The following is a 112,524-nucleotide window of genomic DNA, read 5'->3' as shown; positions in this document are numbered from 1 at the left end:
ATAACACATAATTTACTTACCAATGTTTAGTATCTGCGTCCCGCTACCACAATGTCACTGTAAATGCCCTTCTTGGTTTTCTCCCCCCAACTAATCATACACAAATTCTTATACAGTCTCCATCCTTTAAAAAATTAACTCTCATGATGGGTGTTTGGACACATGGATTGGGATGCCTACATCAAATTCCTCATTCCTGTTTCCTGCTATGTGGATCCTGGGAAGCAACGGTGATGGCTCAAGTATTTGAGTTCATGCCACGCATATGCGAGACCTAGATTTGGATTAAGTTCACGCAAGGACTGCTTGTCCACACTATAAAACCCTTCTCTTAGCAGAATGCTTCTTTGAGCTAAAGCTGTGTTCCTAATTTCTAATTTCTAAGTCTACTCTACACTTAAGTAAAAACTGTCTTTGCTTTTCCTTTAAGCCCACTCAGTTGGCAATCCCACCTGGTTTGCTATGACTGTGCCTCCAAGCCCAACCTGTATGTGTGGGGAGCCAGGGCCACTTCCTGCCTTAGTTATTCCCTGGGCTCAGGTGGTACAGTCGCCTCTCCAGCTCACCTCAGGGCCTGGTGAGTGACCTCCTGCACCTGCCCCTTCCCCCTCTGAGGGAGGGATGAGAGGACCCTGCTGGCTGTCTTCGGTGTACCTGAGCAGCGTCAGCTCTTTCCCCTTCCCCCTAGGTTCCCACATTTGGCCAACAGATTCCTATGGTTCCTATTTTCCATGTCTCTTCTCTCTTGCTGCCACACTGAACTTCATATCTTTCTAGACAGCTAGCTGTAACAGCATTTTTCTTGTTTACCAATTCCAACTGGGATGGATGCCCAGTCCCCGCCAACTTCCGCCAACTGTGGTACCTTCTCCATGGTGTCTGTGGAGCCATCCCACACCCCTCCCTTGTAGACATTGGCTCAGAAGAAATTGTTTCACCACCAGCTTTGTCCTAGGATATGCTACCATATTTACTCTTGTACCATCCTATATGGGTTAGAAGTAAATTTGAAAAATTACATATTTTTATATGTGCATACATTCATATAGGTGTATTTCAATGTATGTTCTTCCAGAAACACATAATTTACTACTCAAGTATTTGTATATCAGCTGGTCTGGAAGTAGGATTTTACAAACTAATCTAACCTTCAAACGGGAAGGGAGGTAAGAGAAAGACTACCTCTGTGTAGTTCTGCATTTTCTCTATATCCCTTGTGTAGCCTGTAATAGACTAAGCATGACCCCCTAAAACTGCTATGCTGTAGTCCTAAATTTTAATTTGGCTGTGTTTGGCGATAAGGCCTTCCAAGAGGTGGTTAAGGTTAAATGAAGGCTGACCCCCACAAGTGATATCAGTAGTATGCATGGTCACAGAGACTACATGGGCATAGACCGAGTAGCTGGCATCTACACTCCAAGGAGAGATTTCAGGGGAACCAATCTTGCTGGCAACTTGACCTTGGACTGTCAGTATCTGCTGGCTAAGAACACTCTGTAATTTGGAAGCCCTGACTGATCAAGAGAATGACACAGAAGGCCTATGGAACACAGAAATGAAAGGCAAGCATATATTGGAGGAAAAATGATGCCATGTGTAATCTTTTTTTTAATATTCATTTTATTTTTATTGGAAAGTCAGATCTATAAAGAGGAGAGACAGAGAGGAAGATCTTCCCTCCATTGATTCACTCCCCAAGTGGCTGCAAGCCTCTTCTGGGTCTCCCATGCAGGTGCAGGGTCCCAAGGCTTTGAGCCATCCTTGACTGCTTTTTCAGGTCACAAGCAGGGAGCTGGAAGGAAAGCAGATCTGCTGAGATATGAACCAGCACCCATATGGGATCCTGGCATGTGCAAGGAGAGGACTTCAGCCACTAGACTACCACGCTGGGCCCCATGTGTAATCTTTTTATAGTATTTTCCACTAATATTTTGAGGATCTTTTAAAAAGAATATTCATTCAATTATTTGGAAGGCAAAGTTAGAGAGAGAGGAGAGACACAGCGAGAACTTCCATCAGCTGATTTTCTCCCCTAATGGCCATGATGGCCACAATGGCTGGGCCAGGCCGAAGCCAAGGAGTTAAGAGCTTCCTCTGGGTCTCCCAAGTGGATGCCAGAGGCCCAGGGGCTTGGGCCATCTGCTGCTGCTTTCCCAGGTGCATTAGCAGGGAGCTGGATCAGAAGAGGAGCAGCCAGAACATGAACCACTGCCCACATGGGAGGCTATCCCTGTAGAAACCAGCTTCACCTTCTGAAAGCCTGCTCCTTTAAAAAAGTTCAAAGACTTCTGCACCAAAATATATTTATCTTTTAAACTCAATTTTCCATGAGCTTTTTGAAGTTCCCATGTACATAGTGTAAGGCACATTTTAACACATAAAACAGCTTTTGAAGTATCAAGTGTACAATACATAGAAGTCACCAAGTAAATATGAGGAAAGCCAGCAGCAAGTGAACAGGATTTGGATTAGCTACAAGGCTGTAAACTTTTGACTGTAGCTGCACGTACTGGTTCCACAGTGGAGTTATTGGAACACTGCCACCACTGCACCCTCAGTCAAATGTTGCACAAGCCTGGGAACTGATAAATTCTAATGGCACTGTCTACAATGTGTTCCAAGGGGTAGGAAAGTTACACTTGGAAATGCAAAGGAAAGCAAAATTGGATTTCTGAGTGATCACTGTTCCTATTTCTTTGCTGATGGAGCAAAGAAAACTTGGCTACTTTGAGGGACACATTGCCGGGGTTCCAGGTGCTGTGGGCCAGGCCACTGCAGCTCCTGTGATGCAGCTGCTGTATACCATGGAGGGGCTGCAGTGCAGTGGTGAGTAGAAAGGACAGGGCTGTCGGGTACTCAGTGTGCCATCCCAAAATTCATGAGGCCCTTGGAGATGGGGTCTTGGGAAGCTGACTGATTTCAAGAGGTCTTATGAGTGCACCACAGTGACTATGCCAGGGGCTGTGGGACAGAAGTAAAAGTCCATCTCTGCTCACCTGAGTCAAACAGCCAGTGTGCTGGCAAGCCCTTATGAGGACTCCTTCAGAAAGCGTTCAGTTATTTACAGCATAAGACCCCTCGCTGCCAAATAACGATGAGACGAGAAGGGAACAAATAACTTTATTTTCACACTATCTTCTTTTCACCTAGTTGTTGCCAACTCTAACCCTTGATTCCTGACATGTTCAACATTTCCATGATCACAGCTAACACTAGCATAAGGAGGAAATGAGCGGCTCACCCCTGAAGGCCCAGTGCATGCCAGGAAGGAAGCCAGCTCCCTGCAACCTACACACATACTCTTTTTTCCTCTTCAGCAGGGAAGACCCAGGCAGGAGGCCCAACCGCTGCTGCTATGCTCCTGCTACTCCCTCCAGGGGAACAATGAAACCATATTTTGTGTCTCAAAATGGAAAGTCTTGACTTCAACCAAAGATCATACACAAACAAAGCTCAAAACCCCTGAGGCCACTTTAGCAGCTTTCACATTTTAAGTCCCATTTCCATTCTGGGAGGAGGAACTCTTACCCACCATTAGGGTTTTTCTCATTTTTTTCCCCAACAGCAGAATTACACTGGAAGAATAAACTAGAAAAAGAAAAGCAAATCTCTAACCCTGGGATAACTCTTAGACCTCCAGTGAGATGAACATAGAGAACACAGACAGCTAGCTCCCTGCCCACCCTCTGCCCAAGCCCCACCCTGCCCACGTACCCTCCTTTCTGGATGCTTGGACACCATGTACCCCAGGGAGCAAGTTCCAGGAGGAAGGGCTCCAGGTGACTAGCAGAGCTGGGGTTGATGTGGCCCCTCGGGTGGGAACTGGGGCTGGCACTGTGGGCACCACCATGTCAGCCTCTGGAACCCACCAGGGGGCCCAAATTCGTCCTTCATGACCGGATGCCCAGCAGGGCACTGCTCCTTCTGGTAGATCTGGGTGTGCTGCTGCTTGCCCTGCAGTTTGTCCTGAAGCCAGTTTGTGCTGAACTCCACCACGTGGTCCACGAGGGCTTCTAGGTGTGTAGGACTCAGAAGTGACCCAAGGGACAGGGGGTGAACCCTGGCTCTGTACAGGACTTCGTTCTTGATGATGTTCCCTGAAACAGCGCACAGAGAGTAAGATGAGGATAAACACACCCACCAAGGGAGCCAACCAAGTGGAGCGGGCGCACTGAAGGTGGCATGGCAGCCACAGGGAAGTACAGCAGAAGACCTGAATTTGGCTATGCCACGAACCACAGGTTCCAGGGCAAGTCTGCAATCTCTGTCAGTTTCTGTCTGTAAAATGGGTTAGACTATTCTTGCCTCCAAAGTTATTATGTGGATGAGATGGAAATAGAACTCAGGGACAGCCTCCGTCATAGCAAAGAGATAATCCAAAAGGGCCTTGGCCCCTGATTTAAATCCTACCCATGTGGCCTTGGCAGGTCGCTGAGCCACTCAGTGCTCCCAGCTGTTCCCCGTCTGTAACACAGGAATGGTTTACCTCATTTCTGTGAGCAGTAAAGGCTGAGCACAGGGGCTGGTACCTTGACATATCAGTACTTAACATATATGGACTGTTCTTACCATGCAAAAGGTGGAAAGCTTTATGAGGTATTACAGTCCTGTTCTTCTATTCCTGCCTCATTCTCTACAGAGTCAGCCTTGAACTCTCCTTCTATAATCTGGAGCTCTGTTTCCACAGTGCCTTTACTAGGCATTTTCACAATCCATGCTTCCAGGATCATGAGACAAGATGCTGCCTCAGGGAGGAGCAAGCCTGCCCCAGGCCAAGGGTTCCAAGCATCCGCAGGGAAGGGCTAAGCTGAACCAAGAACTCTGAGGTCAACCGCTGGCTGCACACAAAGTCATTAGCAGATAACTTGCATTCATACTCTATCTGCTTGACTTAACCAGCAATGGACCCTTTTTGTTTACCTGTTTTCTAAATAAAGGGACAACTACTACCTTATCTTACCACACAGTAATGAGCATGAGACTATGTGCCAACACAGTGCAGTTCCACGAAAAACACTGCCTGCTGTGATGGCTACTACTGTGCCACTGGTTCGTAAAGCCCCTTTGGGAACCCTCTTTGCTCCTCCAAACACAGGGACCTCCCCTCCCCACCTCCCAAGGCTCTAAATGATGACGCGAGACCAGTGTCTGGTGAATGCCCATCACGAAGGAGCTCTGCCTGCTGCAGCAATGCCACACTGTACATATGGAGGGGACTTTGTCGTGAGCATCCTGCCCGACGGCTTCAGCATTCACTTCAGGAATAGTATATTCTCCTAATCCAGCTAAGTGGCTGTTATCTATTTTATCACATGGTTCAGTTTTCTCCTCCACTTCCAAATACTTATAGGTCATTTGAACAAAGAGGGGAAGCTGCTCCTTCACTCCAATCTTACATGTGCAGGTTCTAATAAGAATATAAGGTTGGCCTGAGACACCTGTGCCTTCTACCAGAAAGTTCCATCTATCCAAGAGCAGCACTAGCAAACTATAGGACTTCTGTTCCCAGCAGGGCCTCATCAGGTACCTATATATGCTGGGCTATGTGTAGGGCAGCAGAAGGCACAAGGGAGCATGAGCATGACCCCTGCTCTTTAATACGTCATACTTCAATGCAACTATTAACAAGTTAACACCTGGGGCTGGTGTGGTGACTCAACAGGCTAATCTTCTACCTGCAAGCACCAGTATCCTGTATGGGTGCTGGTTCATGTCCTAGATGCTCCACTTGCAATCCAGCTCTCTGCCTGAGAAAGCAGTAAAGGATGGCCAAAGTCCTTGGGAACCTGCACCTGCATGGGAGACCCAGAAGCAGCTCAAGGCTCCTGGCTTTGTATTGGCTCAGCTTCAACTGTTGTGGCCATTTGGGAAGTGAGCCGGCAGTTGTAAATCTGCCTTTCTAATAAAAGAAAAAATAAGTTAAGTCTTTTTGAAAATACAAAACAACAATAACAACAACAATCAGTGAACTCTGGTGTCCTGTGTCACATTTTCTTGGTTCCATCATGCTCTTGTCACATAAAAAAGTATGTGTGGGGGCGTGGCTAACAACTGAATTTTAAAACCAAGAAAGTTAGAAACTACAAAAGGGCCTGTGTTGGACATATCAGATTAAGCCACTACCCAAGACCCTGCATCTTTATGTAAGTGCAGGTTCAAATCCTAGCTACTCCATTTCCAATCCAACTCCCTGGGAAAGCAGTGGAAGAAAGGAAGGAAGGAAGGAAGGAAAAAAAGAAGAGAGAGGGAGAGAGAAAGAAAGGAGGAAGGGAAGAAAGGAAGAGGGAGGGAGGGAGGGAGACAGGGAGGGAGGGAGACAGGGAGGGAGGGAGAAATAAATGCCTAACCTAACACATCCATTGGGGAAAAAAAAAAAAAGACAAAAGAAATACAGGTGATACGTTAAGCTGCTGCCAACAACAATGGCATGACTGGGGGGTGAGTCTCATGACTCCCTGACAAATGGCTTTTCCAGGAGCAATTCTGTGCAGCCCGTCCCTTTTCCATAGCTCATACCTAACCCTGAGAAGTATCTCTGGTCCAGCAGCGTGTAGCAGACAGGCTGGGCCTGGCTCAAAGCTTTCAGGGCTTGTCCTCGATGGAACTTCTCAGACAGGATGTCAGAGGTGGGCCTGACCACTGGGGAACAACTCCAAGACATCTGACAATTATAAAATGCCAGAAAGCCACCACCGCCAAAATGAAGGACCAACCTGAAAGAAAGCACAGGTCACACATACACACAGTTATCCCAAGTCAGGTAGTTTGCTTATACAGCTAATACGTACAGTCACATCATGTGCACAGCTTCCAGCCTCCAGTCTTGATTCACCTGTGGAAAGCAGGACCCTGAAAGAGAATGTATCTTGCAGAACCATAAACCTCTCAAGTCTGGAGGATCCAGAAATGGATGCAGAAGAAGCCCAGTCTCAGGCTAGACTTATCAAAAAGACATAGCTAGAGGCAGGCATGTGCTGAACTGATTAAATTTCTTGGTATATTCAAATCCCACAGAGGAGTGCTTGGGTTCAAGTCCCAGCTCCATTCTCCAATGCAGCTTCCTGCTAATGTACAACCTGAAGGAAAACTGGTTCAAGCAGTTGAGTTCTTGCCACTCACTTGGGAGATCTGAAGTTTACAGCTCCCGAGTTCAGCCTGGCCTAGCCCTAGATTTTGTGAGCACTTGAAGCGTGAACCAGCAAATAGGAAATCTATCTCTGTCCTTGTCTCTCCCTTCCCTCTCCTGCCTTCCCCAAACAAACCAAAACAAAACAGGACAAAGCAGAAGATACACCTCCCGGTACTCTCCTGAGCTTCCTGGATGACAAGGACCGAGCAGAGATCTCAGAAATACTGATACGTAACAGTGGGTTCCTTTGTAAGGGAAGACAGTCGAGCTGGATCTGGACTCTACACTGAAGAAGAAACCCTTAGAATCTTCTATGACAGTAAAAGGGAACTCTTGATGAGCAGGGACTCACTGAGTAGTGCCTGAAGCAATTATTCAAGGAAAAACACAAACTTAACAGAAATGAAATTAACAAGGTAGAGGAGAGACTCCAACCCAACTTTGGCCATGAAAGCCATTGCCATTTTTGACTTTGTACTAATTCAGATATCTGCTACTCCTTTCCCACAGCTTGCAAATGTTGTGCTGTTCCAGTTGCCCACCAATCCCTCATGGCCCCTCCCCCCAATCCCTGCCCACCTACCGATCCCCTGGGCTCTGACAATCCTATCCACAATCCCTCACGGCCACCCTCCACACTCTTCCACTTCTTCCCTCTTTCTCCTCACTCCCCTGCAAGTGCTGTGACTTTCCCGGCTGGCTCCCTCCTGTTCTTCATCTTGCCCCCTTCCCGTTCCCCTTGTAGGGATCTCCTGCCAGGAGACATTTCCCTTCTCTCTCTCTCTCCCCCTCCACCCCTGCTCCCATTCCTACCTTGGTGGAATAAAAGAACCTCCTAGATACCTCGTTGCTTCTGGTACTTTGGCTCTGTGACAAATGTATTGTGAAAAGAGGACTTGGCTGTGGGAATTAGCAGCATGTAAGGCCTTAATGTGTATAAAAACTAACAAAGGGTGTCAAGACAGGGGCGACAGAGAAAGAGGAATGTCAGCTCCAGACGGATTGTGGTAATGTGTGGCTGAGGCCGATTCAAGGATTACAAAACACCTCCTACATCTAGCTATTTTAGCATGTATTTAGTATCAATTGCATTATTTGATATCTAACTATAGTGCAATTAATATTATTCACTAATTTAATAATCCAGAATAGAAATACTGAACCAACCAGCTAGGTAAACTCAGGAGTTGAGTGGATATATTGGAGAAAAGAAATAGCAGGTAGCTCATATCCTGGGGAAGCAGCTACAGACACCACTCACATGGGAGAGCTGGATGAAAGCTCCTGTCCAGGCTGTGGTCTGACCCAACTCTGGCCACTGCAGCCATTTGGACACTGTACAAGCAGATGAAGGATCTCGTGCTTTCCTTCTGTCTCTCAGTAATTGCATTTCAAATAAAATAAATATATGATTACATCTTTAAAAAGAAAATAAAGGTAGCAGGTAAAAATGTTAATGGACTTATCCCAAAGGTGAGGAGAGTGAGCAAAAAATTAGATTGAATGATGAGAAGAATTATTAATGTTGATGTAATTTAAAACTTTGTAGTAAATAACTAATAGAAAAAAATCACATTTCATTTAAAGAAAAAATGATTACTAATAGAATGAAAAGTAATGGCAATATGTCTGAAGAAACTCAAGAGTCATGGGTATAAAAGGAAGAAAAGAAACTTGGTACATTCAATAGAAGAAAACAAAGTCCAATAAACAGCCCATGGAACAAAATCCAAATTCCACACTTCTCGCATTTCCAAACAGAGTTTTCACTGGAGTTTCAAAGGTCACAAAAACTTCTTACAAGAAACACCTCAAACCACTGAGAACCAAGTTTAAAGATATGCCTGAAATGACATGGAAAACACTAAGAAACAGATAAATTGCACAAACAGTGGCAAAACTGTTAATGCAAAGAAAAATCTTAGCTTAAGAGTGAAGGCAGAGAAGTCCTGTGCTGCCTGACAGTGATGCTGCCTCCGCGAGGAAGACCTGCAAGACAGGGAGGTGATGCAGCAACACACATAAACCCCACATGCTTCGTGAGAGACAAGGAGAAAACGTAAAACCTGTACCCACCCCAGGAGACTTGGCTGCTCTTTCCAAGCTTAGGAAAAACAAAAAGTAAGAAACGCAAAAAATTTCAGTTACCAAAACAACAACTGAGTTCATTTGTACACAGTGTTAATGACTGAAGAGTTAATGCTTACTCTTCATACTATGTTCCTAAAAAACTTCTTCAGGAAGTCTTCATCTAGATACAGAAAATGTTAACAATGGCCAAACTCAACAGATGCCAAAGTTGAAAAGTTACCGGCTGTGCTCATGGTCTGGGTTGGTATCTGGCCTGGCAGCTAAGTCATCAGTTACAACACTGTAGCTCAAGGAAGAGTGCCTGAGTTCAGGGCAGGACTCAGCCCTCCCTCCAGCTCTCCGCTCGTGCAGAACTCGCGAGGTGGCAGGTGCGGCATCCAGTGGCCGGGTTGTTGCTGTCCACTAGGAAGGCCTGAACTGAGGTCCCAGTTCAGGTACTCTGGCTATCCAGAGAGTGAGCTAGTGGATAGCAGCTCTGTATCTCTTAAATTGTTTGGAAAAATCATCCTAAGCCCTAGGTAGATTAGGAAATACTGACCTGTATGGAAAGAGAACATAAAGCTAACAATAATAAAATAAACCCAGATAAGCCCAACAAGGACAATGACACTAAAGGATAGAGCAAAACACACCATGTGAAAAATGAGGATACAACTTGACAACAAGAGATACAAAAGCAATGAAGTGATACATGTTTATTTTCTGATGCTAAGCCATAAACATGAAATCTGGGCAAGGCTATTCCATGGAAGGTTGCTCCTGTTCCCCAGCTACAGGCCAAGCCAAGAATCAGTAGGGAAAACTACAGGCAACAGGAGGTTTGCTGAGAACGCACTCCTGGCTCATCTCAGCTTCCACAATGGACCCTCCCTCCTCCCCTAGTTGTCCTCTTGAGAGAATACAAAGCCAGGAACTGTAACTGCACCTTGCTGTTTGTCTATGGACAAAACCAATATGCGGCAAAGTACAAGGCTGGGGGATCACAAGAACGTGGGGCCAGAACCTGGGAGCTGAGGCAAATCCAACTCCCCTCTCCCTTTAACTTGCAATTATATGAGTCAAAAAATTCCTTCACCATGTAAGCTACTCTGAGTTGTTTTTACAATTAAATAAAAAAACACCCTATGACCATTATATCACATCACATGGGGGGGCATGTGGTGCAGTGATTAAGATGCTGCTTTGGATGCAACATCCCATACCACAGTGCCTGATTTTTCTTTTTAAAGGGCTTATTTATTTTTATTGGAAATGCAGATTTACAGAAAAGAGAAAGATTTTTCCATCCACTGGTTCACTCCATAAGTGCCTGCAATGGCTGAGCTAAGTCGATCCAAAGCCGAGAGCCAGGAGCTTCTTCCAGGTCTCACGTGTGGGAACAGGGTCCCAACATTTTGGGCCATCCTCCACTGTCTTCCTAGGCCACAAATAGGGAACTGGAGGGGAAGTGGAGCAGCTGGGATACCAACTGTCACCTATATGGAATCCTGGCACTTGCAGGATGAGGATCTAGCCACTGAGTCATGGCACTAGGCCCTAGTACCTAGGTTTGAGTCCAGCTTCCTGGTAATGTGCATCCTGTAAGGCAGTAGGTGATGGCTCAAGTAACTGGGTCCCTGCCACCCAAATAGAAGATCTGGACTGAATTGCAGTCTGGCCCAGCTCCAAATGTTGCAGGCATTTAGGGAATGAACAAACTAATGGAAGATACCTCTTGTCTTTCAAATAAACTTCAAAATATTTTTTCAAAGACTACAACTCACACACACACACCAAATAAAAACCTTTAAAAGATAGAAAATGTGTGTGTAGGAGCTGGGATTATGGTGTAGTGAGTTAAGTCACCACCTGTGACACCAGCATCTCCCATCAGAGAATCAGTTCAAGTCCTGGCTACTCCACTTTTGATCCAGCTGCCTGCTCATGTGCCCAGGAAGGCAGTAGATGCTGGCTCATGTGCTTGGCCCCTGCTACCCACGAGGGAGACCTGGATGCAGTTCCAACCTCCTGGCTTCAGGATCCTGGCCACTGTGATCATCTGGGGAATGAACCAGCAGATGAAAGATTCTCCCTCTCCACAAAGATAACTCTGAGGTAGAAGACAACTTCTTCAGTAAGAGGAAATATTTGAACAAATACTCATAAGAAATACTGACCATTAACTACATAAAATAAAATTCTGGACCACTAAAAAGCACATGATAGTCAAAGAATGTGGCATAGGCTTGGGACAACACAGATAACATATACCGCCAAGATGAACAGACGTCAAAGAAATTGACAGAAGTAAATAAGCAACCTGATGACAATGACAATTCAGGTTAAGCCAGTTTTATAAGGCCATAAAAACATGTGGCTTTAACAAACTTAATTGTTTTTAACCAGCAATTACTTCTCTGGGAACAGATACTAAGAAAGAATACCCAAACAAAGAGTTTTATGCACAAAGATATTGTTCTCAACATTCACAGATTAAAACTGGGAAAATCCTGCCCTTAAATTCAGAATGCATGAGTCAAGCCACAGAATGTTCTTGAGCCCTTCTGCTATCAGTGCTGTGTTTGCTGGAAAAGCATCCTCCTTTTCTAAGCTATTCAGTGTGCTATGAAACCTCTTTTGGATGCAGACCAGAGTCTATTTTCTTTTCTAATTAATTAATTTGAAACTCAGACTACAGAGACAGATAGGCAAGGCATGAGGAAGGAAGAGAGAGCTATTCCACTTGCTGGTTCAGTTCCCAAATGGCTGCAATAGCCAGTGCTTGGCCAGGCAGAAACCAGGAGCTAAGAGCTTCATCCGGGACTTCTACGTGGGTGGCAGTGGACCAAACACCCAAGTCACCTGCTGCTGCTTTCCCAGGCCCATGAGCAGGGAGCCAGATTAGAAGCAGAGCAGCCTGGATGTGAACTGACACCTGTATGGGATGGCAGCATCACAGACGGCAGCTTAAAATTGCCATATATATTACAACACAGGCCTCCATAGTTCACCTTCTATTATGAATACATATGGGAGGTCTTCAGAAAGTTCATGGAAAATGTGTATTACAGGAATGGTGCCATGGCCTAGTGGCTAAAGTCCTTGTCTTAAACACGCTGGGATCCCATATGGGTGCTGGTTCTAATCCCGGTAGCTCCACTTCCCATCCAGTTCCCTGCTTGTGACCTGGGAAAGCAGTCGAGGATGAAAGAAAAGCCTTTGGACCCTGCACCCACTTGGGAAACCGGAGGAAGTTCCTGGCTCCTAGCTTCAGACCAGCACAGCACCGGCCGCTGTGGTCACTTGGGGAGTGAATCATCAACTAAAGATCTTCCTCTCTGTCTCTCTTCCTCTCTGTATATCTGACTTTGTAATGAAAATAAAATAGATCTTAAAAAAAAAAGAAAGAAAATGTGTATTACAAGTAACCTATGTAAGGAGTTCAGAATGTTTTACATCAAAGTAAACTTATCTTTAATTCCATTTCCCCACAACCTCTTCCAAGTACCATTGCACAGCAGTGTCTCCTGTCTCTGGGGAGCAAGCTGGAGGACCCCACTGCCTAGGCCCCAAGGAAACCGCAGAACCTGCAAAGCCAAAGACAGCTGCATCCTTACCTGGGAGCAGGATCCCTCCAGTCCCCCCTCTTGTTGGCTTTCTTGGCTCTGGAGAACTCATTCACCCAAACGCTGCCAAACAAGCCAAAGCTGACTTGCAGCCATCTCTCAACACGTGTCGCGGGGCGACGTGCCCCGAGACACTCGGGACCCTTGTCTCCATCCGGAATGGCAAGCTCTGTGGGATGGGAAGCCTCCTGTCTGCTGGGCACATTGGCCTGCCCTAGGACTGCAGCCTTCTCCTCCTGCAAAATCTCTCCTTTCCCGAGAGACTTTGGGGGTGCATCATCACCATGGAGCCCCAATTCTTCATCTGGATCAAATCTAAGGAACAATTTCTTTCCATGGACCTGGAAAGAAAATGAACATGGTGCTCAGATTTACTCAGAAAAGGACGGAAGAGGGGTATGCCAATATTTATTTTACTGTAAATTGTTTCCTTATCTCCTCCCAGAAGCTTGTCCCACAGCTAGGATTAGGGCCCTGTCTTGCTTCACAGCTTGGTGAAGCACACGGCTTTCAAAACAACTGGAATCAGTGGAACAATTATAGCATCAAAAAAGCATATTGATGAAGTAGCAGGGTCACCCTCCATGTCCAACAACTGGTGCCAATTTTTTTTCATGGATCAGTGAAAATTATAAAGACAAACTGTCATTCCGGAAATGACCAGCACACAGAGAGACATCATCTAACGACAACACATTGTGTAAGGCAGTATCTCTTTCCACACACCCACAGCACACTGGACTTGATAAAAATCACAAGAGAACTCATGATTCAAAATCAAAATCTTAAACACCAAAAAAATAAATCAATCAGATTATCACTGTTAAACACATAGGCAAAAATTCACCTCATCACAAAGAACATAATTTTAGTCAAAGAAAATGAAAACTGGAAATGTGTCAAAATGTGTCAAAGAAGGTTACAGCTGATTTGTGCTCTGTTTTCATATTGCCAATTCCTCCTATGGGACACCAGCATGCCCAGATGCCAGGATTCTGCACAACCTGAAGGTCAGGCAGTCTTTCAAAGACTTAAAGCATTTGCCACTTATACTGGAAATACCTCTGTGTGTGTGGGTGTCCACGCGCGTGCACGGGTGTTTGTTTAAGATTTAATCATTTACTTGAAAGGCAGATTTACAGAGAGAGGGGGAAGAAAAAAAAACAGATATTGAGAGAGAGATTTGAGATTCTGGCCACTGGTTCACTTTTCAGATGCCTGTTAGTGGTTACGGTTGGACTAGGCTGAAGCCAGGACCTGGAACTCAATCCAGCTCTTCTCAACATGATGCAGGGAGTCATATGGAAGCCAGCAGCTCTGCCTCCCAGGGTGCATGTCAGCAGGAACTAGAATCAGAAGCAGAGCCAGGACTTAAAGCCAGGTACTCTGATAGGGTATGGGCATTCTAAGCAGTGCCTGCCCCCTAGCAGCATTGTTCTTCATGTCAAAAGTGGAAACAGGGGCCTGGCGGCGTGGCCTAGCAGCTAAAGTCCTCACTTTGAACGCCCCGGGATCCCATATGGCCGCCGGTTCTAATCCCGGCAGCTCCACTTCCCATCCAGCTCCCTGCTTGTAGCCTGGGAAAGCAGTCGAGGATGGCCCAAAGCCTTGGGATCCTGTACCCAAGTGGGAGACCTGAAAGAGGTTCCTGGTTCCTGGCTTCGGATCGGTGCAGCACCGGCCGTTGCAGCTCACTTGGGGAGTGAATCATCGGATGGAAGATCTTCCTCTCTGTCTCTCCTCCTCTCTGTATATCCACCTTTCCAATAAAAATGAATAAGTCTTTTAAAAAAAAAAGTGGAAACAACTGGGACATCTATCAACTGGTGAATCGACATTACTTCTCAAACAATGTCTACCGGAATTAGAACTGGTGCCCATATGGGATCCTAGCGTGTACAAGGCAAGAACTTAAGCCACCAGTGTACCGAGCCAGGCCCGGCTCATTCCCATTTTACCACTGAAGAAATTAGGGCTGAGGGACTGGGCAACTTGCTTGAGATTACACAGTCAAGAAAGAACAGAGGCTGTGTGAACAGCCCATTCCCCTAGGTGTCATGTGGTGGGGACATAAGAATGACAAGGACACAGCCCTTCCCTACGTATCCACCTGCTCCATTCCACAGGCAGGCCAGTCAGCAGGAAGGCTGCGGAAGAGGGGGCTCAAGGTGTCCTGGAAACATAGAGGATCCTAAAGCAGGCAGAACAGGTTACGCAGAAGGGGAAATTGCCAAGCAGCATCCAAAAGACAGAAAATAAACTGGCCATGGACACAGGCAGGGCTAGGCGGAAAGGGAGCCCTGCTCAAGCTGATCCAGCAGCAACTTGAGAGCATGAGCAACAAAGGCTATTGGAAGAGCTGCTGGGGTCCAAGGGCAGGGCAAGAAGGTGGGAGAGCAAAGCAAAACGCAGCCCAGAGTACACTGGGAGCCCTGCTCACGGCAGACAGGGGCGAGCCGGACTCAGGGCCTGCAGCTTTCCTTACTGCCCGGTGATCCCAACTAGAGGTGCTTGTCAGGCATGGCTAATGAACCAGAGGCACTCTAGACTCTGAATCAGGGGCTCCACAATCCAAACTGAAAGATGAGGAGCAGGGGGCAGTGTGGTGGCTCAGATTAATCTTCTATTTGCAAGCACTAGCATCCCACATGGGCATCTATTCGTGTCCTGGCTGCTCCACTTCCCATCTAGCTCCCTGCTTGTGGCCTGGGAAAGCAGTGGAGGACAGCCCAAAGCCTTGCAACCCTGCACCCACGTGGGAGACCTGGAGGACGTTCCTGGCTCCTGGTTTCAGACCAGCCCAGCTGCTACCATTGTGTCCTTCTGAGGAGTGAACCAGTGGATGGAAGATCTTTCTCTCTGTGTCACTCCAATCTGTAAACCTGTCTTCCAATAAAAACACATAAAGACACAGACAAGGAGATGTCTGGGGTTCCCAGCAGTGACAAAGCTGGGACTTTTTAGGACAGATTCCAGATTCCAGGGAACTCACCTGGGTGTCTTGGAGCCACAGAGACTGCATGTCGGGTGGGTGTAGTTTCTTGCTGCTGCCCCCGGTCTTGACCACCTGCTGGCCCACGAAGGGGGAGACCAAATGGTGAAACTTTCTCACAGACGGCCCTTCAGGCATGGCTGCAAGCAGAAACTGGCAAAGGAGACCACTGCTTAGCTCAGTTCTCTCCTGAACACGGTCCAGCATGAAGTTCCCAACAGTTCCACAGTTGGTGGCATCAAGTTCCTCTGATGCCACCAACTATGAAGCAGACAGGGTGTAGAAGGCAAAGTGCTGGGGAGCGGTGTGGGTCAGCTCACAGATGTGGGCTTCCTCCTTTCCCTTCCCAACCCCGCAAACACTCATCACGCACCTAAAGTTTGCAAAGCACTCCATAACAAGCACCATCCATGTAGATCCCAGCAGTCAGCCCTTGGGTCTTCCTGCTTGGACTGGGGACCCCTACACTCATCTCCAGGCTTTCTCTGTCCACAACCTTCCTCTCTCCCACAGATGTGGATGGGGCTTTCCAGAATCTCCACCCCTTAATGGGTAGGTGCACGAACCGCTCTGAGCACTGAGTGAGTGCAATCAGACAAGCCAGTGCAGAGGACGGAGGGGTGGCACCTGGCATTAACTACAGAACTGGATCCTTAATAATGAGACACACATGACCCTGTGCGATAACCTCGTAGCTTAAGTCCTCGCTTTGAACGCTCTGGGATCCTACATGGGTGCTGGTTCTAATTCCAGTGGCCCCGCTTCCCATCTAGCTCCCTGCCTGTGGCCTGGGGAAACAGTTGAGGACAGCCCAAGGCTGTAGGACCTTGCACCCACATGGGAGACCCAGAAGCTCCTGGCTCCGGGCTATGAATCGGCTCAGCTCCAGTCGTTGCAGCCGCTTGGGGAGTGAACCATCGGATGGAAGATCTTCCTCTCTGTCTCTCCTCCTCTCTGTATATCTGCCTTTCCAATAAAAACAAATCTTAAAAAAAAAAAAAACTAAAAACAAAATGGGACACAGTTATGTAGTTGTGGTTTCTGTGGTCCCTGCCCCAAATCTCAGATGTACTGAGAGTCACCCACACGAGGCAGCAGTAGCATCGCGACAAGAAGTCTGTGTGGCTCTTGGCGGTCTGCGTGCATGGCTCTTGGCATATGGCCCCCACCCTGTTTTGGGCTGCCTAAGGAGCTCCTTAACCACCCTGTTTCCTCACCCGCACCATGACTCTGTGGCCAGGGGCATACACTAAAAAAAGCCAGTGTTCCTGCCAGGTGCATCTCAGAAACACATGCTCACAGCTTAGTCGGGGGCACAGAGTCACAGAATAAACAGGTTTCCACTAAGTCAGAATTTGAAGAAGTTCTGGAAGGATCCTGGCTACTCCTTGGGCAAGATGCAGCCCATCTGGAAGGTTCTGGAGCCACCTCCTCGGGACACTGGGACCTGCCTCTTCGAGGTAATCTTGTCCAGCAAGACAAGCAGGTGTCAGGCCAGGGCGCTGCCCACCCAAGTGGGGGGACCCTCCCCGCGAGGGGGTTACTGCTTACGTCATATGGCTGGGGCCCTGCGGGAGAGTCATAACCTCCCATGGAAAACCTACAATATTTTCTGTGCGCAGCTCTCTTCAGAGGGGCGGAGAGCAGCGGGCACAGAGAGGGGACTGAGGGCCACTGGCCACTCAGAATAAATAAGTTCACCGCGGACGGGGGCTGGGCGTCGGGGAACCCTTCCTAATTTTCCTGTTATTTAGTTTTCACTCCGAAGCTAGCCGCGGTGCGCGCCCGTCTGGTACAGGCTCCTGCAAGGCGGGGAGCTGCATCGCGCACACTCCGCGGGGGTCTCGGGCCGGGTGCCGCGCGGCCCTGTCCACGGCCACTCCTCGGCAGGCCCCGAGTTCAAGCGAGGCTCCCGCCGGGCCAAGAAGGAGGGCGAGTGCGGAAGGAACGAAGGCTGCGGAACTCACCGGCTCCGCGGCGGCCGCCACAGGCCCGCCTTGGCTCCCGTACGCCGCTCGCACTCGCCCTTCGTACGCCAACCCAAGGCGCACAGAGCGCACGGCGCACCGGGGCAGGGCGAGTCCCCGGCTCCTCCCCGGGCGTGGGCGGAGCTCTGCTCGGGGATTGGGGCGGCGGGGCAGACGCCGAGAACTGAGAACATAGCTGTGAGAGCCTATCGGTTTCGGGGACTGGGAGCTGGAGGCTGCAGGGAAGCACAACACCCAGTAAGGGAGCTGATCCGTGCGTTACTGAAGGGGAGTATTTCGTTGGGTGCAGACAAAAGACAAAAAGCTGTAAGACAGAAAGCTGTCTTTTGGTTCTGCTCCTCCTCCAAGCCCGGTCTGGGTGAAAAGGCTTCGGGTTGTCAAGAAGTTCTCCTGCAGTTTTTAAAGGTTGACTTTTTTAAATTAAGTTTTCACTGTCAGTTTATTTTGTGTTAAATTTTTATTTTTTTTTTTAAAGATGATTTGTGGTGCAGCAAGCAAATCCCCCTTCTGAAGTGCAGGCAACCACTATGGGTGCCAATTCAAATTCCAGCTGCCCCTCTTCCGATCCAGCTCCCAACTAATGACCTGGGAAAGTAGAGGAAGATAACCCAAGTGTTTGGGTCCCTGTCACCCACGTGGGAGATCCAGATGAAATTCATGGCCTTAGCATTGGGCCAGCCCAGCCCTGGTCATTGCAGCAGTCTGGGAGGTAAACCAGTAAATGAAAGATCTCTCTGTTCCTTCCTCTCTGTAATTTTTCCTTTCAGGAAAAAAAAAAATCCCTCCCAAAAAAGATAAAATAATAGATTATTCAAAGATAGAATATGTCTTGTTACTGTTGGTTCTCTATGGAGAATGACCAGTACTTTCAAGAAGTAAGCAGGAAAGTTTTGGGAAGTACCCAAGCAGGTGTTCAGGAAACAGCCAGCTGCAGGGCGGAGGCCTTGACCAGCACCCAGAGCCAAGCCCAGCCACTCTCAGAGACCACCACGTCCTGCTGACTGTCAGGGGGCTGTACAGCAGAAAGCGCAGAGAGGAGTCTGGATCCTCAGCCTGGAGAGAAACCCCAGGGACAGAGGGCATGAGGCCTGAGGTCAAGGGATTTGGGGAGCAGGCCTCCCATTTTGGGTATTTGGCCTGTTCTGAAGGGTAACATCCCCTCCACAGGATGCCTCCTGTGGTAGAGTCAGACACCCCCAGAAGGTGGTTTCTGGAGCCCCTGCCTCCTTTGTGGCTTGTGGCTGCATTGGGAGGGAAACCATGGCCACAATCCTTGCCTCACAAGATCATGCACATGCTTGGTCTCTTCAGGGGCCAAGGGCTAGGCAGTTGACAGTCCCGAAGAATACACATCCTGGACCCATCATGTTAAGTATAGCTATTGTTCCTTGAGCAATACTATCTGCAAGACACAATTGTAAGGTCTTTAGATGTATTGCCTCATTGTGTCTGCCCTGCTGAGGCAGTATGGGTAGACGATCCGGCGCATCGATTAACATGTCACTTGGGATACCTGCACCCCTTATCAAAGTGTCTGGGTTCAGCTCCCACTCTGCTTCTGGTTCCAGCTTCCTGCTGATGCCTATCCTGGGAGGCAGCAGGTGATGGTTCAAATATATGCATTCCAGCCACTCACCCATGTAGGTAACCTAGACTGACTTCCAAGATGGCCTGGCCCATCCTGGAGTAAATCAATGGATGGAAGATCTCTTTCTGTAACCTCCAAGAGTGACTTGCCATGCATGGACCTCAAGGCCAGTATATTGGCATAGCCAATTAAGGTGCTACCTGCAATGCTGGCTAGTTCAATTCTTTGCTGTTTCACTTAGGATCTAGTTTTCTGGTAATTGCCTTGAACAGGAGCAGAAGATGATCCAGGTGCTTTGGACTCTGCATCCATGTGGGAGACCTGGATGAAGTTTTTGCTCCCTTGCTGTGGTCTGGTCTAGTACCAGCTCTAGCGCTGTGCCAACCATTTGGGGAGTAAATTAGTAAATGGAACATTTCTCTCACTGTCTCTGCTTTTCTCTTTTTAACTGCCTTTCAAATAAGTAAATAAATCTTTTTTTTTAATGCACGGATCCAATCTTACAGGTGTGCAGAATGTGACTGTGGGAATATGTAAGTTTTATTCTGTGGCTATATAAATCTCCAAGTGGTGTCTGGCATGCAATAGTGCTCTAAGAATTTGAAGTGACCTCAGATAGCTTGAAAACATGGTATGCAGGAGAGCACACGGGCGCCCCCACATGGCTGTTGTGCTAACTGCCAGTGGTTCTTGCATCATTCAGGACTTTCCCAGTAAGGGCAGGTGGTGAACACAGGTACTTTGCCCCATATCTGTCCTGAGGTTTGGCCAAATTCCCTCCACAGCAAAATAAAAGAGTTCTGGCCACTTGGTTCCTGAGACCCCCTTAAAGATGGAGAAAAATGAGTCCAGCTTTTTATGTCATTCTTGGCTTCTTTTTTTTTTCTATTCATTTATTCATTAATTACATTGTATTACATGACACAATTTCATAGGTACTGGGATTCTCCCCCCTTCACCCCATACCCCTCCCCCATGGTGAGTTCCTTCACCTTGATGCATAACCACAGCTCAAGTTCCGTTGAGATTCCCTAATTAAAAGCTCACACCATACAGAGTCAGCATCCCACTTGTCCAGAATGGGGTATCTTGCTGGACAAGCCCGAATTTTGCTTTTGAAGGGACTGGTGTTGGTAATCTGCACTATAAAGTGACTACAGGTTCTTCAGAGGAAGATTTACTGCCATTGAGAATCTTAAGGACTAATACACATTCTCAGAGAACTGTGGGTTCAGCATGGAGTGACTCCTGTAGCATATCAAAGGAATCAAATTCCAGAATTTCCTGGCCGGGCGACCAGCAGGCGCAGCCTGGCGCCAAATGGCGCACTGGCTGCCCGCGAGCCGCTCACCCCATGTACGTACGTACGTGGTGGTAAGCCTGGCTGTGATAGGCTGGACTCGTGGCGGGGCACCCGAGCACCCCGGGCAGCATGGCTGCCCGAGGTTTGAGACACTCAGGCCTCCACCCGGATCCTCCTAGCTCCTCCCCCATTCTTGGCTTCTTTTCTCACAGCAGTGTTCTGGATTTTGGACTGCAGCACCTCCTCAGAGCTCAGAGCAACCCCAGGGGCCTAGACTGCAGTTCTGAAACTATTTGATTGCTTTACTTCATAGCCGAAACAGAGGATTCACTCTTCACCAAGCACCAGCCAGTCTAGATGAAGTTAACTGGTCTTTGTACTACACCAAATCCTCTGAGCACGGGTTTTTAACATGGGGTGTGTGAAGGCTATCTAGAGTTCATAAAATCCTCTAAAATGATATATGCTGCACAAAATCTCAAGTGTTGTATATTTCTCCGGGGAAAGTAGGCAGAACTTTTGTACATTTTCACAGAGATCTGTGGCTCCCAAACGTTAACACACACACACACACACACACACACACAGTCCCAAAATGCTGCCATGACTGCAAGCATTCTCTATGCAGGACCCTATAAGAAACCTTGGAGCTGTTCCACTTAATGACCTACAGCTCTCTTATGCCTACCCAGCACAGGTGCATCATGAGACAATGCCAAGAGCATTGGATAGGTTTGAGAAGACACACTGAACAAAAGCATGCAATGTTGCCTCTTTGGGGTTGCAGCTTAGGACTTGGGAACATTCCCCACAAAGCTGTGCTTGCTGGAATTCCTCAGAGCGCACAAACTGTTCTTCAACAGGTTCTCACACAGAAATCAAGTTAGAAATCTGTATAACTCCAGTGGTGGTGTTGGGGATGGGCAAAGGAGAGACCCCAAAACCTTGGGGGCTGGCACTGTGCTGCTGCAGGTTAGGCTGCCGCCTGTGATACTTGCATCCCACATGGATGTCAGTTCAAACTCTCCAGTTGCTCCCTGCTAACATACCTGGGAAAGCCGCGGGAGGTTGCTCACTTGCTTGGGACTAGATACTCATGTGGGAGACCTGGAAGAAGCTCCAAGATCCTAGTTTTGACCTAGCACAGCCCAGCCATTTGGGGAGTGAACCTGTGGATGAAAGATCTCTTTTTGTCTGTATCTCTCACTCTGTTAACTTTGCCTTTCAGATAAATCAACTTTAAGAATAACACACACACACAGAAAATCAAGCCCACGATTTCCCAGGTGTTCACCAGAGTGAGCTAGCAATGAAGACGAACAGAAGAAATGACAAAACAAACAAACAAAAACCTGGACTTTGAAGAAAACAAGTCTGTTTTAATGTCCTTTTGGCTTTATTTTGTTTTTGCTTGTTATCAGTCTTTTTACAAATGCCACTGCTGCAGCTCTCTGGAGAACTGTGTAAGTCAGTGGAAGCCAGGACTTCTGAGGCAGCCCCACAATCCTGGGGGATCACTTGGGGTTCCGAAGCCAGGGCCTCAGTAACGGAGCACAGCTGTGTTGGGTGGCAGACCAAAGGTAGCCAGATTCCTGGAGAAACCACTTCTAGAACTATACCTGGAAGCTCCAAGGCTGGTCTGTGGTTGTGGCATGACACACAGCTGTGTTCCAGCTTCAAGCACTGCAAGGATCTGCATCCTGAAGAGTAGTTTCCAATCCAAAAACCAACTAGCTCAAAGCGACACATTCACCTACTCTAGCAGCAGCTTCCCCAGGGGCTGTGTCCCACACACTCAGTGTTCAAGTCAGGAAAGCAAGTTCTGGGCGTGCTGGGGTGGGAGTTCATCCACATACTCTCCACCCCTGCACCCTTCGGGATAGGGTAGATGGATATCAACCTAATTTGCATTTATTTCCAACCCACATCAAGCTTAACTCAGTCTGCTCCTGCAGATTACCCCTTTAAAGGTGACCACTAGTCAACTACTGAAGAGTAATTCTCTCCACTGCTACATGACTGCACCTGGTATTCAGTGACTTTGTTAAAGCCAAAGGCATGACTGTACGGGAATGGGAGAGATCGTACACACAGCCATGCACTCAACGCAACGTCACTCGCTCCACTAGACCATCACCTATTCTTTTTAAAGAATCTATTATTTTTTAAAAAGATTTATTTTTATTGCAAAGTCAGATCTACAGAAAGGAGAAGGGACAGAGAGGAAGATCTTCCATCCGATGTTTCACTCCCCAAGTGACCACAATGGCCGGTGCTGCGCCAATCCAAAGTCAGGAGCCAGGAACTTCCTCCAGGTCTCCCATGCAGGTACAGGGTCCCAAGGCTTTCCTTTCATCCTTGACTGCTTTCCCAGGCCACAGGCTGGGAGCTGGATGGGAAGTGGGGCTGCCGGGATTAGAACCAGCGCCCATATGGGATCCCAGTGTATTCAAGGCGAGGACTTTGGCCACTAGGCCATGCCGCCGGGTCCACCATCACTTATTCTAAGGAGCTTGAGCAGCTACTCCCATGCCCAGTTTTCCCTCAGCCACTTCCCAACCATCTTCTATTATATCCTATTTGGTGGCAACTTGATCTTCTCTGGATACGCTTGACTAAAGGAAGCAACACCAAGTCTGGTGGGCATGGATGGCAAACAGCACAGTTTTGTGGGAAGGACACGTGCTAAGAAGAGTTGAGTCCAGTCTGCTGATATTGCTATTACTTTGTTCTGACAGTCATTACATAAGGAGAAGTGGTAAGATGGTTTCATCAATCAAAGGGGACTCTTGCTCACCCTCTCCACATACAGTTAAATTGAAGCAACTGAGCAATTCTGTCTCCTAGGAAGGTGAAGACAAAAATGAACCACAGAGAGAAAGTTGCAGTCTCCTCTCTCTCTGGGGTGCAGCAGCATCTGCCTCTGTTTGGGGCCCAACCATAAAGGAAAAGCAACAAGGGTTGCTCAGGGCTCCTCGCCAACACACATCTTGAATTGGGTGGGCCTGGCAATGAATTCATTTATTCTCTGTTGAATGAAGCCTCATTCTCCAACCCCTACCCACCACCCTGTCTGGAGGGGAGCTCTAAAACTGCCCTACTTGTTCAGCAACATCTGTTGGACCTCAAGGAACCTTAGTAAATGGTCAGGCCAACCTACTCCTAAAGCCCCAGGGTGACCTGCCCAGAGTCCCCTGTTGGTCACTGTCAGGGTTTGGCAGTAGCGTGCTGTTGCCCATGCTCCCACAGAGGAAGTCCTGGCCGGCTGCCAAAGGGGACACGGTGGAAATGGACTTCTAAAGAAGCCCACGAATGGGTCTGTGGACAACAGCATTTGCACCTGAGGGAGGAGCAGACAAAGAGGAATACAGATAAATTTATTAGTTAAATACTGATTTTACAGCCATTTCACCTTAAGACAATGTTAAGAGGTTTCATGGGGTCAGGAAGGAACAAGAGGGTGGCCTTCAGGAAGAAAACAATGTAAATGATGATTAAAGCAGATTCTCGGTTTAAAAGGTCTTCTCTGCTACAGCCAATAGGATTGGGGTGGGTGGGTGGGGTAGGACGTAGTAACACCACAGTCTGCTTCAGCGCTGCTGACAATGAGAACAAGGACAGAGCAGTCTTTCTGGGAACCAGTGTGTGGAGAAGGCCAACTCCGGAACAGCACAGAGCTGTCCCACATGGTCCCCAGCCACTTCTTCCCTCTGTCCTTTCTTTCCGAGAGCTTTGTTTTGCTGTTTGTTGGCTCTTAGTTTACGTTGCAAGATCTTTGCTCTTTGTCTCTTGGATACCCGGTTTCTGCTGGGAAAAGCTTTCAGGCCCCAGGTGCTTGTGGATGCACGCCACTGTCTGAGTCAGGGTCCCGGGAGAATCCCCTGTCCTCCACGCAGGACGCTGTCCACCAGACACCATCTCCAAAAAGGTCTGAGATCTCACATGCATGTTTGCCAAACTGAAGCAGCAGAACCTCTTGTCCTGGCTCAGAACAGCTGTGTGAGCAACGGGGTGGATGGAGGACGCTGGGTGGGTGTGTGCTGTTTGGCTCAACTATCGAGCTCTGTTTTTGCAAAGGGAAGAGACCTGTACAGGCTGCAGGCAGAGCTGAATCACTCAGAGCAGGAGGGGTTTTATTTAAGAGGCCTTGGGAGTGAAGAAAAGGAGTGAAGGATGCAACCTTCAGCAAGGCAAGGCACTCGGGAGAGGGGGTGCTGCCACACTGTGATTTGATGAAGCTGTGGCAGGTGGCAGGTGACACAGCCCGCTCCACTGTCTCCCCAGGAAGCACTCAGTAACATCCGGGTTGCACCCTGTGCTTTTGGAGTCAGATTTGTATGGGGACGGAGGGGAGGATGCAGAGATGCGCCAGGCCTCCAGGGGAGTGTTGGGCAAGGGCAGAGGGCTGCCTGGAGGGGCCTGCCACTTCCAAGTCCAAGTCAGACAGGTGCCTTCATTCAGGTTGCACAGGGACTCCAGGCCCTGCCTCCTCTGGCTGCCCTCAGGGCTCTGGGGCTGGGAACACAGTGGAGAAACCACCACCACAGGTCACCACAGTGAACAGGAGAGACCCCTTGTCTCATGGGAGGTGGGGTGGGTGGAGAACAAGCAAGCAGTCTCCAGCTCCATGGGAGACACTTAGTGTGCTTGTGGTGGAGGGCAGGCCCAGAGTATGGGTTCCTCCCAGCACCCCCACTCTCACTTCGAAAAGTCATCAGAGGAAATCCAGCACCTACATCCCCGAACCGAATCGTCGACTTCAAGTTTCTTCCCAGTTGTTCTTCTGGAGTCATTCCCAGACACGGGGGCCAGCCCTGGGGAGCCCAGAGCCTTGCTCTCTGCTGGCCTCCAGGTCCCAGGTCCATGCGGGATTTTGAGGCGGGAAGGAGGGGGTGATTACGCAGTGATGATGTCCCCATGACTGTCAGCCAAGACCAGGCTGTTCCAAGAGTCCTGCTTGGAGCTGGCCTGTGGGGACTGGCTGACAGGAGACGCATAGCCCTGGGGGGACAGCTTCAGGGCCGAGAGGACCGGGTGGATGGAGGGCCCGTGGCCAGACATGGCGCTGACTGAGAACGTCTGAAAGGCAGAAGGCACATGGTAAGACAGGCAGAGTGGCTTCTACAGGGTCAGGAGGGGATTCCAACCCTGGGGGACAGAGCCAGGGGCCCAGACAAGCCTCTCACTTGTGCCTAATCCCTACCATCTGGAAACTCATCAGCTGCATTTGACACAACTAGGCCAGGGTTGTGCTGCTCAGAAGGCTCCAGGAGTTACATGAGACATGCCCTGAATCTCATCACCAACAGCAGGTGTCCTCCCCACCCTGAAGGCTCCTTATATCCCTGGTTCCCAGACAATGAGGTGCCCCAGAGCTCATTAGGATGCAGTCTTTTGCGTTAACGGCAGAGAAGACACAGGAATGGGGCCAGAAAAGGGAGTGCATGATGAAGCTTGGAGTATCCTAACACCCAAGGAGGCCAGGAGGCAGCGATGCCATTGTGTCACCCCTAAGAGGGGCACAGCTGTGTCATTGCTGGATGTGATGAGGGCATCATGGAAATAGCATCCTGCCTGTTTCTTCCTTATCCACTGCCACTTACACAGCCCACCCTGTGCATTTGCCCTGCAGTGCCCTAGCCAGGAAGATCCTCTTTCTTCTCCTTCACCTGTTAAAATCCTTCAAGGCCAGGGTTCAACAACCCTGTTCTAAAGAGATGAAATTGTCTTGAGAGGTCCCCGTCTGCCCCCAACCCCCTCATTCCAACACAAGCAGGTCGCAGGTGGGTGTGGCCTTCGCACCCCTCCAGAGTGGGTGCCAGCCCCAGGACTCCCTTCCTATCTCTACAAGCCATGTACGCAGGAGCTACCAAACACCTTTGTGCCACAGTTCTGTGTCTAGATCACCGAAACTTGGTGAGCTGTGCTGAAACCCAGCCATGACCCCCTGCCAACAGCCTTGGGAGGAGCCCCAAGGGCACCAGCCAACTCAGAGGCCTGCCTATGTAGCTCAGCAAGGGCAGCTTGCCACTGGGCACCTGGGACTCTGCAGTCAGTTTTCCCACACATAGTCCTGTCCTCACCCATGGGCATACCTGGGACATGGAGCTGCTGTGGCCATAGTGAGATGACAGCCCAGGCTCTGTCTTGATGGGACGCATCTCTTCACTGCTGCTGCTGCTGGTGGCATTGCTGGAGGTGCTGGAAGCACTGCTGGTAGGAGGAAGGCTCTCACTGCCTGCAGGACCTGGAATACAGCAGAGTGAGGATGTTAGATCAGGACAGGGACAGATGGCGGGTTGCCCTTTGTGACAACTAGGACTTCTTTGCATTTACTGGGGAGTGAGGTAGGGGTCAATACCAGTGGAGTAACAGTTTTCTTTCTTTCTTTTTTTTTTTTTTTAAAGATTTATTCATTTTATTACAGCCAGATATACACAGAGGAGGGGAGACAGAGAGGAAGATCTTCCGTCCGATGATTCACTCCCCAAGTGAGCTGCAACGGGCCGATGCGCGCCAATCTGATGCCGGGAACCTGGAACCTCTTCCGGGTCTCCCACGCGGGTGCAGGGTCCCAATGCATTGGGCCGTCCTCGACTGCTTTCCCAGGCCACAAGCAGGGAGCTGGATGGGAAGTGGAGCTGCCGGGATTAGAACCGGCGCCCATATGGGATCCCGGGGCTTTCAAGGCGAGGACTTTAGCCGCTAGGCCATGCCGCCGGGCCCGAGTAACAGTTTTCAAAATGAGGCAGAGGTGGCAGAATTCCAAGGAGACTTATTCAAATGCTGTGCTCACTCTCTTCCCATCCAGATCCCAAACCATTAAGGTCTTGTATTTGAGGATTCAACAGAAGCACAAATAGGAATGAGAGCTTAGCCTAGCAGTTAAGATACCTGTGGGGGCCGGTACTTGGCATAGTAGGAGCGGCCACCACCTGCAATGTCAGTATCTCATGTGGGTGCTGGTTCAAATCCCAGCTGCTCTGCTTTCCAATCTAGCTCCCCGCTAATGCACCTGGGAAAGCAGTGAAGGATGGCCTGAGTGCGTGGGCTCTTATACCCACATAATAGCCCCAGTCAAAGTTCCTGGCTCCTGGCTTCAAATTAGTCCATCCCCACCACTGCTGCCATTTGGGGAGTGAACCAGTGGATAGAAGAACTCTGTGTTTCTCTCTGATTCTATATTTCAAATAAATAAACAACACATCTCAAAAAAAAAAAAAAAAAAAAAGCCTGTATCCTATGCCAGAATGTCTCGGTTCAAAATCCAGTTCTAGCTCCACTCCAGTTTTGATAATGCAGAGCTGGCATCAGTACTTGAGGAGTTAAGTAATTGGGTTCTTGTCATCTTGACTGAGTTCCTGGCTCCCTGCTTTGGGGCAGCTAAGACAGTTGTGGGCATCTGGGGAGTGAAAAGGCAGATGGAAGCATGCTCTCTCTCCCCCTCAAGCACATGAGCAAAAACCAAAGAGCAAATGCAAAATACTGTATGTTATAGGCTACTTCTAGCAGGGTACCCATAATTACATACATTACTATTGCTACAGTAAAATGTAAACATCTATGGTAACTGGGATAAATAGAGACTACAAAGAACTTTGTGTCTGTTCTGAATAGGTTTGCTATCAAATCTAGCTTCCTGGAGTTGGGAAGGGGTCATTCACCCTCACTAATTGTGGCTCTATCTGTGGGTGAGGAAATCAGGTTACTAATGGGGTCCTGCTGTGCTTGTAGGCAGCAAGACAGGCGGAAGCCCTCAGGCTTCAGACACTGGACGTTCTTGTTAGAAACAAACCTGCCAGAAGGAGCAAGTCCTGGGTGACTAGAAAGGCACGGCCCTGGTCATCATCTTGGTTTTAGCAGTGGGTCATGTACCTGACTTTGTCATGCCTTTGATTCAAAGATAAACTTCCTATTAGGTCAACAGATTGTCTCTGCAACAATGGCATTGATCAGTTGAGTTTTGAATTTGGCAGCAATACTGAATAGGGAATGCTCTTGGTAGGGTTGGTAGCCCTCATTCTTCTTCTTTAAAGATTTATTTATTTTTATTGGAAAGGCAGATCAGATTTATAGAAAGGAGAGGCAAAGAGAAAGATCTTCCATCTGCTGGCTCACTCCCCAAATGGCTTCAATGGCCAGAGCTGAGCTGATCTGACGCCAGAAGCCAGGATCTTCGTCCAGGTCTTCCACATGGGTGCAGGGGCCCAAGGGCCTGAGCCATCCTCTGCTGCCTTTCCAGGTCACAGGTAGGGAGTTGGATTTGAAGTGGGGCAGCCAGGGTATGAACTGGTGCCCATATGGGATGCCAGCATGGAAAGCAGAGGATCAGGCCAATGAGCCACTGTACTGGGCCAAAATTCATTCATCTTTAACAAAAATGAGTAAAACACAAAATGGGAGTAATAAATTGATTCTCATAGCAATTCTGTAAGATCACTGAGGTAGTGTTCGTCCAGAGGCTTGCTAAAGCACAAGACACAGCCTGATATTGGCTATGCATTGATCCACAGCTCCGTCTGCTGGGAGCATGATTAATAGATCCTGGCGCCTTGAGCCCAGTTAGCCCAAGGAGACAGAAAGCAACTGAGTTCCTGGGTGATAGAATACCGAAGAGGAGGGAGTAAATAACATTCCTCTTTCCTACAGGCTGGGCCAGTCCACCTGCTGCAGTCTCTGCGATGGGCAACAAGCAGACGACAAGGTGAGCTCCCCCAATCTACACCACAGGGATGCCACTTCCTGGGCTATCTGCTCTGACCTGCAACACTGGGGCTGGGCGGTATCATCATTACACTTCTCTGCCTGTGTTGCAGCTCACGCACGTTCCCAGTCATCACATTCAGGTCTTTTCCTCACCTGCTGGTGCCTTGGATTTATTCAGATTCTTGGGCTTTCGTTTTCTAGTTTGAATCCCCTCTTTCCGCATCGCAAGAGGCCTGGGGACCTGGAGGGTCATAAATCAATATGTCAGGGTTTCCATTTGTACATCATCTGCACACAATTCCAGTTAAGCAGGTGGACAGGCACACATACACTGCAGGGAAGGTAATACCCGTGCAATCCCTCCCCATGCCATCTCTCTACAGACCTTGGGTTGAGACTGGGGGCACAGGATCCTGCCGCCATTGCTGAGAAAGAACTCAATGTACTAAGTATCTAGGCTACATGATGGACATTTTATTAGGCCTTGGAAAAGTAGACAATTAGATTTAAAAGTTCATCGTCCAGTGAGAGAGAGAGATGACTAGAAATAATAGGGCTCTATTAGGTGGTACAGGAAAGAAGGGAGAAAATAATCAACTCTGTCCCTGTGTGGGAAGGGGCCTGGAGTGAATACAGGAAGGCTTCACTGAGGAAGTGACACGTGAGTAGATAGAATGCACCCATTTCAGGCAGCAGGAACACTGTTGTAAAAGCAGCTGTGACCCCCAGAAGCCCACCTTGACCTCACAAAACACCTGCCTTCTTGCTTGCTCCCATACATTTTAGTATAGCTTTTCACAAAAGTGCGAAGCCATGCTTGAGCAAACTGTTCAGTAGTGCTAAGCACACTCATACTGTTCTGTAACCATCACCAGCATCCCTCCCCAGAACTCCTTTCATCTGATTAACCCCAAACACAGAGTCCATTAAACAACAGCTCCCAGACCTCCCTCTCCTGACCCTGGCGACTGCCTTGCACTGTCTATGGGTTTGACTGGAACCCTCATATTACTACACTCAGACTCTTTTGGTATCTTTTTGTGACTGCTTTATTTCACTTAGCATAATGTCCTCAAGGGTCAACTATGTTGTATCATATATTAGAATGCCCATCCTTTTTAATGCAGAACAATATTCAATATTCCCAATGTGCATATTACATTGTGTTTAGCCATCCATCAGTGGACATTTGCATATTGTGAATGATGCTGCTATGATCTCAGATGTACAAACATGCATTTCTTTTGGAAACACACACACACACCCAGAGGTGGCATTGATGGACCATGATTTTTCTTTTATTTTTTGAGGTTATAACCTGTATGTTTCCCTACCAGTTTCTCTTGCCATTTCCTTACTAATAATAGCAACACTTCCTTTAATCATTTTTTCTCTTGAAAATTGTTTTCTCCATTTAAGTGATTTAGCAAACATCCTCATATACACTTTTTTTTACATAAAGAGATATATATTCTTGATGTGTATTCTCAACTACGTTTTTAGACATCTTTTTTGGCTCATCATAGCAAAAAACCATGACAAGATTTGAGATTAAGTTAATGACACCATCAGCATCAATCTTATCCCCATCAGCCTAGTGGATTTAGCATCTCATTAGGGAGTCTTACAGTTTAGAGAGTTCTCAGGTGTGTGCATACACTTGCATGGAGTGTCATATACAGACAAGAAGTTCTTAAGGCTGGCACCATGGTGTAGTAGGCTAAGCTTCCACCTGCAGTATGAGTATCCCACATGGGTGTCTACTCGAGTCTTGTCTGTTTCATTTCTGATTCAGCTCTCCACTAATATGCCTGGGAAAGCAACAAAAGATGGCCCAAGTCCTTGGGCCCCTGCACCCACTGGGGAGACCAAGAAGCTCCAGGCTCCTAGCTTTGAACTAGCCAGCACCAGCCATTTCTGTCCAATTTTCCACATTATGAGATAGTCCTTAGTTTATTTAACCATTCCTTTATGGTTCCCTAAAGTTGTTTCTAGTTGTGCCATTATAAGCACTGCAGGAATAAATAATTCATGTCCTGGTTCCTTTGTTTCTTTGTAGACGAGTAACCCAATTGTAAAGTGCTGATTTATTAAAAAAAAAAAAAAAACACAAAACCCCTCTGTGTGATTATTTGTTATTTGGTTTTTATTTGAGTAGAAAAAAAAAAAAAAAGATGAAGAAAGTCACAACCCCTTGGTTCACTCTTCCAAATGCCTGCAACAGCTGGGCTGGGCTGAAGTTGGGAGCTGGGAGTGCAGTCTGCTTCTCCCTCGTGAGTGGTGGGAACCCAGAGGCTCGAGCCTCCACTGCTGCCTCACAGAGTCTGCATTGACAGGAAGCTGGACTCAAGAGCCAGGCCAGAAACTGAACTCAAGCACTCCAGTATGTGACATCAGCATCTCAACCTCCCGGCTAAATGCCAACCCCAGCATGTACATGTTTAACCTTAGTCAGTACTGCTAGGTTAATTCCTTGGGGAAAAAAATATGTAGTAACTTTCATACAAATCAATGATACTCAAATATTTATTTCCCCAAATCCATACTCACACTATATTGTTTATACACATTTTAGGGAGTAAACCAGCAGTTGGGAGCTCAGTCTGTCTGTCTCTTTCTCTCTCTCTTTCCCTCTCTCCCTCCTATTTTTCCTTTCAATTTCATAAATTAAAAAACAAAATTTAAACAATAAAATATTATATAATGGAGATTGTTCCAAATCAGACTGTAATGTGCTTTGCAAAAGCTCTTTGTTTCCTGAAAACATAACCCTTTCCTGACATTTGCTTTTAGTTTTTGCTGTAACTTTCCATGCTCTAACATTAAATGTTTATAGAAATCTATCTAACTTATATGGCTTACATTTTTTTAAAAGATTTATTTTCATTGCAAAGTCTCCTGCTATATATATATATATATATAGCAGGAGAGACAGAGAAGAAGATCTTCCATCTGATGATTCACTCCACAAATGACCACAACGATCTGAGCTGCGCCGATCTGAAACTGAAGCCAGGAGCCAGGAACTTCCTCCAGGTCTCCCACGCGGGTGCAGGGTCCCAATGCATTCGGCAATCCTCCACTGCTTTCCCAGGCCATAGGCAGGGAGTTGGATGGGAAGTGGAGCTGCCGGGATTAGAACCGGCGCCCATATGGGATCCCGGGGCTTTCAAGGCGAGGACTTTAGCCGCTAGGCCACAGTGCCAGGCCCCGCTTACATGTTTTTAAAACCTGCTTAAGAAGTTCTCCTTCCACACCCAAGGTTATCCAAAAACTCCTTGCATTTTCTTCTAGTACTTTTTTTTGAAATTTTGTTAATTCATTATTTTATTATATCTCCAAATGTCTATTTATAAAAAGCTCCAATACTTACTAGGTAAATAGGAACCAACAGAAAAGAAGGTTAAGTTGCCAAGATGAATACATGAAAAAAATCAATTGCAAAGAAAAGAGTATAATTTCAAACAATATAAAAAGTGCTGAAACTTTGAACACTTCTTTTTCACACTGAGGGAAGTTGTTCAGAACATTATGTTTGACACAATGTTTTATTTAAAGCAGAGGGGCACTAATGAAATTGCCTATTCAGAAAGTCATAAATAAGAGCAAAAATATCCCTAAATCTTTAGGTATCAATTTTCCACATCAATCATCTCTGTTTTTCTCAAAACTAGCATTGCTCTATAATGTTTTCTCATTCCCCTGACATCTTGGTTTTGCACAATATGACTTCAGAAACAACTGTCAAAACAACTGATTTGATTATATCCAAGATTTTAAAGACTGACTAAACAAGTGCTTTATAGAAATAGCTCATTTTACAAAGCTCTGATATTTTCTTGTATTTTCTTCATTTATTTATTTATTTTTTATTAATTACTTCTAGTACTTTTTACTAGAAAAATATTTACTAAATAAAGAATATTTACTAGATAAAAAAATACTTTTTACTAGAAAAATATTACTATATTTATTATTGCCTAGAATCTTATTTCAAAGATGTTTTCCATTTAGTATTTTTTTAAAGATTTATTTTTATTGAAAAGTTAGATACACAGAGTGGAGAAGAGTCAGAGAGGAAGCTCTTAAGTCTGATGATTCACTCCAAGTGACCACAATGGTCGGAGGTATGCTGATCCGAAACCAGGAGCCCAGGGCCTCTTCAGGGTCTCCCACATGGGTGAGGGTTCCAAGGCTTTGAGCCGTCCCCGACTGCTTTCCCAGGCCACAAGCAGGGAGCTGGATGGGAAGCAGGGCTGCTGGCACTAGAACTGGTGTCCATATGGGATCCTGGTGCTTGCAAGGTGAGGACTTCAGCCACGAGGCTACCGCGCCAGACCCATTTAGTATTTTTAATTGAACCAGTTGTGAGGTAGGAAGTGGACACAGTCAATATGCTTAAATAAGCTGTTGTATCCACTGAAACAAACCACATGTGAATTAAACTCATACAACATTAAAGATGGATGGACCAGTAAATTTACTAAGAAACCATCCAAGTCTGTGTCTTCGTTAGGGAGGGTGACATGGATTTGAGCCTCAAGGGCAGACCAGTGAGGACTGGGGACAGCAAAGAGAGCTGGCAACCTGCCAGGTGGCAGTTGGGGTTGTGGTGGGTGCCAGGAGGTGGCATTCACTTACACCGTGGAGCTTCATGTAGAGGCCACAGGCGTTGCAGACAGGCTCCCCCTCAGCATTGCGGCGCCACAGTGTGGTGGTGGTTGTCTGGCAGTTGGCACAGGAGAGGCCCACCCGGCGGGAAGCAGACTGCAACACAGAGAGGAGAGCCTTGGAAGCTGCTTCTGCAGAGCCAGCCTCCCTGAACAGGCGGCAGGCTCCAGCCAGGCCCAGTCATGCCATTTCATGGCAGAAGAAAGGCTATGCCAGCAGAAAAGCAGCTCTGTAGGCAGAGAAGCATCTGACAGAGTGGGAATTCACATAGACTGCAGGTGTGGATGGGAATCACTACATCCCCATGGCTTCCAAGGCAGAATGGACCTTGGGATTTGAAGAAAGGGATGTATTATTTGACTCCTCTATCCCTCGCCATCTCCCATCTAATATCATGAAAGCCAGTGATGCTGATCAAAACTAAATTACCTTTTAAAAGAGCATGGAACCAAGAACCAAATTTCAGTTCTAGTCAATGAACCTAATGCAAATTGCTTAACCTCTGGGCTTGGGATTTTAGCAACCTTCCTCATGGGGCTACTGTGAATGTAGAAGACCTTCAAGTCAACACTGGCTGGGGAGCCAATGAGTCTGGGTTCCGACTGCATGTGGGAGACTCCCTGTTGCTGTGACTGTGGGGGAGCTTCACTGGCTTTCTGAGTCCCACTTCTCACTTCGCTATATCAGAGGGGTTGAACTTGAAGGTTTAGTACACCCTGGCAATTCATGCCAAACCCAAAGGTGGGAGAAATTACTCACTTCCAGTCCCCTACCCAGCCTCTCAACCCACACCCTCAAGTCCCCAAATTCAAAAGCAGAGGCTGTCCAGCTAAGGTGAGAGCCTTGGAGCTAGGTACCAGGAGGAGCGGGGTGCAGAGGAGCCCCGCTGCACAGGACTCTGCTTACCAGCCGGCGCTGTGGCTTGATAAGGGGCCTGTTGATGCCGTTCATCTTGTGGTAGAGGCCACAGGCATTGCACAGGTAGTGTCCCGTCCCATCCCGCCTCCACAGCGGAGTGGACATGGCCCCGCAGTTGACACATTCTCTGCCTTCTGAGAAGTCATCAAACATATCTACTGGATGAGAGAAGAGAGGGGGGAAGACACAGAGGATTAACTCTTTGCCGATGTCCAGCAACCTTGTGTTTGAACATTTGGAAACCACAGAAATAAGGCCCCTTCCACAGGAAAAAAGAAGGACCACTTTGAGTTGCTTGCCGCTCCCTTCCTCTCACTCCAACACACAGGGCAGCAGTTCCATGGACTGCAATGGGAAGTGGACATTTCGGCCCAGTTGCTGCAGGTGTAGCAGGCTTTTTGGAGCCGGAAAGGTGTGAGTAGGTAGCGGCCACCAGCAGCCCATGCTGGAAGGCAGGACAAGATTTCACCCAGCTCCTGCCTTCAGGGCTCAGAGCCCCCAAGTCTGAGATCGGAAAGACCTTCTCCCACCCTGTCCCCAACTCAAAATTAAGATTATTTTCCTTTTGGAATAAAAATACAACAGCTATGTTCTTTAGGAAAATGAGAAAGTGTAAACAAGTATATAGAAAATAATTATTTTTACCAGAGTTTAAGGATTTTGTTCTATTACATCCTTGGCAAAAGTTTCTAGGGTGACAGATGATTTCTGCCTGAGCGAGGTCAAGCTGTATAATTTGAGCCCTTCTTTTGCGTAATACCAAAGTATTTCTCTATATCATGAGTTTTTATTACCTAATTTTAGCACAGTGTAAGATCGTTGCATGTGAACACTCCATATTTAACTGTTATTGTTCAATGATTACTCTGTCCTTCCTAATTTTGTTTGTTTCACAGATCATTTCATGGGTTTGTCTTTATTCCTTAGGATACTCTCCTAGAATTAAAATTGTCTAAGTCAAAGGGAGCAGCTTTCTTCCTAAGTTTTTGAAACCCCCAAACTGAGTTCATTCCCCCCTGTTTCTGTATGTCCTGCTAACATATTGGCCGTATTTTCTTGCTTACTGGCGCTTAAAGTCAAGGTATACATTTAAGTCAAGGCACCTTGAAGCTGACCACGTGCGAGTTTACCCTTGCACTCAAGGTTGCCATCCTTCACTTTCACTCACTCAACCCTCCTTCCCCATCCCCTGTATCTTCAGAAAGGGCAAGTTTCACTTTCTCGCTGTCTTAGTGAAGGGAGGATGGGCTAGTTTTCGGCTCCCTGTCATCTGTATAATTCCTGGTTCAGAACTTCAAGAAGCCCCTGAGACTCCATGCTATCCTGATTTTCTGTTCCTAACCATAGCTACCTTGGTCTTTACATTATCGTTGTCCTATTGCCAGAGCAAGTGTACAGAGCCCTGCTTCCAGTGCAGAGGGATATATGAGGGGCAGGGGACAGGTGGATGGAGGGTCTGTCCAATAGGATCCAGCTCTAGGATTTAAAGCTGGACCCTCTGCTAGTTCCACAGATCAGCTCCTTGCTGTAAGGGAATGTGGGCAGGAGGAGAATAGGGCAGTGGGCAGGGGTTGGGGGAGTAAGGACTTACCCCTCAACTCTGTGTACACAAACAGTCATTTGCACCTGCAAACAGGTAGCTGTGTGCCCGCACCAAGTAAATAGTATGCAGGTGTGAGGGGCTGTTTGCTTAGGCCAGGGAGCTGAGCACAGCTGGCACAAGAAAGGCTATTTTTACACCTGGGTCACATGGAGGGCCTGCCACAAGGTCACCTGCCTTCAGGGGTGACTGCTATCTGTGGCTCATTCCCATCTAGACTCTGTCATCTGCGCCATCCTCACCACCTCTGCAGCCTGTCAGTCCGGCTCCTTGAACTGGACCCTCCGGTGAAGAACTATAAAGGCCAGGAGTTTACAAAAGGAACTAGGACCCCGCTCAGCTCCAAGGGGCAGGGAATGCTAGCGGTGTCATTTTGTCCAGCTTTGTGTCAAACACTAGATGGCACTACAGTTTCAAAACTAAACCGAGACTCCACAGTTGGGTCTTATTCTCACTTGGGGGAGATTCTGCAGATCATCTTTCTAGTCCAAATCTAGCACATACTCAAAAATGGACAGGATATTAAAATGAACTCTGATTTAACTATTATCCAACCTCCAACAACTTGTGCCTAATCTTGTCCCACCTTTATACCTCTGCCCACTTCCCCCTTTCCTGTATTACTGAAGGAAATCCCAGATAGCCTTATCATTTATTCATAAATGTCCCAGTATGTTGCTCTAAAAGATAAAGATTCACATTCTTCCTCTTTTAAAGATAAGCAAACCAGCTTCTTTCCTACATCCTGGTCTATTTTAAACACAACAAAAAGAAAGAAAGAAAAAAAAACTCATGGTGTTTTTTCTGGTTTGGAAGAAAGACTGTCCCTTCTCATCTTGAATCCTGTTTTATACACAATGACAGAATCTTATGGAAAGATCTAGAACTCTGGCAATTATTCCTCAGCTACTGCAAAGTTCCTTTAGGCTTGCCTCAGAGAAAGGGTTACACGTTCAAGCAGCTATTTCACTGGCCAGGTAAAGTCATTGGAGGTTGGCAAATATGTATTTGTCACTGACAAATATTTACTAAGCATCTGTATTTAAGCACACCCATGGCTGTCACAGGAGCTAACAGAGAGCTTTGTTCTCAGAATGCCAATGATCTAGTGAGGCCAATTGGATGTGAATATCAATAATGAGTAACGCTATTACTCAATGCATTTTCGGAACATACCTTCAACTGACTGGTGAAACTGGTGGCAGGCTCTACCCAGACAGAATAGGAGGTATGGAAGTCCAACCCAGATACTAGTTTGACCTAGATAGAAGGGTCATGTGTTACCAGAACAGCCAAAGGAAAGATTTGGATGGAAGGGACTGGCCATATTTCCTCAGGACACCCAGTGAGCCACATGCAGGTCACCCTACAACCACACCTGCAAATCTTCAGGAGTTTCCACATTTTCTACTACAAAATCCTGCCTTCTGTGCCTGGTGCGGTAGACTAGTGGATCCCTTATGGGGACCAGTTCTAATCCTGCAGGCCCCATTTACCATCCAGCTCCCTGCTTGTGGCCTGGGAAAGCAGTCAATGATGGCCCAAAGCCTTGGGACCCTGTACCCTCATGGGAAACCCAGAAAAGGCTCCTGGCTCCTGGCTTCAGATTGGCTCAATTCTGGCCATTGTGGCCACTTGGGGAGTGAATCATCAGATGGAAGATCTTCCTGTCTGTCTCTCCTCCTCCTCCCTGTAGATCTCATTTTCCAATAAAAATAAATATTTAAAAAAATCCTTCCAATCTACCTACCTGCTCAATGAGATGTTACATACATTTTTAAAATGACATTATATAGACAAGGCACTCATGGAGTCATATGTCCCATGATGTTAAATTCAGAAATGCAGCACACAAAATACCAAATGTACTAACAGGAAAGACTACCAGGCACTTTCATAAGATCAAAGATCAAATTCCATGAACTTTTCTTTTGTAAAAGCAACATCCTAGGAAGTCATAATTTCCTACTTTTTTTTAAAGATTTATTTATTTTTATTACAAAGTCAGATATACAGAGAGGAGGAGAGACAGAGAGGAAGATCTTCCATCTGATGATTCACTCCCCAAGTGAGCCGCAACGGCCAGTGCGCGCCAATCCGAAGCCAGGAACCAGGAACCTCCTCCAGGTCTCGCATGTGGGTGCAGGGTCCCAGTGCTCTGGGTTGTCCTCGATTGCTTTCCCAGGCCACAAGCAGGGAGCTGGATGGGAAGTGGAGCTGCCGGGATTAGAACCGGTGCCCATATGGGATCCCAGGGCTTTCAAGGCGAGGACTTTAGCCGCTAGGCCACGCCACTGGGCCCCATAATTTCCTACTTTAAAATTTTTTGACAAAATACAGGCAGGCATTTGGTGCAGCAGCTAAGATGCCCCTTGTAATGCCTGCACTGACACCAGCATCCCATTTGTGGGGCCTGGTTCAAATCCTGGCTGCTATGCTCTGGCTCAGCTTCCCGACAATGCACACCTGGAGAGGCAGCAGAAGCCAGTTCAAGTGGTCTCTGCCAACCACACTGGGGATACCTGGATTAAATTTCATATCCTTGGCATCGGTCTGGCTTCACCCTGGCTACTGTGGGTATTTGGAGAATAAACTAGCACATGAATGCTCTCTCTCATCAAATAAACCAAAATCAAATCAAACATAGCTGCAGCTCCTAACCCACACTGGGGAAGAGATGATTGGATCTCTGAGCTCTGACATGCATTTTTTTCCCTCCTGGACTGAAGGACTGAGGGAATAAATTTCAAACCCTGCTGCCTAAGCACCCAGCTTGGGGGAAGTAGGGCTTAAAGGCTATGAGCCCCGAACTAGAACCTTCCTATACCATTACAGGAAAGGCTTTGGGGGCAACCATAATGCAAGGGAGAAAGTCAGAGTTATGGCATCTGCTGGAACACAGTCACACCTACCCAGTGCTGGGCAGCAAGGGAATGAGTCCAACCCCTTGGGAGACAGTGGGAATCCAGCCCTGGGAAGCCGGTCAGCATCACCCCCACCTTGGAAGGAAAGAGTTGTAATAATAGTTGTAAAGTCCTCTGCAAATAAGAGGAAAAACTTACAACAATGGCTGTAAAGTGCTCTGCAAACACCAAATGAGATAACAATGATGGATTATTGTTGGGAGCCTGGAGTTGGAGAAGCTGCAGGCAAGAGGGAAGTCCAGGGACAAACCTTAGTGCTGGGTTATTGGGGAGGAGGGAGGTCAGATAAAATAGCTAGGAGATTCGGGAATCTGACCTTTTCTCAAACCATTGGGGCCATTCCCAGAATAGCCTATTGCCTCCAGACTTGCCTGGGGGTTTGAACCTGCAGATTGGGAACTGCCTGCAGCACAAGACTTGATAGTCAGTGTGCCATGATGGGTGAGTTCTCAAAGCTGCTTCTCAGGAGTAACACCAATTAATAATCATTATAGCAAGCAGAAACACTAAATGGGTCCTAACCCAGAAGATGAGGATCTAACTCATTTCTACCCATGCACCACATCAGCCTGACTGCCTAGGCTTCTAAGGTAGAGTGGAAATTCCTAGGAATTAAGGCAAAATTACTCCAGCTCTGAAAGAAAATGCAGGCCAGGAGGTTGAAGGATCCCACCCCTGAATTCCCTACAGAGAAACCGCTGCAAACACTCTGACCTCTCCCCTGACCTGTCCCATCCATCTTGGGGCACCCATCCACCTAGGCTTTGCTAGAGGGACAGATAAAAGGAAACAATCCATGGTGGGAGAAAAAAAGGTAGAGGATGAAGGGAGAGGGAGATAAGAGGGACATCAGAAGCCGGGATCATGGCTGGCAGTATCTGCCTTGCAGTTCTCTGCTCACTGCAAGGAGACCCTCACCCTGGCATTCTCTACTGGGCTTCATACAGCTCAAACATTTGCTGTGTCTGCTGTTGTGGCCCCTACAGGGAGTACAAGACATACAGGCACATACCAGAAAATTGGGAGTCAAGTCTCCATGCAGAGGTGTTGGGGTCTAGCTGGAGACACATAAAACAAAAGCCAGGAGAAGCTTCCTGGGGAAGGCCCTAGAGGGACTACTATGGAGTGGCCGCCTGTCCAGAGACAGACCTTCCTCTGGGAACAGAAGAGGCTTCAGGAACAAAGTCCCTGACTCCACCCAGATGTTCCACCCAGAGGTCTCCAGAGACTGGGCCTGGATCTGGGCCTTGGCTAGCGGCTGGGCCTGGGGCATAAGCAGCAAACAAATCCCAAGGTCTTTCTGCCAGCCCTTGAGCCTTTGTTCTGGGCTTCGTCAGGCCCAGGCAGATGCTTGTGACAGGAGGCTGCAAGGGGAGGGCCTGTGGCTCCACAGCGCTGGCCAGATGGGGATTACAGTGCCTATTTTGGAAGCTCCCGCAGTGGTTGCTCAGAAGTGGTTAGTACAAGGCCTAGCTGGGGTGGCCCAGTGGTGCGAGACCTCTGCCGCTGGCTACAAAAGAGCAGACTGAGGATGGTGGAGGTGGCACTGGGCCACCAGCTATGGGTCTCCTAGCAGAGCTCCAGCATTGGCCTTGGGTTTTAACAAAAATCAGCAAAGACATCATGAAAGGAAGGCAGAAGCAAGAAAACCCTCAAGAAAGGAGGAAGAGGGGGAGGAAGGAGGCAGAAATAGAGGAGCAGGAGGTGTAAGGGTGAATGCTCTAGGAGAGTCTTCAGTATGTCTTCAAGTCCTAAGGAAGGAGGGCTTACACACTGCAGAGAGGACTCCCGGTGCCCTGTGCAGAGTCAAATTGTAGTCCATCCCTGTGGGCCATGCAACTCCCTTAGCAGACCAAAAGTTCCCTGTTCCCTGCCTGTGCTCCCAAGTGGTCTGCATCCTAGAGGGGTCCTGTGGGAGGCTGGCTCAGGAAAGGGATGTTGCTGAGGCCTATTGCTTTAAATGATTTTTTTTTTTAATCTGCTTGAAAGGCAAAGAAAGAGAAAGAGAGAGAGAAAGAAAAAAAGAAAAAGAGAAAGAGAAAGAAAGAAAGAAAGAAGGAAAGAAAGAAAGAAAGAAAGAAAGAAAGAAAGAAAGAAAGAAAGAAAGAAAGAAAGAAAGAAAGAAAGAAAGAAAGAAAGAAAGAAAGAGAAAGAGAGAGAGAGAAAGAAGCAGGGAAGAAGTGGTTGGGGAGCAAACTTCCATTCTCTGGTTCACTCGGAAGCGAAAAGCTGGAACTCGGCCTGACAAGGACTTAAGTTTTTGAGCCATCACCCGCTGCCTCCCGGAGTATTCAGGAAGCTGCTTTGGAAACCAGAGTGGCCAGGACTGGAACTGTCATTCCAATATGAAGTGTGGGCATCCCCAGTACACAATGTAGTTTAGAAAACAAGCCGAGGGCCTGGCACCGTGGCCTAGTGGCTAAAGTCCTCGCCTTGAATGCACCAGGATCCCATATGGGCACTGGTTCTAATCCCGCAGCTCCATTTCCCATCCAGTTCCCTGCTTGTGGCCTGGGAAAGCAGTGGAGGACAAAAGGAAAGCCTTGGGACCCTGCACAAGCGTGGGAGGCCTGGAGGAAATTCCTGGTTCCTGGCTTCAGTTTCAGATTGGCACAGTACCAGCCGTTGTGCTCACTTGAGGAGTGAATCATCAGACAGAAGATCTTCCTCTCTGTCTCTCCTCTTCTCTCTATATCTGACTTTGAAATAAAAATAAATAAATCTTGAAAAAGAAAACAAGCTGAATCCAGCACCCATGCCTTGGTTTTTCAACAAAAGTAAAACAAAACAAACAAACAAATAAAAACAAAAAAAAGAAAGAAAAAGGAAACAAGCCTTACCCAGGACCAACAGCCAGTAAACAGTAGTGCTGGGACTAAACCCAAGCTGGCCCATCAACCTCATAAACCCAGTACAACTCCATCAGCTCCTGCCTAAACATACCTTGATTATCCTATTGAGGCTCAACTCTGCCCAGATGCAGGTGGGAGTTCAAAACTCACTTGCAATGTACATTGTTGGCAAAGGCTGTAAGCAGCCCAGGACCTACCATGCACGCCAACTCCCCCAGTTCATCTGCTCTCTGAAACTTTCCATGCCTGTTTCAATATTCTCTACAGCCCACCTATTCAAGGAAATGCTTCCTCACCTTCATCATTGTCAAGATTAGGCAGTGAGAACTTCAAGAGTCCCTACATATGGGAACATAATGACAGCATGAAAGATTTCCCAGCAAAACACAGGGTCAGTCACACGTTCCAGGAGAAGTCTCTGCAGGTTTTAGAATTCACACTTGAGCTTCAGCCATGATTCTGTCAGGGGAGCCTGCACTGTGCAGTGCTAAGTCTGCATGGGATAGACTGCTGATTACTATTGAGAATACGAAGTATGGTGTCAGTCTCAACAGTCACAGCCCTTAGATGGCCAGGAAATGGTCACCTGGGCCCTTCCCACCTGCAAATGAAGGACTGAGACACTGCTTCAAAGGTAGGAAAAGTAAAGGGTATATTGGAAAGACTGTATTGTGTTTTAAATTTATATATATATATGGAAGATAGAGTCATGGTAGGAGAGAGAGAGATAAAGATCTTCCATCTGCTTGGTTCACTTCCTACACAACTGCAAGAGCCAGGGCTAGGCCAGGCTGGAGCCAGGAGCCAGGAGCCAGTTCCAGGTCTCCTAAGCAGTTAGCTGGCAGGGACCCAAGGACTTGGGCAGTCTTCCACTGCTCTCCCAGTTACATCAGAAAGGAGCAGGATAGGAAGTGGAGTAACAGAGACTTGAACTGGCATCCATATGAGGCAGCTTAATTTGTTATGCCACAACACTAGCCCTTTAAATAGCTAATTTGAAAACTTTACTATATATATCTATATATATATATATACACACACATAATACTATAAATATATGTATATATGTGTATATATGTATATACTTGACTACCTCTATATCTATTTATTTTGTACTTTGCGTAAAGGTTTTTTTAATATCAGAAAGAACATATGCCAAAGTGAATTAGTAGCCCACACTGGTGACAGACCGTATCTCTCCATATCCAGTTCCATGCTGCTCTTGGCTGGGCTGTACCACCTACAGGGCCCTGCACACCACAGAAACACAATGCACACCAACCCCTGTGATCTCATCAGAACCCACAGTGTCTGGAGAGGTAGCAGACCTACGGCAGGACAGTGAGAATTAGAGTGCTTGCTCCAGGCCTGCATGGCTGTCTGGCCACTGAGCTGCCATGTCCCCACACATACCTCATAGTTCAGCTATGACAGTCATCTATGTGGGCCAGAGGGCAGAACATAGGTTACAAACGTATACATGTTGAGTGCACTAAGATCCAGCCCATTCTTCCCAGAGGTAAAAATTGCTCTCATAACTCACTGCAAAACATTTTTAAAGGGGGAAATGTTATCTTTAAGATGTTCATGACAGGGCATGCACAGCATTTTAAGTTGTCACCTGCAGTGCCTGTCTCCCATATGGGGCGGGTTTGAATCCCAGCTGCTCCACTTCTGATCCAGTTCTCTGTTAATGATGGGAAAGCAGCAGAAGATGCCTCTAGGACTTGTAGGGTTTGGGCCCCTCCACCCACCTGGGAGACCCGAATGAAGCTCCTGCCCAGTCTAGCTTTGGCTGATGTAGCCATTTGAGGAATGAACAGAATGAATCACTGGATCTTTCTCTCTCTCTCCCACTTTGCTTTCAAACACACAAGTAAATTTTAAGATATATATATTATGTTCATGCCAAAACACTAAAAACAATCCAAATGCCTCATGGTAGGAGAAAAATATGGAAATGTGAGTTTTCTTTCTTTCTTTCTTTTTTTCTTTTTTTTAAGGTTTATCTGTTTTTACTGGAAAGTCAGATCTACAGAGAGACAGAGAAAGATCTTTCATTCCCTGGTTCTCTCCCCAAGTGGACACAATGGTTAGACCTGAGCTGATCTGAAATCAGGAGCTAAGAGCTTCTTCTGGATTTCCCACATGGGTGCAGGGTCCCAAGGCTTTGGACCATCCTCTACAGCTTTCTCAGGCCAAAAGCAGGAAGTGGACGGAAGTGGAGCATCAGGGATATGAACCCGCACCCATATGGGATTTTAGCGCTTGGGGGTAGAGGATTAGCTAGCTGAGCCAATGAGCCATTCCTTGATTTTAAAATAAAAAAAAACACAACAATTCTAAGAGCCACAGTCTCAAAAGTTTCTTTCCTATAACATGACTTGCAGTAGATAAGAACTTAACAAGCATCTCTAGGTAGAGTTGGAAGATTAGAGATGTCTACTCTATTTTCACTTTCCTAGGTCTTCTGTACCTAGGCACTTTTTTCTCCTCCTTGGGCTCTGGAGTTCTAACGATTGACAGCCCCCTCTGGGCTCAGGTGTCTGTTACAGCCTGACTGTCCTTCCCAGCCCTCCCAAGGGTACTGCTTCAGCAAGTGTGGGATGTGACATGAAGTTCTTACCCATACCCAAATCTGCCTGCCTCCAACACCTTACGATTCACAGGGAATGGGAAGTGTGGGGACGAGCCCTTACAGGGAGAGTGAAACAGCACAGTCCACAGGGAAGGCAGTTTGGCAATGTCTACCACCAGCTACAGTGCTGGCACCCCATATGGGTGCTGGTTTTGAGTCCCAGCGGCTCCACTTCTAATCCAGCTCCTTGCCAGCTGCCTGGAAAAGCAACAGAGGACAGCTCAAGTGCCTTGGCTCCTGCACACAGGTGACAGACCCGGAAGAAACTGCTGGTACCTAGTTTTAGCCTGCCTCAGTCTAGCCATTGTAGCTATTTGAGGAGTGAATCAATAGAAGGAAGAGCTCTCTGCATTTCTCTCTTTGTAGCTCTGCCTTTCAAGTAAATAAATCCAGGTGCACATGGAGGACACGGCAGTACATTGGAGTCTGCAGAGAACACCTGGTACCACAACAGAAGACAGAGGACAGAACAAATTCATCAATTACCCCAGCCAAGTGTTGGCTGTGAATATTTGGGCAAACGGAGGTTTTAAGGTGGACTATGTCAACCAATGGATTCTAGAGATTTCATTGTTCTTGGAGTGGTGAGATCAGCAGTAATTCAGAACTGCTGAGCTATCTAAACCTCTTGGGCAAGACCCTCAGAGCATGCTCCACATCAGGGACCCTTGGGTGGTATCGGGTGGCTGGACCCAGGGTGCAGAGGCATTTGGGAGGCTGGGTGTGGCTTCTCTTCTTATTCCCCCCCCTTCTCCCCGCAGGTACAGGAAGGGAAAAAAAAAACGAATGTGGAAATGGTGATCTCACCCACCTTCCTGTAGCCCTTGACCCTTATCACCCTAATCAACTATGCAAAAATCATCAAAAAATTTTAAAAAATGTATAAGTACACATGATCCAGAAATTCCATTTGCAAAAAGTAATCCTACAGAGATAGTGCCACTTGTGTGAAATGGCTTATGTACCAGGAAAGACATGGTGGTCTTTTTTTGCAATAACAGAAAACTGGAAAAATAAGTTTTATGTTCAACAGCAGGGTATTGGTGGATTCAATTAGGATATGCAATGTAGCCATAAAGATTAGCTCTTACTGTAGCAACATGGAAAGCTTTCCAATACAAGCTGTGAAATAGCAGAAGCAAAGAATAGTACACATGATACTCCCTTACAGAAAGAAGGTGAGCAGAATCCATATATGACTTATTGTGTGTTTATACAAAGGGCAGAAAAGGTTGTTTCCAGGGAGACATTCAGCAGCTCAGAGACATTTCTCACTGTGTGCATTGGGTATTTTTTAATACACGGGGATTGATTCCTAGCTGTAATAAAATTATATGCTCAATAAAGCAAATAAATATGCCATAGCATCCTTACTATTTCATGTAGTGACATATTTAGTTTAAAACAAGCAGGCTCCATTTTCTGATCTTTCCATAAATGCATCCGATTTTCTATGTGGCAGAGCAGATTTCATTTTTCAAGGGGGTCCTCAGGTTTGCTGTACTGAAGCTGCACCTACTGTCGCTTCTCACAGCACCCTAGTTCCTGCCCCAAGGAACCCCCAGCACCCTCTCCAAAGCAGGCTGGGGCCCCAGCCCCTGAGAGTTTTGGCTCATGGCCCTTGCTCCCTTCTTTATTATATGAAGATCAAGTTGGAGCTTTAGCCAAGGGTGACTTACAGCAGGCCAGTGTGAGCTGTGGGACACTGTGAGCCCTATCCGTTTGTCACAAGCTGGCAGGCTGGAAAGGAAATATTGAACAAATTGCCAGGGCAGCTCCCTCAGGACTTGAGACAATGGGCTGCAGGGAAAGGCCTTTCCTTCCAGGCCTGCAGCCGCCTGTCCAGAGAAAACAACTTCCCCTTCACTGTAAGCAATGGCAGCAGCCAGCCAGCCAGCCAGCAGGGGAGATTTATGGAGATATAATGTGACCTCTTTATTGCCCTGAGTGCTTGGAGGCGTTTCAGGGGAGATTTACGCCTTTCCGAAGGGGAGGTGAGCAAGGGTGTAGAAATTTATACGGGGAGACTGTTTTCCCCTCTCAAGGGTTTCTTGGGGATTACTTAATCAAACCAAGGTTAAGCTCCAATCGCCAGCACTTCACATCTTCTTCTCCTGCTAATCCACCCAGTTACCCTGCTACCCTGCAAGCTTTCTGCAGGAAACAAGAAACTCGGTGCCTAAGGTGAGTTGGGAGGGCTCTGGTTAGCTCTGACGGCAGTTATCACCAAGCCAAACCAGAAGTAAGGATGGAGACCACCTTCTGCAGGGCCAGGAGCTGGGCAGTATACACACTGCTGGTCTAGTCCTCAGGTCTTCTCTGTAGAGTGAGGCTGTTAAGTTGCACAACCCAGGTCCTTTTGAGCTAGAAAGTTCTTCAGATCAATCTCAGATCAATGCCGAGTCTATAAATTACTCTGCAATGCTGATTTTTCTGTCATTTGTTCCTTTCAGCTGCATAACCTTTTATCACAAGAAAATCTTGCTTGAGGAGGTCTGACTTAAACAGGGACAGGATTGTAGCTGATTGGGAAAAAGATAATGGGATGTCCTCCTCTCCAGTCCCCTCCCCATAGTGTCACACCCTCAAGGAAGGTCCTCCAAGCTCCATAGGATGTGGGGAACTGCCAAGAATTATCCAGGACTCTATACAAGTAAGGTGATTAGAGTCAACATAGGAGCTACTTATCAGAATTAAAGGAAGGGCAATGAAGACAAATTCCAGAATCAGAGGTGGAAATGTCCAACAACAGTAATTTTATATCCCCTGGTCTGGTCTCTAGAACTTGAAATATAAAGCTGATTTTCATTGGAAATACAGATTTTCAGAGACGCAGACACAGAAAGATCTCCGTCTGCTGGTTCATTCCCCAAACGGCCAGAGCGGAACCAATCTGAAGCCAACAGTCAGTTTTTTCTAGCTTTCCCAATGCAGATACAGGATCCCTAGGCTTTCAGCCATTCTCCTCTGCTTTCCCGGGCCATAAGCAGGGAGCTGGATGGGAAGTGGAGTAATCCCCAGTGACTATACAGGATCCCAGCGCTTGCAAGGGGAGGATGAGCCAGTTAAGCTCCTAATTCCTACAAAAATTACAACAGTGTAGAAAAATAATATGAAAACAAAATCATTATTATTTATTCCCAGAGGCAATAATGAGGTTGATACTTTATTATTCTCAAATCTTTCATGTCATTATTTTTATTTTAAAAATTTTAATTGTGGAAAGTCTGAGGAATAACGCCATCATTCCTTATTTCCTTCTACCATCTCAAATGTGACTACTATTCTGAATTTTGTGTACAGCCTTCCAAATTCATTTTCATACTTTCATATATAAATGTGCCACTGTACTGTTCTATGGATTTTTAAATGTGTATGAATACCTTCACACTATACATGACATTTATAAATTTATTTTAGAAAATATGAGCTATCTGGGCCCGGCGGCATGGCCTAGCGGCTAAAGTCCTCGCCTTGAAAGCACCAGGATCCCATATAGGCGCCGGTTCTAATCCCGGCAGCTCCACTTCCCATCCAGCTCCCTGCTTGTGGCCTGGGAAAGCAGTGGAGGACGGCCCAAAGCTTTGGGACCCTGCACCAGCGTGGGAGACCTGGAAGAGGTTCCTGGTTCCCGGCATCAGATTGGCGCATACCGGCCCATTGCAGCTCACTTGGGGAGTGAAACATCGGATGGAAGATCTTCCTCTCTGTCTCTCCTCTTCTCTGTATATCCAGCTTTCCAATAATAATAAAAAAAATCTTAAAAAAAAATATGAGCTATCTCCATCAATGAAAAAATAACAGCCTGGAACCCTCTATCCACTTTTGTGTAATGTTAACGTTTTACCACATTTGCATTGGCTACATTGAAACAATACAATGCAGATACCATCCACTGCTCTGTGCGTCTTATTATTCTAGTCTTTTTTTAAACCTACTGACATGTCTGAGTTTAAATTATGCATTTAATTAAAAGATATACATGAATCTATTTTGTGTTGATTTACAGCTTTTCATCATTTTATTTTTTCGTTTCCTAATTGTTAAGGATTTGAATGTATCCCTCAAAATTCATAGGTTGAAATCCTAGCCCTAAGGTGGAACCTTTGGGAGGTCCTAAGGTCATGAGGGTGGAACCCTCATGAACAGGATTAGTGACCTCATGAGACAGAAGAGCTTTCTCCCCTGACCTGCTCACATGAAGTCAGAGCAACAAGATGGCCACGGCAAGTCAGGAAGGAATCCCTCACCAGACACTGGACTGCCAAATAAATACCTTGGTATTGGACTACCTGCATTCCAAAACTGTGAAAAATACCATTATTGTTTAAGTCACCCCATCTAACCACGGTGTTCTTGTTCTGATATGGCAGTTAAAGTGTCCAAGACATTTACCAGTGCATATTTAGGTTGCTTTCCATCTTTGCTCTAATGGTAATGCTTCCTCAGGCATCCTTGTACATATCTGTTCATACATACAAGAAAAATTTCTCAAGGATATGTTAGACATGTCACAGCCAATTTCAGACGTATATACATAAAATATGTATATATGCTTCAATTTGGTTCTGCTTAACAACATATTGGTTAGCTGTTTCTAAGTTAAGCTGTAACAAACAGCCCCCAATCTCAGTGGCTTAGAACAGCAAGGATCTTTTCCTCCTTGCTGTTCACACTATATTTAAGTTGGCTGAAGTTTTGCTGGAGCTGAGTGCTTCTGTCTGGAAGTCAGGCTGAACAAGAAACTTCTGTCTGAGTCACACCAGCCTCTTAGCAAGGGGCACAAGGGTTGGGAGAACATGTAATGGAGCTCAGTGTTTCTGCAGCAACTTCAAGTCACCTGTCTTGGATCAAAGTTAAGTCTTACAGCCTGCCCATGCCATTGGAGTGGGGGATGAACAGGGCAGTGGCCACTGATCCTAACTGGAACCTCACCACAAATGGCACATACTGAGAAATTTTTCCACATTTCAGCTTTAGGAGGATATTTTAGTTTTATGATGTAAAGGTACAGAACATTCACATTCTACTCCATAATTCCCACAGTTGTTCAGCTATACTTGATAGAAGGATCCAACGCTATGCCGGTCTTTTTAATACCATGGCTTCCCCATCCCTAATGCTTTGGCTGTATTTCAGCAAGTAAGTTTTCACTGCTGTAATATGCGGTAATGCGCATCACTGCTTTAGTTTCTGTGCCAGCACCTCTTTATTTTGCTTTGTTTTGATTTCTGATAGGGTGAGTTCTACTTTCTTAAGACTTCTTTTTAAAAATTTTCCTGGCTAGTATTGTATAATAACTCTTCCATATAAATTCTATAATCAGTTTGACAAGCTGCTTTTACAAAACTTTTTTGGGACGTTTCCTGGGATTGCATTAAAATTACAGATTTGGGGGAGGTTTGCATACAGAAAACTGCTAACCTTTCCAGTCCAACAGTATAGTACCTTCTCCCATCTAGCCATGGATGTTTTCATGACCATCAGGAAACTGAGTTTATTTCACAGTGATCTTGCCTAGATTTCCCATAATACAGATTATCTATAAACTCTTCATATTTATTTTAAAAAAAAGTGTACCAAATAATCTTGCCTTTAAATATACATATACACATACCTGATTTACTTGAAAGCCAGAATGAGCGGGGGGGGGGGGGGGGGGAGGGGGAGAGGGGGAGAGAGAGAGAGAGAGAGAGAGAGAGAAATCTTCCATCCAATGGCTTACCGCCCAAATAACTGCAACAGCGGGACAGCAGGAGTTAGGCCAGGCCGAAGCCAGGAGCCTGGAACCCCATCAAGGTCTCCCAAATGACTGACAGGGGCCCGTATACTTGGAGCCGACCACGCTGCCTTTCTGTCACATTTGCAAGAAGCAAAATTGGAGATGGAACAGTCAGAACTTCAACTGGCATTCCAACAGTGGTGCGCTGGCGTTGTACCACAACACAGGAAAAAATCCCACTTTCCACGAATTTCAGAAGTGCTCTCCTATTTACTAATGTTGACCAATAATCTGTACATAACAAAAATATTAACCCTTCCTTTCCAATCTCATTTATCTTATTAACCAAGATAAGTTTCTGCCAAACTGAAGATGGAGAAGTATGACTAGCTCTTCAAAGCGTTTTGCTCAATGAGGTGAGAATTTCTATTATACTTGGCAGTATCTCTGCAGCTGGGGTGTGAGTCGTTCTAACTTCTCCAGAGAGGTAACTGGAATGTACTTCACGGGCTTTCTTTGCCTGGTGAGGTGGTCTTCCAGAAGAAAGAGGAAAACACATACCTCTTCTCTGCCATATTCCACAGGAAGTCTCTCCTGTCCCTTGGCCCATTCAGACTTCCTCCTCAAATTCTTATACCTGCTCTTCCCCTACAGCCTTCCCACTCAGGCTAGTCCAATGTCTCTGTGAATTTATAAAGCAGTCAATCACCTTCTATTACAAATTGTTTATTTTGCCCTTACCTCGCAACACTATGTGAATCTTTTGGTGCTACTTCAGTCTTTTTTTCTAAATTGTATTTTGGTTCTAAACCAAAGGTTAGGTATACAGATATCAGGGTGTATCTCCTCTTTTCCCCTGTGAATTGCACTGCTCTTAGTTCCGTATTTAAGTGGCATCATAAAATCTGTCCTTTCATGACTGGCTTATTTCACTCAGATTAGTATCTGCAAGGCTAATCCACGCTGCAGTTCAGGTCAGAACTGCCTTCCTTGTAAAGACTGGAAGATATTCCACTGTTCATGTAGGTCACATTTTCCTTATTTATTCATCCACTGATGGGTACTTGGGTTGCCTCTGTCTTGGCTATTGTCTCTCTTTTCTAAATAAACATATACACTTTTACAAAAAAATTGAAAGTTAGGGGAAGACATTTGGCATTGTAGCTAAGATACCACTTGTAATTCCTGCATCTCAGAGTGTTGAGGTTAAAGTTCCGGCTCCACCCCCAATTCCAGCTTCTGACTAATATATACCCCAGAAGGCAGTAGGTGATGGCTTAAGTAATTGGGAGACCTGCATTGATTTTTCCAGCTCCCAAATTCAGCCTGGTGTTATAGGCACTTAAGGAGTAAGCCAGTACATGGAAGATACCTTTTTGTTTCTGCCTTTCAAAATAAACTAAAATTAGGAACAACGCAGCAGTAAAATGAATCCATCATTACCATGTGGCTCTCGCTGACTAAGTCAGGGAGATGAGACGCCTTGAGGCAACATTTTTGTTAAGATCCATGCTTTTAGAAAGAAACTCAGAGGACTGTCATACCGACTCGTGGAGAAATGATTAAGAATATTGGAGTCAAGGAAAGCAAAGAGAAAAGGAAGGAAGGAAGGTAAGGAGATAGAAAGGGAGAAGTGAAGGAGGAAGAAAGAAAGCAGGAAGGAAGGGGGAAGAGGGAGGGTAAAGGAAAAGAGAGGGAAAAGGAGGGAAAGAGAAGAGGAAGAGAGGTGAGGCAGGAGGAGGGAAGCAGAAAGGAATAGGGGAAGGAAGAGAAAGAAACAGAGAGTGAGTGTGTGAAAGGAGATGAATGGATGGATGGATGATGGGAAGGAGATAAAAGAAAAGGGTAAAACAAGTTAGGACCAAAAAAGCCCTGTAGCATCAAGATCTAGCGAGCAGGAAGGTCAGCCAAGTCACCAGTCTGGAGGAAGGATGAGGAGGTGTCCTCCCTTAGCGATACTGACGCCAGGGAGGAGAAGGTGACCCACCCACTTCAGCCCTTGCGACCTTGTTTTCTTCATCTGATCATGACCATGACCATTCTGCCCACAGACCACTCATTGGAAATTAATGCTACAACAGTGCTAGAGGGGAGTGGGTCACAGAAGTGCTGCTGGGGCTCCATACTACCACCAGTCAGCATAGCTTTCCTTTACAGAGGTGTCAAAGCCCTCTGCTCCTGACGGTCACGGCACAAGCAATCATCCATCATGTCTTCCAATTTTTCACATTTTACTCCCATATATTGTAGAATCTTAAGCTATCCCCCCTACAAGTATTTACCTCTCAACTCTCAGGATCTGTCAAAGCTGTAAGAGCCCACAGGTCTAAGAGGCATCTGGGTCCAATTCACTTATTTTTAGAAAGAAACGGAAGGATCTGGGATGCCCACCTGGTTCCTCCAGGATGCATACCAAGCCCATATCACTTCTGAGTAAAGATGGAGGCACAAAGAAACTTGAATCTTATTCCCAACCCATTGAGCTAGGCAGCAGAAGGAACTCCCAGGAAGTACATACTGAGATATCACAGGACATGTTTCAACCACAGCCCAGCAACAGTGCAGTAATGATGGATGGGTTGGCAACCTCAATCCTGCAGTCCCAGGAAAGCTGGACAGTATGCTGCCACTGTGGGGACACAAGATGTTGGCCTTCCATCCCATGATCCTGCCCAACATCCTGTTATTCCGACTTTGAAGTTCAGCTCCACAAAATCAAGATTCATCATCTGGTAGTGGATGAGAAATATTTTGAGAATGGGCTCAGTTGTCCAGCAAGGCTTGGAGCAGCCCAAGGTTGCAGGTACAAGTCATCCATGCTGAACCATGGGACAAAGGAGACAGGGAAACAGCAGGACAGCAGGGATATGTGGAGGATTTCAAGGTGTTGAACAAGAGGAACTGTTCTACATCATTACAAATTATTTATTCTAAAGTAATCCCTCAAGTAAGTGATGGATCTTAAAACACACACAGGCTCCCTGCAGAGCAGAACCCCTAGATTTATATTTATGGGGTACACAAAGCCCCCTACAGATATGTGGGCCTAGTTGAATTCTTCCTTGATGATGAAGGAAATCTAGATGTGAAGGTAGGGGGAGGATGTGTTATGATCGTCAGAGAAATGCTGCTATTTTTTTTACAAAACTCGATTGGTAGTCCTACTTTTCTCCAAGAAGATCAAGAAACATAAGTTAGGCCGGAGCAGTTCCTTGTGGCTAAAGTCCTCACCTTGCACACGCCAAGATTCCATATGGGTGCCAGTTCTAATCCCAGCATCCCCACTTTCCATCCAGCTCCCCGCCTGTGGCCTGGGAAAGCAGTCAAGCACAGTCCAAAGCCTTGGGACCCTGCACCCACATGGGAGACCTGGAGGAAGTTCCTGGCTCCTGGCTTCAGATCGGTGCAGTACTGGCCATTGCAGTCACTTGGGGAGCGAATCATCGGACAGACGATCTTTTTCTCTGTCTCTGCTCTTCTCTGTATATCTGACTTTCCAAAATAAATAAATAAATAACAAAAAAATTAAATAAGTCTGACTTTTCAAAATAAATAACTCTTTAAAAAAAAAGAAGCAGAAGTCATCACTGGGAGGACCATGGGTCTCTAGTTTTGACAGAGAAGGAGAAAGAATAGGAGCAGCTGGAGTGTGACGCTGAAGAAATGGAGAAGGTAGAAACCCAGGCGTGGCAGGTGTAGAAGAAGGTGCAGAAATTGCAGCTGAAGTCATGATTAAAGAGAGAAAGAACAGAGATCAGGAAAAAGAGAAAGAAATGAGAAGTAGAAGATGAGATTGAGACTATGATAAGCAAAGAGGCACTGACCAAGAAAAGGAGAGGGAAGTCAAGAGAACAGTCCAAAGAACAAAACAGTGGGGTGAGGCAGAAGAGAAGAAACACAATGACAAAGAGCACAGAGACACAAAAAAGATTCCAGGAAGGGAAGAAACACAGCAGTGAAAGCAGGAGGAGGAAACACGGCAGCAAAGAGAGGGAATGCAGGGAAAAGAAGAGAGAAGCAGGAGCAAAGAAAAATCAAGTGAAACACAAAAATGAAACCAAAGAAAAACAAATAAACAAAGTAAAAGTGGCAGCCAAGGAAGACCTGACAGTGTCAAGAAAAAAAACAATCAAAGAAACAGGAGCACAGCCACAGTAAAGAAAATTTTAGAAATTGTAAAAGAAGCAAAAAATTGCTTCCACAGTGAGATCACAGTGACAAGCTGGATAAACAGGGTTGTGGACGGAGCTAAGAGTAAGACTAGAAGGGCCCAGCGCGATAGCATAGCAGCTAAAGTCCTCACCTTGAACGCACCAGGATCCCATATGGTTGCCAGTTCTAATCCCCGCGGCCCCGTTTCCCTTCTAGCTCCCTGCCTATGGCCTGGGAAAGCAGTCGAGGACAGCTCAAAGCTTTGGGACCTGCACCTGCGTGGGAGACACCGAGGAAGCTCCTGGCTCCGGGCTTTGGATTGGCTCAGCTCCAGCCGTTGTGGCCGCTTGGTGAGTGAACCATGGGGTGGAAGATCTTCCTCTCTGTTTCTCCTCCTCTCTGTATATCTGCCTTTCCAATAAAAAAATAAATAAATCTTAAAGAAAAAATAAATAAGACCAGAGCGCCAGGAAAAATGGCATTAAGACAAGGATGGGACTGTGTGAAGATATGTTTGTATTTGTGTCAGGAAGTGTCTTGGTAATCCCATTTGTTGCATTGATCTTTTCACCCAGTTGTTCAGCTGAATACATGAGGCACAGGTTGTTCTTGAATTTTGGTTTGTTTTTACAACATTCAGTCTAAAAGTATGTCTTTAAATTGTTTGAATCCAGTTGATAAGGCTGTCATACTAGTTAAACGTGTATGAGGCAGTAAAGTACCATGGATTCTGTTTTTGTTTCATAACTGCAGGATCCTGGTGTGTGGAATATGGTTAGCATGGCTATGCTTTTCATAACAGAGTGGTAAAGCCTTTCACAATGTATCTTGGATGTCTATTAGGAGTAACGTGTTTTCAACATCCATGAAAGCTGTAATTGTAGAAGTAACAGTTTTGTCCACTGTCTACTAGCCTGGAAGGCTTTTCCAAATATGTTATATTTCATATTCTCTAGCGTTAACTTGGAGAATTTATGAAAAACTAGCTTATGGTGCAAAAGTTTAAATTGGGCTGTGGTGTGATTCCAAGTCCTTTCTGCATTCTCTGTCAAAGGAATACTGCTAGCATGTTGAAATTTACTCCCTTAGTTTTCCTTATTTATCTGTAAAAAAAAAATCATGGCATCATATGTTTTTTGTTGATTGCCTTCTGAGATTTTTAAAGTTCTCTGTTAAACAAAACAAATTAATGTCTAATGCTAAGTATTCTTGCAGCAACCGAATACAAATGTGTAGTTGGGAGAGGAGCAACAAAGGAATAGCGAGATAGATTCAAGACTCAGTTTAAAGCATTTTTTTTAAGATTTATGAATTTTGTTGAAAAGGCAGATTTACAGAGAGAAGAACAGAGAGAAAGATCTTCTATCCGTTGGTTCACTCCCCAAATGGCTACAACAGCCAGAGCTGAGCAATCTGAAGCCAGGAGCCAGGAGATTCTTTCGTGTCTCCCATGTGGGTACAGGGTCCCAAGGCTTTGGGCCATCCCTGACTGCTTTCCCAGGCCAATAAACAGAGAGCTGGATAGGAAGTGGAGCAGCCAGGACATGAACTGGCATCCATATGAGATGCTAGTACCATAAGCAAAGGTTCATCCTGTTACACCACCACACCAGCCCCCAAAACTTTCTATTTCAAATAAATGATATCACCTTTAATGATAATAGCTAGCATTGTTAATAGGTGACTAATGGCTAATGTTTAGGAGATATGACTTGGATGCTAAGTATTATGCTTCATGGATTTATTTTATTTTGCAATAACCCCAAGAAGCAGCTTCTATTCAACTTTATATGTGTGAAAACTGGGAACATTATAAGGGATACAGTTGAAATTTTAAAGCAGGTCTGATTCTGGATCAGCTTCCTTAGCCACAAGATTCTACTGTCATTCCTTTATCACCTGCCAATGAGTAAAAACCTTGGAGGTCCCAACAAGAAATATAAGCAAAAGTTCTCCAAAGCAAAGAAAACAAGTCTGGCTAATGGATTCTCCTTTCCCCACGAACAGCTGGTCACGCGGTCCATTGTGGCCAGCTTTCTCCTTCTCAGCAGATCTCTTCATCACCTTCCATCTCTCCCCACTGCCCCTTGGCTCTGTACTGGGGAAAGGGTTCCCATTATTAATGCCATGCCTAGAGATGTGTTTACACAGGGCAGGAAACCTAATATCAACATCACCCGCAGGAGAGTGTCTCGTCACTTTGGTGAAGCACTTCAGGCAGGGAGACTATCCTCGAAAATCAACAGGCACTTACACGTTTTAAACAGAGGCTGATGGGAGAGTTTGTTTCTGTAGGGAACCTTTCGAGTTCCTGAGCCGGTTTGTTATGATGAGGTTGAGAGGTGGTTTCAGGGGTATACACAAATTCTCCCCTTAGGCCCCCCCGCTGGGCTCTCTGTGAAGGATCTCTGCCATCTACTTGCAGGCAGGAGGAGGCAAACAGTGGATGGAACCCCTCTCCCATGGCAAAGGACAAACTGGATGAGTGAAAGCACCAGAGTCTAGGGAGAGTGGAACAGACCCGGCTCTGGGCCTGGGAGACTATGGGAAAGAGCCCTTCAGAAGAGCAAGGAGGCACCATGGACTCACGCAATGTGGCTGGTGGTTTTTCTGAAGGTACTCACTGGGCCCTCCCCCTGAAGCCTTCTCCCCCCAACACCCTGCTCTGTTTTTTAGCCTCCCTCTGCCAGCAGGGCTGTTGTTCATGAGGCTCCACATCCCTCAGCTTCATTGCAAGTCAGCTCTTCTGGGCTTCCCTCCACTGTCCTGGGTACAATCTTGTTTAAAAAGCTTCAGAGACAATGATCCTAGAGCTGCACCAGGCGGCGACCCTGAAATTCCTGCCATGACCACACTTGCTTCCTGGATGCTTCCACCCAGGCAACCTGCTTCCCTGCCTCAGCACCCCGACACTCTGAGGGCAGATCCACCCTCCAGGGGCCCTGCTCCCACTGTGGCAGAAGTTGGCTACAGAGATGAGGCCAGCCTGGGCCCGCAATGAGACCAATCCCCCATTCCATGTAATTGGAAGGTCCGCCTTCTCCTGGCCCCTGGTTAGTGACAGGCAGTGGGAACTTGCGTTCTCTGATTCTCCCTTTTTGTCTCTAGTTCTTACAGAGTCATAGGTGAGAAAAGACACAAAGTGTCTGCATCACAAGATATTACAGAATCATTTCTTAAAGATTTATTTATTCAATTTGAAAGAGTTACAGAAAGAAAGAGATGTCTTCCACCTGCTGGTTCATTTCCTAAATGGTCATAATGGTCAAAAGCTGAGCTGATCTGAAGTTGGGAGACAGGAGCATCTTCCTAATCTCTCACATGGCTGCAGGGTGCAGGGGTCCAAGGACTTGGGCCATTCTCTGATGCTTTCCCAAGCCATAGGCAGGGAGCTGGTTGGAAAATGGAGCACTAGAACTTGAACTAAAGCCCAAATGGGATACTGGTGCTGCAGGCACAGTATTAGCCTGATATGCCACAGCACCTTACCCTTGCCCCCCATCCCAACATGGAATTCTCAAGATGGACAGGGCACAGCAGACTATCAACCACCAGATGGATTGCCACGGTGCTTACATCATTCAGCATCCTGTGAGCCTAGACTCTGATTTTATGTACTTAACCACAGTGACAGACTACAGCAAGCCTGACCTGCCAAGACATGAACCAGGCTCACAAGTTCCACTTATCTTGGCCTTCCCTACAAAGACCAAGACTCATGGCAGCCTAAGCAGTAAAACCCAGGGGACTCTCCAGAAATGTGATAGAATCTGCCTTTCTTCCAACAGCCAACCTGTCAAAGGCAGTTACCAGTTCTTGCACTTTGCCCTCCCGACAAGTGCCCCAAGTGCCTATCCCATCAGTCCAGGAAGCTGCTAGTCAGAAGGAACAAGAGAGGAATCCAATTCCCCAGCCTGGGACAATAGAAGGATGGGAAATTCTGTAACTTCTACGTCTTTAAAAAAAAAAATGTATTTATCTATTTTTTATTTATTTTTATTTTTTATAATTTTTTAAAGATTTATTTATTTTTATTGGAAAGGCAGATATACAGAGAGGAGGAGAGACAGAGAGAAAGATCTTCCGTCCGATGATTCACTCTCCAAGTGACTGCAATGGCTGGAGCTGAGCCAATCCAAAGGTAGGATCCCAGAGCTTCCTCCAGGTCTCCCATGTGGGTGCAGGATCCCAAAGCTTTGGGCTTTGGGCCATCCTCCATTGCTTTCCCAGGCCACAAGCAGGGAGCTGGATGAGAAGTGGAGCTGCCGGGATTAGAACCGGCGCCCATATGGGATCCTGGCACGTTCAAGGTGAGGACTTTAGCCGATAGGCCACCACACCGGGCCCAACTTCTATGTCTTCCTTAAAATTGATTCAGCCCCTTATCCAAAAGGTCCTCTAGACCTTTTTCAACCCAGCAAACTAAGCAACTGGGGAAAAAATGTCGGTCTGAGTTCCATATGGGTCACAGATAGGTCAATGATGAGGAATCTCCAATCCAAAATTCTTGGCTTGTTCCAGGATTCATTTCTCATAACACACTTTTCCTCACCTTCCTCGCCTCCGTCCTCAACACACAGGGAGTGCATCAGTTAAGCAGAAAGTTTTACAATACAAGGAATGACTTGCTAGACAGCATGAAGGACAGCCCAGAAACCACATGCAGATGTTAGTCTGGGTAGAAGATGACATGAGGGTGAGTCACTGCACGTGTGCTGTGGAGGATATGAGGTGCAGGGAAGATACCTTACATATGCTCCCCCACACTTCTCTTCACAATGCAGTCCGAGATGCTTGAGAGAAAATGACAGTGACATCCCCTATGGTCTTCCTCTCCCAATGGGACATGGCATCTTTGCCTGGCTTTTCCTTCCATGTCTTCCGCCATCACAGACTCACTCTCAAGGCCAGATGAAACCTCTCACTGCTTCTCCTCTGACCTCCCTATAGTTAGCCCCCAAGCCAATACTTCTTCTGACACACGCATATACACTCCTCCTTATGAGGGGGCACATGCCCAATTTACTGCTCCAATCACACCTGCCCTCTATTCATTAGGTTCCAAATCTCTCAACATGATTTCCAAGGATCTATATATCTAGATCCAGTTGCATCAGCCCTTTTGTACCTTGAGAGAAAACAAGACCACTGGGAAGGTGGGGAAAGCTACAAGACATAGGTGATGATGTCCAAGTAGGAGCCACCAGCTCATGTGCATCCCCACACATGTAGCGGAAGAAGAATCTAAAATCAAGAACTAGAAAACAGGTGCACAAGATGGGTTTTAGCAATCATACTATTGGTGAAAGTGTTGGTTTTATTACTTTGAGACTGTGTGACTATCATGGCATAAAGGAAATGAGAAATGAGGCTGGAGTTAAGAATGGGACTTTGGATAGGGATGCAAAATCAGGCAGTCATTTGGGAAGACAGCCTGGTGGTTCCTGAAAACCACATAGAATTATTGTATGATATAGAAATGCTACCTCTAGATACATATTTACAAGATTAGAATAGGAGCCCAAATAGGTAATTGTCCATGTAAAAATGGAGCACCACTAGTAATAGTCAAAGTGCAGAAGCAGCCCAAATGCCCATAGAAAGATGATGGACAGAGAGATGAAATGCGGGCTTATACCTACAGTGGAATATGACTCATTCTTGAAAGGAAAGGGAACTCTGATGCATGTTGTAACATGGATGAACCTTGAGGACAATATGCTAAGTGACAGAAGCCAGACATAAATGAACAAAAGACCACACAATCTCCTTCTAGGTACCTAGAGCAGTCAACTGTATAGAGACAGGAAATAGAGTGGCAGCTGCCTGAGGTGGGAAAAAGAGCATATAGAGATTGATTATTTAATGGCTGTAGACTTTTAGCTGCGGAAGATGAGAAATTTCTGGAGATAAATGATGGTGACAGTTACACAACAACGTGCATGTGTTTAATACCACTGAACTCTGCACTTAAAAAGGTTTAAAATGGCAGCTTTTATATTTGGTATATCTTACTACAATTTTTAACAAATGCACAGTGATATAAAATCCCTTTAGTCCTAAATTTGAATTGGAAGCATTGGTAGGAACACATGACAGAGTTTATCTTATCTTTGGGGTAGGCGGGGGAAGTATTTCCTAGCTCTGCTCAGTGCCTAACCCAATCGTAATAAGCACAACTAGGACAGCAAGCGCCAAGAGTGTTCTCCAAGGAGCATTCCTCATGAAAAAGAGCCAGAGTTTCCTGGGGAAATGGCCAAAGTCAGGTCTGGGTGGAGAAAATGCAGAAGTAGAGCTTAGAACATTTTGTAGTACAAAATGCAGGAAACTACTAAACTAACATTTTGTCAAAAGTTCTCGAGAGCCAATTTGATTAAGTTCCCACTGGCAAAAGCCAGGACACTCTGAGCATCAGGATAGAGGGTTAAAAACACATCCTGTACTCATCTGTTCAAATCCAGGAGTTCTTAAATGACACTAAAAAGTCCATTTCCCTAGTCATTTTTGAAAGATGCTAGAGTGCTGTGCTCATTTGTTATTTTGAGCAGTGAAGTGAAAGTAACATGCATTTACCCTCCCTTTCCTATACAAACTTTACCTCAGGGTAATCAAATATTTGATAAGCTAAAAATGTATTCATTATTACAGAACAATTCCAGCTAATAAATAAAGAAGAAATGACAGTGTCGAGACATTATCATTTGCAACCCCAAATGATCCAAGCCTCCACCTGCATGTGATCAAGCCTATTTTTCCAATCACAGATGTGTATGAAAAATAGCAGACTGAGCAGTGTGTTAAATGGCATTCAGAATAAACAGTCAATAAAACCCAGACACTGGAATTGTTACAAAAAAAGTCTAATCTCTTTAGCAACATATTGCAAGCATAAGAGAGGTTGAAGGCGAACCCTACAGATGAAAACAAACTTAAAAGATGTCAGCAGAGGCAACATGTGCACCTTCCTTAGATCCTGATTTGAACAAAAGGTGAAAGGAATTGGGACAAATGGGAACACTGATTGGACACTCAAAATATTAAGTGTAATCAATGAGAGGCCAGCACGGTGGCGTAGCACACTAATCCTCTACCTGCAGCACTAGCATTCCATATAGGTACTGGCTTAAGTTCAAGTTGTTCTACTTCCAATCTGTCTCCCTTTTTATGGCCTCAGAAAACAGTGAAGGGTGGCTTAGGTCCTTGGTCTCCTGCACCCACAAGGGAACTTGGAAGAAGCTCTTAGCTCCTGGCTCCTGACTAAGGATCAGCTCAGCTCCAGCCAGTGCAGCCATTGGGGAATGAACCAGCAGATGAAAGACCTGCCTCTCATTCTCTTCTCTGTAAAATCTACCTTTCAATCAATCAATTTGGGAGGGGAAAAAAAAAGAGTAACCAGTGAATTTTTTTTTTCAGGGTAATACTATAGAACTGAAGTTCTACTTTTAAAAAGAGACTTTATGGGACCTGTGCAGTAGTCCAGTGACTAAAGTCCTTGTCTTGCACATGCCGGGATCCCGTATGGTCACCAGTTCTAATCCTGGTGGCTCCACTTCCCATTCAGCTCCCTGCTTGTGGCCTGGGAAAGCAGTAAAGGGTGGCCCAAAGCCTTGGGATCCTGCACCTGCGTGGGAGACTCAGAAGAGGTTCCTGGCTCCTGGCTTTGGATCAGCTCAGCTCTGGCCATTGTGGTCATTTGAGGAGTGAATCAGAAGATGGAAGATCTTTCTCTCTGTCTCTCCTCCTCTCTGTATATCTGACTTTGCAATAAAAATAAATAAATCTTTAAAAAAGAGACAGACACACACATGAGCATTTAGAGGTGTTATGACATGCTGTCTGAAATTGACTTCAAAACGGCAGGTTCAGGGGAAATTGAGTCTGGATATGAATGAAGCAGTGGTCATGGATTGATATTTCTTGAGACTGGGGCTAGATATTCAACTCCCCAATTTTATATATGTTGAAGATTTCCATATTTAAAAATTAGATTAAAAGGCAAGAACTGAACTTAAGGAGTGATGAGTCAAAGGGAGGGAGATGTCAAAAGAAGAGAGGTTAATTCCAGTCCTTCAACCTGCCCTTCACACCTCCTGAGAGGTAAGTATGCTGACCAGCCCATGTTGAAGGGTCTGGTGAAGCACACTTTACCTCCAGTATTTTCTCCTTTGATTATTATCTTTGTCCCTATTCAAGGCCACCTTGCCACCCTCCTCCCCTAAAAAGTACAGGGAAGAGGGCAGGGCTACAAAAGGCTCTGCCTCCTACCTCAAACTCACCTCATTCCTCTCCTTCCTAGGAGCAGGGATCCAGGAGTGTGGACTAGAACCAACCTCCATTTTCCATCCTGTCCCCATCAGCTTGTACACAAATCACACAGCCATCTGTGCCCTGCTTCTAGAGTACACACAGAGAACTCTCCTAGAATATGCTGGTAGTGTGTGGCTACAAATGAATCAGAGTTCTTGCTCTGAATAGACGATGCAGGATGGGACAGGATGTCAAGCACTGCCCAGAATAAAAAAAAATGCAAAAATAGCATCAACAGCCACATAACCAAAGTCATCTCTCTGAAGGGCTACTCTAATTCTGTTCTACTTTCTTTTTTTTTTTTAAGATTTATTTATTTTTGTTGAAAAGTCAGATATACAAAGAGGAGGACAGAGGAACATCTTCCGTCTGATGATTCACTCCCCAAGCGGCCACAACGGCCAGTGCTACACCGATCCGAAGCCAGCAGCCAGAAACTTCCTCCAGGTCTGCCACACAGGTGCAGGGTCCCAAGGTTTTAGGCCATCCTTTACTGCTTTCCCAGGCCACAAGCAGGAAGTTGGATGGGAAGTGGGGCTACTGGGATTAGAACCTGTGGCCATATGGGATCCCGGAGGACTTGAGCCACTAGGCTACTGCACCTTGATGCATTTGCTTACTTTCCAGTCTTGTAAACCTTACCTTACAACTGCAAAGCGGCCGTCCCTTCTGTACATGGCAAACTCCTACTCATCCTTTAGCACTCAGCAAAGGTATCCCTTCTACAACAAGTCTGGTCTCAATTTCCTGTGCCATGGCCTGCTTAGGTCTCCTCAGGGCTCCCATGGGAGCAGATACAGCCCATTATAGCTCTTCCTACTCTGCCCTGAGATGATGCACTCACTTTCTATGACATCAACAGACTGTTAGCATTCAGAAACCATCATGCATATTTTGTATCTCTAAAGCCAAGCACTCAGAGCACAGGGAATAGGAAAGAAACATCTTGGCTAGCCAACTGATGGAACAAAGAATGTGTCTGCTATTGGCATTTATTTGTCCCACTCTACCCTCTATGAATCTCCTCCACAACCAAAGAACCTAGGTCACTGAATGGGTTTATTAACAAACTGAAGGAACAATAAATTGAGACCACTTGGAGATCACTAGCCCATGATTTCCCAAAGTTTGCTTTAGGTTTTAGAGGTTAGCTATTTTGTTATATGTAAGAAAGGACAAATCAGTCTAACAAGCCCAAGCTTCACAGATCCTGAGGCTTAAAGTGAGGCAGGTAGCCAGCCTTAAGTTTTCATGTGTCCACTTGACATGTGAGTGTGCTGTGCAGGCAAGCCCGTGTAAGGTAAATGGTCATGTGCAGCCCTGCCAGTGGTAACCTTGAATGATTTTCACAGGGGAGCCTATTTCTGGGGAGGCAGATTTCCAAATCCCAAAAGGACTCTGGCGTGGCCCTTCTCACTATGTCTCTGATCTGAGGTCTTTACCATACAAGTGGATACACAAGCAAAGAGAAGCCTTTTGAGTCTCCCACCACTGTACAGAGAAGTGAGGGCATGGGACAGAACAGGGTTCCTCAGCCTCAGACAGCAGGGCTCTTTTACCAGCCATGGATGCTGGGTTGCTACCACTTCCCTATACTTCTACTAGCATGTTGAGAGCTAAGGTGAGCCAAACTTCACCAAGCATCAGCCTGCAAGGGGTAGGGAGCGTCTGCTTGAAACTCAGATACATGCCAACTTCAAACTTCTGTCACTTTCCTACAAACACTTGTTTTAACTCCCAGCTCTCGCACTCGATGGGCTTTCTTCCACTCACAGTTCTTTTGCTGGGTTTTCCACTTTTGTGCTGTTTAAGGGATAAGTCCTGAGGGAGCCAGTCTGGGTCACTAATCTCAAAGAAACTGTCTTCAGTGCTGAAGTGGCTTTAAACAGTAACTTTTATGACTATTTAAAAATATACTCATGCTTGTGTATTATAGTAACTAAAAAGTCAAGGATTAATGCCTAACAGTGGTTATCTCTGGTTGGTAAGATTACCAATTATTTGCACATTGGTTTGCCTGAGTTTTCATTTTTCCACATTAAACATAAATCAAGTTTAATAAAAAGGATTAAAATTTTACTAATTTTATTTCAGGAGAAGGGGGAAAAAAATGCTACTTATTTCTGTGAAGCCATTTTGACCAGGAAAATATTTTCTTTTTTGTTTTTTAAATAAGCAGTATTTTCCTACTAACTATGCGCTCCATGGGAACCACATTCTTTATTTAGGGTCAAGTTAAGTTCTCCTTATATGCCAGAGAAAGGTTTTATTTGTTGTTTGTTCTTCCCCGCCTACTCAATTTTGAGGGGCAACTTGTATTATTGCCTCTCTTTACCCAGTTTGATTTATGATCTTGGAAGTCAGGTCATTCTTTCCTACCATGAAGAAAGAAAGAAAAAAAGTCCCCCCTTCTAATACCTGATAAAATATCTGAAAAGCTCATTGCAGACCTTGACAGAGACACATGCAATTTTAACCCAATCTGATAAAACAACAACTAGAACACTTTTATCAGACAAAAATGTAACTTGCCATTTCCCAGCTCAATTGATGAACTTTTTTTATCTGAAATGACAGACATCATAAGATAGGACAAGCTACAGATAAGAAACCAAATTGAGTTGTCTTGAATCAGATCCGATTGTCTGCCCTCTGGTTCAAACTCCCACACCTGCCTGGAATGGGTCAATGGGTGCCTCTTGGCATGGTCCCTGAGGGGTTTGGAAACATTGCAAAAGGGGTGAACTTTGAGACTTCGGCGTTTATTCTGCGATTATAATTAACCTGCTCACCAGTTGCTATCGATCAACTCCAAATGGAGTGATAAAGTTTGACTGAATTTCTAGAAGTAGAAGTGGAGATTTAAACTGTGGCAGAGGCAGAGGAGAAAGATCAAGAAAATAATTTAAGGATTGATTTCTTAAGAAGTAAAGTCAGATGCTCATTTGGGGGGGTATAAAAGCTCCTGGCTTAATAATCCTTAAAAATCTAAGTGATAACATGTTGATTTCTCAACCAAAATAAAACCTAGCAGTGATTATCCAATACAAAGCAAAAGACTACCTCAAATTCCGTTGGCGGAAACTTTTCAACAATTGAGCGATATGGAATAACTTACTATCAGAATCAGACTCCTCTTTTAAGAGGAAAATATATTAACAAATACCAAGTCAATTATTGGGCTCCTGCAAAATGCTAAGGACCAGAAAACCAAATTCCCTTCATTCTGATAAGAAGCTTGAATACCCTAGCTCAATTCTGATTACAGAGCAGTAATAGATAAAGCCATAGGCTACCTGCCAGAAGCAAGCAAACTTCCACAGATTGGATGTTGCATCCAGCTCAAACCATTTTGATGCAGCTCTTCCTGCCTGCAGCTTCCTTAACTTCTTGATCCATGACCCTATTCTCAACTGTATTAAAATCAAAACTACTTTCCCTCCCATTTTCTGCTCCTACCACAAATGCCCCTGAAACCTTGTTTTTGTCTTTTTAAAGATTTATTTTGACTGAAAAGGCAGATTTAGAGAGAGAGGAGTCACAGATTTTCCATTCTCTGGTTCACTCCCCAAATGGCTGCAATGACTAAAGCTGAGCTGATCCAAAGACAGGAGCCAAAAGCCTCCTCTGGGTCTCACACATAAACACAGGGTCCCAAGGCTTTGGGCCATCTGCCACTGCTTTCCCGGGCCACAAGCAGGGAGCTGGGATGGGAAGTGGAGCAACCGGGACACGAACTGGTGTCTATATGAGACACCGGTGCTAGGAGGTGGAGGATTAGTCAGTTGAGCCATCACACCAGCCCTACACCAAGGAAATCTTCAGAGAAAAGTGAAGACAAAGGAGACGCTGCAGATCTTGCATGCCAAAGGGTTGTCTGATCAGGCTGCTGTTTTGAAGCAGCCAGCAGCTTCCTCAGAGTTAGTTTGGAGGAACTGAAGCCTAGGAATGTCTCTTTAATTCTGTGTACACTAAAGCCAAAAGGCTGAAGAGCAGTTTGTGCAAGGCTGGAGTCCCTGACATTGCATTCCCTGACTGACTGAGTCTGTGGGATCAGAGTGGCTCCAGACATTAAGCTTGGGGAGACGCAAACTGTTGTGAAGCAGGGACCACAGAAGCTAGCCTAGTGAAATGAAGCAGGTGGAAAACAAGTAATGGAAAATCTTCAGGTTCAACAGAATCCTTTAACCACCACAGGACTTCTGGTTCCAAAAGGACCAATGCCTTTGCCTCAAATCTGGCAAACACAAAGTGTGGGGAAAAGGAGAAAGGACCCACAGCAGGTCCTGGACTTCCTGGGTTCAGAGCCACAGCTCCCTTGTTTCCTTCCTATAGAGACTTGGGCAGATTTTTCTGAGCATCATATGGAGATCATAGGATCTACCTAGACTTTTTAAAGTCTGAGTCACTAATGACTCACCCTGACAAGGGATTCAACAATGAGAAGGGATTCACTATGAGATGCTAGGCAAAAACACAGGCGACAACTCCCAAGGCATTATGAACTACCATCCACACACCTAGGCTGCAACATGTACATATTTGTTTTGTATAAGTCCAATTGGCTTTGTAGAAACTGAAACAGAGTCAAGATAATGTTTATTGCAGTCCCACTCATATAATTTTCCCTGCTCTTCTTTACAAGATAACAAAGGAATAGTTCTATATACAGCCAATGAAACTGTTCAAATAATCCATTCCTGCAGTGTACCATGTCACGGTCCACCAAAGGGCAAAGTAGCAGAGCAGTACTTGTTCCCAGGAGGAGGATGTATAGACCAAAGAGGTCCCCAGAACACAAATCTTTGAGTTGTCAAAACAGTCCCTTCAAGTACGTAAAGCAGAACCCTAACTCTGCATGAACTGTCTCTAAACTTTACTTTTTCTTATGCAAACAGAAACAACATTTGTAAAGGGCATGGTCCTAAAACAACACATTGGAAGGGGTCCCCCACCTCACCCCTGGCCCAATGGCTCAACTGGCTAATCCTCCCCCTTCAAGTGCCAGGATCCCATAAAGGGCAGGTGCCAGTTTGTGTCCTGGTTGCTCCACTTTCCATCCAACTCCCCACTTGTGACTTAGGAAAGCAGTGGAAAATGGCTCAAAATCTTGGGACCTTGCATCCATGTGGGAGACCGAGAAGAAGCTCCTAGATCCTGGCTTCAGATGGGCTAAGCCTACTTGGGGAATAAACTAGCAGATGGAAGGTCTTTCTGTCTTTCTCTGTAAATCTGTCTTTCCAATAAAAATAAATAAATCTTATTAAACACACACATACACCCCTGGAGAAAGGCAACTTGTTCTCAAACACAATTCCATCATGGTGGTTTCCTAGCCTGTTCCAGCAGCCCCAGTACAGCTGCAGTGCCTGTGCCTAACAGGGGTCTTAGCAGGCCATGGGCAAGCCTATTGGGGTCAGGGAGCACTTGACAACTACTAACTTAACATCCAGGATCAGTACTGAGATCAGGAGCAGAGAATTCCCTCCTCAGTGAAACCTCCTGTGGAATAAGGAAATTCAAAAGCTCAGTGAGCACAATAGCTAGGGAGGGTGCTGACACCTGAATTGAAGAAGCTTGGGTGCCCAGGAAAGCTTCCTAGGAGTTTTTAAAGGATAGGTAAAAACCAAATTCAGACAGCAATGATCTGTGTTTTGACTGTATTCATAATTACAAATACAGAATTCCCTTTTTAAGGAAAAGAGAGAAACTTTCAGAAACCTAAAATAAGAATATCACATTTTATTTTTGAAAACTTAATTAGTGGGGCTAGTGCTGTACCACAGTGAGTTAAGCCTCTGCCTGCAATGCTGGCATCACACATGGGCAACCAGTTCCAGTCCCTGCTGCTCCATTTCCCATGCACCTGGGAAAAACAGCAAAACACAGCCCAAGTACCTGGATCCTTGCCACTCACATGAGGGACCCAGATGAAGCTCTTGGCTCCTAGCAATGGCCTGGCGCAGCCCAGCCTGACAACTGCAGCCATTTACGGAGTGAACCAGTGGACTGAAGATTTCATTATGTCCTACCCCTTCTTTGTTAATTGCCTTTCCAATAAAGTTAAAATCTTACATAAAATTCCCACTTAATTTGATTAGCAAGCTTTTAAAAAAAAGATTTATTTATTAGAGGGCCCGGCATGATAGCCTAGCGGCTAAAGTCCTTTCTCCTATGGGTGCTAGTTCATGTTCTGGTAGCTCCACTTCCCTTCTAGTTCCCTGCTTGTGGCCTGGGAAAGCAGTTGAGACTGGCCCAAAGCCTTGGGACCCTGCACCCACGTGGGAGACCCAGAATAAGCTCCTGGCTCCTGGCTTCAGATCAGTTTTATGCAGAGAAGGAGACACAGAGAAAGATTTTCCATCTGCTGGTTCACTCCACAAATGGTCACAAAAACCAGAGCTGAGCCAATCCAAAGTCAAGATACAGGAGCTTCTTCTGGGTCTCCCACATGCATGTAGGATCCCAAGGCTTTGGACCATCCTCTACTGCTTTCCCAGGCCATAAGCAGAGAGCTGGATGGGAAGCAGAGCAGCTGGGACATGAACTGGCACTCATGTGGGATCCCAGAACTTACAAGGTGATGATTTAGCCATTGAACCGTCACACTGAGCCCTGACATCATATCTTACAGCTTGGAAGTACCCTAGGTATGCAGGCTCCTAATGGTAATTTTGGTATTACAAATAATGCTGCAGTACATGCGTATGTGTCTATTTGTAGACTGCATTCCTAGAAGTCAACATCTTGAAATCAAGGTTATCGAGTTTATAATCTGAGGGCCTTACCAAGGACTCCACAGAAAGGTTGCACCAATTTACATTTCCACTCACAAGTATCAGAGTTCCTGTTTCCCCATACAGAGTATGTTTATTTTCTTAGTGCATTCAAGTAAGAAAAAAAAAATGGAGCGGGATATGGAAGAAAGGGTTATCTAACCTGTCTCCTGTGCATCCTCCACCTGAGTACTGTGAGGGGGTCTGGCAGAGGTGGCTTGACCTTCAGATAGGACACAATTGAGCAAGTGGCAGGTCTCACTTGAAGGAGTGACATGCCCCTGGCCACTCCAACACACCTTCCTGATGTAACTGGCTGTCCCCCCTGCACCACAGAGCAGCCCTAACACTGACTGACCTGCAGGGGGGTGGTAACCGGAAAGTTAAACAACTTTAGCTTTCCTGAAAACTGACAAATCTTTCTCTAACCAAACAAGCTGCTTCAGAGCTGGTCTCACAAAGTTCCTTGCATAAATGAACTGGCACTGAAAGCAACTGGCCGAGGCGATAAGCATTCCAGGAAATACTGCAGTGCTCTCCACTGACCTCCACCACCAGCCGACTCTCCAAACACCTTGAGCAGTGCTCCCACCTCACCCCAAAGGAGGCGAAGCTTCTTTGAAAGACGTGTGGGTGACGACACTGCATGGTTTGCACACATCCCACTATGTGGCTGTTTTCATCAACTCTTCACATGAGACAAATTTCTCAGTCCTTCGAGAATATTAAAATGGCTTCTTTTCCCACTACACAAGAGTCTTGTTATTCCATAGCAAAAATGTCTTTCCCTAGCCTTTCCAGGGAAGGCTAAATACTTCAATGCATTTTGTCACCATCACACTGTATCTTCTGATGTATATTTATAAATAATTCCCATTTCAGTCTCTTTTTCACCATTAATTGATACAAAACCAATTCTTTTGTGGCGTGTTATACATACAACCAAAGATTCACACCTCTATGAGTATTGCCAAATGCCTAGGCTTATGAACCACAGTATGATTGGGTGAGACACTTGTACTCATATTATCCTGGGAGAGTGATGACACAAAACCACACACATGTGCACATGCATGCAGGCACACACACACACACACACACCCCAGCGCTTAAAATGTTAAGCAGTGCCTCGACTGTTTCACAGGCTCCAAAGCGATGTAACCCAGTTAATTCTGAAGACAAGCAACCATTGTGTGAAGAGTCCTTTTCACATCTTGCATCTAAGAGCAACATCAAGTTGAAAGGTCGTAGGCTATTCTTGTCTTTCACATATTTTGGCACTGTCACCCTCTCTGCTGCTCTTGTCCACTCAGCGAGTTCTGTGATGTAAAGTACCCGTGTTCCCAATGGCTCCCCACGGCTTCCAGAACCCACTTCCATGCTTCTCTCTGTTCTCTAGGGTATTCCAGTTTGCTGCTTTAGAAAGTCAAGTAGCCATTCTATGCGGTTTGACCAGGCAGGGCACAGTTCTGGGGCAACTATTTTCTAGATCTCTACTCAAATATTTGCTAAGTGCCCGGCATGTGCCAGGCACTTAAAAATGAGTAAGACTCTGTACCGGCTAGGAGGAAGGATACAGAATTCCATTAATGCAGCCTAATTAACCATTTCGATAGTTGTTTCAAAGTCTTTTGTTCACATTGAACTTGGAATGAATTAAAGTTCACATCCGCTGCAATCAGGGTAGAACAATTTTCCAATGTAAGTGCAGGGCTTCACAGACATCCATGCTTGCTTCTGTTATTTTGATTTTTGCCTTATTCCAATAACCAACACAAGGACTCTAGCAAGATGTTGACTTATAATATGCTAATATTTGGTAGAAAAATAAAGGTAGCTATTATTCCTACTCATTGAAATTAAGCTACTTCTGACTTGGGGTATTAGTCTGTGTGGTATTGCCTACAGTATCAAATATATTGCTTAAATAAAAGCTGAGGTATTCTGTGGTATTTTAAGGCATTACACACATATCAGTCAACATGGACCCCAGCTTCTCTCTTTGCTTGATTTGTGTGTGTGTGTGTGTGTGTGTGTGTGTGCGCAGTTCCTTTCCCTGGCAAGCCCCAACTCATTCCCTCAAAGCCAAATGTGAATGGCAGTACAGAGGTGGAGACTTCCAGAAGAACTGTTTCTGCTTCTCTTCCTTGCCTTTCAAATTCAAAACCATGTCACCACAAGGAGATCCTTTATCCACATTCATGTCATAGCCCCATTTATTGGGCACTGCCCAGGTTTAGCACAAAAACCCCAAGTCCCAGGAAACCCCTTAGTCCTGGACCAGTCAGAGGACACTAGCAATTCCATGTGACAGTGAACAACTGATAAAATTGCTGTCGTGGATGACGGGCCAAAGCCAGGTGTTTCACAAATGTTACCTTAGCGTTCCCATTCAAGATAACACTAAAAGTTGTATGATGATGATTCCACCTCACAGAAGATCACAGAAGATCACACCTAGAACTGCACATAGCTTTGCCAAAATTCAAATGCTGGTGCTCCTACCTCCACGTGATTACCATGTAATCCTCAGCTCAGCTCTGAATCAATGCCAATGAATGTGTGCTGACCCTCTCTCAAGCTACCTGCTGGGTTTTCACAGCAAGCACCCCAAGGATGGGAAATACACCTAAAAATCATGCCCAAGGGTACTGCTTGCAAGCCAACATGCTCTTAGATAAGGGCTACTTCCAGAGCACAGTCAAGACCAGGATGGTAACAAATTCAACTGCACAGAGATACATTGGCAGTTCACAAAGCTTGACTGTTGGGAGCATTTGGCCAGGGGCAGAAAGAATAATCCAACCACCAGGCCAGACCTACAAACTGCCTTCTGGTGACACCTCAATGCAGGGGTGAGCACAGAGCACACAGCCCAAGGGCCAGAGGGCAGCTTTGGACAGCAGACTCTTTTTGGAGGTCAGCTTGCCCTTGACCACTTGGGAACTTGGGAAACACTTCCTGCACAGTATGTTTTACATTTTTAAAAACCTAAGCCCCCCACTGTGCACACTTAAACACAATAATTTTTGCTTGATTCTATGCTGCTGAGTTATAACTGTACCCTTCTCTTTTCTTCTTAACCAAAGACCAAATTCTCAGTCCAGAAGTTACCAAATTCTTCCTTTCCCCACCTCCACCAAAGTGAGAAGAAAGTGGAATTCTAGAGACCACTCCTCCTGAGGTGACATTAGAACCAAGAAAGGCAGTTCTGGAATGAATTTAGAATGGCTAGGACACAAGGCCAGGGAGCCTTCCCCCCCACCCCCTCTGCACTCCCTGCCACCCGGTCCCAGAATGCCCAGCCAGAACTGCCATTGTATGGAGATGCTCTGTGAGCCCTCCTCAAGCTCAGAGGCTTGGGGACTCTGGCCGGCGCCACGACCTTGGTTAATCAATTTACCTGGGATGTGGATTTGGCTGGGCCCCCCACCTGGGGGACCTCCCCTCACTGCCTAGGGACAGATCCAAATTTAAAAGCTCTTCAAAGCCAGCACCCTTTCTGGGAGCTGGCCCAAGACTGGAAGCCCGGGAGGGCCAATCTTTGCTCTTCAAAGCGATAACAAAAGTAGAAGATTTAGCACTTAGTAGGCAGTCGGTAAATGTTAACCCGGTGGTCAGGCCTGACCATCCCCACCCTTCCCAGCGGGAGCCAGCAAGATCTGACCCCACCCCCACAACAAACTCCCTTCCCGAAATTCCCCTAAGCCAAGGGCTGACCACCGCCTAGTGCTTGCTGCCCCAAGACCCAAGTCCGATGGAAACAGCCCTAGGCGCCAGCCACAGGTTATTTCTAATCTGGCCCCTGTCAGCCCTGTAAATTGGGGGACGCCCTAGTATACCCTTCCCTTAGGCCCTGACCCTGGTGGGAATGAAGTCTACACCACCAGCACAGTTAAGTCACACTTCAATTCCGAGGCCGTTCAACCCATTTCCCCTTCAGCCTCCTTTGTTCCCTGTGTGAACCGCCGCCCCCCCACCCGCCCACGCCCAGGAAAATCATCTGTCCCTTGGAGGGACCCTCCAGCTGGGCCGCCAAATGGCCCAGAAGATCTCGGGTGCAAGCCAACGTAATCAGCTCCTGGCCATCTCTGAGGAAACGGCGCCGTCTATCCCGGCTCCAACGGCTGCCCCTCCTGGTCCATCAGGGAGTCGGTCAGCCTCCTGCGGGGCGGGGGTGAGGGCTATCCCTTGTCTGACACCTGGGTCTGTGCCAGGAGGGGGACTCACTCAGGCCCCATCGCCCTCTTAAGGACAGCAATGACCCACCCCCTCAGCTCATTGCCACCAGCTTCTTCTGTGTCCCGAGGTTGCCATGTTTAGAAACCCAACAGCCACCAGCAACACCTACCCCGGCCCCAGAGCACACACTTGGAAGAAAAGCAAATGCTCCCCATCCCCAAAGAGGACCCTTAGGTCCCAGCCCTGTGTGCTGAACACTCACCCAGATTAGGATGTCGGGCGGCGGGGTTGGCCCGTCCGGGCAGGCTGTGCAGGACCGGACTGTCAAAGGGGCCCGCAGAGGCGGCTGCAGCCGCGGCCCAGGACGCACCCACGTCGGCCATGTAGGCGGGATACGGGCTGGAGTAGGAACCCGCGAAGCTGGCACGGCCGTACTGCTCGCGGCCTGCCAGGCCCGCGCCTGCCGCGCCGCCACCAGAGCTGTAGGCCGCGGCTTCGCGGGCTGCAGCAGCGGCTGCAGCAGCGGCCAGAGACCCAGTGGTCCCCGGGAAGGAGAAGCGCGGTGACACCGGTGGCGGAGTGTAGGCAGCGCCCTCGGCTCCCGCCTGACTCCACACCGGGCTGCCCTGCTGCGTCCCGGGCCCTGCACCCGACGGGGCTGCCCCAGAGCTGCTGCCAGAGGCTGCTGCAGACGCAGCGCCGCCGCCTCCGCCCTGGAGGTAGGATAAGCCCAGCACCGAGGAGGGCACTCGCGGCGTGGGCACATAGACCGGTGAGGTCGTGGCGCCCGCACCGTGCATGAAGGCACCAGGGCCGCCTGCCTCGTAGGCTCCGGCAGGGGGGCCATGGTTGGCCGCCATGGCCAGGCTCTGGTACATCGTCCTTGGTCCTGAGTCCTTCCTCCCTCTGTGTTTTCAGATCCGGAGCTACGCGGAGAGACGGAATAATAATAACAATAATAATGGACGTGTGAGACAATTCTCGAAATAAAGAGCAAAAAATCAAAGGGGAGGGGAAAAAAACCCCAAAACCACTCAAAAGTATCTGTATCTTAAATCCAGCGTTGAGCAAAAAAGACTCTAGGTTCTTCTTTGTTCAGGGGAAAACAAAACAAAACAAAAAAATGTTTTTCTTCTCAAACTAAATTTCAGGTTGCTCCAGAATGGTGCAAGACAGGCCGAATCCATGCGGGGCCTGGTGGCGCCGAGCACCTACTGGCGGGTGCCTGGGCGCAGTGTGCCGCTCCGGCCTCCGAATCACCCACGCGTCCAGCCAGGAGACCTTGGTCAAGATGCACCGCCTCCAGGACAGCCGAGTGCGCAGAATCTGTAAACAGCCCCCAGAGGAGGTCCTCGGTCAGCAGAGGTCCTAGATGGAATGACAAAAGAGAAGTTCAGAACAGAACTTCCAGAGTCCACCTGCTTGCAGCAGCCGCCAGTTCCCGGCCCACCCTGGGCGGGCCCCAGCACCTTAAGGGAAGTGGTTCCCTTTGTCTTGCGGGGCTGCCCTGTTCCTCCGCCTGCCCGAGGCGAACTTCAAGGAGCGCAAAGCACCAACAGCCTGCGGACATTCCGGGTTCTAGGGCATGCAGTCAGTGGTTGTGAGTGAGGTCAACTATTTCTGAACTGCTTCTCAAGAGGGCCTTGTCTTTTACCTTTTTCTTCAAGCATATTTTGAATATTTTTGCTGGGGTGTAAAGTCTTAGATTTTCCAGTTCCCAGGGAGTCCCATTGCCTCTCCCCTAAGCCTTCTAGTCCAAAAAAGAACTTGACTGAAGGTAGGGAGAAAATGACAAACTTCATAAAAACCAGCAAACTATGAAAGTTCTGTTTGCAATCTTAAAAAAAAAACCTAGACGTTGAGTCTAAATGTTTATAAATGAACAAATGTCTGCTAAATCTCCTCAAAAGGCATTATGAAACCCTCATATACATTACAAGGTATATGTCAAACGAGTTTCATGTTCCTTGCAAATACTTACATTTTAGACAATCTGCAGGGTGTGTATCAGGACCAGGAAAATGACAGGAATAGACAAGGTCACTTAAGAGTACTACTCTCAAGCAATGAACCAGGCTTTTTTTTACAGTCACCAGGGCCACCCATTTGCAGAACCGGAGGTGAGCCTGCCTAGGAAAAGGATGATGGTGTGTAGGGCTTCCTAGCACCCTTGGTTTCCATGTGATGGGGGACTGGTTTAAAACTGAGGGAACAGGCACTCCTCTTTCCTGAAGAAGCTGCGGAGTTTCCAGGTCCTGGTCTGTATCCCTGGATCAAGTAAAGGTGTCTCCCTTTTTGCAAAAGACGGAACTGAAGCATTGGAAAGTTTTGAAACTTGGCTAAGATCAAAGTGCAATTAAAGGGTGTGGGGGGTGGGATCAGGGATTTAAAGCTAGTCTTCTGCTACACCCACATTTTTCTCAAGAAGCTGTAACTACTCCCGACAGTTATTTCTTTCTTTTTTGTTTTACTGGAATATTCTCACTGAACCATATACTAAATCTAGGCTCTGCCACATACTGATTGAATGACTTCAAATTACTTTACTTAACACGCTGTGTTTAAGTTCCTCAAATGTAAAATGTAAAAAAAAAAAAAAGATACCTATCTTGCAGCCATTGAAAAGTTTATGATTATAATTAACATGTGTACAACATTTATAACAGGGCCTTTCTAAACTGTTAAAACTGTACGCAAAGAAAGTTACATAGAGATTTCTAATATACCAACTGAAGGTACCTCACCTGCAATATATACTCTAATAAATGATCATCTTAATTGTGAAGATTCTGGAGATGTGGTCTGTAATACTTATATATCACCCACCACTTTTCAACAGTTTTTGCAACATCACTGGTAACAATAAAGGGATTAGTGGGATTGTAGTACACAGTCCTCTGGTAACAAAATGCTTTATCTTTTAGTTTTGAAATATAAAATAACTACTGGCTTAATGGTCACTCCCTTCCTCAGTAGTTTGGTTAAATGATAGGTGAAAATAAAAATTAACCTGAAGCCACCAACTTTTACCTTTTTGATTTTATTTTTTAAAAAGGCAAATCACCAAGACCTTCAGGTTATCTCTGTTTCAGCAAGTGAAGATCTAGGCTGATCTTAATTAAATACCCCATTGTTTAATCTTGAAATCAGGTATCAGGGACCTGCTGATTTTCTGCAATACTCAACTCCTGCAGTTCTAAAAGATAAGATTGTAAATGTTCTTTTCTCACATAACTGCAGAAAAGGAAGGAGATTTGGAATTTTGTGATACACTTGTATACATACAAGTGCTAACTTGCAAGCTTTAAAGTGTAAACGCTTAAAATATTCTAAATCTAACATGTCTTTATTACATTCTCCACCTTTTCAAATTGCCTACGGATCACCTAGAAGCTGGAAGATTACTGGATCAATAGAAGGTGAAAAAAATACTCCCTCTATGCCTTTCTAGAAAGACATGGAATAGTTCCTGAAAATGCCTCTTGCTTATTTCTGTACTGGAGCCCAGGGCCGCCAGGCACAGTCAAAGCCCAGCAAGCTGCTGCAACTGGGGCCCATATCTGGCCTGTACCCCCATTTTCTCTCCTAATCCATACTCATCCCTGTTCAATCCAAGTCCATAGACCCACGGGAAATGCCTCTTAGGATCAACTACCCCTTTCTGATCTATTTTCTGAGTGTGGGACGCATGCAAGTCCACCCCATTTGTAAGTCCTTCCTTACCTTTCCACTTGGCTTGAGACCCGCAGCGCGCAAAACTGCCACCTAAGCCAGGGCCGGGGATCTGGAGACGCCCACTTGCGGGGGGGTGGGGACAACACAGCATTGCCCCTCCAAAACCAGGGAACCCCTCTTTATGTAAAAGCCTTCCTTTTCCAGAGAACCTTAAGACACACTTGCACTTCGATTTCGGCTCTGCACGGGCCCTGTTGCCCGAGAATTTCTACCGTGGTCCCTCGCCATCCACTTCTCCTAAAGTAACTACCCCCTGGCAGTTGAGCACCTGGCACCCTTCTCATCCCAGGTAGACCGCCCACCGCAGGCCCAAACCAAGTGGCCTCGGAGGAGTCGTGGATCCTTGAGTGGAGGCCAGGGAAAGAACATCACAGCCCTTCCCCCTGGATTCCAGGCCTCCGCCTGCCGGTTTCTCCCAGAAGCAGTGTGGATTGTGGGTGACTCGGGTGTTCACCACCTGGACCTCAGTCAAGAAGACCAGAAGCCTAGCCAGGAAGAGTAAGGGAGACCTGGCCCGGGCCCCCGCGGCGCCATCTCCCACCACCCCCTGTAGTCAACGGCGGGCGAGGGTGTGCTAGCTGCCCAGTGGCCTGGCCCAGGTTCCTCTGCTAGCGCGACTTCAACGCAGGCACCATCGCCACCCCGGCCATGGCCTCCGAGGTGCAAACAAGGGCTTAAGAAACAGTACAGCGGAGCTGGACTAGCAACGTTCAAGTTCACACAGCCAGAACCCCAGACTCGCTCTGCCTCCCTCTCCGCGGCGCCCCCAAAACTCACTTTGATTTAAAGGAGCTGCCAATCCAAAGTCAAAAAGAGTAGGGTCTCGACAGCCGGAGGGTGGGGGAGTGACCGACGTCTCCTTTCCACGAACCAGCCACCTTTTTACTTCCCAGGCGAACGCCCAAGGAGGAGCGCTGACTTTGGAAGACAGAGCGGAGGAGCAAAGGGAGGTGGGGGAAAGCCCTACCTGCCCGGCCTCCAGCTTTTCCGGGAGCTCCGCGTTCTCTCCTGGGCGCTCCCGGAGCTGCGGCAGCGGCGGCCGCGGAGCCTCAGCGGCCACTGTGCCCGCCGCCCCCGAGTCCCGGGTCTCCCGGTGCGGTTCCCTCGGCCCCTGCGCTCCGGCTAGCGCGCGCTGAGTGGCCTGCGCGAGTCACGTGCCAGGGCGGGGGCGGGGGTGCGCGGCAGCAGCTGCACCTCCACCCGGCGCGCGGCTGCGGGGCTGTTCGGAAAGCTCCCCCAGCAGGCAAAGTCCAGGCGCAGGAACCTGCTCGCGAAACGCCAAAGCGCTCGCGTCACGGCGCGGGGCTTTGCCCACCTGCTCCAGACCGAGGTCGATTCGGTTTGCTTTTGGAGGGGTGCCTGAGTCGGCTTTTAAAATGAGCCTTTCCCTCCCCACCCCCACTCTCCTGCCCCAGCCTGGTCTTGCGGCGGTGGGCGAGGGGCGGGGCTGGGGAGTGGGAGACCTCCCGAGCTCAACTTCGAATTGCCAGCAGGGCACTGGGTCACCGTGGTGCCCTGCTGGCCGCAGCTTTCCACTCAGGACTATAGGGGGATCTTCCCAGCTCGGCACTTCGGGGAGGTTCAGGAAACCCTAAACCTTGGAACTGGTCACTAATATCAAAGCTGAAGACTGAAGCCCTCCCGGGGAGCTTGGGGGAGAAAGGCCAGGCGCGGAGAATCCCAGCACCAGCCTGCAATTTTACGTTATGTGTACAAAACGTGCACCCTTTCCCGGAGACGCCTGCCTTCTTCTGCGGCGTCCTTCCTCACTCCTGATTTTTCCCTGTTTTGCTCAGCAGTCTGCAGCGGCCACAGCCATGGTCTAAAAGAACACGGCGGGGGATTGGGGGGACTCCGCAGACCAGGGGAGCTAGCCCGAGGTGAAGATTTTTGCTGTGACTGCAAGCGTCTCCTCCCTGGAGTGGGGGCAGGGAGGGTGTCAGCCAGAGTTTGGAGCCGGCGTCAGCGCCTGGAGGCCCCCGCGCAGCGGGACTGCGAGCCGGAGAGTCCCTCAGACGGGTCTAAAGGTTAATAGAGCAATCACAGGGCCCTATTACCGCGTAAAAATAACCCATCGATTACCACAGCCTTCAGTTCCAGATAACAGCAGGCCTGTGGCTCTCACGCTTTCGGTTAAACCTCTCTCTCTCTCTCTCTCCTCCCGACCCCTCCCCGAACACAAGTCTCTCTAAAGGGAATGAGAGGCAGGCAACGGAGGGGGCTGAGATACCACCCAACACCAAACCTGCGCTACTCCGAAAAAAACCTGGGGCGACACCCGCTTCTGCAGTCGCAAATCAGTAGTGCATTCCCGGTGCGCGTTTCAGAGCGACGCGGCCACCGAGTACCAGGCTAGGACACCGGGCTCATTGGAAGCAAAACCCCCCGATGGGATTGTGGCCAACTCCTGAGCATTCTCAGGAAAATCCCAGAGGAAGAAGTGAGCGCGGCTGCGCGGGGAATTCTCTTTCCTAAACAAGAGGTGCGGAGGTGCAAAGGAGGCCCCAGCCGAGCAGAGAAAACCGAGAGTGGGCGGGATGCGCGAGGCCTAGGGTACCCAAAGCGACCTCCTCACTTCCAGCCGCGCTTCATGGAGCCTTTCGGTGTGCCCCAGACAGAAGCCAAGAGGAGCTTCCACAAGGGAAACCTTTTTTGGCTTCCCCGACCCCTAACCAGCTTGTCTGCAGAATCTGGCGTGCCAGATCCGAAGCCTGGAAACGAAAATGAGTGGGTCCCAGAGAGGGGGGAGGGAGCCAGGGGGAGGGCATGTCCTCTGCACGCCGCGATCCGTGCACCCTCACACGCATCAGAATGTACAGTAAGACCCCTGCCCTGTTTGAAAGGAGCCTCCTCTTCATTGAGTTGAGCGGGAAAGGCAAGTGGCCAAAGGCCACCCAAAAGGGTCAGAAATGGCTTTCTGGAAAATTCAAAGTCTGGGTCTGGGGTAACCTGGAATTGCCCCCAACTCACTCTACATAGATTAGGGGTCCTAAAGCTTCCTTTCTCCCTCCTCCCACACTTGGCATTCAGATAGCAAAAAGGGGCTTGCCTATGGACTTGGCGTAGGCAGTGGATTTTCGGGGGTAGGGGCGGACACACAAGCCAGGAGCTTGGGGCTTAGCGCTGGCGGAGCGGCGGGCTGTGTCCTTTCCGCTGGGAAGCTCGCAGGCCACCACCCCACGAGGTGCCTGCCGCGCAGCCTAGGCGCTCGAGTGGGCGCCTAGCTGGCTCTGCCTTGAGTCCGGTGAGACCCCCCCACGTGCAGCGGCCTGAATCGCTGGGCCGAGGCTCTGCGCCAGGTCCCAGAGTGCGGTCCCTTAGGCGCACCTCCCGCTGGGCCCAAACCCGGAAACTCGGGGCCTCGGAACATTCCTTTGCCTCTCCTAGACAGGGGATCTGCGCGTCGGTTTCCCGCGGTATTTCCCTGTGGGCCAACATCCCAACTTTCTCCTGAAAGGTCCCTGCTGCGCAGGGACCAAGAAAGAATGGTCTGCCCTTACAGGGTGTCTTTCTCCCCCTTTGCTCCCACTGTCACTCCGCTGGCTGGCCCCCTTTCTCCCCGAGGCGAGATGGGAGCTCAGCGTTGCCAGGAGGCGGGGGTATGTCAAGGCCTCGCCGGCCCCGCAGGCTGGAGGAGGTTTATCGGCTGCCTTTCTAGGTTCCCAGACTTCTCCTTAGCTCTGGAGACGGCGGAGGCGGGGGTCTGGGTGCTCGAAGCCGCACCCTCTCAGCTGTTTTTAAGGGGGACGTCTGTGGCCTGGCCTGGGAGGTCCTTATTCTCTCCACTCCCTGTCTCCCACTCCCCTCGTCCTTTTTCCGCTTTTCGTTCCCACAATCTAAGAGGATAGTCTCATACCGTGGCCACTTAAAAAAATAAAGGTCTGGGGCTAATGATCTAACGTCAAGTTGTAAGATTTTGAGACGAGACTCAGATATACCTTGCTCTTTAAAAATTTAATTAATAAATAAAAAGATCTCTCCAGGACACAACCAAAACTTCCTTCCTGGGACTTGAGTCGGCCTAGGAGAGGCAAAACTATGAACATGTTATCCGGAGAAATCAAAAAACAGTAAGACAGCGGATGATGGAATTCAGAGGGGTTCTGAAATATTCCCTGTGGGACGCGCCCCGGTTTGCTTTAAGAAGAACGCTCCCTCTGCCGCCACAGTATCCAGTTCGTGCGGGCAGATAGGCCCTCCCTACCCGGTGGGAGTCGGAGAAAAACGGCACCCAAGGTCCCCAAGGTCGCTGGGAGTCCTTTCCTCGGAAACAAGAAACTCCCGGCAAGGGAGGGAGAGCCAGAAGAGGAGCCTACAGATGCCAGCCAACCCTCGTGAAGAGGAAGGCGCTCCACCGAGCCGCCGCCGCCCCTGCAGGACTCGGGCACCTCACGACCCGCTCCGAACGAACGAACACCCTGCGCATTCCCCGCAGGCGCGGCTTGCTTTGCTCCCGCCGATTTTGGGCCCACACTGGGCCTGCCCTGCCTTTAGCGCAATCCTACCCCCACTCGTCTCCCCACCTCCACCCTCGTCCAGCCGGGCGGAGCCTATCCCTGCTGCTGGTAAAAGGAAGAACGGATTGATCTGGAAGACCACGCAGACCCACCTTTCTTGCCTGTCTGTTCCCTTGCTTCGCACCCCTGAAATTCTATGTATGTTCTGGGGAAGCATATACAGGTGCCCGCGCGACATATGGGAAACCGAACTCTACCTTGAATGAGTTAGCCGCTAGGACAGAGAGAGAATGAGGGAGCCACGCTTTAGACTTCTCATGCTTGCATAAAATAAACCAAAATCCTAATAAGTGTGGCAAAAAGAAGCCGAGCTCGCTCCCACGGCGCACCGCCAACACTTCGTGGAGCTTCCAGCCCCGTGGACCGAGTTTGTGGTACACCTCTTGTATTTTGTATTGATCTCCAGGTCCCAGAACACTCTCAAATCGCACTTTTCTCTAGAAAACGATAACCTTGCCACGTTAGAGGAAGGGAGGAAGGTTTGACCACGTTTTCTGCTAGCATACAGGGACAGCCAAAGAGGTTAGGACCCTTGCCGCCTCTGGCAAGCCCCTGTAGTAGCAGCCGGCCTGAGTTCCCCAGTCGTTGCTGTTTTTCTATCCTACCTACGTAGACTTTCCACCAGGAAACATTTCTGTCCCCATAATTTCATTATTCAAGCAGGAAATCTCCTTTCCTGAGCACGTGTGACATTTAAAAATTCAGATTCAGGTAAAGTCGTTGGTGTCCCACGCAGGGAGGGCCACAGAAGAAGGAAGGGGCCGGTCAGCCACGAGCACGTCTGTCCGCCAACCTTGGGAGTATGCCAGCACCTGGCAGAGCCGGGAGGGTGCTGCTCCGGCCGGGGCCGCGCTCTAGACGCCCGCAAGTCCCGGCCCTGCAGCCAGCTCTGAGAGCACCGGCCTCGCGGAGGCGGCGCCAAGGGTCCTCCCTGCTCTGTCTCCCCCTGCTCATCCAAGGAGCTCTGCGGAGAGCTAGTTTGCACAGCCAGCACCCAGCCGCGGCTGGCTGCCGGCCTGCAGGCATTGAGAGCTGTGCGCAGGGAGCGTTCTCTTTGGGGACAGAAGGCGCCACTTCTGGGCTTTCTCTCTCTGCCGTAGGCCCCCCAAATCTGCCGGTTGCAGGTGCTCCCCTCCTCCCGGCCTAGCGCCTTTTGAAGCTCCAGAACCACTGGCTCTGATCGCAAAGCAAAAGCACCGCTGTTCACATCCCTGCACTGTCCGTTGGCTTCATTCACTGGTCTTTTGCCCCCTGCAGTTATAAATTCGTTTATCTGCAGTTGACTGCACACACTGCCGCCTCCATCCTCCAGTCCCAGAAAGCAGGTTCCAGGACGGCTGCACAGGGAGTGGGACAGCACACAGTAGGTGCTTCTAATTGTGGGACGAAAACTGCAAACTCGGTTGCCTATAGCATTCCCCCGCGGTGGCTGGGAGCTACGGCGACCTTGAACACCTCCAGTTCAGGGTCAAACACAGTGGTGCGCTGCACCGCTTCCTCAACCGCGGTCGCCCAGGCTCAGGTCGCAGGCGGAGGGAGGGGTTAGTCCGCGTGGCACAAATGCCACTTGAGAGTTCGTCTGCCATCTCACAGCCGCCTGCTGCCTGGCCTTATCCTAAGAAAACAGCCTACCCCGCCCCGAAATAACCTGGATCCTAGAGTTTGGAAAGAAGGAGTTTCGGGAATCCCACCCCTACCCCCGCAGTCAGGATTTCGTCAGTCGCGCTCCACTGGGGCACCCGGGTAGGCAGTTAATCAGGTGTCAGGTGCACGGCTTCCCGCAGCTCCAAGAGCTCAGGACGGGTCTCGGGAAGGGTCGAAGCAGACAATTGTACAGAAGACAAAAAGTGCGAGAGAAGAAACGAAAGGAAAGAGAAAAAAAGAGACAGCGGGGAACAGGCAGAGGCCAGGAGGAGAGAACGGAGCTTCAAGGGCAGTTAGAGGGCCAGCTCCTCGAAATGGAGAGGGATGAGTTCGCTCAGCAGCTCTTCGACGTTTACTGTCTTTGATTCATCCTTTCTTCATTTCTGGGGAGCTCTGTGCCCACAACATCGGAACTGTGGTTTCCAGCATGTGCGGAAACCAATGAGCGCTCTCCTTGGGAACCTCGCACTGGGAACGTAAAGGCCATTCTATAGGGTGCAAAGTGGTGGTGGTGGCGGAGGCAAAACAGGGAATGGCCGGGAGTAGAGAGGGGCAAGGACGGAGTGGCGGGGGAGGGGAAGCGATGAGAAGAAGACACACAGACCCTGGGAAAGCAGGCCATCTAGGGCTCCAGGGACTGGGGGTTAGGGAGGAAGGGCAGGAAAGAGAGAGCGCCCCTCCTCCCCCAGGCCAGCCAGCCAGGGCTCTGGCCGGAGAGGAAAGGCGACCAGTCCAGAAAAGCTGCGCCCAGAGTCGGAGGGTTGGTGCCCGGGGAGGGCAGTGGTGGTGACCCGCGCCGCGCTGCCTACCGCAGGGCTGTCTAGGTACCCTCGGAGACTCAGCGTCCCCAGGTCCAGCTCAGGCTCATTTCCGCACAGCCCTCCTCGACCTGGAGGGATCCGCAACCCCCAACCCATTCTGCCAAGCACCCGTCCCCTCACTCCGGAGCCCGTGGTGACCCCGAGTTGGGGAAGACGCCCAGGCAGGCGCCACGACCTGGCTCGACAGGAAGCTCGAAGCCTAAGTGCGAAAACGGACTCTCGCCTGGCAAAAGCTTCCCCTCCTGCCGGGGTCGCTGAGGCCCGGGAGGGGCAGGCAGGACTGTGGGGGTGGTGGTGGGTAGAGGGGGTCCCTGAGGTCTTCCTCGCTGTTGAGAACCCAGCCAGCTCAGACCTGGGCTATCCTGACCGGATGGCCCTTCTCTTTCTTTCCCTCATCTCGCGCAAGTGTGGCAGGTACCCGCGGAGCTGCCAGCTTCGCTCACAGCCTGATGGCTGCAATTAGGAAATCGTTGGCGTCTTGCAAGGGCAGAAGGCACAAAGGGGAGACATGAGCTTGGAATAACTAGCTAGCCCGTGCTTTGTCTGTCAAAAATGGTATTCACTGCTTTCTGAACTGAGTGATTTTAAAAGATTGGAAGGTTCTTCCATCCGTTTCCCCGCGGGTGACCTCCGCTAGCATCAGTTTAGTTAGGGGTGTGTGTGGTAGTGGAAGAATCAGGATGCCTCACTTACTGACGTTTGATATCTTTGGCAGCCCCATCTGCCCTGGGCCAGAATGCAAATGAGCAGCGAGCTGTCCGAGGGCGGGAAGTAAAGGAGAGGAAAAACCACGGGCAAGGAGTAAGTCGGCCCTGGGAACACCTGGCAGGCACCTGTGCAGAGGGGAGTCCGGGATCTCCCTTCCGAAGGTGCACAGCTATCTCTGTGTCTCTGGGTCTTATCTCCTCTTTCCCTTCCCATCACACACCTCTGCTTCTCACTTCTGGCTGGATCTGGGACTTCTCCCTGGTGTGCATGTGAGAGTGGGGCAGAAACACTCCCCCCCTACACTCATCCCTGTCCAGTCCCAATAGCCTATGCACTCAACGAGGGGACAGTGGGAGCCAGAGGCTCAACATGCATCCAGTAAGGATCAATCTGTTCATCACTGTGAGAGGACCTGTCTTTGCCCCAAAGCTCTACATCCGCGGGTTTCCTTTCTCCCCTGATAGCTCCACCCCATCTATAAGGCACTTTATGTTAAGTCTGTGTCCTTCTCATCCATTTCTAGGAACATGGTTCATCAAAGGGACTATTTTCCACCTGCCTAAGGATTAGAAACACTCAATGGAAGTGTCAGTCTGGTATTGTCAAAATCTACAGCTTTATTCCTAATTGTCCCCAACTGGACACCATATAAATGATTCCCAAGTAGGGAGCAGATAAACAAACTGAGATACCTCCATACAGTGAAACACAACTCAGCAGCAAGAATCAATGAATCACAAATGTATCCAAGGACAAGACTGACTTTTTAAGGCATCCAGCTAAATGAAACAAGGCTCAAAAGAACCCAGACCGCAGGTTGTGACGACAGGCACTGGGCAGAAAGTTGACTGCAAAAGGGAAAGAAATTTAGGGAGTGTTGTGACTATTCAAATATCTTGGCTGCGGGTGGTGGTGGTTACACAATTTGTGTAACTGTTGCACACTACATGAAATGAATTTGTCATGGGTAAATTATACATCCATAAATCTTGATCAAACAGAAAAAGAGTATTTGGGGCAGGGTAAGGTACTTCATACCCACCACCCCCATTTTTCCATCCCCCACCCCCAGCCTTCCGGGAGACTTCACATCCCTGGTACATCTTAAACTCCCACCTACAACACTTCAGCAGAGTGATTTATACACTGAAGAAAGCAATTCTTCTTAAAGGATCCAGTTCCCAAGGCAGATCCTCCCCATGTTCCTCCTAGGTGCACAGAATTACCACATGGCAGGCCATGCCAGGTATGGCTAATACTAAAACACAGCCACACTCACAGCACACTGAGGGGTGTGGCACTGGCTTTAGCACCTCCCAGAGACCTGGGCCAAATGGCTGAAGCTCAGGAACTGCTAAGTCACCTTTCACCCTGACAACTGGGATTGGGTGCTGAGGAGTGGGAAGACCCAGTCAGCCTGCAGAGACTGGGTCCAGCTGGTCCCGGGAGACCACGGAAGCCAAGACCAGGCCTTGAAGTTGGAATGGGTTCCTAGGAATGACTTCCTGAATGGATGGTGGGAGCGAGCAGAAGGGAATGGGGAGGGGGAAGGCATTTGGTGGAACATGGGCATTCTGGTATAAAATTAGAGGCAGTCCTTGCAATAGCTGTGTTCTGATGCTTACTACAAGCTTCATCACACTCAGCTGTAGTTCACATGTTCATATAGATGGGCTACTAGGCAGGTGAGGGTAGCAGGGAGAGAAAGTGTGCTCTGTGCTTGATAAAGCTACTAGCAACTTGCTGTGCTGTATTCACAAACAGTGTAGCGTAGCAGACATCATACAAAGCCACTGAGTATGTACCTGGGTCACAGGATGGCTTCACCACCTTTTCTCTCTACTAAAAGGAATGTGGGTGTGTGTGTGTGTGTGAAAGAGAGAGAGAGAGAGAGAGAGAGAGAGAGAGAGAGAGAGAGAGAGAGAGATTGCTTCTCTAGTCAAACCTCAGTAGTAAAGAAAGAAAACTAATGGGTGCTGAGGTTCACACTCATCATGAGTTTTAATTCCATCCTTCACACTTGAATTAAAAGCCAACAAATGGAATTAAAACCCAACAACACCAGGCTAAGAAAACACCACCACCACCAATAAAACAAAAACAAAAAACCGACAAAATACTGTGCTTCCTGCTCCCAACAAAGTCAACAATTTGGCTTTGTCCATTTCCCTGATACCTCAACCTCCCCCATTGCAGAGGTTGTTAATTAAGCAGAAGGAGCAAAAGGTGGGAAAGGGGAGAGAGAAGTGCAAAGGACGCAGCAGATAGCCTGGCAGTGTGGGGGCAGGGGAGGTGCAGACAGCGCTCTCAATTTCTTTCTCTCCTTCTGGCTTTCAAATAAAGCAATAAAGAGCGTATTTAAAAAAAAAAAAGGTAGGGATTCCTCGGGGTCTTGCCAGGAATAAGAAAGTCAGCACTGGGACTCCTATTTCCCTCTTAGCAAAGGAGATTGCACTCCCGAATGACCTTGAGTTCTTTCAACTTCCAAGTCCTCTGAACTATCTGAAGTTCCCTGGAATGTGTTGTAATCCGTGCAGGGAACGCTCACGGAGAGGAACTCTAGTTTCCACCTTTCAGCTGGTCAGAGCATCGAAGAGGCCTTAGGACTAGGAGAAGCGAAACTGGGAGCTGGAAAACCATGTTGCCTCCTCAGGGGAAAGGGTAGGTGGGACAGGAAATAGTAAAGGAGGGTTTTCAATGCGCACGCGTGCGTACACACACACGCGCGCGCGGCGTGGCCTGCATGAAGGCAGGAATGACTCGAACCCTGCACAGTCCGGGCATTGAGTGGCACAGCCAGAATTCAAGAAACGCACGACACGGATTCTGCGCACTCTGCCAACGCGAACAGCACACCGGTTCCAAGTTTGGTGTCCAGAGACACGGACTCCGGCGGTTTCCGCCACCTCTCAGCTGCGCGGCCTCGGGCCCGCACGCCAACCCGCCAGCCCGCCAGCCCGCCACTCTGGCCCTCAGTCTCTTTGGTTAGTACGTGCGTTATGCTAAGCTCCAGTACGGGTCTCTAACAACAAATGACCTTATCTGTGAAAGATACACTAGGAGTAGCAAGAGGAATTAAGCCACGTGTTTGTGGACGCACGGAAGACTGTCGTCCCCGAGCCACGCGGCGGGCTGTTGGGGTACCCTCCCCTCCCGCCGTAAGCGCAGGGATGCCGGTTGCTGTGCCTTCCAGCAGCCTTGTGCGCACGGGGCCGGGACGGAGCCGTGCGGCGGGCGCAGGGAGGTCCCGTCCGGCTCCCTGCCCAGAGCCCGCGCCCGCACCCCGCGGCCGTGATGGATGGCCGCGGAGCCGGCGGTCTGTCAGGCCTTATTGATGAGGTGCGCGTTGACGGCCGCCGCGTAACCCGAGGCGGCAAGAGGCGAGCGCGGGCCGGCGGGCGGGCGCAGACACGGCGGCGCTCGGGGTCAGCCCCTGGCCTGCAGGCCGACCGCCCCCGCCCGCCGGCGCGCCCCTCTCGGCTCCGCGGAGGGGAAGCGCCTCCCGGACCTGGCGCCCGGAGTGCCGGCCCCGCTTCCTTCCCGCCCTCCACTGGTCCCGCACGCCCGGCGTAGGGGATCCGGGCGACGCCGCCCTCCCGGCCTCCCTGACGGGCCGAGCTTCCCTCTCCCGTTCCCCCGCCCCCAGCACCCGTCTCGGCCTCCACTCTTACCCGGGCCCGCCAGTCGATGGAGGCGAGGAGGCCTCGGCGGCGGCCGCTACGTGCGGCGCCCAGAGCCGAGTCCTGCCTCCGGGAAGGGGCCGAGCGTTTCGAGGCGGAGACTCGCTGCTCGAAAGCAGTACGGTCCAAAAGGAAAATTCGGCTTCTCGGGGGATTACGAGAACAGCCGGGTCAGGGACTGCCTCAATCGCCTGTGGTTAAGAGGTCGCTCGACTTGGAACACGGTGGTAATGAGATGGGTGGGGAAATAACAGGCACACACGTACGCAAGGACGGTGACGTCCCGCGCGGTGTTTTTCTTTTTTTCTTTTTTCTTTTTTGCGCGTCTCTGAGTTTCTCAGTGGGCACGTGTTCCTTGCCAGCCGCGGACACCCTAGATCACTGTCCTTAACAAGCTATGGAGTTCAGTTCCTTCTCAACCTTGCCGCTCCATTCCCCAGCCGCCACCTTCCTGCCTCTTGTTGGCTTGCTTGCCAATGCCACCAGCCGCCGGGCTCTCCTCCGGGGCTGGCAGGCTGCACACCCGGGCGACCCCCACTCGCTTGCCTGCCCCGCCCCCTGGGCTGCCCTCTCTGTGAGGGACACTAACGGGCAGGCTTCTTGCAAAGCCCTTTGGGAAATAGCACAGAGAGTGTGTAGGGGCTGAGGATGCCCCACCTCCTTTGAACTCGTTGCTAGTTCGGGACAGGTAAGGGACTTCACGCTGCTGTACAGATGACCTTAGAACTATTCTCTGGGACAGAGAGGAGGGAGGAGTCCCAAGTTGCTACGACCCAAGAGCTCCCTGTAGATTGCTGTTTTAGGTACTGACGACCATGGGGGGAGCTCCCTGGATTCTAACCTTGCCACTGTGTGAGTGCCACTATCTCAGGCAAATCACTTGATCTCTCTCTCTCTCTCTTTCTTTGCTTGCCAAAAAAGACAATGAGCTAAATGATTCCCTGGGTCCCTTGTCACAGCAGCATTCTGGGACTCTAACTACCCCCCACACCCTCTGTGCCTCCAGCCCTAGAGGGGCTCTCCCCCAACACCCCGTCCTTAATCTGCACTCAGTACTTGCCTGGATGAGTGTGTACAGGGAAGAGCTCAAATGGGAGGTGAAGGGCTTTGATCAAATGAAAACTTCAACCCAGTTACTTGGCAAACATTTATTAACAGCAAAACCCTGGGCATTAGTACATGCCAGGCCTGGTGCCAAGTATGTTGTGGGATGAAGAACCTCATTTATCTACACAGTCACTTTACACACTCACCCCTCCCATTTCATCAATGAAGAAACTAAGGGACAAAAGATTCAGGAACTTGCCTAGCCGGAGAGTTGGCGGAGCCAAGACTTAAACTCAAGCAGTTTGATTCCAGAACTTACAAGCTGAATTTTTGAGGGATGTAAAAAACCATGAAGGCATGCCTCCTACCTGTATCTTCATTCTTTTCAAAGTCCCATCACCATTCCATAATTAGTCCCTCCCCCCCTCTGGTTCTGCATCTTCCAACAGACTGCATTTGGATTTAATCACTGCACCTGTCTGACCTGTTGCGTGTACTCTCCTCTCCTCAGATTCAGTCTCCTCGAGGGCGGGAATCCTTTGTTGGACATGTTTTAATTTCCTACAGTTTCTGGCAGGCAGATGTCTGAGAGAAGTTTACTGAGTGCAGTAAATGGATTTTTCAGCTTGTTTCTGTACACTGTAAATGCTTGTCCTGCATGACCTGCAAGGCAGTATCAGGGGTGTAGGTGAAAATTCACATGCTATGTTCCTTCCCACCATGTACAAATCCATGGAGCCATGTGATGCCTCCTCAGCACCTTGGCTTGAGGCGCCTGTTGGTGGGAGGTGACCATGGCCCCATGTACCTTTGGTCCACTTATCAGTCAAGGAACAGCCTCTCGGACACTGATGATGAACCCTCTAGTTACAAGGGAGCTCAGGGAATCTGGTCATTTTATAGGGAAGGCAATTAGGACACAGAGAGGGCTAGACTGACCCTGGGTCACACAGCTGTTTAGGGCATAGTCAGGACTAGGTACCCTGAGACCCTGGTTGTGCCCTGCTCTGTCATTTCAACATGCTGTTATCACATATCTCCCCTCCATAAATCTAAAATCTAAGACCCAACTTCCCCACTGTGATGCAATCACCTGGTCGGTGGGAGGGTTAGTGACAAAGCAAAGTGAGGCTCTGCAGAGAGCCTTGAAGTCTAGGGGCCTGGCTAGCCCTGCCACCTTCTGTCCTCAGCCCTTCACAAGCAGGGAAAGACAGGGTCACAGGTCCGGACACTGGAAACTGAAGTCATTCCCTGCCCTCTGTAGATTGGGGACAAACTGAGTCACAATGGGCTCCAGGTCCAGCTTACATTTCTGGATGGATGAACTGTGGACTCATAAATGAGAAAATAAGGCGACAAAGTGTAGGGAGAACTTGACTAGGTCCTTGTCGTGGTTCTATACTATTGAATAAGGTGAGCCAATGTCCTCACACTATCGGAGTCAGGCCCAGTTTATGCCTACTGTCCTTGTGTAGTCTATGCATTCACTGGTAACTGAATGCAAGTCCTTTGGGATTAATGAATAAACCTCACTTTCTCCATCCACGAAGGAAGCAATTTGAGTAAATATCTTCCGAATTCTCTTTTTGCAACTGTATGTGTGTGGGTCCAAAGATGAATGGTGGCTTGTCTGAAGATGCAGGTCAGTCCCAGGAGAGGGAAGGGAAATGGAGGCTGTACACAAGATGACTTGCAGCTAGCTTCTTGTCTGCCCTGCTGAGAGCAAAGTCGCTTATTGGATTTCTGGCTGCTCTGTGATTGACATTGAACTTTGGGCCTCAAGTCCACCATTGGCAAACTGGGATTGATAAAATATAAAAATAAAGCTGCCTTGAGGATTTTCTTTCTTAGTAAAATTCTCTATTGGTTTTGTCCATTTGCAGCCTGCTGTAAATATCGTAACCTTCATTACTCCCTTTGGGTTCCCCATACAGCTCTCCACCAGTTTGCACTTAAGGATTTTTTTGAATGAGTTTCTTAATTGGGGACGTCAATTCACTGTCTCCCTTTCTGCCTATAAAATCCCCAACCCCTTCTAAAGAAATCTGTAACACCCCAGCCACTCCCTGGCCCAGCCAGGCTCCTCCTTGTTGTGGCTGCCCCAGAGAGGATCAGGATTTGCTTCTTCCCTCTTTGTTCTGGTTCCCAACACCTACACTCCCCAGCACACATTCCAGGCACCTACAGGCTCTGGACATTATGCAAAGTCCTCATCCTAAAAGGCTCATAAGGTTGAGATTCAGAGGTGTGTGTGTGTGTAAGCTTAAAAGGTTCTAGATGGCTAGACTAGTATTTAATAGTGCTAAGACGAGTAGTATTGAACAATACCAGTCCTCACAGTGCACTGCATGCCATAGATATCTAATACATACACAAAAGAATGAGGGAATTTGAAACCAAGTATGATTCTGCATGAGAAAGGTACCTGTTTGTGAAATGCAAATAATTCACCTAAATCACTCCCCTTTTTCAAATTTCAGGGGACCTTGGGTATAGACATATTATGAATGGATGGCTTTGTAAACCATTTTGTTTTCTCTGTTTTGATCTCAAGTGTGTAGGGGTTCTTGAACTGCTATTTGCTCCACTTTATAACTTGTACCTTGGAGAGGCTGGATGATAAATGAGAGATGAATAATTCCTTATTGCTACTTATCTGCCCAATCTATAAACTAGTGTCAGCATTTACTCAGTTGGGTTTAAAGCTGTGGCTGGTATACTTATTAACCTGCTTAAAATAAGCCATAAAAATGGGCTTGGTAGGCAGTTGTTTTAACTAATTTTAAAAATGAGATTGGTCATTTTCAAATAATTTATGGGGTGACCTTTGGCTAATCACTTAACCTCCCTGGGCCACACCTGCGTAACAAAGGGGTGGGGAGTAGGGCTTGATCAGCTCTCGCTGCAGTGCAGCTCTCTCATTCCTTAACTCTGCAATTTTCAGATGAGTAGATTAAGGAATCCTAGTCACAAATATCAGTACAATTACGAATCAGTCCCCACATCTCCTTTGTCTTCAGCATGTTGGGAGTAGCACTTCATGATTAGAATTGGGCGTTTTGTTTCATTTTGTTCCTTATTAGTGGATCTTTGTCAGTGCATTTCTGGGTCTCAGTTTCTTCATCTATTAAATGGGAACAATACTGTAATAACATTCACACTGATTACCCAAAGAGGGTGGCTATGTGGATCAAATCTGGTACATACGTGAAAACCTATTGATGAACCATACATGTTACTCAATTGTCCCCAATTTACAAATGAGGGGACTGAGGTACCGGCTAAGCAGTTTGTAGCAGGGCTAAGGAAGGGATTGCATGACTTCCCCCATTCTGTTTTGATTACAATTGGAAATTAGAAATCGCAACAAGACTGAGCCAAGGAGATTTCTCTGGGATCTCTGAGTGTTTAACAATAGCCTGTGTTTAGGAACACATTTCTGGGAATGGCCACTGGTACAGTGATGAGAAAGGCAGTCCTTGCCTTGAAACTCTTCTGCTAGTGGAGCATGAAGCCATTGTTTTGGGAGGCACAGGACTTGGGAGACACAAGTGCTCTGTTCTCCCATTGCTGGGAAATGCACCCCAGCGGCACCAATATATATTTGATCTGTTTAAGGCTCTGGGTTGGATTTCCTTCATAGTGCCAAGAAATCTGTTGTTAATGAGGATTTAGTTCACAGAAAGTCTAGCCCATGTGAGACTTCCAAAACAGCACCTACCCCCTTGCTTGTGCAGTGCAGAGGGCTGACAGCTGTGTTATGTAGATACCCATGATGCCTAACTGGGCCCTGCTTGCCTTGTAGCCAGAGAAAGACAGAGATGAGCTGGAATGGAGCTGGCTGCACTCTATAATCACCTAAAAAATGGTGTTTGGATAAATTCCATTCATATTCCTTTACCAACAACTATCCATTCATGTACCTGACCAACCAACCAACCAAGGCTGACCTCCAAGTTAAAAAGTGTAGACCTTAGGGAAAGAGAGTACAGTGGTGTTATTAAGTCCGTAAGCCTATTATATTCAGAATAAAATATATTCACTGTTTACTTGCTAATCCACAAAAAAATGAAGCTAGTCTTTATGTTAGCTTTGTCTTCTGTTCAATGAAGTGTGTAATATTAAGACAAAAACTAAAAGCAATTTCTTTTAAAAGGTTTTGTGTGTTTATGGTGGAATTTGGTTCTATATGTTCCCACTCGGCATCCCACCCCGTACACACACCATCCTATACTGCTTGTAAAGTCGAGGAAAACAACCAGTTTCTAAACTCCTGCTTGTTTCTCACAAACTCAAGCCATCTCCTTTCCAAGTGGCACTAAGAAGCACTCAAGATTCACTTGGTTCTCATTCCTGTTCTGAGCTCTCACCCCACTGGCCCTGATAGAGTGCTGACTTTCCTCTCCCATGGCGACGGGGCTGCCTGTGCTTATATTTGCAGCTGGCCCTGCACCTGGCCTTTTCTTCCTCCACAGCCTGCTCTTGCCAGAGCAGAGAAAAAAGTTACAAGAACTTCCACTATTGTTTTCAATTTCAGAAACATTCAAGGTTGCAAGTGAAATTCTGAGACAATCTGGGTGGCTGTGGAATCATAAAGGCCAAAGAGAAAACTCTTAGTGGAAAAAATTGCTCCCAACCACTGTTGACCTATCTAGCCAGGAATGGCGAGTGCAGAATCAGTCTAAGGAGTTGGAGTGCACTGAGTTTTGGGGACAAGCCATGGACAGCACAAGGACCATACTGATCTCAGGAAGCTTGGCTCACCCTGGATCCAGCCAGTCCTCACTCCTCTCAAAATATTTCCTTTTGCTAACTTCAAATAAACATGGGCTCACTGTAGTTCATTTGGAAACAGAAAAATCTAACAAGGAAAACAAAACATGTCTTTAAACATACTACACAATAAGAGCACTAGGCTTCTCACTTCTCTATGTAAAACACAAGTTGTATATTGTTTAGGGTGTTTTGCAATCATCTGCTCTCACTTCTCTGTAAAACACAAGTCGTGTATTATTTAGGGTATTTTGCAATCAGCTCTTTATTTTTTTTTAAAGTCATGAAACCTTCCTGTGTTACTAGTTATCTCAACACAGTGTAAGCTCTAATTGATCAGAATGTCAGAATATAAATTATTTTCCATTTTTAGTACAATAAATAAATAATTGAGGTCAAATCGTAAATTCAGGTATCTTCTAAGTATCTGACTATTTCCTTAAGGTAACTTTCTGTTACTAGAAAAAAGTGGATGAAATGATATGATTATTTCTAGGATTTTGGATATATGCTGCCAGTTGCCTTCCAGAAAGATTGTACTCCCACCCGCAATACTCAGTTTTGGGAAAGGCAATTAAAATATATTTCTAAAACTTCCCAGGTAAAGTTTCATCTCTTAATAGACATATTTCTAAAGAGTTTTGAAGTTATAATTAAGAAACTAAAACAACCCCCCTCAAAGCTAAACAAAAACAAGGGAATCTTCATATCATACTGTGGAGATTATTTTAGGAATTTGGCAAACCATCTCCTCTAAAGGTTATGAGGATTTTAAAGGACAAGAAATGGAAGCCCAGCAAAGTTAAGGAAGTTGCTCAAGATAACACAGCTAGTGAGTCATGGAGACAAATCACATTATTCCTGCACTGGATTTTAAACTGTCCTACTGCCCAGGGACAACATGCACACAGTATCTCTCCAAGTTTTAAAAGGTGTTGCACTGGTTCCCCAGAAGTCACTTTCAGAGAAAGTTTGCCTTTGACAAAGCGGCCTCCTCAGCTATTGAGTAGCACATTTGTATATCTCCTAGACAGAAGGAAAGCAGACAGCTTGCTCAGTCACCCTGGGGGTTGGTAGCCATGCAGGACTAATGCCTGGGGTGTGGTCTCTTCCCCAACAAGTATCCCGATGAACACCCGTGGAAGGTCATCTTGGCTGAGGCCTAGGCCTTCATGTTCCAAGGAGCTTAGTGTCCAGCAACTTCGGCTTTCTAGTCCCAAGGGAAGGGAAAGGTGACACAATTGCATTAGAGGCCAGTCAACAGGGTTGAGAAAAGGATGGTAGAAGCCTTGCTCTTAGAGCACAAGCCAAGCCAAAACCCTGGGGACACCCAGCAGCCTAAAGAGACAGCCCTCTGAGCCCAGCATGGGAGGACTCTTTTTCTCCCAGGGAGAGACAGTCCCTTAGATGGAGTACCCTTAGATGGAAAGCCTTCACCAAAGTTGGTGGTTCCCAGAATTGGGAGAAGAGGGGAGGGCTGGCGCTGGCCCTCTGGGGAGGGGATTTCTGCATTGAATAGAAGGCAGGACTAGATAACCTTGTGGCCAGCCCTTCCCGTTGCCCATGTCTCTGATTTGTATGTCTAGGGGGAAAGCAGGAAGCTTTCCTGGGACTTGCAATAGTTGATTTAGGGTCCCACCCCAGTTGCTAGCATAGTCCTCATCTTGGGCAAATAATTTAACCTGTCAGCACAAGGCACAATGTCTGGCATGGAGTAAAACCCTGTCAATGTTTGCTGAGTGAATGAATGAAAGAATGGGTGGATGGATTTAAGTCTCCCCAGTCTCCTGGAATTGGGCTGGAATTGGATCTCACATTGTCCTGTGATTGCTGAGTTTAAATGAGGCCCCGTAAAGCACGTTGAACTTTAAAATGATCCCTCCAGCCCAAAGGGATTCTAGATTTTCCTTATACTGACTATGGGTAGAATTATAGCTTACTAGCATAAATGAGAATAATAGGCAATGATGAGTTTTTGCATGTTCACACGACTGCTTCATTAACAACACTGCTTTCTCCCTCCCCACCCTCACCCCCCATCAGTCTAATGCAAAGTGCAATGTGGCAACCCATCATCTCCCAGGGCTGGGTGGGGCACACCGGCCCCTATGGCTCCCTCCTCCCCACCCCGGGTAAATGCCGGGCTCTAATGGATTGGTCATACTGCTGTCCAGATTAGATAGCAAGCCCCTCCGTTATCACGGCTGGAGTAAACCCCAGTGGTCACCAAGCCGAGAACTTCCCAGGGCAGCCCATGGACGCTGGGGAATCCAGAGGGCGAGGGCACCAAAAACCCAGGAGCACCGGGGCTCTTCCCAGTACTCTCCCCAAGTCCTGAGTGTTCCCCTCCCCCAAGCTCACAGAGCTTTCAAGGAAGCAGGTATCCCGGGCTTCCACAGCACAGTTCTGAGACAGTAACTCTTAGATTCTGCTTGCTAGCCTCTCAGAAGCCAGGAATGCAGTGAGGCATGCTTAATAATGAAGTGGGGGAGTGGAGTGTTTTTGCACAAGTGGGGACTATTGGATCCCACAAGTAGGACAGTCATTTCCCTCATTTTCGTTGCTCCTGGCTTTCCGACTTCCCGTCCAAATGTTCCACAGTCAATGTTAATGATCTTGACTAAAAAATTTCGTTAGAGGTTTTTTTGATTGACTTTTTAAAAAGTTTCTTGCAAAATGAAACTTACTATTTTCTCTATATAGACTGATTTTTTTCTATCTCTGGTCATTCTCTAAAAGCAAAAACAAACAAACAAAAAAACCACAAAAACTACTAGTGACCCGCACTATTGTATATAAAATTTTCACATGAGCTGTACCAACAAATCCTACAGAGAACAAGTAATAAGCATTCAAAAGCATTATTTATCTACAAGGTATGAACGATTAATCGTTCTATCATTACTGCGATAGAACGACTCTGATCTAACAGAAAGCAAATAGAATCTTAGCTAGTGAACAAGGAAAAGTTATCTGTTTAATACCATATCAATTTCCTGTTAAATCTTTGGAGTTAGTGGAAAGCGTATACTGTGGCAGGATAAATTATCTGCCTCAATTTTAGAACTTTCTATAGCATTTAAAAATTCTACATCACGTTTTTGAGTGAATCAAGGCTGATTTCTATTTTCCTTAAAGGCAAACAGCTACTGTGCAGTTTAATGTGTAGAAATTGAACTAAGTTTTAAAAGGTGGGGGCAGGCTTCCAATTAATTGTACAAGACGACTTTATCCAGTTACTACAGTGTTCAGGTCATACCCCTGAGACAACAAAAACGAATTTATCGTCAGGTGCGAGAAGCTCAGGTTGGGATGGAACAAGAGGAGGCAGAGGCAGAGGGAACAGTACAGGTGTGTGTCTGAGAGCATCCTGCAGCCAGCCAGAATTGGTCAGCAGCTATCATAAATGGAACAAAACAGAAAGGCATGCTCGTGGCCAAAACTAAGTTTTATGGGGAAAGACCAGAGCAAGCAGGAGAGGATTTTGCCTAAGTAAGAGAAGGAAAAGAAACAAAAAAAAAAAAACAGAGAGACAGAGAGAGAGAGAGAGAGAGAGAGACAGACAGACAGACAGACAGAGAATGGAAACCAAAGACAGCTCAAATCAATGCTCAACAAATTCAGAAAATCCCTGCAAAGGGCGGGCAAGACAGGTGGAAGTGGGAGAAACAACTAAGAAACTGGGGAAGAAACCGTTTCTGCCCCACATTCAGCGACTAGCGGAACGGGAAGGGTCTGCCAGGAGTGTTTGTGAGAGCCGGGAGGATGCGCGCCAGAGATTCGTCCCAGGCGGGAAGTGGAGAGAGGACTAAGAGAAGGCAGGGCTGCTCCCAGAGGATCGCGAGTCTCCGAGTGGTGCCACTCCTCCCCCCTCAAGACCCCATGTGTCCCAGGGCGAGACAGTGGCCGCAATACGGGGTCTTCCTCCCACCGAGCCCAAGGAGGACGCCTGGGCCGGTATGACGCGGTCCCTGGCCCCACGAAACTGAGATGCCATCCATGCTGGCCAATGTCTCTTCAAAAGCTGCCGGAGAAAGAAGGGGTTTAATTGGGTCCGTGTCTTGTGGCCCTGACACTCGACTGCGCAGGGTTTCTCCGTAGGGGGACATTGAGTCCGGGGGTGTAACCACCATTTCCATGAACGCCCCGGCCCATTCAAGGGGCTCGGTGCCTCGCTGTCCACGTCACCGGGGCAAGCAGGTCGAGGACCCAGGGCACTTGGCACGTGGAGAGGCACGCAGACAGCCAGAGGCAGGACTGTCCCGTGTAAGCGCCGAGCCAGGACCTGTCCGACCTATGCCAGGTCCAGGACGGACGTCCTGTGTGCAGGACCGCGGCACACGTCCTGCGGCCTGCCTACCAGCCTGCGCTCCCCGAGCGCTGCTCCTTGGACAACCGCGACCTTGTAGTACGTGGGGCGACACCGGTCCGAGGTGACCCGACTCACCCGGCGCCAGATTGGTTGACATTTGCATTCAAGGCAATCCAGCCTCTGCTAGGCCAAGAGCAGGTGGGGGGCGGGAGGAGGAGAACCTTCTCTACAGCGCGGGTCCAGCGGGGTGGGGACAAAGCGCTGAAGGCTGGGAAGGGCGCGCTGCAGCCCACCTGCCCACTCGGGGTTTGACGTCGCTGTCGGTGCCCTTCTCCCCTTTTACCCTCGCTGGCGTCCCCCAGCTGGGAAGATCTGCTGCTATGAGGATCGTCCCCCCAAATACTCAAGACCCTGAGAGCTAAAGAAGCTGGCGCGCTGTCTGGCGCTGCGGAGAAAGGATGGACAGACAGCGAGGAGTTAATTCACATTAGCGCCCTGCCCCTCCCCATCTTTTTCTCCTTTGGGTCCTGTTTACTGCCTCTTTGAAAGGAAGAGGGTGGGGGGGTGCTTCTTAAATGTTTCAATCACTGGGGGTCTTCACGTTTAAATCCACTCCACCCTCGCCCTTCTAAAAATGTCCATTGCCGTTCCCTTTCTACAATCCCAGGAGAGTTTGGATAGCTCCTGTGAGGGTGCTGGGGCCTGGAGAGCTGAGGGCACCGTGCACCCTCTGCCCCTCAGCCCCACGTGGGCGGGGGACCCCCGCTTCCAGAGTCGCGGGTTCCTTTTCTTTTTGTCGATGGCCTCTCCCGCGGCTCCCTCCCTGCCCGCCCCCCCCCCCCCCCCCCCCGCCGGCCGCCCCACGCCCCGGAGCCTGACGCCGCCGGGTTTATTGACCTTAGATCGGCTTGGGACCTTTATCAGGCCGAGTAGGGGCGTCCCGCAGCGCAGCGCCGCTCCCCAGTGGCTTGGCCGGAGCCCCTCGGAGTCTTCTGGAAACCTCCCACTCCTTTTCCAACCCTGCGACTCTGGGCCGAGAATCTATAAGCGTGGGGGCGGGGGGACGCCTGGATTCGCACGTCGGTGGAGAGCCGAGGCTGGGTGTTCGGGCCTTGGCGCTTTTTCTCTTGTCGCGCTTTTGTCTAGAAAATTCGGGTGAAAGTAGCCCTCTCCCAATAATTCGTATAATTGCCTGAAGCGCCCCTTGGTGCTGTGTTTAGACACTTGAAGATGGATGGTTCGGGTTGTGCTTCTTGGCGCTGCCCCCGCCTTACCCTCCCCCCCACCTACCGTTTTTTTTTTTTTTTTGCTCTGAGACACCCTTGGACTTAACACAGGAGAAGTGTAATTTTCCGACCTGTAAATCACTTTGCAAATGTAACAAGGCATGAGAGCCGTTTGAAATGGATATTTTATTGGGCTTTGGAAACGGGACCGGGACCGGGACCAAGAGCAGCTTAGGACCATTTCATCAATCCAAATCGCACAAAACTCTATCTCCCCACCCACCCCATTAAAAATGCAACATCTCTTTTAGGGACAGATTACTGGGAGGAAAGTCATGGCGACGAATGCTGGTAATAACGTTCACAGAGTGAGACTTCTGATATCGAAACCTCTTTGGTTACGGACAAGGAAATTAGCTTAATTTTGTGATGGGCAATCATAGGATTTTAGCAGTCAGATTTTTCCCTGCATTCAGATTGGCGTTTGCTTGATTTTCTCAGCTACTAACATTTCCAATTTCCCCCTTCAGAGAATGCAAGGAGGAGCAAGGCTATCTACATTGCGGAGGGGAAAAAAATGAGCAAAACTAAGGAAGCCAGGAAGTCAGGCAGGGAAAACAGAAGTAAGTGGAGGAGTGGATTTTCCAAGACCTCTGGAAAGGCCATGATACCTAACGGGAAGCTAAGGTTTATAGTAAGTGTTGCAAGACCATCAGCCTGTACATCTGATCCTGCCCAATTCCAGAACAGCACTAGCTTTAGCCCATTCTCAGCCCCAGGGTTGAAATATGCCACTATCTGCTTTCAATCTTGGGGCAAGTGGAGCTTGCAGGGGTAGTAGTGCTTCTGTTGTTGGGGATCTAACTCCCTGGTGGGCCCCCAGCCTCCCTGCCTCTCTCTCCTGTGTCCTTCCTTTGCTTTCAAATGCAGCCGCTTTCTCAGCTACAAAAAGGAGCCACAGCTCGTCAGCCCAGACCACAGACACTGGCACCACAGAGGGACATTTGACCTGCCTGCAAAAGCAAAGGCTTTCAGTTGTGTGCAACCAGGCACCTGCAGGTGTGCAGCAAGCTCTCTGGGAGGAAAAAGGCACCATGGGGCAACCCCTCTCCCCGCCACAGCTCCCGAATCAACAAAATTTCACCTTACACCAAAACTTTTGCCTGTGGCTGGGCAAAAACAGTCTCAGAGTCAGAAAACTAAGAGGTCAAGTAATGAAGCCGATCAGAAACCCCACAGAGGTTTCCAGATTTCCCGACCGGGAAGCATACAATGCCCCCAGGGTGTAGGGGTTGGCAGGGACCCAGAAGCCTTCACCACAGCTTTCCAGGGCTTGTTCCTTCAGGGGGGCAGGTAGAAAGCTGTGTGCCTGGAGGTGTACAGAAGGGAAAAGCCCAGGGGCTGGAACACCTGCTGCAAGCCCCTGGGCTTCTGAGATGCTACTTGTTTCAGTTTTGTTCTGAGAGACTGACCATTCCCTTCCATTTCCATTTCCGACTGTTGGTGTGGGAGGCTGAGGCCGGAAATGGAGAAATTCAGAAGTCTCGGGTTTGTAAAAGAAGCAGAGGGAGAATGGAGCAGAGAATGAAAGGAGGGCAGAAAGCTGGGCCCTAGGCTGAGACCTGCAGTTCCATCTGGGCTGCCTCCAGCAGCCAGCGCCTCAGTGATACCCAGGGCTGGCCTTCGCCTCTGCCCACCAGCATCAGGTGGTCAGCAAGGTCAGCAAGGAAAGCCTTCCCTTTCTCCCAGCCCCTTTGCTGCTCCTGGACTTCTCCCCACCCCAGAAGGGGCCCCCAGAAGGCCGGGAGGGGACTCACCAGCCGTGGGAGTGGTGTCCCGGTGGCTCCTCCAGGCCTGGCAGACAGGAGGCTGACTCTCAGGGCCTGCCTCCACCCCTCGACCCAGAGATTCCAGGCTGTTCTCACCCGGGTGGGAGGGAGACACTGTAAGCCACGTCTCCTAGCTCCCTGGAGCTCCCAGCTTTCCTCTCCAATTAGATAACAGGAAGAGAAGATAAGAGAAGTGGTTCATTAATTCAGCAAGCTTTTTTTTTTTTTTTTTGGTCATGTGTAGAAGTAGAATGAAAGCCTGCTAGGAACTGAAACCCCCGCTGGACTTTATTAATTTTTTAAAGTCAGTGTTCAGGAGGTCCCAGAGATGCTTCTGGAAGGTCACTTGGAAGGACATAGAAAACAAGCCCGAGAAATGGTGCTTGGTGGGGCTGGAGAGGCTCTGGTCCTAGTGAGCGCTCCTCTCATTCTCAGACATGACTCCTGGCTTTTCACTGTAATCGCCCTCTGAGAGTCTGAGGTAAAAATAGTAACAATCGTGCTACTTACTCCTTGCTAGGATGCAACAACAAAGAAATTGCAGGGTTGTTTTTGTAGCAAATTTTAAAAATGATTTTATATATTTTTATTGGAAGGGCAGATATACAAAGAAAAGGAGAGACAGAAAGATTCTCCATCCACTGTTTCATTTCCTAAGTGAACACAACAGCTGGAGCTGAGTCGATCTGAAGCCAGAAACCAGGAAATTCTTCCAGGTCTCCCATGTGGGTACAGGGGCCCAGGGCTTTGGGCCATCCTCCACTGCTTTCCCAGGCCACAAGCAGGGAGCTGGATAGGAAGTGAAGCAGCTGGGACACAAACTGGTGTCCATATGAGCTAGCAGGTGGAGGATTAGTCTAATACACTACCATGTTGGACCCCCATAACAGGTTTTTGAAGAGCTGCTTATATAGAATTTCCAGGCTCCTTACAAGGGCAGGTAGGAAGATTATGTCATTACCCTGAATGAGGTAGAAACATGCTCAAAGAAGTTAGAAACATGCTTGTGATCAAGTTACACAGCAAGGAAGAGATAGAACCTGTGCTGGTTTCCAGGCCAGAGATCCAGTGATTTGTTTTTTTAATGACTTTTTTTTTAAAGTCAGTTAAAAAAGAGAGGGAAAGAGAGAGGGAGGGACAGATCTTCTATCCACTGGCTTACTCCCTGGAGAGTTTCAACAATCAGATCTGAACCACGCCAAAGCCAGGAGGAGCCAGTAGCTTCACTGGGTTGTCCCACTTGGATGTCAGGGACCCAAGTACATGGGTTGTTGTCCTCTGCAAATTTTCCCAGACCATTAGCAGGGAACTGAATTGCAAGTGGAGCAGCCAGGACTTGAACCACAGCCTATTTAGGATACCAGAGTTGCAGGTGGTCGTTTTATCCTCTACCTCAAAACACCAGCCCCAGATCAACTGATTTTTTTTCACTATATTTTTATCTTGAATTTTGAATTATGTGGTACAATTTCATTTAGGCTGAGACTCCCCCCAAAACTCCTACCCCCGACAGATTTTCCCCATTTTACTACAATAGTGTAGTCCTTCATAAAGAATCATAATTCTATTAGTCTCTTATTTAAGTGTACCCCGACATTGTTAGTACAGACAATGTCAGACAGTTCAGCATCCCATTGTCTACACATGTCCAACAGTTTCATTGAGAATCTATCTTTCGTCTGAAAGCAGGGATGCATGTTCCATTATTCCCCCACATCTGTGTATGATAGACCCCAGTACTCCATTTCAACTGAGTATTAATCCAGCAATAAAGAAAGCACTAAGTTCTTAGAAGGGGAGAAACCTTGGAGTTCTAATCTCCTACCCAAAGCAGGCATCTCCTGCATTCTATTTGAATACTCTTGGTGATGGGGACCTCACTCTCCACGTGCCAGGGATGTGCAGCTCTGCCAGCCACTCTACCTTGCTGTCCCCCAAGTGACTGAGCGTTACAGGGTCCGGCACACCGAAAGGCATGGGAGCAGTGGTGGTGGTGCAGTTTGGGAAGCCAGGTGAAAGAGACCCACTCTGGAATCCTCTCCACTCTTGTTTTATTTATGGTAGGCATCCTCTGCAGCATCATAATGTCCCAATGGCGGTTCTTGCTAATCAGCACAATGCACAACACCTCTCTATTTTAAAATATCTCCCTGCTCAATGTCTTCTGGGATGTTTACAACAATTTCTGCAAGATAGGCAGAGACTGGACAAGTGAATATATTAATTTCCATCCATGGAGCAGGGATCTGCAATGGAGCAGGTAAGTGAGCTGCTAGATTTCAGAGAACAAATGTGTGGTGGGAAAAGAGCTAGAGGGGAGAAGGCCTGAAAGAAAGGGGGAAGACATAACTGAGCTATGAAGGCGTTTTCCCTTCCAAGAGTTTGTAGTGACGAACATTTTTGTAAGTGATGCATAAGGTGTCCATTACAGTTATCTCATTTTACACTCTTTCTCTGCCAAATGACTTGTAGGCACTATGCCATGGGAAGATTTTAGGGTAAAACTGCTTGTCCTGTCAGGTCATTAAAATTCCTGCAGAGTGAGCTGAACAGCTTGAGGCACAGACACCAAGCCAGGCCAGGCCTTGGGCCTATAGGAGCCCTGCTGTCTCCACCAGGGGAGAGCCTTGTTCATACATAGGCTTCTCCCAGACTGATTCTTGTTATTGTTGTGATTGTAAATGCATATGACTCAGTTTCCAGTACACAGCCTGGTGGCACGGAGTAGACTCCTGCTCTTGGCCCACTAATATTCCACTCATCTCCAGAACTCTGATTTTCCATGACTGAAGCTCTGTACCTGTTAGACACTAACTTCCCACTATCCCTTCCTCCACTATCAGTACTCACCACTCTGCTTTCTGTCCCTGAAATGGACCCCTCCAGGGGTCTTCCTCTGAGGGAAATCCTACAGTGTTTGTCTCTTGTGAGTGGCTTATTCACTGAGCATAATATCCTCAATGCTTGCCCATGTTGTGTATATGCTAGAATTTTCTTTTTTGAGGCTAAATAATAAGTATAGACCTTTGTGAGGCTAAATAATAAGTATAGACCTCTTTGTGCTTTGTCCATTCAGCTCTTGAGGACATTTTTTTTTTAAACTTTTTGGCTATTGAGAATGATTCTGCTATGAACATTGGTGTACAAACATCTGTGGTAGCTTCTTTCGATTGGTTTTAAGGGGTTAGATGTCCAGAAGTGAAGTTGTTGGATCACATGGGTTGTCTTACATTTACTTTTTTTGAGTAACTTTCAGAGTGTTTTTTACGCTTTATGGATCATAAGTCTCCATCCTCCTGTCTAAATAGCAAATAACAGAGCAATGACACTTATCCACTTATTATTATTATTTAAGATTTGTTTATTTGAAAGACAGAGTTAAAGAGAGAGGAAAGACTTTCCATGTGCTGATTTACTCCCCATATAGTTCCGATAGCCAAAGCTGCAACAGACTGAAGCCAGGATCCTGGAGCTTCATCTGGGTCTCACATGTGGGTACAGGAGTCCAAGTACTTGGGCCATCTTCTACTGCTTTGTGTGGCACTTTAGCAAGGAACTGGATCAGAAGTGGAGCAGGGCTGACTAAAACCCAGTGCCAACACTGCAGGTGGTAGCTTTACCTGATAAACCGCAACACTGGCCCCATTGATCTATTTGTGACTGAAACAGATTGGGGCTGATATTGTAGCACAGCTAGTTAAGCCACCATCTATGACTCTGGCATTCTGCATTAGAACACTGGTTCAAATCCCAGCTGCTCAGCTCCTTATTCAACTCCCTACATGTGTGTTTGGGTAGGTAGCAGAAAATGGACCAAGTACTTGAGTCTTTGCCCCCTAAGTGGAACAACCAGATGGATTTCCTGGCTCCTGGCTTTGCTTTGGCAAAAATTCTGCCTTTGTGTTCATCTGGGGTTTGAATTAGAAAATGAGATTTTCTTGGTGTGTGTGTCTTTCCCTCTTTGTTATTTTGAGTATCAAATAAATAAGCCTTAAAAATAAAATCTGTCTGCTCAATAAAATCTGTCTGCTCAACATGCAGGCACATGGAGGCACACACTTTGATCCAGTCTTCCTTATGGAAGTGTCCCATCTGCATTGCTCAAATTTAAAGTGCTATAGAAGGTAGAAAACAACCATCTCTTTATCATCTACCCTCTTCTTTTTACCAGACAGCTCTTGAATTGTATAAACAGAATAGTTTTGCAACAAGGAAAAGGTGAAACATTGAGTTCACTTGAAGATAAAATTGGAGTAGAAAGCTCTCTCCTGTATTTAAAGATTGGGGAGGGGTTGACATTGTGGTACAGCAAGTTAAACTTCTGCTTCTAGTACTGGTATTTCAAAAGGGTACCAGTTCTAGTCCCGGCTGCTTGACTTCTGATCCAGCTCCTTGCTAATGTGCCTAAGAAAGTAGTGGCAATGAAGGATCATCCAAGTCCTGGGCCTCCTGCCCTCACATGGGAGACCTGGAAGAAGCTTCTTGTTTCTGACCCAGCCTCAGTTAATGTGGACATTTGGGAGGTGAAACAGTGAGTGAAAAAGATAACTCTCTCTCTTTCTCCCTCACTTTCAAATAAATAAATAAATAAATCTTGCAAAAGCAGTGGGGAGGAAGACTTGCAGTATCAAGGTGCTGTAATAAGAGATCTGTGTTTACTCACTCCCCAGGCATCTTTTTGCCTCAGTCGTCTGTGTAACAACAGGAATCTAGTGGCCTCACTGTGTCAAGGCCACCAGTGTACAGGGAGAAAAACAAGTCATGGAGAACACAGGTTGTATTTCATACAGAGTAAAAGTGATCATGGAAACGGTCATGCAACTTCTTGTATTTTCATTTTGTCCTACAATTCTGAATTTGTTTTTGTGAGGTGGAAGGAATCTTATTTTTAAACCTTTCAGAAATTTTATATGTATTTGGAGGAATACAAGTCTTTACCCATCCCTACCCCCTCACCAATGCCTGGCTCAAGGCTCTATTGAGTGTGTCTTTCTGAAGACAAAACTGGAGTCCTACTGCCCAGGGTTGTGGAGTGGGGGAAGATGGGACATGAGATAGGCCCAGGGCACCCAAGAGTCCTTGAAAGTGCCAGCTACTCTTGTGTGTCCCTCATACTCCCGTGCTTGTCCCACAGGATCGGAGGGCCAGCCTGGTAATGACAGTGAATTTGCTGATGCAACCACCAGTCAGAGCTCTGGACTCAAAAGCCACACCAGTGAGCGTCCCAGAGAGGCTTCTGAACACTGGACCATGATCCTGTCTATTCTTCATTACCCCCCACCACCCTAACATGCAGGCACATGGAGGCACACACTTTGATCCAGTCTTCCTTATGGAAGTGTCCCATCTGCATTGCTCAAATTTAAAGTGCTATAGAAGGTAGAAAACAACCATCTCTTTATCATCTACCCTCTTCTTTTTACCAGACAGCTCTTGAATTCTGCTAGCCCCTCTGAGGGCTGTCCTTTTTGGAGGTAACTTGTCATTGAGCAGGTGATTAAGATACTGTCTGTGGAAATGATATTTCTTCCTCCGATGTGAGCCCATTAATGAATAGCTTTAAGTCTCAGTTTTATAAATCTGCTAAATACTTGTAATAATATTTCCTGTCTCTTAGAATTCCCAACAAGGTTAAAGGGGATGACTGAGGGAATGCCTGATGCTGCAAAGTTAACTCTTACTACCACTACTGTTATTATTAGTAGCTGTGGACAGGAAGTTAGGTCTACCTTCAGCCCAGGGACCCAGTTCTGGACCTTGTTTTGGCTTCCTACGCCAGCCTACATCCAGGGCAATAAACGTACAAACAGCTGCCTAGAGGGGGGTGGTGTCTATGACCGCTACAGGCCCAGGCCACTTCCCTGGATTGAATGTCGCCTTGGAATGAGGATGCTGAAAGTGAAAGTGAGTAACTCCTACTGGGGTGACCCTTTCTTGGAACCTGATTCTCCAAAAAAGCTGAATAACTCTAGAATTACCCCCAAGTCTCTGGGCAGAGGGGGAAAGCATCAGAAAGACTTATTTTATATATTTACAAGGCACAGCTAGAGAATGTGTGTGTGTGTGTGAGAGAGAGAGAGAGAGAGAGACAGAGAGAGACAGAGAGACAGAGACAGAGAAAGAGAATGCAGTAGATTGAGAGAAGTCTTCCATCTGCTGGTCAACTCCCCACATGCTTGTACCTGCCACACGTGGGTCAGGCCAAGGCCAGGAACCAAGAACTTCCATCTGGCTCTCCCAGTGGGTTGCCATAGCCCATGCACTTGGGCCATCACCTAGCTCCTGCCAGCACATTAGTAGGAAACTGGATCAGAAGCAGAATAGTGAGCTTCAGTGGGCCATCTTATAGGGGTTGTGAGTGTCCCAAGCAGCAACCAGCTGTGCCATCGTTCTCTCTCTTGATCATGCTCTTTGCTAAGTGGCCTTAAGTTTACAACTTACAAAACATTCAAATCTGTTATCCTACTTGATCCTCCCATCAATTTTGTGTGTGTGAGGCTGCAAATAGTTTTCATACTATCCCTCCTCTGAGCTGGCTTCTAGAAGTCTCCTACATCAGGTTCTGCTGGTCCCAGTCCCTTGGGATATCAGTTCAATAATTCATTAACTGCTCTTGACTGACATCCTACTCAGATCAGTCTCAAGGTCCAGTCTATGCATATGCATTCTATGCATTCTCCTATCTCCTCTTACAACATGAGTTCCACAAAAGCAGCAGGGAACCATCTGGCCTTTCTTTCTTAAGGGTTGAGAGGATCTGTTTGGAGGACTAGTGACAGCACATCACTGCTTTCACCTATCTTTTCTCCTTTTTTCTTCCTTTCTTTCTTTCTTTCTTTCAGATTTATTTTATTTTTATTTATATATGTGCTTCTGAAATGAGCACTTATTTTTGCTTTAAAAAGCAGAGAGAAGAAAAAAAAAAAAAGAAAGAGGGTACTTGGAGAGGGGGTAAAGGAAATCCCAGGGCCTATGGAACTGTATCATAAAATGATAATGATAATAAAAAAGTAAAAAAAAAAAAAAAGCAGAGAGAAGGGCCCGGCGGCGTGTCCTAGTGGATAAAGTCCTCGCCTTGAACGCCCCGGGATCCCATATGGGCACCGGTTCTAATCCTGGCAGCTCCACTTCTCATCCAGCTCCCTGCTTGTGGCCTGGGAAAGCAGTGAAGGATGGCCCAATGCATTGGGACCCTGCACCCGCGTGGGAGACCTGGAAGAGGTTCCTGGTTCCCGGCTTCGGATCGGCGCGCACCGGCCGTTGCAGCTCACTTGGGGAGTGAATCATCGGACGGAAGATCTTCCTCGCTGTCTCTCCTCTGTGTATAGCTGACTTTGTAATAAAATAAATAAATCTTTAAAAAAAAAAAAAAGCAGAGAGAAGAGGAGAAAGAGAGAGAGAGAGAAAAGAGAGAGAGTGGTCTTCTATGTAGGTTCACACCTTATTGGCTGCAATGGCTGATGCTGAGCCAATCTGTAGCTAGGAGCCAGGAGCTTCTTCCAGGTCTGCAACATGGGTGCAGATCCACAAGCAGCTGAGCAAGCAGGCCATCCTGCATTGCTTTTCCAGGCAACAAGCAGAGAGCTGAATGGGAAGTGGAGCAGCTGGGACAAGAACCAACATCCATATGGGATGCTAGTGTTGCAGGTGGAGGTTTAATCTATGATGCTACAGTGCTGGCCACTCTTCCCTCTTTCTTTAAGTGGCTAATTTGAGAGGTTTTGGGGGACACTTTCAACTGAAAGAGTACTACTGTAGCAGAGCCACCAACACAGAATAATCCATAATTTTGTTGATGGATCAGCTCATACAAACAAGGAAATGGGAACAGAGGATGCACTATATCAGTGACTCTATTAGTATGCATAGCCCTTATCATCAGAGCTATATTTTCCTCATTTTCAAAATTGTTGTGGTTATTTCAATTCTTTAGCCTTTGTACACAAACTTTGGAAAAATTTTTCCTGTCAGGGTATGCATCATGCCACAGTGACTCAAGTTACTTGCTTGGGACACCTGCATCCCATATTGGAATATTTGGGACGAAGTCCATTTCTAATGCAGTTTTCTGCTAATGCACCTGAAAAGCAGCAGCTGATGAAGAGTCTCAGGTCCCTGTCATGTATGTGGGAGACTTGGATAGAGTTCCTGGCTCTAAAATTCATCAAGGCTGTGTCCCAGAAGATGGAAGATCTTTCTGTTTCTCTTTCTCTGACACTCTGAATTTCAAATAAATAAATTAGTAAATAAGTAAATATTTAGAAAATTTGTTTTGGGCTCCACACAATGACTCAATGGCTAAATCTCATCCTGCATGCACCGGGATCCTATACAGGCACTGGTTCATGTCCTGGCTGCTCCACTTCACATCTAGCTTCCTGCTTGTGGCGTTGGGTAGCAGATGAGGATAGTCCAAAGTCTTGGGACCCTGCACCTGCATAGGAGATTCGGAGGAGGCTTCAGATCGGCTCAGTTCTGGCCATTGCAGCCATTTGGGGAGTGAACCAGTGAATGGGGGATCTTTTTCTCTCTCTTTCTCTACATAAATCTGATTTGCCTTTCCAATAAAAATAAATAAAGCTTAAAAAAAAAATCTTTGTCTATAAAAAATCCTGCTGAGAATTTTCCAGGGCACTATATTTATGTATGAGTTTTGGAAGTCTTTACTTCCGAAATAAATTTTGACATTGTTACTGTGTTGAGTATTCCAAATTATGTGGTAACACACCAAAGGGAAGTAGACAGTACTATTACCTGCAAGATACATTCCAGGGATGCAGAACTGGTTTAATAATTGGAAGTCAATCGATGTAATATCCCACATTAATAGTGTAAAGAAAATAAATCCTATGCTCACTTCAGTTGGCAAAGAAAGCTTTTAACAAACATGGGTATCCTTTCATGATAAAAGCATTCTGAAAATGAGGAATGGAGGAAAGTGTCTCTACTTGATAAAGAGAGACCTGTGCCTGTAGGACACTCAGTGATGAAGGCTAGACGCTTTCCCTGGAAATTGGGACTAAGACAGATTTCCCGGGGTGGGTTTTGTGGCATAGGGAGACTGGACTGCAATGTCCCTTTTTAGTGTGTTTATCTTGTTTGGCATTGGTGGAAAACTGGCTTCTTAAAATTCAATGGGAAATGTTACCGCTGTTTTCATTTTCTGAAACAGACTGTGATATTATTTCTTCATAAATATGGTGGAATTCTTCATTGAAATCATGTGGGTCTGGATATTTCTTTTTAGATGTTTTGATTACAAAGTCACCTTTCTTAGGAGTTATTGAGTCATCTAATTGGTCTTTTTCATATTATTTAAGTTGTAGTAATTTGTCCCCACCCTTTTTTTTTTCCGAAAGGAATTGGTCTCTTTTGTATCAATTGTCGAATGTATGCATGTAGAGGTTGTCTCCCGGTGTAATAAAAACATCATTTTATTACCCTTTGATGTCTGCAGTTTTCCGAAGTAACATCTCATTTCATTCTTAAGTTGTATAATTTATGTCTCTGAAATCTTACTTTTATTGATCTCTTCTATGAGTCAGTGTTATGCTGCATTAATTTTTCTCTTATTTTCTGTTTTCAATTTCACTGATGTCTGCTCTTGTCATTATTCTTTCTATCTATTTTGAATTTATTTTGCTCTTATTTTTCTTGTTTCTTCTGGTGGGAACTTAGATAATTCATTGGAGACTTTTCCTCTTTTCTGATAGAAGCACTTAGTGTGATAAAATTTCCATTCTGCACTGCCTTGCTATGTCCTTCAAATTTTGTTATGTTGTATTTTCAATTTTATTTGGTTTAATTTATCATCTTTATTTTTCTTGAGAATTCCTCTTTGAACCACAAATAATTTACACACATATCAGTTTCCAGGTCTGTTAAGATTTCCTAGTCATCTTTCTGCTATTGATTTCTTATTTGATTTTGTTATGGTCAGAGAACAAATGTGGTGTGATGTCAACTCTGCTAAATACATTGAGATTTGTCTTATGGCCCAGAGTATGCTGTATCTTGATTCCACGACGTTTGAAAAGAAAGTGTATTCTGCTTTGTTGGGTGGAGTGCTGTATAAATGTTGATTATAT

General features: G+C 47.4%; 2 protein-coding genes across 3 annotated transcripts; both read right to left on the bottom strand.

Moving 5' to 3' along the window:
* Window positions 1–2,704: 2,704 nt before the first annotated feature.
* On the bottom strand, window positions 2,705–17,876 carry NEIL2 (nei like DNA glycosylase 2). The gene is made up of 5 exons (XM_004579299.2): window positions 17,785–17,876; window positions 15,818–15,957; window positions 12,817–13,166; window positions 6,517–6,713; window positions 2,705–4,097 (listed from the first exon to the last, which is right to left on the bottom strand). The coding sequence occupies exons 2-5, from the start codon at window positions 15,953–15,955 to the stop codon at window positions 3,784–3,786; spliced, it is 999 nt and encodes a 332-aa protein (XP_004579356.2). The 5' UTR covers window positions 15,956–15,957; window positions 17,785–17,876; the 3' UTR covers window positions 2,705–3,783.
* A 7,480-nt stretch (window positions 17,877–25,356) lies between these two features.
* On the bottom strand, window positions 25,357–75,360 carry GATA4 (GATA binding protein 4). 2 transcript variants are annotated; one of them, XM_004579103.2, is made up of 6 exons: window positions 74,407–75,360; window positions 34,980–35,149; window positions 34,044–34,169; window positions 29,556–29,643; window positions 26,792–26,943; window positions 25,357–25,775 (listed from the first exon to the last, which is right to left on the bottom strand). In XM_004579103.2, the coding sequence occupies exons 1-6, from the start codon at window positions 75,020–75,022 to the stop codon at window positions 25,593–25,595; spliced, it is 1,335 nt and encodes a 444-aa protein (XP_004579160.2). In that variant the 5' UTR covers window positions 75,023–75,360; the 3' UTR covers window positions 25,357–25,592. The 2 variants fall into 2 exon arrangements, with proteins under 2 accessions (XP_004579160.2, XP_004579161.2); XM_004579104.2 differs by having other exon boundaries at window positions 34,980–35,146.
* Window positions 75,361–112,524: the final 37,164 nt, after the last annotated feature.

The sequence above is a fragment of the Ochotona princeps genome, chromosome 11, assembly GCF_030435755.1.
Source record: "Ochotona princeps isolate mOchPri1 chromosome 11, mOchPri1.hap1, whole genome shotgun sequence".
NCBI lineage: Eukaryota > Metazoa > Chordata > Mammalia > Lagomorpha > Ochotonidae > Ochotona > Ochotona princeps.
Note: the sequence above shows the minus strand (reverse complement) of the source record. Positions and strands in the feature narration are given on the sequence as shown.

Coding starts and splice junctions, on each gene's coding strand:
- GATA4 (XM_004579103.2), bottom strand. CDS start 75,022: ATGTACCAGAGCCTGGCCATGGCGGCCAACCATGGCCCCCCTGCCGGA. Junction 35,150..74,406: donor CGCCCGACATCCTAATCTGG/GTGAGTGTTCAG, acceptor TCTCTCATCCAG/TAGATATGTTTGATGACTTC. Junction 29,644..34,043: donor TCTACATGAAGCTCCACGGT/GTAAGTGAATGC, acceptor ATGACCCTCCAG/GTCCCCAGGCCTCTTGCGAT.
- NEIL2 (XM_004579299.2), bottom strand. CDS start 15,955: ATGCCTGAAGGGCCGTCTGTGAGAAAGTTTCACCATTTGGTCTCCCCC. Junction 13,167..15,817: donor TGTGGCTCCAAGACACCCAG/GTGAGTTCCCTG, acceptor TTTTCTTTCCAG/GTCCATGGAAAGAAATTGTT. Junction 6,714..12,816: donor TGGAGGGATCCTGCTCCCAG/GTAAGGATGCAG, acceptor GCTTTCTTTCAG/GTTGGTCCTTCATTTTGGCG.